Here is a 105,871-nt window from a genome sequence, read left to right on the forward strand (position 1 = left end):
AAGTGCTACCCTAGAGGGAGGTCTATACTAAACACAGAGCTTTCATAGATGATTAACTCAATTCTGGAAGGACAGGAGGAGGGATACTTCTTAGAGAAACTTATGCTTCGGTTGTTCCTACAAGAAGGGTGGGAGTTTGCCAAGTTGATGGGCAGCAGAAGGAGGAAGGGCATACTGGCAAACTACCCAGCACATGCAAAGGCACGTCCAGGAAGCCATAGTTAACCGGTAAGAGCAGGATATAGTAGGATCGAAAGCATAGGGAAAATGGAGAAAGATCAAGGGGGGTTGGAAGGCCCTTGTAACCCATTTTAAGGAGTTTGAAACTTCTTTAAGCAATTGGCAGCCCCAGAAGTGTCACCTCTACACTTTAGAAAGATGCATACTTTAGAATAACAGATGGGCAGGGACTGAGATCATCACCTGGGAGACAGGTGGGAGACTATGACGATAGTCTAGAGAGAGGTGATGAAGATTTGATCTCGGGCAGAAGCCATGAAAATAGAAACAGACAGCTTCCAAAGAAGTTAAGGAGGTAGAATTGCCAGTCCCTAGTTACCAATTGAATGTGGAAGTGAGAAGTCTAAAATTGATCCAAAGGCTTTGGCTTATCTGATTGAGTGAAAAGTGGTATCATCAACTAAGATAGGAAATTGAGGAGGAAAAAAATAGTTTAGAGGGGAAAATAATAAGCTGAGTTTGGGGCATGTTCAGTATAAGGTCTGGTGACATTGAGGTGGAACATTTCAGAAGGCAGTTGGTTCTATAGATGTAAAACACAGAAAAAAGGCCTGGGCTGAAAATGCCAACTAAAGAGCTGTCTACTGATAGAGAGAAGGAAAAACCATGCGGGTTGGGGGAGAATGGGGTCATACAGAAAGTACATGGAGGTGAAGAGCTATGCCAAGCTTTTTCTCACACCCCATGTCTAGTTCAATTCACTGTATATTCCGAATTCATTTCCCACCACCTCCATCATCACTACCTTACTCTAAGCCTCCATCATCTCTCACTTGGACCATTCAATAACCTATTAATTGGTTTCCTTGCTTCTATTTTTGCTTCCTTACAGCCTATTTTCTATACAAAAGCCAAACTGACTTTTATAAAATTAAGTAAATTAAGTCATACCACTTCACTGCTCCAAGGCATCAAATAGCTTCCCTTGACACACAGACTAAAACCTAAAATCCCTTGAGACCCACATGATCTGACCTTCACCTTACCTTCCTCTCGGAACTCACCTCCCACCTCTTACTCTTGCTCCCTCTGCTCCTGCCAGAGAATTTCTATCTTTTTAGCATGCCAAGCTTATTCCTGCCCCATGGCCTTTGTACTTGCTCTCTTCTTGGCCTGGAATGTTCTTGCCCCAGATCTTAATATGATTTTGAGTTTCTGTGCAAATTTTCAAGTCTGAATTTTATTTCTTTGAAGAGGCAGTCTCTGACCTCAAGAAACAAGCAAGCCTAGTTGTTTTATTGGCTGTGTTGGATAATGTCAGTATCTCAGGGTTTTGTGGGCCTTCCTGGTTATACCTGACTACATGCTGGAAATTCCATTTAGAAATAATTTGCAGCTCAGAGTGATAGGGTTTTCCTCTTGATTCTGCCAGGTACCTGGCACTGCTTCTTGTCTAGAACCAGTTTAACCCAAGTTCTAGGCTCAAGGTCTCTTGTACTATCCAGGTGACTTGAATCAAGTTGCGAGTCTGAGTAAGAGCTGGTTTATTTCTGCTTCACATTTACCCAGAAGATGCAGCTCCTAAGGGGCCCCAGCTTCAAGTACAGAGTCCCGATCTTCTTCCTGGGCTTTGAGGTTTGTTCCCCTTGACTTATGACGTCAAAAGACAGCTTGGTTTTGCAGATATTTATTCCAATCCATAGATGTCCTCATGGCAACGGTGGCTTTAAGTGATGGTCCTCCCCTTCTCCTAGCTTTTGCACCACTTTAATAACTATTTTTTCACATTATTTAAATTTTGTCCAGGTATTTTAGTTGATCTCAGAGGGAACATTGGTACAAATGTCCTGGTCTGATATTAAAAGCAGGAGTCGGCCGGGTGCAGTGGCTCACGCCTGTAATCCCAGCACTTTGGGAGGCCAAGGTGGGTGGATCACAAAGTCAGGCATTTGAGAACAGCCTGGCCAACATAGTGAAACCCTGTCTCTACTAAAAATACAAAAAATTAGCTGGGCATGGTGGCGGGCACCTGTAATCCCAGCTACTGGGGAGGCTGAGGCAGGAGAATCACTTGAACCTGGGAGGCAGAGGTTGCAGTGAGCCAAGATCACACCACTACACTCCAGCCTGGGCGACAGTGTGAGACTCCGTCTCAAAAAAAAAAAAAAAAAGCAAGACTGCTTCTTCCCTCTTCTCTCAGATCTTCCATGATTCTTTCTTCAATTCAGATCTCTGTGCAAGTATTATTTCTTCAGAGATGCCATTCTGACCACCCCATCAAAAACAGCCACCTCCAAAATTAGCCAGGTGTGGTGGTGTGAGCATAGCACAGTTACTTGGGAAGCTAAGGCAGGAGGATCACTTGAGTCCAGGAGTTCCAGGCTGCAGTGAACTATGATTGTACCACTGCATTCCAGCCTGGGCGGCAAAGCAAGACCCTAGCTTTAAAAAAACAAAAACAAAAACAAAACCCCAGCCACCTCCATTCCTATGATCTCGGCTTCATTTTTATTCATAGCATTTATCACATCTGCAAATGATTGCATATTTATCTGCTTACTTGTTTATTGTCTTTCCAACTAGAACTTATTCATTCAACAAATATTTGTTGATCACATCCTATGTGCTAGGAATTATTCTAGGCATTGGACCAACACCAGAGAACAAGACAGACCAGATTCCAGCCCACAGACAGCTTACATACCCAGGGGAAGATGACCATAAACAGAGAAACTAATAAAGGAATGTAAACTCATGAGGATAGGAAACTCACCTGCTTTCTTTACCACCCTAGGGCATAGAACAGTGCTATATGTTAACTGAATTTATTAAGCTTTTGTCCTGACGTTATTTTTCAGTATTATTGAATCCCTGGTATTTTGACTGTATTGTTGGTATACTGCTTTTTCCCTCTGAAATATGTAGCATTTCAAGCATGTTAAGGGTTAAACACACTTGCATGTCAGCCTGGAAATATAATCACCATTTATTATATTACTGTTATGGGAAAATATGTTCTGAGTTCCAAATAATTAACTTCCAAGTGAACTTTTGGAAACTGACAGCCAAATTCATATATATTTGGGTGAGATTTGCCAATGTCTTTGCACTCTTTTACAGGGAGAGGCAACATGCCAGCCAGATCAGGCCAGACAGCCCTGGCGACTAGTGGGGTAACAGATGTCTCAGAAAAAACACCCCATCTAGAAGGCTCCATTCTGCTGTAATCTCATGGTTGTTTGGATTCTTAGAATCTCAGATATATGGTGACACACTTTTCCCTGTGCAAGGACAGACGCTCTGTGATCAAACTAACATCTTTTCACTGGAGAGGCCAAGCCAAATTCTTATGAGTCCTCCACCTGGACCACAGCATGGTTGAAAGTGGCAGCCAGCCTAGGCAGACAGCCCAGCTGCCCTGGGATGTTGAGAGAGAGAGATTGGGGGTCAGCCAATCTAATTCAGAAAAGCTACTCCAACGTGACAAGCGTCATGGCTTTCAGCCTACCCGCAGGTTTGGGTTCTTTAAATTCTTTAGCAAAGGGAGGGAGGCCATACAGGGAAGAGCACGGGCCAAGAGCCAGAGCTGGATGTAAGGAGATGCAGATCCAAGGCTATTGAGTTAAGAAAAAAATCAGGATTTGCTGAGATTTTGGAAAAGACGAGTGGAGAGTGATTAAATGCTCAGGGTTTGGGGCTGGGAAAGATCGGGAGCCTGTTGACCGTGGTGAGGACTAAGTTCAGAATGGAATACTGGTAGAAGAGATGAGCTCCTCTGATTCTTTTGATCTGGGGTCAAGCTATGTAGTTGAAGGAATTCTCAATCCCAATCAAAAATGGACTTGGACAGAGGGGATGGGTTCATGAATCTCTGAAAATCCATCATAAAATTTTGACCTGAAAGACCCCTTTTAAAAGTCTTCTTAGACTAGTCTCAGGCATATGTTCAGAAATAGGATCTTCTAAATGGGGCCTGGGAATCTGCACTTTAAATGCTTTGGGAGTAACTCATGCACAGGCAGTTTGGGACTTTCTCACTAGTCTAATCAACCTCTTTTTTTTCTTTCTTTTTTTTTTTTTTGAGACAGAGTTTCGCTCTTGTCACCCAGGCTGGAGTACAATGGCGCAATCTTGGCTCACTGCAACCCCCGCCTCCTGGGTTCAAGTGATTTTCCTGCCTCAGCCTCCCAAGTAGCTGGGATTGCAGGTGCATGCCACCATGCTCAGCTAATTTTTTGTATTTTTAGTAGAGACACGGTTTCACCATGTTGGCCAGGCTGGTCTCGAACTCCTGACCTCAGGTGATCCACCTGCCTCAGCCTCCCAAAGTGCTGGGATTACCAGCGTGAGCCACCGTGCCTGGTCATCATCCTCATTTTACAGAAGAAACTTAGGTCCAGAGAGGTCAAAACAGAGCATAAGCAGCAACTGGAAGCTAGAATTTCTGACTCCTGGTTTCCTCTCCTTAGACCATGTAAAGTACATGATTAGTGAAGAGAATGGCTAATGAACACTGATAACTAAATACCAGGCATTTTGCTAAGTTCTTTCCATATGGCAACTCATTTAATCCTTCCAGCCGCCCTTCGAGTGCAGGTGGTATTTGTTATCCCCTTTTACAAATGAGGAACCCAGAGTAAGAGAGGTTAAGTAACTTGACTAGGGAGTTAGGTGTCAATAAGTGCAGATCTGGGACAGAAGCCCAGGCATTCTTCTTCAGATTCCCTCTTCACCGTCAGCCAAGAAAATAAGCTAACACAGCACAGGAGTTTTGTGAGGAAAGAGGAACGTTATATGAATACAATCTTATTTCCCCCTCTGGGATAAAGTCCTGTTCGAAGCTCCATCGGGGGCGGGGGCACAAATCCAGACCCTTCTCTAATGCTAGATGGCACGTCTCAGGTTCTGAACACCCACCTGTGGATAAAGCCTTTGGGGACTACCCACTGGCTACCCTGATCTCAAGATATCATAGTCACTTCTCTCTCTCTCTCTCTTTTTTTTTTTTAAAGACAGATGGTGGGGGCTGGGTGCTGTGGCTCACACCTGTAATCCCAGCACTTTGGGAGGCTGAGGTGGGTGGATCACCTGAGGTCAGGAGTTCGAGACCAGCCTGACCAACACTGTGAAATCCTGTCTGCACTAAAAATACAAAAAAAATTAGCCAGGCATGGTGGCGCACGCCTGTAATCCCAGCTATTCAAGAGGCTGAGGCAGGAGAATCACTTGAACCCGGGAGATGGAGATTGCAGCAAGCCAAGATTGTGCCACTGGACTCCAGTCTGGGCGACAGAGTGGGACTCCATCTCAAAAAAAAAAAAAAAAAAAAAACCAGATGGTGTCCTGTGTAAATTATTCCTAGTCTTCGGCTCTGGGGATCCTTGCCTGTGTAGGAGGGCAATCACCCAGAAGAAAGCTGGCTCTCAGGAGAATTGTTGAGTGGGACACTTTTAGCTCCAACTTGGCTGTTTTGTGAGGTAGGGAGGCTTTGCTCTTTTCATTTGGCATTTTGAAGTACATTAAGAACAATTAACATTAGTTGTTTGTGAGTACACAGTATCAGGCTATCCTTAGACAAAATGCCTTGGCTTCAATCTTCTTTCAAGTGATGAAGGAGAACTTGGCTAACACCTTTCATTTTTTTCCCCTTAAAACATGTAACTGTATGCCATTTGTGGTTTTATATTAGCCTTTTGGTTATAGCTATTGGTAGGTCTAGAAACCTCAAACTGATATAACCACTTGGCCATATCTTATCCACGAAAAAATTTTGTGTTGGTCCCCCCACAGTGTTTAATTAGTTAATTAATTAGTTAATTTGTTTGCCCTCTCAACCCAGCTTTTCCTCACTCTAGGAAGAACTAGAAAGAGAGGGATTAATTTATTTTTGAAACACTAGTTTCCAATGAGCAAAATTAAGAATAATTTTTTTTAATGTGGATTTCCTGATTCTCTTAAAAAGTAGGAAAATCAGGCAACACCACACCTTCCTTCCCAGCAGCAACACTTTGCTGAAGCTGTGCGTGCTCTTTCAGGCTGCGCTCTGGGTGCAGGGGCCCCAGTACTCCCTGGCACTGTGCTTCAGCTCGGCTTCTGCAGGCTTCTGCATTTAACTCCCTGATGGACAAGATCAAGGAGTCTTCCAAAATGTCCAAAATAAACAACTGATTCCAGGCCAGTGCAGCAGAGGTTTCAAAATTCAAATGCAGAATGTTTTGAAGCAAGCTGGAATGTTCAGCCCGAGCACCAGACATTGCTGACTGGGGACTTCGGTGCACTCCTCTCCTTTGACATCTCTCCTTCCCTTAGGATTCTTTCTTCTTTTTTCTTTCTTTCTTTCTTTCTTTCTTTCTTTCTTTCTTTCTTTCTTTCTTTCTTCCTTCCTTCCTTCCTTCCTTCCTTCCTTCCTTCCTTCTTTCCTTCCCTCCCTCCCTCCCTCCCTCCCTTTCTTCCTCCCTCCCTCCCTCCCTTCCTTTCTTTCTTCCTTTCTTTCTCTCTTTCTCTCTGACAGAGAGAAACTCTTGTTGCCCAGGCTGGAGCTTGTTGCCCAGGCTGGAGTGCAATGGCACAATCTTGGCTCACTGCAACCTCTTCCTCCCGGGTTCAAGAGACTCTCCTGCCTCAGCCTCCTGAGTAGCTGGGATTACAGGCATGCACCACCATGGCTGGCTAATTTTTTGTATTTTTAGCAGAGACAGGGTTTCTCCATGTTGGTCAGGCTGGTCTTGAACTCCTGACCTCAGGTGATCTGCCCACCTCAGCTACCCAAAGTGCTGGGATTATAGGGGTGAGCTACCGTGCCCAGCCTCCAATTCACTTCTCTGCCTGCTGATGAGCTCCTGAAGGGGCCACCATCACATCACTGTTCAGGACTTATTTCATTTAATTGTTTCTATGTCTGGAGGGCAGAGGCATTCTTTTAAATTATACTTTTGTCTCCCCGTCGAACACTTTGCACAGTTCTTTGCATATCATAGATGTGGAAATTAGAAAGAATGCCATGTTGGGAATCAGCCATAACACATCTGGGTGGTGATGGAAGTCAAGGGTTGAAAGATCATCCAGAAGGATGCAAGGGGCCAAGTAGTATGAAGAGGGGCAGGTTGAGATTGAAAGAACGAGTAATAGAGAAGGGATAATTGAGTATAGGGGTTCAAGGATGAAGGCCTAGGCAGAGGCCTCAGAAAGTGCAGTCTTGGGAAGAGTTAGAGCACCTCGGTGGGGGTCAGAGAGTTCCAAAGCAGGCTGAGATGGCCCTTCTGAAAGGTTCCTTGACTCTTCTCTTTCTCTCCCCCTCCATATTCAGTTCTTCAGAGAATTTCATTGACTCTGCTTTCTAAATGCTTTCAGACTCCACCCACTTCCACAACCTGCATCAGCACCACCCTAGTTTAAGCCGTGATCATCTCTCACCTGTGCAATGGAAAGAACCTCCCATTTAGTGTCCCTTGTCCACCCCTACCATCTGATGCTCTTACCCAGCAGCCAGAGTGACCCAAGCTCCTCAGGTTAGAAGGTCCTACTAGATTTGGCCTCTTTGACCTCTCTGATCACATTCTTCCTTCTCCTTCTGTTTTATGCCATTTCAGACACACTAACACACCTTTAATTTTCTGAACATGTTATGGGGCTTTGCACTTGCTGTTCCCTGCACTTGGAATGTTCTTATTCCAGAAATCTCCAGCGCTCACACACTCCCTGTAATCAGGTCTCTGCTCAGATGTCACTTCCTCTGAGGGGTCTTTTCTGACCACCTCACCTAGCAAAGAGTCCTTCTTCCCACTGGAACCCCCAAACATACACACTATTTCTTTTCTTTTCTGTTTTTTATTTGTTTGTTTGTTTGTTTGTTTTGGAGATACTCTTGCTCTGTTGCCCAGGCTGGACTGCAGTGGTGTGATCTCAGCTCGTTGCAACCTCTGCCTCCCAGGTTCAAGCGATTCTCATGCCTCGGCCTCCCAAGTAGCTGGGACCACAAGTGTGCACCACCATGGCTGGCTAATTTTTATATTTTTTTGTAGAGACAGGGTTTTGCCATGTTGGCCAGGCCGGTCTTGAACTCCTGACCTCAAGTGATCCACCTGCCTTGGCCTCCCAAGGTGCTGGGATTACAGGCATGAGCCACTGTGCCCGCCCACACATTTCTTTACTCCACTTTTCTTCAGAACATGTTACATTATATTATATACTTGTTTCATTGTCTGTGTTTCCCACTAGAATGTAAGCTTCATGAGGGCAGAGACTTTTCTTGACACGTAGTAGATGCTCAATAAATAAATGAAGGATGGGTGCAGGAAATCAACATGGCACATGGATACATATGTAACAAACCTGCACATTGTGCATATGTACCCTAAAACCTAAAGTATAATAATAAAAAAAAATAAATAAATAAATGAAGGAGTCTAGCAGATGGGAACTGAGAGCTGCCAGAGTCACGGGTATCTCTGGGAAAGAGGTAATAATTAACACACAAGGAAAGATTCCTGGCTGGGCACAGTGGCTCATGCCTGTAATCTCCGCACTTTGGGAGGCTGAGGCGGGCAGATCACCAGGTCAGGAGTTCAACACCAGGCTGGCCAACATGGTGAAACACTGTCTCTACTAAAAGTACAAAAATTAGCCTGGTGTGGTGGTGCACACCTGTAGTCCCAGTGACTCAGGAGGCTGAGGCGGGAGAATCACTTGAACCCAGGAGGCGGAGGTTGCAGTGAGCCAAGATTGCACCACTGCATTCCAGCCTGGGTCACAGAGTGAGAACCTGTCTCTTAAAATAAAATGAAAAATAAAACGTATATCTGATAACCATAGTCCCTTACTCAACACCTTCAGTGGCTTCCCTATGGTCCTAACCTCTTAACACACCATACAATGCCCTCTAGTTCTGGCACTCGATTTCTTCTCAGCTCATTTCTTGTCACTTCTCTCCTACAGTCAAGTTTGGGCCCAGCAGACCGTCCTGGTCCTCTAACTGGGCTCCTTTCTGGGCCTGCAGAGGTGCTGTTTCTTCCGTCTGCGATTCCTTATCTCCCCTCTGTCTCCTCCTCTGCTGCTGCCTTCTGGTCTTTGGCATTCAACCGAGTTTTCCTTTCCTCTGAGAAGCCTGGAACCTACCCCGACCAAAGCTCCCTCCTCCTCGCCCCTCCCCCAATAACACAGGGTTGGGGTCTCTGCATTTGCTTCCTCAACACTGTACTTTTCTTGTCATGTCTATTTTACGGTCTGTGTCCCCACTAGACTGCAAGTTGCATGAGGGGAGGGTGGTCTATTCTGCTTTGGTCGCCTCGTGACGGAGTCTACCCAGCAGGTTGTGTGTGTTGGGTAAGTAGTGAGAAAACGAAAAAGCACTTGCTTTACAGGGCGGTTGGTCATAAAATAATAATAGCTTATATTTACTGACCACTTATGATGTATCAGGCACCATTCTAAATGCTTTACAAGTATGTCACAGATTTCTCCCATAACCCTCTTAAGTAAGGGTTATTTCCTCCACATAGCAGATGGGGAAATTGAGGCACAGAGAGGTTAAGTAACTTGGCCAAGGGCCACAGCTAGGAAGTGGAGGAACCGGCGTTAGAACCCAGGCTGTTTCCAGAGTCCAAATTCTATCCAAGAGTGAAGTGCAATATGGGGTTCCACTTCATGAACCGATTCAAGTCTCCAGCAAAGGGCTTTGTTTTTGTTTCCAAGAGGAAGGACGAGCTTCTGTGCCGCCGGCTTCCCAGGTTATGGGTCGCCGGCTGGGCTTTGGGAAGGGCCTGTACATCTCGCCGGCGGCCCCGGAGTCTGGGTGTGAAGCCCTGATTAACTTTCCGGGCTGCTCGGCCCACACGCCAGCCCTGCTCAAGTCCTCCGGTGCCCACGTCCACCCGCATGGCCCCGCCAGGCCGGGGGCCGGGACTCGCGTCTCCAGGGGCGGGGCCGGGGGCGGGGCCGGGCCGCTCTCCGAGGCCGCCGCCCTGGCCCCGCGCTCGCCTCGCCGAGTGCAGCGGGCCGGGCTGGAGCTGGAGGGGCGGGGACTCGGGAGGGGCCGCAGCGCGGCTGCTGGTGCCGTTGCGGGAGAAGAGGAAGCGGCGCGTCCCCTGAGGCGTGCGCCTGGACGGACTGACGAACTGACCGACTGACCGACGCGCGCGGAGGGAGAGGGCCAGGGGCGAGGTCAGGCTCGGCGGGGGTGCGGGCGGCGCTGGGAGGGGGCCCCGGGGAGAGAGGCGGGGAGAGGGGAGCGGGCCCGCGCCGGCTCCGCTCGGGGTCGGGCCCGAGACCCCTCCCCTGGCTGGGCGGGCGCGTGGCGAGCGCGCTCCGGCAGCTGAGAGCGGAGCTGCGGACTCCCTTCTTCCCGTCTCTTTTCTCTCCAATCAGCGAGAAATAAACACCCTGGAAGGTAAAACAATAGCAGGGCCACCTGGGACGCGTCGCGCGCAGAGCTCCCACGGTTGGGGCGGGGGCCGGGAGTCGCGGCCCCACCGCGGAGCCTCTTCCCGATTTGCCCTGGCGGAGGGTGGGGCTACCTGCGGCGCCCGGGCTGGGTAGGAGGTGACGGGAATTCCCAGGAGTGAAGCATTTGGTGAAAGTATTTCAGGGCTTCCCACTGTTGCCCTGCTCTGGGCAGGGAAACTGAGGCGGAGGGAAAGACAGCGACGTGCCCAAGGTCAGAATGCAGAGGTTGACTGTCCTGGTCCAGGAACCGGACCCAGGTGTCCGGACCAGCTCAGCGCTCAGCCCCAGTGGGTTTTGCAGCTTTGCCTTTGATAAAAATCTCTGTTGTGTTTGTTTTAGAAATCTGCTCGCGCTGGGGGACCGCTTCAGGGCTGCCGAACGCCAACTTGCTTCGTGTGCCCTAGGCAGGCGTGGGGCAGGTGGCGCCTCCGTGACCTACCACCATGGATGGAAACGGACTTTTTGGTGAAGAAACCCAAACGGTTGATGCCAGGCAGGGTGATTTGGCCGTCAAAGGTTTTGAGGAAACCTGCCCTGTTCTCTCTGGGGAAGCCGAATGAGGGAGATCACAGACACCTTCACTGGGAAGCGAAGGACATTTCTGTATAATCAGTGGATGAAAGGATTTTCTCAGACTCTTTTTTCCCTGCTCCTGGAGGATTAATCCACTACAGTCTGCAATTTCAGTGGAAACTGCAAGGCACACGATGTGGCAGGAGCCGGGAGCGCCTTCGGAATTGTTGTGGACCCTTCCTGTAGCATAGGGGAGTTTTCACACTTGCCTCCACTCCTCCCCTTCCCCCCCAACTCCCTCCTTCTGATCTCTTCTTTTTTATCTGTTCCCATTTTCCGAGTTAAGTTCTATTTCCAAAACTGTTCTCTGGAGCTATAAGTGGATTGCCAGAAATGAGAGATTAGGAGCTGGGAGAAGAGGAAGCGCCTTGTGTTGTGTCTCCTGGAGGCTGCCGACATGAAGTGCTTTTTCCCGGTGCTGAGCTGTCTGGCTGTGCTGGGTAAGTGGCTCTGCTTATCAGTGCAATCGATGTGAAAGTTTAACCTGCTCTTGGTTCGTGTAATTTCTTGTGGTTCTTTTTCATCAACACTAGGGTTTGGGGGACACCAGGAGGCGGTCGGTGTGTGTCACAGGTTGGAGTAGAGTACGAAGAGGCCCGTTTCTGACCCAAGAGCAACGGTGGAATATCTTTTGTTGTCTATGAGAAGGAACATTTGCTGTTCTTAAAGTGTCTGTCTTGGGCCCTGGGATGAGGTCCTGCATCTGCACATCTGTGGTTTAGGGACTTCACATGGCTGGTGGGCTGCTGTCTTGTAGCATGACAAACATGGATGCTCTGGTGTTTTCACTTCTTTGTTGGGCTTCATTGATTCCTAACTGGGAGTGGGAACATAATTCCTCTCTGTCTTGAAAGTTGGTTTGGGTGATAATGATGGTGCCTTTTTTGAGGTGGAAATGGGAGTAAGTGGGATGGGGGTTGAAGGGATGCTTTGCCCATCCGAGTGGTCTGAAGGCTAAAAATGTGAGGGAACTAGTCCTGTGTCTCCTCACCAAGGAAGCTTAGATCATAGTTCTGGGAGAAAGAGAGCCTGAAGAAAAGGAAGCTGCCTGGTAGGGGAGGTTTTAGGATTGGCTTTTGTGCTCCCACAAATCAGAATGCCTAGAGTGGGAAGAAGAAACTATGGCCCTGAGAGGTGAACCTTTGACACCCTCTTAAGGATCCCCACCCCAGTGAAGAGGCCCCTCTGCTCAACAATTGCCTATTCTTTTTATGCCATTGAGCACTGTCTTCAGCGTGCTGTCTTAGAACACATCTCAGGTCTAGGATAAGCTTCATCGCCAGGATTTGGTGCCATTCTCTTTCCCCATCTCAGACCTCATACATGAGCATACCCCCTGCCCTCTCTGTAAGGCTGGGTCCTCTGCATTCAGAAGGGATTATGATTGTTGCCTACAGGGTTCACATCTCCAAATCTAGGTGTCTTGCACGTAGGGAAACTTAGGGTGATCTGTTGGCAGTGGAGATTGCTTCCATGCATTGTCTACATCCTTGCAGTAGTTAACAGGTGTGTGGGAAGAGAATGGACTTTAGAATTAGAGGACCTGAGTTCCTATCCCAGCTTCACCATGACTGACATCTGAATGTCAATAAAACAGAAACAATAAAACAAGGGAAGGTGTGACAACTAAAGGATATAAGGTGTCCTAAATGCCTTGACTGCCTTAAATAATGTCTGAAACTCATAATAGATTTGTTCAGTCAGTGGTTCTCAAACTCTTTCGTGTGCATGTTGGAATCACTGGGGAAGCTTTTAAAAATTCTGATTTCAGGCAACAACCCCAGATCAGTGAAACCAAACTTGTTTGGGGGGTGGGACCCAGGTCTCAGCCTTTGAGCTATCTCAGGTAATTCCATGCGTGGTTCAGTAGAGAACCAGTGGGTGAGTTCACTAGCGCCAGTGCCCTACCACCCAACGCATGCAGACACCCTGCTGGCAGTGAGTTTAGTTAGTCTTCTGTTCAGCTGTGGGCTGGGATACAGGCAGTATCTCCATGTCACCTGTATGCTCAGGCAGAGTCAAGAAGGCAGGGAGCCCTTCATTTGCCAGTCTCTTTGTATTGGATCTGTATTTGTTGTACTGTATGTGTCATTCGCTTAGTGTCTGGATTTAAATCAGCAATTAGTGATTCATGTGGATTCAACAGGACACAAACAAGGAAAGCCCTTGGGGAGGTTTGGATATGGGGTGGGGTGTGTGGCTAAGGTGGGAAAGAGGGCTGAGTGGCAGGGTGGGGCCCAGGGCAGGAGAAGTAACCATCAGTGGGAAAACAAGGCAATGTGACATTTGTGCCTTTTGTTTCTTCTGGCTGCTCAAGTAATGTAAGGCTGCATGCTGGTCCCCCTGCTGTTCACACTCTGGGCCACTCTGTGGAGTGGAGCTCAGGCCCTGGCACCTGGCAGGTGCTGTCATTTTCCCTCCACCCTCATCTTCATATGTAAACAGGTGCCATGGAGGAAAGTGAGCATCAAGGTGGCTTTACAGGGGCACAGTGGCAGACACCCAGATGCAGGCTGAAGTGGGAAGGTTTGGAACTGTAGGCATGCATGTGGATCTCTGCCTGATTTGGAGCCCCACTGGTGGAACCTCATCTTTCTCTTCATCTGATGGCTCTCAGTATGGCAAGAAGGAGGCCTGGCTACTACTTTCCTAATCTGGGAGAGGTAGAAGGCATTTGGGGAGGGAGCAAAACCCATGTTGGGGTCTTATTTCCTGCTTGTCTTCTGATGTGGTCTGGTTCATGTGTCAGCATTCTTGCTGCGTAATGTGAATTAATGTGTAGTATGAATTTAAAACAGCGAAGAATCCCAAGGTTTTAAGCCCATGTAGGTCACATGCCTGGAATAAAATTTTGTTTATAAAAGTTGGATAAGGCTAAGTGCTCTGAAAGTGAGACCGATGCAGGTACCAGCCTCTAGAAATGGCAATTTTAGTTAGAAAACCCTGGACAGGGTAAATCTCGGAGACACTTTCATCTCCCTCAACATCACAGACCTGTGCTTTTCTGCACCTGTCCTTTGCCAGTGTCTGGGATTGGAATCAGATTCCTCTTTTTCTGTCTGTTGGGATACTGATTCCTGCTTATGTCTTTGTCCTACCCTTTGTCTTTGTACCTGCCCCCTTGACCTCTATGCGTTGTTTCCTTCTCTCCTAACCCTAGGTGCCTCACCCAATAAGGGTTGTGGTGGCAGTGCATGGCTCTGCCACCACAACCCTTGGTTCCAATTACAAAGCCACTTAAGCCTGGCCCTGGTTGAGCCATGAGGGTAGTAAAGTCTCTACTTGAGAATAGATGTAGCCAGAGGGGCAGAAGATTAGAGAGAGAATAGAGGCTGTTACAGTGGTAGGAAGGGAAGGGTGACTGGAAATGTGCCTCTGTCTGGGAGCAGCCTGCATGAGTGGCAATGACATGGGAAGATGACAGCAATGTGGGAAAGAGAGCATAGGATTTGTGTCTGTAAGAACAGGAAGGGAATTCTCAGGAAAGATGAATATAAGCTTTAGACTCGTACAGCACATTTTGATTTTGCATAGCCGGGAGGAGTTATATACCTCCCAGACCAGTGCTGATGTTGCAAACAAGATTAAATAGCTTTAAAGGTGTTAGCAATGAAAAATGTAGGAGATTGGGACATCTGAGAACCTGTAGATGGCAAATGATCATTTGTGTTCTGCTCCAGAGGGAGAGAAGTTCATTTGTAGAGTTTGGGAAGTCTCTTTGAATACGGTAAGGCTGAGGAAGCCATCTCTTACTTCCCAGTTAGTTAGAAAAGGCTTCTGAAAGGGATTGAAAGAAACTTTGAAGTACTGATGGGTGTGACCTCAGAGGCAGGGTTGGAGTGTTCAAAGGCAGAAGAGAAAGAGGAGGCAGAGAAAAGTGAGATGGTTTGGAGCAATCAGGAGAAGGGTTCTGAAAGAAGGGGATGAAGATTGTGATTTATGGATGAACAAACACCACTGTCCTAATAGTTGTCCCAGAGGTAGTGCACTTCCTTTTCCTGGGGACCATTTGACAAGGGTGCAGGAGAAGGAAATTCTTGTCAGGAGGACTTGGACTACTAGGATGCCTTTCAACTGTGAGAATCATTGAGCTACCTCCAGGTACCCAGGGCTGTGTTAAGATGTTGCCATCTTCTACAGTTTTCATGGCAGCAAGACTGCTGGTACTTCCATAATGGCAGTAATACCAGCTCTCCTAACTCTAGCCCTTACTGTGACCCAACTATATCATTCAGTCCAGCCTGGGCGACAGAGCGAGACTCTGTCTCAAAAAAAAAAAAACCAACCCTGTAAGATAGATACCTTGCATTATCACATTTTTATAGATGGGGAGATTGAAGCTTAGGGATGTTAAGTAACTTGCCTAAGCTGGGCATGGTGGCTCATGCTTGTAATCCCAGCACTTTGGGAGGCTGAGGCGGGTGGGTCACCTGAGGTCAGGAGTTTGAGACCAGCCTGGCCAACATGGTGAAACCCCGTCTCTACTAAAAATACAAAAATTAGCTGGGCGTGGTGGCGTATTCCTGTAATCCCAGCTACTCGGGAGGCTGAGGCCGGAGAATCGTTTGAACCCAGGAGGCAGAGGTTGCAGTAAGCCGAGATCGCACCGTTGCACTCCAGCCTGGGCAACAAGAGCAAAACTCTGTCTCAGAAAAAAGAAAAAAAAAAAAGTCACTTGCCTAAGATAGATTGCTGACAGTGTTAGGGCTCCAAGCTCCTGCTGTCTTGCTCTATGTGCATGCTCTGTATTCCCAAGATGATTTCATGGTCCAAGATGACTCTTCTAGCCCCAGCCATCAGGAAGGAAGAAAAGGCTAGTGAAGGGTAGGACCTCTTAATGTAAGGATACTTCCTGGAAGTTATATACATCACTTCCACTAACATTCTCATTGGCTAGAACCTAGTCATGTGACCATACTTAGCTGCAAAGGCGGCTGGAAAATACGTTTATCCTGAGGGTCCATGTGTCCTGAGAAAAACTTGGGATTCTGTGACTGTAGGGAAAGGAGAGAACAGATTTTGGGGGACAGCTGCCCATCTCTGCCACAGTCACAAAGCTAAAAAGTGGCAGAGTAGGGTTTTGAAGCCAGGACCGTTTGGTTCCAAATCCTATGTTCTTTCATCTAATAAGCTATTCCCTTTGACTCTGAAGCCGAGCCTCTGGCCTCTAAGAAGGCTTGTTAGGAAGGCATGAGTTACATGAACCAACGTTTGTTTCGTAGGAAGCAACCTAAATCAGCATATAACTAAACACTACATGTTGTGGTTTTATCAGTGAGTATTGAAGTGTTTATAGAGTGGTTATGTGCCAGTCACTGTGCTAAACACTTTACATAGCATGACCTTCTGTATAAAGTTCTTAAAGACCATCTCTGTCATGTTTGTTACTGTAGTCCCAGAACTCAGCCTTGTGCCTTGCAAAGTAAACAGGTGTTCAGATATTTTATTTTTTATTTTTTTGAGATGGAGTCTCACATGTTGCCCAGGCTGGAGTGCAGTGGCACGATCTTGGCTCATAGTAACCTCCACCTCCTGGATTCACACGATTCTCCTGCCTCAGCCTCCCGAGTAGCTGGGGTTACAGGCACACACCACCACACCTGGCTAATTTTTTGTATTTTTAGTAGAGATGGGGCTTCACTATGTTGGCCAGACTGGTCTCAAACTCCTGACCTCGTGATCCGCCTGCCTTGGCCTCCCAAAATGCTGGGATTACAGGCGTGAGCCACCACACCTGGCCCAGTTAATTTTCTGATGAGTGAATGGTTTCACAAGGTAGGTATTGTTTCTGTGTTGGCTTCCTTGATCAAGATAAGGAAATTCATGACACTTTTCCCTTGAACACAATTATGTTCAAAGGAAAAGAGCTGGAATTTGGCAGAATCTGAATTTGAATTCACATTTGTCTGATTGTAGAGCTTCTTAACCCTTTTTTTGTCATGGATCCTTTTGGCAGTCTGGTGAAGCCTATAGACTCCTTCTGAGCATAACATTTTAAAATGCATACGTGGCCAGGTGTGGTGGCTTACGCCTGTAATCTCAGCACTTTGGGAGGCCAAGGTGGGTGGATCACCTGAGGTCAGGAGTTTGAGACCAGCCTGGCCAATTAGCTGGGCATGGTGGTGCATGCCTGTAATCCCAGCTCCTCGGAAGGCTGAGGCAGGAAAATCTCTTGAACCTGGAGGTTGCCATGAGCTGAGATTGCGCCACTTTACTGCAGACTGGGCCACAGAGCAAGACTCTGTCTCAAAAAAAAAAAAAAAAAAAAAAAAAAAAAGCATACATAGGCCAGGTGGCTCATTCCTGTAATCCTAGCACTTTGGGAGGCAGAAGCAGGGAGATCACTTGAGCTCAGGATTTCAAGACCAGCTAGGCAGCATAGTGAGACCCCCCCATCTCTATCTACAGTCTCCTACAGAGATCAAAGTAAAGTTCAGTGTAGGTGGTTGTTGTTGGGGAAGACACTCAGGAAGAGGACATGGGCTGAGTGTTCAGAAATGGTCAGGATTTGGATAGGGAGGGCATTCTACTCCCAATTAAGTCCTGATAATGCAAAGGCCTCAGCAGGCCTTTTACAGATTGGAGAAATGACTGTCAGTGGTTTTAAGGACCAGTTTAGGTGGGATGATGCTGGACACAGAAAATCGGTTTAAATTATAATGAGTTTGGGATTTAGGCTTAAAGTAAGTCCCCAGAGCCCAGGCCACTGCTGCTGAGCCCAGGCCTGGGAACTGGAGGAAGCAGTCCCAGTTGCTGACCTCTCGTGGTCCCTGGCTTCGGGTGTGCAGTGCATCCTTAGTTATGACTCCTTGATTAATATTTTTAGCTTCTGGCCGGGCATGGTGGCTCATGCCAATAATCCTAGCACTTTGGGAGGCTGAGGCAGGAGGATCACTTGAGCTCAGGAGTTTGAGACCAGCCCGGGCAATATAACAAGACCTCATCTTACTAAAAATCAAAAACATTAGCCGGGCATGGTGGTACACACCTGTAGTCTCAGCTGCTTCAGAAGTTGAGGTGAGAAGAATTGGTTGAGCCCAGAAGGTTAAGGCTGCAGTGAACTGTAATTGCACTACTGCACTTTAGCCTGGGTGGCCCCCATCTCACACACACAAAAAAAGAGTGAGACCCTGTCTCAAAAAAAAAAAAAAAAGGGGAGTTCCTCATTTGCCATGAGTGGACACCTGCTTCTTTGCTGCTTCAAAGTGAACACAGCTATTCCTTGTAAAGGGTTGGTTTTTACTTTTAAGGAAATTTAGAACACCTGTGTGTGAATGCCCCCCTGATTTTCAAAGAAATGAGTGGTTGCATCAAAATCAAGCTTATATTTGTGGAAAATCACATGTTGCCAAATTCTCTCATCAAGAACCCTTTATTAACTGACTAATTGTGGGCCATGGTGGCAGGCACTTAACAAAGACCATGGCAGCAGACCTCCCTTAACTGGAACCCTCAGTTAAGTGGGCTTTTGTTTTTATTTTTGAACTCCACCTTCAGAAGGGCAAAAATCACAAGATGTGGTAGCAAGGGTTTGTTCTAGAAATTAGCTTCCAAGCAGTCGTCAGCCCAGTCTGTATGTCTTCCTCATCTATAATTATAGTAGCAGAAGAGAATGGTGAGCCTGGGGCACTGCAAGATCCTAAATCAAAGATTAAGTCATATTAACTCTACCCTGGCTGGAAAGTGGTCAGATGTATTTTAAAAAGCTTTATAATAGGCTTTCTAATAACGAGAGTTGAAGCAAAGTTTCCACCTAACCCTGTAATTAAATTCACCAGAATACCCCCTTTCCCATTATCCAGACGACCAAGGCTTTGCCGAACACCACCTGTCCCTGCCCTCTACGAGAGGTCATCCAAGGCCAGCAATGAAACAAACAGTCAATCAATTTGCAAATGGACAGGAGGACACTGACAGGATGTGTTCACTGAGGGTAGGTGTCTACTCGGGGAGAGAGGCCAGGCAAGTCTGTTCTTGTTTTCAGTTTAGCAGGAGGAGTGAAGGGGAGGCCAGAGTAACTCCTGAGTGGTCAATCTGGAAAGGCCTTTTGGAAGGGCTGGAATTTTAGGCCTTTTTCTTAAGTAAGAGGAGAGTGACGTCCTGTTGGAATCGTGGGGTAGAGGATATTCTGGGCACTTCTAAAGGGGTGGAGAAACCTGAATGTCCTGGGATGGGAACCCTAAGGGTGTAGATTTGTAAAAATTGGTGCAGTCAGTTGCCATGAGGACTGGGTATTTGGGCTAGAGACAGGTGGGTGACATCAGAAAGCTGTGAGTGGATATCCTGGAAGACCACTGAGAGGAGGAGCCAGGAATGGCACCAGACATTTCTGAAGGTGGGGGGCCCAGAGGTCAAAGTGAAGGGGGGGCCTGTTTCTGTACCAAAGCAAGAGCTTCTGTGTATCCATCAAAACATAATCAGGCCAGGCGTGGTGGCTCACGCCTGTAATTCCAGAACTTTGGGAGGCCGAGGCGGGTGGATCGCTTGAGGTCAAGAGTTCAAGACCAGCCTGACCGACATGGTGAAACCCCATCTCTACTAAAAACACAAAAAATTAGCCAGACGTGGTAGTGGGTGCCTGTAATCCTAGCTACTTGGGAGGCTGAGGCAGGAGAATCTCTTGAACCTGGGAGGCAGAGTTTGCGGTGAGCCGAGATTGCACTCCAGCCAGGGCAACAAAAGCAAACAAAACAAAACAAAGCAAAAACTCCATCTCAAAAAAAAAAAAAAAAAAAGCATAATCAGAGCAAAGGCATTCTAACAAAACTGTGAACTCGGAGAAATTAGTGATGCCTACTTCCTGTCAACTTTCAGATGTCCAGGCCTTCTCTTTATTAAAACAGAAAAAAAAATCTGATACCAGTTGTGTGTTCTTTCTTTGATGTAGTGCAGTTTGCCCAGGCTTGCCTTAAGTTGGTGCTATTTTTGTGTATTTAATTCTGTTTTTGCATGTGACCCATTGTCTGATGCTTCAGAATGCAGTCTCCTGCCTCATTTTTGATAGCAACTCTGAGAACACTGTCTCTGCTCTCGGCAGGGCACTGGGTACACCTGTGGCATCGCTGGTGCCATGGCATGAGTCAGGCTTCCCACTTCACTTCTCAAGGACCCATTTTATTAACTCTCCTTCCCCCAGGAGCTCCGTATTTTGAAATCTTTTGTTGCCCAGACAATTAGGGAGTAATTAAACCTTTTTTCCCCACATGATAACCAGTATGATCATTCACACTTGATATAGTCCAGTTCTAAAGCAAAATTAGTCTAGTGGCCTGGGTTGCGGATGACCAAAGCACACATATGTTTGACCCATTAGGTCGCTTAGCCCTGTGGTTAGGGAAAGTGGGGTTATTGTTAGGTGATTTTGAAATCTCTAAGGTCATCAGCTTCCCAACCCCATGTGCTGCTTTGGGCCTTAGGAACCTTGGATAATCTGGGTGGTGTTTGCCCACTACTTCTTTGCATTGGTGACCTTGATTGACCTTGCTAGGTGGCACTTTTCAGCAGGGAGAGGAAAGGAGATGCAGAATTGAGCAGCCATCATTTGCTGCAGGTCAGATCACACCTACCCTATCCCAGCCAGATACAATCTATTCCTTTTTAAAAAGACTTTCAGAGAATGAAATTTTACAGTCTTTTTTGTATAATGCCCCCAAAAGGAAATCTTGATTTTCACGTAAGATTTGATTTGAAGTAAGTCATGATTTAGAACAGCAGATAAAATGCATTAGGGTAAAGTATTATGTAAACATAAGGTGAAGAGATACTGGTTTCTACTTCAGGAGGTAGCTTATATTTGTTTGCTTTAATTAATTAATTAATTACTTTATTTATTTTTGAGATGGAGTCTCGCTCTGTTACCCAGGCTGGAGTGCAGTGGCACAATCTTGGTTCATTGCAACCTCTGCCTCCTGGGTTTAAGTGATTCTCCTGCCTTAGCCTCCCGAGTAGCTGGAATTACAGGCGCCCTCCACCACGCCCGGCTAATTTTTGTATTTTTAGTAGAGATGGGGTTTCACCATGTTGGCCAGTCAGACTGCTCTCAAACTCCTGACCTCAGGTGATCTGCTGCTGCAGACTCCCAAAGTGCTGGGATTACAGGCGTGAGCCACTGCGCCTGGCCTAATTTTTGAATTTTAATTTTTTGATGGAGGTGACAGTGACTATAATTCTGTTACAAGAATGTAGAAAGTCACGCGTGTAATCCCAACACTTTGGGGGCCGAGGCGGGCAGATCACAAAGTCAGGAGATCGAGACCATCCTGGCTAACACAGTGAAACCCCAAATACAAAAAAATTAGCTGGGCGTGGTGGCAGATGCCTGTAGTCCCAGCTACTCCAGAGGCTGAGGCAGGAGAATGGTGTGAACCCGGGAGGTGGAGCTTGCAGTGAGCCGCGATCACGCCACCGCACTCCAGCCTGGGCCACAGAGCGAGACTCTGTCTCCAAAAAAAACAAAAAGAAAGAATGTAGAAAGTAAAATGTGAAAGTTCCCCTCCTTGTCTGTGCCCCTTATTGACTTTGATATAGATTCTTTATAGTTTGGTATATATTCTTCCAGACCCTTTTCTATGTATATACTCACACAAATATGTTTTTTCTGACATAAATGGAATCATGCAGAACATATTGTTCAACAACTTGATTTTAAAGGGATGATTTACTTCACTATTTTTTCAGGCTTAATTTTATGGCTATATCAGAACTGATTTGGTTATTTTATAGCTGGTTGAAGCTGTAATTTGTGAAATCATTGGGGAGTAGTGAGCCTCCTTCAGTAACTATATAACAATAAATTTTGCTATATCAGGAGAGCAAGTCATAATAAAAATATTACCCTTAAATTTTAATGTATTTAGTGAGAATAATTGACTTGTTTATTCTGCATATTTTCTTCAAAAAACACATAAATTCATCAAATTTGAAACCTGTTAAGATGACAACCATAAATACTTAGTTTTGTGTCTAATTCAGTTAAGCGTTCTTGTTTGTTCATGGACCAGAAAAAAAGTTTTCTTGCGTTTTCAATTCCCAAGTGACTCCTCCAGATAGAATGAACTGGACCCGAGTAGCCTTTAAGGTTGCTGGCTACGGGCTCAGCATTTAAGACTTTAACCCAAAGGAAGAGAACTTTTTTTCTCAAGCCCTGCAGCAACAGTTATTGCTGTAAAAAGATTATCATTTCAAAGTGTTGGGTTACTTCTCACGTTCACGGGAATGACTTTCTTTAAAACCTCTGGGAGCAAGAGCAGTTTCTTGGATGGCTCACCTTTAGACCTGATTTTTAAAACAGTTGTTCTTTTGGAGAGATGGCTGTGGGATTCATGTGTCATAGTCATCCCTTCTTAAACATCAGTGTTTGGCTTTCTACCCCTTGTCCTGAGACCTCTGGGGGTAGCCCCTGTTCTAGTAGAATCTACTTCTAATACTTTCCTAAGAAGGCTTTCCCAAGAAGTTCATTCAACTAATAACCAAGTGCCTGCTACAAGCACTCATTGTTCTGTTATCTCCGGTGCCACAGAATTCAAAGTTAAAATCGTGACTGACATTTTAAATAGTCACCTGATATGTATTTTTAATCTTTAATAAATAGAAGGATTAATTAAATACACTGTGACATTGGGGAACTCTTTTTTATTCCTAAGGTACATCTTTTTTCTTGCCATTACTTAACCTCTTTTCTTCCTGTTTTGTTCTTAGCTCTCCTTTACAGCCATGAGTTACCAATGCCCTGTGCCACCATGGAGGGGGGTATCTTTAGGAGTAAGGTGATGAATAGCAGTGATGAGGGGAGAGCGAGGAGAAGGGAGGGGGCTTTGAGGAGGCTAAAGGGCAAACTTTTTTTCTTGAAAATACACAAATATCCCAAGTCCTGGATGTGTGGAACATCCTTATTACTGCTGGGGATGTTGCCTGTCTGTGGGAATTGGGAATTTCACACCTAGCTCTGAATTTCTAGGAAGCCCAAACAAAAGAGAAATAGAAATAGAGAAATCACATACTTCCCACCAGAGAGGAGACACCATATGGGGGGTGGTGAGGATAAGGCCGATCCATCTTCCCCACCTCATACTCTGCCTCCAGCAGTGTGGCCTCCCTGAGGGCGCCCTGGCAAGGGAGGGTGTGGGGCCCTCATAAGTATGGCTCTTACAAATTCCCAGAAGTTGCTGTAGCAGCTCAATGAGGGGCAGGCTCTTCCAGATCTGTTCCTTGCCAGATGCCCTCTCCCAACCTGGGGTTAACCCTAAGCAGGCATTGATCTGCACTTTTCTCAGAGTCACTGGTGACCTCCCGGGTAGCAAGAGCTTCCCCCTTCTCCGTGAGCCCTCTGAGACTGCAGGTCCCAGATGGTTGTAAATTCTGCCTGGTGGAAATTGCCAAGGCTCCAAAGCAGGTGCCTGCTGCCCTCAGGAGCCTCTGTGCAGGGCCATTCTTCTCCCTACAAGCAGCATTTCTCAGAGACCTTTCTGGTTTTCCTCTTCAGCTTTGTTTGGCGGTGTTTTGGTGTTGGTTTGGAGATGGTGGTGTGCTGGGAATTCTGTTTCACATAGATGGACACGTTTGTTAGCGTGAGGAATGATGGTGCAGGTATTCATTCTGGGCTTACCCCAAACTAGGTAACCCTTTATGACATTGTTTAGAGATGATTTGCTGAACAATTTCATAATGCCTTCTGATGTTTCAGTACAAAAAATAGCTTGCTGAACAATGTTACAATCTGTCTTCTGATATTTCATTACAAAGAAGCAAGAGCACATTCTGAGCACCCTGCCCAGTGCTTTCGCCTTCTCTCTGTTGGAGCAGGTGATTGGCTCCAGCTCTGCGTTTCTGCACCTCTGTGGCTGGGTGTCCCTCTGAACTGTGCATTTCTAGAAGGGAGCAACAAGATAGAGAACTAATATGCCTCTAGGCCTGAGTTCATTTTGGAAGAATCTTTGTAGATTTCATGCCCAATCCTCTTATTTTAAAGGTGAATTGTCCTAGAGGGAAGAAAAAGACCATGGTGACCTGGGTGGGTAGAGGGTGGAAGGAGTACTGGAAAACGCCCCTAACAGGAGATGAGAAAGAGACTCTGGTGCATGTCATCTTTGTTTTAATTAAAACATTATGCAATACAAACATTCGCCTTCCCACTCTTCCCCCTACCACAGAGGAGCTGTAATTTCCCATATTTGGAATTTGGGGAGAGCTGGGCCTCATTTGAAGATAGGGCCAGATTCAGTCTCTGATTTGGGGGGAAGTAAGTAACTGAGAGAGCCTTGAGGACTGTGGTATTTATGGTGAATATATCAGAACTATATGTGCCTCCTTGTCATCATTTATTCAACACCCCGATGTCCTAGAGCTGGTGTTATGCCCATCAGTAATCTGACTCTTGTTTTCTTCTGCATATTTTCCCTTTTGCAAATGTATAGGCATTCAGCTTTAATCAAGTAGGCTTTTTACTCTGTGATCTGTAACGGGGATGACTGAAGTCATGTGGAGGATTTTAAGTAACTAATCTCTTAAGACATTCAGAGCGTAATCTTCCCTAGCCCGTGATCATCCTGCCTGCATCCGAGAGATTTGTGAGGCTCTGCAAAGGAGGCTGGATGGGGACTTTGGCATCCTTTGGAGAGACCGGGTGTCTTCCTTGCTGGTAACAGGTTTTTGTTTGCTTTTGGCATGGGGACAGGGCCTGCTGTTCATTTACCACGTCAAGAGAGTTCAAGATGCCCCATGAATGTGACCAGAGTGTTACTAAATCTCCATACTGGTACAGAGAACAATGGCAGGCCATACACACATGAAGACACTGTCTAGGCTCATTGATGTTTATGCAGTTTGTGTCCAGGGCTGGTTCTCGGGGAGAAAAATAGATAAGATCTGCAAAATAGATAAGAGAGGACTGCTGGTCAGTGGTGTTCCCTGACGTTTTTCCCTGAATGATACCAGGTTAATCAAAAGATAAGGATCTAAAATTTTTTTGTGCTCTGCTTATAATTTGAATGTGACTTCATATTTGTGTCATCTGTTGGACTAAATTGGATTGCAGTTGCTCTTCAAATTGTCATTCCCTTATTTTCTATTTCTACCTACCTCCTGATGTTAGCTCAGGTTCCTGCTATGAAGGTGTCTTGCAAAAGAATTTGGTGACTATTACTCTAAGTGAAGCCTTTGATACTTTCTCTTAATGTGATGGTTAAACCTCTAACAATGTAGACTAATGAGGAAGATTAGTTTGAATTAGTAAAATGTCTGAATTACCAAATATTTTTCAAGAACTTCACTGTTATTACTTTTAAGTAAATACTGTAACTCAAACTAGGCTAATAGAATGCCTAATAAAGATCCTTAGGGGATCCTGCTTTAGGAGAGAAATAAGAATGATTTGCAATTAGCGTACCAATTGTTTATGTAAATGGAATTTCTGAAATACTAGATTGAGCTTGAAAACCGTTTGTTCTCTTAAGTATTTTAAATAGTCCCTATGAAACCCCTGTGCATGCTGGTAGTTGTTTATATGCTGTATAGAGACCTGTTTCATGAAGACCTAACTCAACCTTATCATCAGTATCAGAAATTCCAAGTTAGTGACGTCCAGGATCCTCACCTTCCAAGATTAGATTAGATCTCTCTGCCAAATGCTTCCATAGCACATGCAATTGTCTGTTGTAACACTAATCAATACATTTAACAAATATATGATGTATTCTGCTGTATGCTTGGCCAGTGTGTGAAATGGAGGAGACATAACCCTCATCTTTGTGTAGTTTATAGGCTAGCAAAGAAGTCAGGCAGTAAACAAATAAATGCATTTATAATTAATTACAATCCTGAAGTTAGATTGTACTTTTGTGAGTAATGGTTTAATAAACTAGATATTAAGTTCCATTAAGATAGGGGTTACTTCTGTGTTGTTTGTCATGGTGTCCCAAATCCTTCCTTAGCCTACTGCTTGGCATAGAGTAAATATTAAGTTGAGCTTTATTGCCATTTTGATAGGTCAGAAGCAGTCGAATGTCAATAACGTCACATAGTTCAATCTAATAGTTGCTCAGTCAATATGTATTGAATGTTGAATGCATGTTGTAATCAATGGTCCTGTGGTAGGCTGCATTTAACACAGTTTTCTCTAGCCAAAGAAATGCTAGCTATGGTATTTGAAAAGGAATTCTAAAACTTCAAACAGCTAAAACTGGTGATCTGTGATGTAGACTGTGGGACTGGATATCTGTGAGACTGGAGTGCCTTTTGTCCAGTACATTTTCTATGCAGTTCTTGGTACATTTCCCAGCCTCAGATGGGAGCATGTGTATTTGGGTCTGGAGTGCTTGTCAGTAGCCCAAAGAACCTGGGAAGAGTATGCTGGAAAGCTAAGATGGAAGGCAGGGATAGGAGCTGTTTGGCCTGAAGAAGAAAGAGGCAGGAAAGAGATATTGGCATAGCCAAAGAAGCCTTCCCTTTAAGCCCTAGTGTAGGGAGACTTTTCCAGATCAGAGCTAATGAGATCATATACTCATTCCACAGATTTGTGTGAGTCCGTGATGTGCTCAGTTATGGCTAGGCATGGGCATTCCTTATTGTGAGCTTCCTTTTTGTGCCTGGAACTTCTGTCTGAAGGGTTGTGGGCTGGACTGTAGACCACTGGTCCTCAGAGGCAAGGGTTGAACTAAGGAGAAGGCCCCAGCTGGATCCTGCTGGGAGAAGCCCAGCACTCTGGCCTGGGGCCTGCTCCCTATCTGTGGAACTGGGAGTAGGGCCCAGGCTAGGGCTTAGATCAGAGCTTCCCAAACCTTCTGTGTTAAGAACGTTTTTGCATCTGTTTGGATTTCATGGCTCTTTTTCCATTTTCTGTGCACACATGTCCAATTGTACCACCCTATTATAATGCACACTCTTTTCTCACACCCACAGGATAATTTGTAGTTCCACAGCTATTTGTTGAGCATCCTTATCTGCCAGCATAGGATGGGGGTGGCAAGTGAGGGGAAACACAGATATGTGGTATTGGTCCCTGCCTGTGGTAGACGTGATTGGTTACCTACAGCGGCTCTTCTTTTCTCTTCCTGCTGGCAGGACCCAGTTGGGTTGGATGCCACACCTCTCCCACATGCCACTCAAGGAAAGGTGACCCTGCCTCCAGCTCTAGGGTACGTGCTGATTGAGCTGAGGCCATCCTGGAGGCCTGTAGTTTAGACATAGGCATGTGACATGGTTTTGGCCACTGAGGTATGAGAAGTCTGCTGGGAGATTCTGGGAAAGATGTTTTTCATTGTAAAAGGAAATGCAGAAGGGACAGCTTCTTTCACTAGATTCCTGGACATGAAGCAGCCGTCTTGTTGCAGTGAGGAAAGCAGGTTTGTTGAGGCCAGCAGATGGGAAGAGATGGGAAAAACCCTGAGGGCCAAGCCCCCGAAGACTGAACAGTCCAACCACCATACATTTTGTCCTCACTGTTGAAGCCAGTTGAGTTGGAATTTTCTACTACTTATAGTTGAAGGCAACCTATATTAGACACTCCCTCAAAGGAGCATGAAATAGGATTTCTTCTTGTACCATTCAGATTATCATCAAAAAGCACATTATTCAGAGGCAGAGCTTAGCCTTGTGGTAAGGCAGAAAGGAGAGAAGAAAGCAAGTTGATAGGAAAGAGTTGAGTGAGGAGGTAGTATTTTAAGTGGATCCTGAGGTAGGATTAGGATTTGTGTGGGAGGAGCAGAAGGGCATTCTGGGGAAAGGAATGGCGGCATGAGCAAACCTGTGAAGACAGGAATGCATGTGGCACTGCCAAAAAACAGGGAGATTATGTCCGACTAATTCCACGGACAGATTCTAGAGCACCTCAAATTGTGAGTTTATATGGTGACACGTGACTTATGCAGTGGGAAAAGTATTGCAGGCTCATGAACAGGGGAGAAAGGAATGAAAGTGGGCCTTGGGAAGAAGGATAAGGATTAAGTAGCTGGGTCCCAGGTTCATTGGAAGGGGAAGAAATAAGAGGCCAGTGACGAGTTCAAGCTACTGGAATAAATCACATTTGAGTTGATAGCAGTGTGGGGAGGGAGTGAAGCTGTCAAGGGAAGATTGTAAGTGAATAAATTAACTGGCGAAGAAGGATAAGATGGATATCTAGGAGAGGAAGATGGAAGAGGAAGATTTTAGGAAGATGCTGTTTGCTTTTTGCCACTGTGGCTTTGAGGTAATGAGGAAAGATCTAAGTGATGAGGCATTGAATTCATTTGAAAATAGGGCTAGACTTTGGGAATGAGAGGCCGAGGGTTAAGAGGATGAGGTAGAAGCAACTCACTAGACATGCACATACTCCAAATTTTCCAGCCTCCTTCACAGTTCAGTTGGGGCCACGTGACTAGTGTTAGTCAATGAAGTGGGAGAAGAAGGAACCAGGGAAGAGCCATGTATTCCTCCATTGATTCCTCCCATGCCACAGCAGCCTTGGGCTAGGGCCAGAAAGTGTGGCTGCCAAGACGGGGAGGGCTGTCTTTCCAGGACCAGACTTTGACAGTTCTTGCTCAGCTGAGAAATCCTGGTAGAAGCGAGATCTGAAGCTGTAACGGGTGGCAGTGCTGACAGCTATTTGTGTTTGGTCTGGGTGGTATGTGGTCTTCAGGGTACAGTTGTCCACCTTCTCCTGACTTGATTTGCTCAGGGGTCTGCAGTGAATGGGCTGGAGCTTGCTGGCCGACTCATTCTACCTTTAGGACTCTCAATGTCTGTGGGGGCAGGTTTACATCTTGGCTGTCCAGGGAAGGGGATCCTTGTTCATGAGCTGTGCTAGTGAGATGGCTGCTCTCTCTACAGGCACCAGAATGCCAAGTGCCTTGTGGAGGAGAATGTTTGGGTGGCTGGTGTCCAGTGGTGGCCAGGTGGAGTGTCTCAATTATCTGGCTAAACATGGAGCTTCAGGAAGAAGTTCCACATCTCCAGACCTGAATAGGAATAAGGTGCAAATCCCATCTTTCAAATCTTTCCCACTCAGAAGAGTCAAAATATGCCTTTTCTGCAAGGCTGAGCAGTCTGGAGCTAGGCACTTTGCACACGCTTTGGTACAGTGTTGTATCAATCTCGCCTGGCTGAATCATGGTGTTTTCCTAAGGGCAAAGGGCCCCATGAGTGCTGGGAGGCCTTTGGCATCTGGTTTTCGTCAGGTAGCAGGTAAAAGTGCAGATGGCGGGTCTGATCGTGCTTTTAACAAAGCAGAGTTAGACACGTGGGAAAGGCATTTGAGAAGCACCTCTTGCTCTGTGTGTGATCTCCCGTGCATCCTGTTTCTCCTCTAGCTGAACACCTCAACTCCTAATACCCAGAGGAAAACACTTCAGACTTGGGAGACAGCCGGCATTGCTGGCACTGGCCTCTCTGGAGCTTTTCTTGATGAGTTTGAAAATTTAAAGATAGTGGTGGCACTGTTTCTCTGTTGAATGGGGAGTTGACATTTTTATTTTTCCTTCCTCTTCTGCAAAACTGGGGTGTCATCAGTGTTTGCTGCTGCTGTTGGGTTCTTGGGTAGCCACTCTTTTTTTTTTTTTTTTTGAGAGGGAGTCTTGCTCTGTCGCCCAGGCTGGAGTGCAGTGGCCCGATCTCAGCTCATCGCAACCTCTGTCTCCCAGGTTCAAGCGATTCTCCTGCCTCAGCCTCCCAAGTAACTAGGATTACAGGCGTGTGCCATCACACCCGGCTGATTTTTGTATTTGTAGTAGAGACGGAGTTTCATCATGTTGGCCAGGCTGGTCTTGAACTCCTGACCTCAGGTGATCTGCCCACCTTGGCCTCCCAAAGTGCTTGGATTACAGGTGTGAGCCACCATGCCCAGTCAGCTGCTCTTATTTTACACACTGCTTCTGGCTGATAGGCCTACAAAGTCTAAGCTTAATCCCAGGAAAAGTGCTACCCAAGTGGTCTGTCAGTCAGCCTTTCGTTTGTTTTGTCTCATTCTGGTCATCCTTGCCTCTGTCCACCCAGACAACATTCAATCAACATTTGTTATGGAGCCAGGAGTATGATTTTGCAAGTTACTTTTGTAAGTTCTCATTTCCTCATCTGTAAAATAATAGGAAATACTCATTAGAGTGATTCTAAGAGTTAAATGGAAACATCTAAGGAAAGCACTTAGCATTGGTCTGGCACATAGTAAATGTTCAGTAAATGGTGGTTGTCATTATTGTTGAGCAGAGCCAGGGGTTGCCACCCCAGTCAGCTGATTGGCTGTAGACATGGTGTGACCATTTGGAGCTGGGATTCGGGCCACACTCAGCACATAGTTGCGAGCCATAAAGGCACGACCTTTGGACCCCATTGTCACCTCCCTTGGAACATCTTGGTGTTCGTGTTTCAGTCTGATAAGGCCATTGTAGCTGGGTTCTAGGAATCTCTGAGCATGGAGCACTCACGCCAGCTTCAGGCATCGCTGTCAAGGGCATCGGCAGCAGTGAGGTGATTCCTCAGCCAGTCGTTTGGGCATTGCTGCCTGGGTCTCTCCTGACTTTCACCCTCATCTTTTTTGTCACCTGCCATACCTTTGCCTCTAAGTGTCCCCCAGCATTTAAACATTTTTATTGCTGCCCTCTCCATCCGTGCCAGTGCCTCTCTCTGCCAGTTCCACTGTTCTCTCGCCTGCTCTTTAGGATTTCCTTTGTTTTGCCTCCTTGCCTGGTGCTTGCAGAGAGCAGCGCTGACGTCATCTCAGGAACCGTGCTGCGTCTGAGAGAAGAACCTGCATTAGCCGTTTAAGTGTGAGGTGCTGGGAGAGTACCTCCCTGGAGGTGTCCTGGGGAAAGTGAGTGATTGCTCACCACGTGGTGAGCCAGGGGCAGGGTTTGGGGAGACATCTGCATTGGCAAATTAGCATCACTTGAAACATGGGCATCTAACAGGCAAGGACGTGCTCTTCAGCTACCAGGCTGTCCTGGCTGGAGCCGGTGGCCACAGACCTGAGGGACCCCGGCTTTGTTCCCTTAGCTGGCTTTGTTGTCTCAGTGTAGCTCTCTCTACCTTCGTCTGTATTTCACCACTGACAACTCACTCGATTCTCCCTCTGGCAATCTTAGTTACCTGTGAATACTCTTTAACGCCATCTTCTGCCTTCTCAATGAATTAAGGAGATTCTCTCCTTGACTATTTGTGAGCCAAAACCTAACCTTCTCTTGGCTGATAAGTATAATATATTGTGCTGAGATGAACTTTTGGAGTAAAATTAGACATCAAAAAGAACTGGCACAATTAGTTTCCAAGCCTTTTAAGGTTCCTGGAAGTCTTCTGAATCCATCCTCTTTTTGTGGACCCACCCCCAATTCTCCATCTTCCTTCTAAAAATAACGATAATGGCATTTCAACAGAAGCTGGACAAAAGAATGCTCTGTGTGTTTCGCCTGTGGGAAGTGACAGGAACTGCTGAAACTTGTGTTCTGTGTCACAGAGCCAAGGGTTCACACAGTGCAGAAACAAATCACAGGGTGTCACGGAGACTTTTTCTGTCTCCGGCCCCACTCTGTATTTGAGCCCAAATGTGGAGGGAGACCCTGCAGTTGTAGGAAGGCACTTCTATGACCCCTCGTTAAGGTAGAGGAAGTGAGAGGCCTGAGGCCACAGCCAGGCTGGCCTTTTGCAAAATGGTCAAATCAGCAGCAATTCGGCCCTGGCTCCCACTTTGTGCCCCACCCACCAACTCCTGCTACCTCCCATCTCCACTCCCAGTGCAGTCACGTCCATGGCTTCCAGGGCCCCACCAGGCTGACCTCCCTGTCTGGCTGTGCTCTGCCGCTGTCCTGGTTCTCCCCAGCATTTCAGTACTTTCCTGAGTCCTCCTGCTGGTCCTTGACTTGGCTGGTTGGAAGGTTTGTGGATCATTAGAGCCACTTACACTGAGGAAAGAAAACAGAAGTGGATATTTGGGGAAGCCCCACGTGTTGCTTGCTCTGTGTGTTCACTCACATTTTCTGATTTCATCCCTACAGTTCCCCTGCCCGGGGAGTGTTATGCAGCCACCTGTACAAATGAAGCAGCTGAGACCCAGCAAGCTTATGTGATTTCTCCAAGTCATAGCCAGCATGGGCCACTACTTTGAGCTCTAGATAAGGAAAAGGAACCTAGTATTTTAAAGATTTGCTTCATTGTGGTATAATTTGCTTGCATACAACGGAATTCACCAATTTAAAATATGTAATTCTTTGTTGACAAACATGAGCAGCCACATAACCACCACCACTATCAAATATGGACCACTCCTCTGTCCCCAAAAAGTTCTCTTGTGCCTCCTTGCTACCAGCCCCTCCCCTGCCTCCAGGCCCCAGCCTCAGGGGACCTGAATCCTGCCACTACAGTTTTGCACTGTCCAGAATGTGATGCACATGGCATCTTACAGTGTGTAGCCCTTTGAATCTGGCTTCTCTTGCTCAGCACAGTGCTTTTGAGATCCCTCCATGTTCTTGTGTGTATCTAGTTCATGCCTTTTTATTGCTGAGTAGTGTTCCGTTTTATGGATATACCACATTTTGTCCATCTCTTCACCAACTGATGGGCATTTGGGTTGTTTCCAGTGTAGGGCTACTATGAATACAGCTATTAGGATGTGTACAGGTCTTCGTGTGGACACAGGTTTTATTTCTTTTGGGTAAATACTTAGGAGTGGGATTGCTGGGTCATTTGGTAACTTTGAAAGAAACTACCAGACTGTTTTCCAAAGAGGCTGCACCATCCTACCTCCCGACCAGCCATGTATGAAGGGGACCAGGTACTTTTGATGCCTAATCTAGGTTGTTTTCCCTATACTGTAGTGTCACTGGCTGCTGAGGTGCGAATTGCTGACTATCACATTCACATGCCCTGAGCCTGACCTTTTCACAGGAATTTCTTGGAAAGTCTGACCATTGGAGCCAGTTGCTGGTGGAGAGGTTTCCTGAGGAGGTCCTTTCATCACACAGGGCTGCCTCCTCTGATGGCTGATCGCCACACACACCCTCCTTTGCTGCCCATCCTCTCTGCCGTCACCTTGGTTCATAATTAAGATTCACCTGTGGGTGACGTGGGACCCACTTGCAGCCCGTGGACACTGGAACAGTCCATTCTGTGCAGTTCACTTCCTGGCTTTCATGGCACCTACTATGCTGGCTCCTGGCCAGATATGGAGTTAGAGGTGTCCTGTCCCAAATGAACCTGCATGCAGAAGCCACCGGGGCAATGGGGACACTGCCTCAGCATCATCACGGCCGCCAGAGGCTGAATTGCTGCTGTGCAGGGCTGTGTGGAGCTGCTGCTGTTATATGGCGCATCTCCGGTCTGGAGCTTGCTGCTCAGGGCTCTCCTTAACAAGCGGCCACATGACTGCAGTTTTCTGCATTGCTTTCCTGTGAGGTCCCTGATGTTTTGAAAGAGCCAAAACCAGAAAGGGATGCTATCAGGTTGCAATTCCGCTCTGCTGTGGTGTTTCTGTGAAATGGAGAGGAGGATTTTGAGGAATGTGTAGTTGGGTTTACTTTTGTCTTTATTTGTGGGCATGTTTCCTGAGCGGGGACCACTGATAATTAGGTGTTCCTTGGTGTAGGGGCCCAGATGGACAGCGTGGGACCCCTTTCTAAGGGATTGTTGTCACAGTGAGACAGCTGAGCACTGAAGTTTATCTTGCAGCATGTGTGCTGGGAGCAGCCCCTCCAAATTGGTGCACGTGTTTGGGGAGGGCAGAGACCAGGGCACAGACTGGCTGGCAAACTCACCTGCTGGGCTGAAGAGTCCTGACCTTGCAACTGGAAGCTCTGCTTTCCTGCCCTTTCCCTGATTCCTGCTAATTTTATGACCTTTCATCAGTCGCCTGACCTTTCTGGACTTCAGCGTCCTCACTGTAGAATAGAAACAAAGATCCCCTCTTTCACAGGGATTGGAGGATCTGCCGCATGTCAAAGCCCTTTCTACACCTGCGACAACATGAGACGTGCCGTAGACACCTTTCTGAGCATGGGTGTGGCAGAAGGCCAAGCTCACACCCAGGAAGCCACCTGCCCTTCTGCTCCTTATGCTTGTCAGTCGCTGTGCCTGCGTCCCCAGGAGGACCTCACAGGACTGGGAGGGTCTGGGACAGGCTGGCCACAGGCTGGCCTCAGATCACCAGGCACTGAGACCTCCCGCTAGCCTCAGGCTGACAGTAATAAATGTACAAAAGAGGACAGAGCTGCTGAGGAGCAGCTGGGAGTCCAGACACAAAGGACTGTCGGAGGAGTGTCAGGGCCCCTGAAGGTCATTTGAGGAGTGTCCGCCCTGAATCACCGACCTGCGGCATGAATGGAGAAGTAGCTGGGATACCAGCCCTGGGGCAGTTCCTTTGGGTGGGTCTTTAGAAGAGAGAGGTGGCGTGGGAGGGGTAAAAGCACTGATTTGGGAATCAGAGACCTGAGTTCTTTAAGTCACTTTGTCCAGGACTAGCTGTGTGGCCTTGGACAGGTTGACGGCAGTTTCCTTTCTGTGAAATGATCAACTCCGGAACTATTGATACCTGTCACATTGTGTTTGGGGAATGAGGCTCAACAGCCGAGCCTGCACCATGACCCTGGTGCCTCTCCCCCATCCCCCTGCACCTTTCAGATCAAGAAGTGCAGGCACAGATAGAGCTTTGCAGCCTCTTGTTCCTGGACGGTGGATCTCTGTGGTTAATGAATAATTGCTTTGGGGCAGAGGTGAGGGGAGTGAGTATTGCAAATGAAGATGGGTGGGACAGGGAGGTTCCAGGTGGTGAAATATTTTCAGGCAACAATATGCAGAGAAACCTGACCATGACTCAGCTAAGCAGTGGGCTCACTGGCAGGTGGCCCTGGTGGCCCTCTGCTGACATCTGCTACTACTGTGTGCTCCCAAGGCCCAGCGAGCAGCAGCGGTGATTGATGATACTACAGCACATCTGAGGAGCTTGTATCCCAGGGCAGCGCTGCACCTGCTGGCAGCCAAGCCCTTTGGGGCAGGACACCGGCCCACAGCCTCAGAGCGCCCAGTTCCAACCATCACTTTTAATTCTTGTGAGGCTTTTCTTTTTCACATTTGGTTACCCTGTTGAACCAATCTGCTTCTTCCCACCAATATGACAGTTTTTAGCTCCGTTCCAGGCCAAATTTTGCTCTGGCCCGAGTCCCACTGTTTGTTTCTTTCATGTGTATCTTTTACATTCTGGGAGCCCTGACCGACTCCCAGTGCCTGAGCCCCTTCCCCTAAGCATGGGGACTCCCGCCTCAGGTCTGCCCTCTTCCAGCTGCGGGAAGGCATCCAGAATTCTAATGTTATTCATCATAGTTGCAGTTTCACTACAAAGCATATGGTTTGACCTCTTATCCTTACTAAGTCATTTCAGACTTAGGGAAAAAATACCCGCTTAAGGATAATTCTTTTACCAAAAATTTTTGTGTTTTTTTTTCTAATAAGAGGTAATTCATGCACATGTTAAAAATCAAAAATCAGATGTGAGGTGTGTGGGGAAAAAATGAAATGTTCTATATTTCAGAGTAAAACTTTGGGTGACAAAAACTTCAGTGATTTTTAATGGTGATTATAATATCAATAGTACTTTTGAAATCTGATGTTGGGCTGGGGCACAGTGGCTCATGCTTGTAATCCTAGCACTTTGGGAGGCTGAGGTGGGAGGATCACTTGAGCCCAGGAGTTCGAGACACTGTCTTTCCAAACAAACAAACAAACAAAAAAAACTCAGGAGTTTGAAGCTTCAGTGAGCTATTATTATACCCCTGCACTCCAGCCTGGGCTACAGAATCAGACCCTGTCTCAAAAAAAAAAAAAGAAAAGAAAGAAATCTGATAACACTTTATTAGGTGGGGCAGTGTTGTAAAGGATCATCAGACACACGAATTTGATAATTAAATAATGTTCCTAAGTCTTCTGATTGAAATAATAACACAATGCAAAATCTCTTTTCCTGGCTTCCCTTCTTGGTCTTCCTTTTGTCCTCTCTTCCTGCCAGCTCTGCTCTCTGCCCGTTCTGAACGGCTGTCTGCTGCAGTGATCAGTGCTCTTCTTTGGATGTTCTTTGCTCCATATGCTTTATGGCATTTCCTTCTTTTAATTTTCTCTTTTCTTTTCTTTTCTCTTCTTTTCTTTTCTCTTCTTTTTTTTTTTGAGACAGAGTCTTGCCCTGTTGCCCAGGCAGTGGCACGATCTTGGCTCACTGCCACCTCTGCCTCCTGGGTCCACGCGATTCTCGTGCCTCATCCTCCTCAGTAGCTGGGATTACAGGTACACGCCACCATACCTGGCTAATTTTTGTATTTTTAGTAGAGGTGGGGTTTCCTCATGTTGACCAGCTGGGCTTTAATTCCTGACCTCAAGTGATCCTCTGCCATGGCCTTCCAAAGTGCTGGAATTACAGGCGTGAGCCACCACGCCCCGTTCTTCTTTTAATTTTTTATTGTGAAAAATTTCAAATATGTACCAAAGTGGAGAGAGCAGGATAATTAACCCCCATACACTCACCACCTAGTTCCAACAATTATCAGCTCATGTCCAATCTTATCTGTACTGTCACTCCCCTACCCTCCCTGTAGAATTTTCAAGAAAATCCAAGGAACACCTGGTGTATTCCCACGTGTTAATGAAAACTCTTGTTGATTAAGCTGCACTTATTAGTAATTTATTTTCCCATTTAAAATTAATTTTCAGAATACCAGGAAGGCACCATTTCATCCTTATATCTGATTGGTGAAAAGTGTAATAGTCAAATAGTACCAAGGTTGACAAAGACATCAAAGGATAGGAACACTTCAACACTGATCTTAGCAATGTAAATTGGTGCACTGATGTTGCAGAGCAATTTGGGCAATGCTTGGTTGGTTGGAGATACCCTTGGATGAAGATTTACAAGAATATTTATTGCAATGAAAAGTTGGAAACCACTTAAAAATTTATCAGTAGGAAAATGAATACATTGTGCTATAGATAATGATTATTCAGACAGTGGACCATGGTATAAAGCAGTTGAAATGAATGCCCTGGAGTGACATATGTCAACAAGGATTACCCTCAAAAATGTTTTGTCAATAAAAAAAGATGCAAAAGGGTGCATACAGTGTGATGCCATTTTAAACAGTTTTAAAGCATCCAAAAACTCTGTATATTGTTTGTGGCTACATACATAGGTAGTAAAAGCATAAAAATCTGCAAGAGTGATAAATACCAAATTCGGGATGTTGTCATTTCTGGGATGGGTGGAATAGTGGGGCTTGAAAGGGGGTGAAATAGGGATTGAAGCACAGCCTGTAATGCTTTCTCTCTTGAAAGGAAAATAAAAAAACTAAACCGGGTGTGGCAAAATGTTAAGATTTGACAAGTCCTGGATGTGCACAGGCATTTGTTACACATGTGTCTGTGTAAATGGTTCCTTATTCAGAAATGAAAAATCTAATTGTCCATCTTCTGATAAACTTGCAATGGCTGCTGTTGTCACATGATGTCATTTTCTTGACTGGAGCTAAGAAACTTGGCATTTTTTGTTATTTAATCCTGAGAAAATGCATATTTTCTTCTTTCTTTCTTTCTTTCTTTCTTTTTTTAGATGTAGTCACGCTGTTGCTCAGGCTGGAGTGCAGCGCTGCCATCTCGGCTCATTGCAACCTCTGTCTCCTGGGTAATGATTCAAGTGGTTCTCCTGCTTCAGCCTCCTGAGTAGCTGGGATTACAGGTGCCTGCCACCAAGCCCAGCTAATTTTTGTGTTTTCAGTAGAGACGGGGTTTCACCATGTTGGCCAGATTGGTCTTGAACTGCTGACCTCAAGTGATTCACCCAACTTGGCCTCCCAAAGAAAATGCATATTTTTTTTGTCATCTTATGATAGTAAATCATGGAGCTCCTTAAATTTAATGGATTCCTAGAGGCCAGTGACTCCTGGTATTTTCCAGACTCTTATAGCTAGAAAAAGCCAAGTAATGAAGCTCTAATGCTTTGACTTGCTTCGACTGAACAAGCTTAGGGAAGAAGCAATGACATTGTATTTTCTTTCTTTTTGAGAGAAGGTAAGAACAGCATGAAAGGAGAAGGCAGAGGAGGAGGATCCCTTCTTGCCTCTGTGTAGACTGATCCTAGATGCAGCTTCCTTCTGTCATCTGCAGGTGGTTGGGACCTGTCTCCACACCTGTGGTTTGCTCAGGAGTAGGGAGGACAGGCCTGAGAGGAAAAAAGGACTTGAGCTGGGCTTTGCAAAGGCACAGTAGAATTTAGGTAGATAATGAGGAGTGGTTGAATAGATGTGTCACGGAATTAAGGGTCCATCTTTAGCAAGATACAAACCCTTTAAGACCTGGTCCTGCTTGTCCATCTTCACTTCTTAGTACCCATCTCTGTCTACCCTCCCCTTCCAGCCAGACCCAGTATTGGCCCTATTGGCGAGCTCACCTTTGTCCTCTGGCCTTGGCTTTGCACGTGCCCTGACTTCTCACATGGAAGGGAATGAGTGCCTGTGCCTCAACTGTCCCTGGGCTGCCTGCCAGGCTCCTGCATACTCCCAGACTCTGATTGCAGCAATCTCCCGAGGAATGCCCTCCTGATTTTCCAGGCTGACCACCCTTCCGTAGCACCTGGTACAGTTAGCTGCTTTGTTCTTAATTCTATGCTTGTCTTCCTACCTGTGACTTTTTTCCTGGGCAGTGGCGCAGCTGGAATGGTTCAGCATGCATGCAGACTTTGCATGTGACCCTGGGCAGATACTTAACCTTGGGGTGCCACACTCATCTGCAGGTGGGGATGGAATGGTACCCACCTCCTGTTGTAGTTACATTGTAACACATATAAAGCAATTAGAGGAGGGCCTGGCAAGACTCTGCTGTAGGACTTAGCTGGTCCTATTGCTGTTTTCCCCATTTCTTCCCTTTCTCTTTTTCTCTCTTCCTCTTCTTTTTTCTTTTCCATCTTGTTTTTAGCTCACCAACACAAGAGATAGAAAACAGTGTAAGCAAAGCCTTTAGGTGTGAATGACTCCTGGTCGACTTGGGGGAAATGGCAAAATCCAGTAAGACGTACCGGGGATGTTTGGAGGGAATGGTGGGTGTCAGAGTGAGTAGGTGGAGTGGGGCCAGGCTTTAGAAGCCTTGGATACCAAGACACGGAGTTTGGACTTGATGTGATTGGCAAGGTGGAATCTCCGGCCATTGTTTATCTGGTGAGAAACTGCTGTGGGAGACCTGTATGGCAGTAGTTTACTGAGAGGACTGGCAAGAGTAGGGAAAAGAGTGGCAGTAGGAGACGAACTTTAAAATACGCTGAAGACTTTTAATATTGAAGAGCAGTGTGGCTGGATTAGGCAGGTGACAAGTGGCAGTGACACAGGAGAGACTAGAGAGAGAGGAGCAGGACTCCCTGGCTTGATGAAAGAATAAAAGAGAGGGAGCTACAATCTTTGGCTTTGAGATTTGTAGCTAGTTAGACTGCAGGAAACCACAAAAAGAGTGAGGGTAGCTGGAATAACACATTTTTGTTTTATTTTAAAGATGTGTGGGATGGCATAGGATTTGGCATCAAAGTTGGTGTGTTTATTGAGTATAGTTACTGTGGATGCCGGCAAGGAGAGCGATCCGATATACTTATAGGCAGGACAAGAGCAGTCCACGTCCGTAAGCAGGAAAACAGTGTGGCCAAGTATTGTTTTCAGACTTCTTTGGCTGCATTAGCATGCTGGAGGGTTCTGTCCTTGACCTTTCTGAATTGACTATTGTGTTTGGTGAAAGTAGAGGTCACACTCATCTGAATCATCTAAAGTCGTCTGTATGACTTTAAGGCAAGAGGGAACAGCAAGTGTGTAGGTTGGCAAGTAAGATAAAAAACAGTCTGGATGAGACAGGCTGGTGGTCTGGCCCTGTTGATGGAACAAGGGTGAATGCAAGGTTTTGAATCCAGCTGCAAAGTGTAGGAGGGGGAGGCCGTGGGAAGGATGGAGGGTTTTAATTGGCAGGTGTCTGCCATGTGATGTGGCCTCTAAACAGCCATCTTGTCTGCACTGAAATAAGGTGGTCCGCTTACTTCATCCTTGTCCACAAGCTGGTCAGGCCACTCGTGGAGAATAGCATGCAGTTCTAGGCAGTACACTCTGAAGGACAGAAACAAACTGGAACCTGTTTGTAAGACACAGAGAAAGGAAATGAACCCATAGAACATGAGCTCCTTCGGGGTAAAGATTGTTCATCTGCATCTCTCTGAAGCTTTAGTGCCTACCTACATCAGTGTCCAGGCCTAGTATGTGCTCACCTGTTGTCCATTGAATAAATAAGAGATTGGAGTTGTCCTGTATCCAGGACCCCTGAGCCCAATTTCAGTTCAAAGTAAAGAAGAACTTTCGAATTGTGCTTTCCCCTGGCTGCCATTAGTGGGAATGTGCATCTGCACACAGGATGTCCACAGGCACAGGGGAGTCAAGCTTAGGTGGGTGGTTAGACAAGTGGGCCTCAAGATTCCATCACTCTCTGCATGCGCTGGACTCTTTGATGGGAGAGAGTAAGGGAGCGTGAGTAAAAGTCTGTGATCAGTGAGGGTGGCCAGGAGCAAGTCGATTTGTAAATGAATCTGCTGGCAAAATTCCTTACAAATGCACTCCCTCAACAATTTTTTATAATTTCTAGATAAAATGCCCTGATTTGAAAGAACATCAAGTAGAATTTGAGTTAATAGTGTGAATTGCAGTCCCATCTGCTCAGCTCCATGGCCCGGTAGATCGGTGGAACCATTTGTCACAATTTGTTTTAAAGCCAGGAAGAAAAACACTCCTGGACACTGCCCAACACTTCTCGCGGAGATGCTGTCTTTGGAGTGTGGAAGGGGTGGGGTGGGTGGTGAGAAAGCTGGGTGGGACAGAAGGAGGGCCCTGTGCTTCGAGGCAAAAGACAGGGTTCCAGCCCCTCTTCACTGGCTTGCTCGTGACCTTGGGTGAGTCATGCAGCTTTTCAGGCCTCGCTCCTGCTGTAGAAGGGCTAGGCAGATCACAGCTTCTCCAAGTCTGGGCCAGATGACTGTTCGTTCTTTCCTCCATTCAACTAATATTTTTGAGCTCTGTTTAGGTGCCACGCACCATTCTAGGAGCTGGGGATCCAGCAGTGCCAATACTTTTTCTAGTTTTAAGACTGGATGCTAAGAACATCATTGTCTGCTTCATGCTATTGGAGAGCAGCAGTTCTTCCAGGCATAAGAACCTGGAAGAACCAGTTTGCATGAAAACTGTCTTGAGCTCGGGAAAGGTTGTCACCAGCCTTCCTCTTGATGTGCTTGAGGCCTAAAAGGGGAGATAGGGCCAACTCAGAGTGCATGAAAACCAAGCCGTGAAGGGTGGATAGCTGAACAGATGCCTGTGAAAGCAACTTTGATCAGGGAAGGAATGGTAGACTCGGTATGGGGAATTCTTCTTGGGAAGGTGATTGTGGAGCGGCTCTCAGGAGACAGGAAGCTTTGATGACTGGCAAAGGCCTTTTGAGAGGGTGTGGTCGGGGTGATGGCTGGCACCTGTGAGGAAGACAGTTGTTCTGGCGAGTGGAGGTGTACTGGGAAAGGGTGTTCCAGGAGAATAACCAGTTGATTCATCCCACAAACATTTATTGGGCACCTACTGTCTGAAATGCAAGGGGACACACAAAGATGAGTTAAGGATTTGACTTAAGGCACCCACACAACACAAGGCACTGAGGAAGGTTCCCTAGCAGAGATGACGGATGAGCTGGGCCTTAAAGTATGAGTGGGCATTGGCTGGGCGTGGGGTGGAGAAAAGGCCTTTCCAGATGAAGGGCTTTGAAATGCTTAATGAGTTTGCCTTGGTAGAGACCAGAGACCCCATAACCAGATGATGTTCATTTGATTCTTGGAATCATGGGAATACTTCAGCGTTCCAAAAAGAAGATGCCATTACAATGTTTGAAGATGACATTCTTTGTGCTTAAGCTGCCTTAAGCCTTTTCTTAAACAGCCTGGATATGCAGCAACAAATAGTCCTTTCTGCCCCGCGTTGTAGGGCATTGGAAAGGATGATGTACTGGGAGGTGGCTGTTACAGCCTCCAGTGCAGAGGCCTGGAAAAGTGGACGATCTGTGGCTGCAGGAGGGAGAGGTTAGGGTGGGTGAAGAAGTATTATGAATGAGCAGAATCTAGGGACACTCCATGGGTGAGGGTAATATTAAGAAATGAGAGAAGGGCACAGACTACTCTATGCCAGGAAGAGAACTGGGGAAGGCCAACTATAACAGGGATTGTTTTGGAGGAATAGACAGTGTGGACAGACACAGTGAATTTGTTTAAACAAATATCTGGAATTGGTGACTCAAGGGCTTGGTCAAGCTCAGTGGCAAAAAATCAGTGAGAATAGGAACATGAAGTAAGTTAGAGATGGGGCCTAGACATTTGGGATTCTACTGTTTAGAAGCAGGTGTTGCAGTTACCCAGTGCTGCATAACAAATCATCCCAAATCATAGTGGCTTAAAGCAAAAATTAATTTATTCTCTTTCATGAAGTCTGTATGTCAACATCAGGAAGGGCTGGGCTCGTGGTTCTGGCTCAGTCTTTCAGGGGGTTGCAGTCAGATGGTGGCTGGGGCTGGGACACTAGGGAGCTGGAGCAGTGGAGACTGGCATCTCATTCTCTTTTCCTCGTCTCTCCTGTGGGCTAGCTTGGGCTTCCTTATCGTGTGGGGGGGTCAGAGCAGGCAGATGGCTTACACGGCAGCTCGGGCTCCAAGTGTGTGTCCCAGGAGAGCCAGCAGAAGCTGCATTCCCTTTTTGTGACCTAGCCTTAAGGTCACAGAGTGTCACTTCTACCAGAGCTGTAGCCCCCCTAGATTCAGGAGAGGAAACACAGGTTCTCCCCTCTCGATGGAAGGAGTGTCAAAGTCATGGGTAAGCAGAGCAGGCATGGGAGATGTCATTGCAAGCCAACTTTGGGAAATACATTTTGTCTCAGGTGGGGAAATTGCATGAACAAATGAACTCCCTCATAGCAGGGAATGGAGAGTACCACCTGAGATTTGATGGGCAAACTGAGAACTGGGAGAGAAGCAAGAGAGGAGGCAGCGAGTGACTGAGGAGATGTGGGCAGGGAGAGAGGAGGAAAGCCAGGCGATGTTCTGGGCACGAAGCCAGGCTTGCTGTGGGTGCTCCAAGGCAGATGTGAACGAGTGAGGATGGGAAAGAAGTGGGGTTGGCCAGGACCATGTGAACAAGTGGCTCTTGTTTTTTAGTTGTTCTCTCCACTAGCTTTTTTAGTTGTTCTCTCCACTACCCTTTTTTCCTCTTAGATTTTTAAACAGTGTTTTATTAGGAGAAATTTAAAATTATCCTTGTCTTTTTTATATTGTCTCCTTGTTTTGCTTTGTCATGGCATGTGTTTTTGCTCATTTATTTTTGAATAGGTAACGCATTCACATGTGTTCAATTAAAAAGGATACCGAAGGATGTACACAGTGCAAATTAAGTCTGCTTCTGACCTAATTCTTCCAGAGACCGTCGCTGTTACTGGTTTCATGTGTACTTTCAGAAAATATTCTCTACCGTTGTTGCCTCTTTGATGCCGACTGTACACACTAGCAAGGCTGATTTTCTCCTGCTTTGGTTTTAGTCTCGATGGCATACAGGCCCTTCCATAGCATGAACAGCCCTCTCCAGACCCATCTACTCACATCTGTGAGAGGCCAGAGCCTGCAGACTCAGGGCTGACCTCAGCCCTGGATTCTGTTCAAGCTTTTTCTGAACCTGTAATTTTAAGTGCTGCTTCTAATGCAAGTCAGACTTTTTCTATGTTGGCTTTTCATTTTTGCTTTCTATGGTTTCTCAGTGTTCCTTCACCCCTAAGATCATGATTTTGAATTTTTATTTTTTATTTTTGTTTTTTGGTTCTAAGGTGCGGAGAGTTTAGTAGACAAGAAGGAAGGGAGAAGACAGAGGGAAGAAGCTGCCCTGTACAGAGACAGAGGGAAGGGGGCTCCAAAGCCGAGAGAAGAGGTCCCCATGATTGTGAAATTTTTTGTTCTCTCACTTACATGCACCTTTCCCTGGCATAGGGAAATATATAGTTAGAGAAATGCAGGGGCTTTCAATACTGGTATCACAGAATTACACAGTCTTGGAGCTGAAAGGGGGTTTTAAGGATTGTCTAGGTGTTTTTCTTCTTTAAAAAAAATTTTGAAATTTTGCTTATAGGGAATTCAGCCTTAGAGAAAAAGTTAAAAGATTATGTAAGGTCTCTTCTTCCACCCAACTCAAAAAACACTCCCAAACCAAAACCAACTCTGCTGGACTTTCTGGGATGGTTGATGACCTACTGAGATCTGATTTCCCAGAGCAGGAGGTGGGAAATGCTTGATCCAGCAATGGGTGGGAATGCTTGAACCCAAGATATCCCAAATGGCTGGAATGTGGGACAGTGGTACCATGCCCAGGCTGGGACCAACTTCTTAGCTGGCCTTCAAAGGGACAGATGGCAGCTGAACTCTGCGTAATGCCCAAATACAGCTCACAGAACTGAAAGACTGTGTCTCTGCAGCATGCAGCATTGATCTATAGCATTTGAAGCTGTTTTTTCTCTGTAAGTGTCCACAAAATTCGTCACTTGACAATGAGCCTGGCAGGATAGCTGCAGTGAAGAAACTCTCCACACAGGTCCCAGTGTCTCTTCTGGAATTTTGCCTGAGCAAGTAAATCAAATGCTTGGTAAACACACTGATGTCACTGTCCCTAGCCATGGGGATTTAGAACTTTTTCAAAACCCCTTTCTCTCTGTGGCCCCACTTGTTTCTTGCCACAGCCTTTTATTTTTCTGGAGTTGGCTGTGGTTCTCCCTCCATGCTCCAGGCCAGGCTCTGTGGGCTAGACAGGTATGGCGAGTTAATCCTGCCAGACGAGGTCAGCTCTGAGTTAATGAGTACAGCCTCTCTCCCCTCCAGAGCATGGATTTCCTTTAATGTCTTTCTTAAGTTTGAGGAGGCAAAAATACATGCCTGAAAAAGGATTACTGGGAGGAATTAAACACGAGTCCTTCAGCATGCACGTGTCCATTTGTTGCCTTCCAGGTTTGCTTTCTTCTCCGCCTGCGAGGCTCCTCATTCAGTATGCTGTGTTGTGTGGTTAGCTGTTCCATAGTTATATTGAAAGTGGCTTCTCAGATGCTGCTTGAGTCCTGGGGAATGTCGCCATCCGATGACAGTCTAGCTGAGAGATGCTAGCACGCCCACCCCTTCTTCCCCCCACAGATCCATATCTCATCTAACTGTACACAAAAGGCAACTGATAACTCCTGTTATCAGTACTAGGTGGGGTGGGAGGTTTTGGGGGATGGTCAGCATTTTCTGGTTTCGATTACCATGTAAGTATTTTAAATCTGCAGCTCTGGCAAACTGATAACCTCCACAGCTATATCATCAGAGACCTCATTAATGGAATCCTTTTCTAATTTGAACATCTTGTTTGTCCTTCCTCTCATTTCTTAGTGAACTTGTCAATCTTCCCCAGCCCTTCACTGGTTGAGTTGTGGAAGTTTGGAGTCTTTTGCTTTTCAGGAATAGGCTCTGCTCTCAGTGACCTTTTCTGTGCCTTGACCTTTGTGGCGAGTGGAGCTCATTTGGGAGTTATAGGGTCTGCAGTTGATGGAGACATTGAGGAGTATTGAATGCCAGGTATTTTAAAGTGGCCTTGAATTAACTGTTTTCTGGCATCTTTCTCAAATCGATCCATGGGTTATCATGGCCTGTGGAGGCACCTCCCATCTGAATGCTTGCCATCCGTCAGCTGAGTGACTGTTGACCTTTGCTCCCTATGTCCTCCTGTGGGCTGGCTAGGGAAGATCACTTCTTAGAGGCACGTGGCAGGATGGTCTAGAGAGTTGGTTGGGCCCAGGGAATAGATTCTGTGTCCAGTGATGACCTCATCAACTTCTCCCCAGCAGCTGCCTAAGACCTGGGAATTGTGGACAGCTACCTGGATATCCCCACATTCTCTTGCCTGTTAACTACATCTCTTTACTATCTCTCTGGCCAGACCACCCCCTTTCACTCCCAGTGGAGGTCCAGTGATCTGATTTGGTTGGGGTCCTCAGCAGCTCTCACCTGGATCACTGCAGGACCATGAAGGAATCTTCTGCCAGGGCCCCTTTCCCATCACTCCTGCCAGAACAATCTTCCCAAGGCAGGATTTGGAATATCTGTTTCCTTATTTACACTCCCAGTGGCTCTCCACTGCTCATAGTTGAAAGCCCATGCTCTTTAGTAGAGCACCCTATCCCTGCCCTGGCCTGGCCCCTGTCTGCTGCTTCCTCTTGGTCTTCCTCTACTTTCATGGACCCTACCACCCATCAGTGTCAAACTGCTGCAGTACTCTGGACCTCCGGCTCCTCATGCAGCTCTGCATAGATTCGAGCTGCTCTCTGCTGAGGTCCTATATCATGTCCTCCCCACCCCACCACAATCTAGCAGAAATACCTACTCATCCTAATTAAAACTGGGCACAAGCAACCTCTCTTGTGTGAAGCCTTTCCTGACGCCCGTGGAACACCTTGCTCTGTGTCCTCAGTGCATCTTTCACAGTGCCACGCTTTTCCCCCTCTGTTTACTTATCTATCTCTGCCTACTAGACTGTAAAGATTGGGTCTTGTAGCTCATCAGCCCAGTACAGTGTCCAGCAAAGAGGAGACACCGTATGTATTTGTGGAATGAATGAAACAGAAGCTTAGAGTCAGAGATTGTGGGTTTGGATGCCAGCTCTGTATCCCACTGACAATTTCTCCAAGCCTCAGTTTGCCCATCTCATCAGTAAAATGGGGAATGTACACTTCCCTCACAGGGTGGCTGTGAGATTAAAGTAAGAAGATACCTGTGGAAATACTAGTTTGCTGCAGATTTGGCTAGTGCCTGGAATTGAGCAGGTACTCAGTCCTTATTTCCTGTTTCAGGTGATAACCAGAGAGAAAGCCTCTACTTCAGGAGACTACATCTCATTGTGCCTTTTGTCTTCTTCCAAAGAGGCTTCTCTGATCTTGCCCCTAATTAGGAGGGCGTGCCTGGAGAGCCCCTTAACAGCATCTTGGCAGGGCTTGCCACCAGGGGGCAGAGGCTTTTGAACCATCACTGCTTTGTCAGAGCCTGTAGCGAATGTTCAAAGCCCAAATCTTGTTCCAAATCCCATTCCCTCCAGGACCCTTGCCCTCAGTGGGGATTTAGAAACGGCCCCGTGCTGTATGTCACGTCCTTGGCTCTGTGTAAGTCAGCGACAGCCTGCATGTTAATGCCTAAACTTCTGCTTTCTCAAGATTCCTCAAACCATTCAGGTGCCTTCCTTGTACCCTGAAAGGATGATTTTCATCAGGGCTCACAGTATCTGTTAATGCCTCATGAAGGCATCCAATTGGAAGAAGCAAGAGAAGAGATGCGTTAGAGGGCTCGGAAGGGATCAACATGGAATGGAAAGTTTAATAACTTAGAAAATAGGAGTTTTTAGGAAAGTGGCTAAACAGCTTTAAGAAAAAGTAAATGAGGTCAAACCTATTCAACCAGGCCCTTGTGCATTAAGTAGCTCAAATAGAGGGCAACTGATTAACCATTTGACACTTCACACACCTGCAAAGTTGACCTGACCAGGCTGGCTCCAGCCAATTTTGCAATCATTTCTCTCTTCACCCATTCCCTATTTCACATCAGCCCCCTCCCCCACTCCAGGCTCCTTGGCCACCCCCCTCCTCTCCACTTACACAACCTGAATTCATCTGTACCAAAATATTCTGTGCCAAAATATTCACCCCTCTCTAACTTCTTTTTTTTGGGTTTTATGAGAAATTGCTTATGACTGTTGGTCCTAATTATGAAGCTAATTCATTCAGACTATAGAATACTTAGAAAACACAAAGTGCAAGGAAAAAACAGTCCCTTATTACCCCACCTCCCTTTAGCGTTTTTTAAATATACTAGCCCAGTCCTTTTTCCACACATATATAGAGGTGTGTGGGTGTGTGTGGTGTTTATCTTTACGAAAATACTTTCAAGTCCTTTTATAGCCTTTCTCCCCTTTTACTTAGTAGTGTGCTTTCAGCATTTTTAGGTGTTCATAAATATTGTTCTCTGCAGTTTTTAAATGGTTGCATACTATTTCACCACATGGGGAGAGTGCTGTAATTGACCAATGGATTCTTTGTTTGGGGACCTTTTCCGGCTTTTGTGACCCACCCGCCTATGGTATAGTGCTCATTCTTGTACCTTCTTTTGGAAGTCCCTGAACTCTCCAGCATGGTCTTATGCATCTGCAAGGGCCCTATTTCCCAGTTCTCTGGGCTGCTGAAGAATTAGTCTCTACCTCCACGGTTCTGTTTTTTGCATCTGTGATGCTGGCTTGTCTGTGCCTCCCTAGAAAGAATGAGCAGGGCCCACTGCCTACTGCCTGGTCATAGTTATGCTCAAGAGCATGGTCCTTGAATTGAATAGGGAAAATGTCCAATTGAGGGCTACCCACCGATGAGAGCCAAGCACAGGAGCCTGAGCCACCAGCAATGAAAGTCAAAGCTGAGGGAGAAGGAGTGGCCATCCATTGTTATCATACGTAAAAGGTGCTTGGGAAAACCCCCAGAAGCAGTGTCAGTGCTCTCACTGTTTATTTTTAGTTGTCTGTAGATGTTCATGCTTTATGAGTATGCTAGACATATTTCAGGGTGCCTGCCACCCACACTCTTGGTGGGGACGGTTTGGGGGCCCTTCACAGTCCCTGTTGCCCAAAGTGGTTATATGCTGGGTAATGGAATACAGATGCCCATCTGGTCAAGTCCACCTAGATCTGAGTGTGTTGGGGAAATGCATATTGTAAATGACCTCAAAATCTACAACTCTGGGGGCCTGGTTAAAAAAAAAAAAAGTCTCCCAGCCAGTCAGATTGCTTTCTGGGCAATTTGCGCTGAGAACCACAGTGGTGAGAGCAGCAGCAACAGGCATGTGTAAGCTGAGTATTTGGAACAGAGAAACTATGGCTCAGTAAAGGAACTTTGTCCCTGAAGAGTGGCGGGAGCTGTCCTGAGGAGGGTGGTCTAAGTCACAAAGGTTTTCCAGTTCTGGTCCTTGCAAGGCATAACCATGCTGTGATCCTCACTCATGGGTTGCCCTGAAATCCCACGGTGTCTTTTTATATCCTTTCTCCATCCTCCCCACTTCTCCCCACATACTGGAGCTAGTTGTTGGGGCTCTGCTTATTGCGATTATCCAGCTAACATCCAAGAGGATGGCACATTGGCTAGTGCTTCCACTGCTGAGAGGGTCACAGCAGTGCCTTGGGCAGAGTCAGGAGAAGAGGAATATTCCTGTTTTGTACCGGAGTGCTTTCCAGGGTGAAGAGCTGGAGGAGCTGCTCTGAGTAGGACACGGCTCTGAGGTTCCTTTGGAGACCCCGATTCACAGCCTCGGCATTCCTAGCGAGGCAGCCCCATTTTCTAGTTTTGTGTCTCCATGGCCTAGAGTTGGGAGACAGAAGGTGGGGACACTGTGTTGAAGGACACAGCAGACTGACTTATCATGGGCTTCCTGAAGCCAGGGCCACCCCTTTGTATCCAGGTCTAGTTCTGATGCCACTTGAAAAAGCCCCTCCAAGTGCTTTTGCTGTTGGCGCCCCGCATCCCTCTGCTGCCTGGTAGCTGACATCCTGATGCTGCCTGCAGATGCGCTCCCGGCATGTTGTCAGCAGGGCCCTGGGCTTAGCAGTCCCCTTCCTGAAGCTGTGAGAGCATTGAGAGGTGCACAGCTGGGGCCCTGCCAGCTCCAGGAGGAGGTGCAGGCAGTGCTGAGTGTGGCAGGAGCTGTGGAAGAGTTATTCCAGTCCTCTTTAGGAGAGGGTGGTGGTGGCGGCCAGTAAGAGGGACTGTTTGAAATCCAGCAGACACCTTTCTCCCAGACTGAAAATCTGGGGACCAGACTGAGAGTCTGGATAAACTGGGGTATCCTAGGTCCAGAAATGAAGCATAAAATAATAGCAACAGTAATTGCTGTGAAATGTATGCTGTGAGAAGGATTGAGGCACTTACTGGTTTGAGTGATAGTCCTTTTACTGGAACTCACTCTAAGCTGCGGTTCACTGAGCCTCTGGACTTCTCAGAGGGAGTGTTGCCACGAAGCTGCCCTCTTTAAAAAAAAAAAAAAAGCCCAACACTCAGCCTATTTCCGTTATCTCCAAAACCGGACAGAAAGAAAGAGCGGTCAGAGTAATTACAGGGAGAACATTTACAGGCAAGTAATCTGATCTTGCCTTTTAATTTTTTTTCCCTCTAGAAAATAGAAGGCAAATACTAGCACTTATATTTACTTATAAGCATTTCTATTAGATGCTGTCTTGAATCTAGATGGGGCTGAAAAAAGCGTCTATTCCTGTGGCTGTGGGCATGGCTGGCCTAGGGCAGGCTGCAGGCCTCCCTCGCTGCCTTTCTTTTTGGATGCTGCTTCTGTGCTGTCCTTCACATGAGAGTGAGGGGGAATGCAGGTGAGAGGGTGGCAGGACTCAGGTGCTATCCCTATCTTTTCTGGGAGGAGTGGAGGATGGAGGCAAAGAAATGAGCGATAGGAGAGGAGGAGCAGAATAGAAGGGCAGGAAGTGGGGTCTTTTGGGCTTTCCTGGTTGCAAGCATGGCATGGGATGAAAGAGCCATGGACATCCTGAAAGTGATAAGGTCTTCCCTGGGGTTTCAATGGTCATGGATAAGAGAAGCTGGGGATTGTACAAATTCAGGTGGGGAAAGGATAAGCAGTAGAAGGCATGGGCTTGTTGGTTATAGAAAAAAAAGTATAACCTAAATATTCACTAATATTGGAATAAATAAAATGTGATGTAATCCTATGATGGAATACTGTGCAGCTATATAAAGAGGAAAAATGGGAACTATATTTGATCTCAAAAACCTTGAGGAGGAAAACTGAGGAACATAACTCAATGAAAAGGATGATAATGTTTATGTAAAAAATGTTGAAAAATAATGTATATTTTTCAGTGGTTACATATATCTGGATATAAAAGCATTTTTTTTAAGTCTGGAGAGCTCTATCCTTAAATCATAGTAGTGCTAATCTCTGGAAAAATGAGGGGAAGCAGGGTTAGAGGTAGTAGTCAGAAGAGATAAAAGACTTAAAATACTGTAATTTTTAAAACATTTAAGTAAATATTCTAATCTAAGTAAATAGTAGCATGTTTAAAATATTTTTGAGTTATGGTTTAGCAGTCCTCTAAGGAAGCAGCTTCAACATTTAGTAATGAGGGAATTAGGCAGCAGCTTAGAAGCAGCCACCCATCCCTGGGGCTCAGTAGCTAAATGCCTCAACCTAGGACAATCAGGCAGTCTAGTGACACAGCAGCGCAGACATCAGAGAGATCAGTCAGGTTGGGATGAAATGAATTAGTGGGTTTGCAGTCCTTTTGGCTGGTTCTGTAGCTGGCAGTTACATATTCTTAGAAGTAGTATCAATAATTTAACATTCATTAATCATCATCTTTAGACCAGCTCTATTTTAGGTACCACTGGGGATTCAGATAAGAGAAAGAATGAAAGAGGGAATGAATGATATTTTTGTCCTTGGATTTAAAACCAGGCCAGGCCCTCCTCATCTTGTCACATTTGACTGTGAATTTGGTCTGTCTGCTTCCAGTCCTGCCCTCTGCTCTGTTCTCCACCTGCCACCAGAGTGATAATTCGAAAGCGTAAATCTGATCCGTCTTCTTACTTACCTCTGTTAGGCTCTTTCTCAACTTCCCCTGTCCCAGAGGAGGTGTTTGACTTTATTAATGTGCCTTTTGGTGCCCTTTTCCACCTGGCACTGATGTGCCCTCCAGTCATGTGACAAAACGACCTCCGCAAACTTCTTTCTAATCTTGGAACGCACTGCAGTGTTTTCATGTGGTATATATTTCCCTTGCGCTTTGGGACCCAATTCAGATGTCACTACTTTTTTGAAGGCTTTTTGAATGCTTTCACTTTCTGAAAGGGCTTAACCTTGCACTTTGCACCTCACTGCTATCATATACCATTAAAATGATTAGTTATGTGTATTTATTTTAGGATCGTCAGCTTAGGACAACTTGTCAACTACGTCTTACTAATCTTTCCCTCACAGTTTCTGTCCTAGTATCCGTCATAAGAGTTACTGAAAAAAATGTTGATTGAAGCTGTAGCATATGTTCTTGTTACCTTTCTATGTAACAAATGTTTCCAAACCTCAGTGGCTTAAAACAACAATTTTGTTATGCTCACAGAATCTGTGGGTCGAGAATTTTGGAGGGTAGAGGCACAGCAGGCATGGCTGGAAGTTCCAAGGCTGGGGTCAGCTCACAGTGGAGGCTTGTTCACTCACATGGTGGCAGGTGGAGCTGGGTGGTGATTGGCTCATTCACTCACATGGCGGCGGGTGGACCTGGCTGGAGCCAGCTCTGGACTGGAGCACCTTCCCAGGGCCTCTCCATGTGCCTTGGGCCCCCTCACAGCATGGCCTCAGGACCGTTGGCTTTCTTATGTGGTGGTTCAGGGCACCCTGAGTGAAATGGAAGCTACATCACTTTTCATGACCTAGGATTGGAAGTCACACAGTGACTTCCTGCCCAGATCCAAAGAGAAGGGAATTATTCCAAACTCCACCTCTTGATGGGAGTGTGTGGTGTGGTCATATTGCAAAAGAGCATGTGGGAAGGAGATATTGTTACTGCTGTGTCTGGAGAATACAACCTGTCACGGTGTGTGGGAGAAATTAGTTCCACAGCTAGAGTTAATATCACTACTATTGCTACTACTGCAACTAGTGGCTAAACATTTATTGAGCACTTATTGTGTGCCAGGAATTAAGTTTTAAATGTAGCAACTCATTTAATCTTTCCATAACACTGTGACGATTATACCACTTTACAGATGAGGAAACTGAGGTGCAGAGAGGTTAAGTAACCAGTCCAAGGTCTCACAGCTACTGCCCATGCTGTGGGAAGTCAGTGAAGGCAAAGACTTAGGAATTCACTCCGAACTTTAGGTTTGCTGCTGGATTGTGGCAGTGCATTTATCACATGGGAGTTGATGGCTGTTTCAAGAGCCATTTTTTTTTTTTTTTTTTTTTTTTTTTTGAGACAGGATCTCGCTCTGTCACCCAGGCTGGAGTGCAGTGGCACAATCGTTGTTCACGGCAGCCTCAGCCTCCCAGGCTCAAGGGATCCTCAAGGGACTTTTTTTTTTTTTAGATGGAGTCTTGCTCTGTTGCCCAGGCCACAGTGCAATGACATGATTTTGGCTCACTGCAACCTCCACCTGCTGGGTTCAAGCGATTCTCCTGCCTCAGCCTCCGGAGCAGCTGGGATTACAGGTGCACATCACCATGCTGGGCTAAATTTTTATATTTTCAGTAGGGACAGGGTTTCACCATATTGGCCAGGCTGGTCTTGAACTCCTGACCTCAGGTGATCCACCTGCCTCCCCCTCCCAGAGTGCTGGGATTATAGGCATGAGCCACTGTGCCTGGCCTCAAGGGACATTTTTGATGAAAGTATGGATCCAGATAAGGTCCTTGCGCCTGTGGTCTTGGGAAGCTGAACCTCGAGCTGTCTTGGTTTTATGGCTCCACTTGTGCCATCTGGACCTTGGTTAGACTGTCCCTTGATGGCAGTGACATTGGCCGAGTGGGCTGGAGTGCAGTGGTGCGATCTCGGCTTGCTGCAACCTCCATCTCCCAGGTTCAAGCAATTCTCCTGCCTCAGCCTCCTGAGTACTGGGATTACAGGTGTGTGCCATCACACCCGGCTAATTTTTGTATTTTTAGTAGAGCTGGGGATTCACCATGTTGGCCAGGCTGGTCTTGAACCCCTAACCTCAAGTGATCCATCTGCCTTGGCCTCCCAAAGTGCTGGGATTACAGGCGTGAGCCACCGTGCCTGGCCAATGCAAGTGTCTTTAGCCAGCTTCATTTACTCCCTAACTCCTTGCCTCAGGTTCTGCATCCGTAAAGTGAGGTCACTAGGAGTATTTACCTCAGAGGGCTGTTGCAAGGTTAAAGCTGGTTATACAAGCAGAGTACTTGGAACAGTGTCAGTTACCTGGCTGGGGCTCAGTAAGTGCTGGCTGTCCTTATTGGAAAGGTTCAAGTGTTGTGTTTTCCTGTGATCTGATCTGGAAAGAGGTCAAACAAAGAATCTTTTAGTCCATGCCACTTCCTGTCCTTCCTTGGCTGAAGGCTGACAGGTAAGAATCCCCAGAAGTTGTCACCGATGTGCCTGTGGAAGTGGCCTTCCTGATTGCTCTCTCTCTGGAGCCTTTAAGTTCCATGAAGCACTTAGTTGGCCTGAACTCCACCTATTCAGTATGCTGTGGCAGCTCAATTCACTTCACATTGTTAACTTGGGACTGCATAAGTTCCCCATCATTTCTTTTAGAACCAGGTGGGCAAGAAGATCCAGTCAGTGCTTTATTACTTCTCACTGATATTCACAGAGCACATTCAGTGTGAGCCATGGAATAAGAAAACTGTTAGTCACATTCTGTGTCATGAAAAGTTTACTTAACCTTGAAAACCATTTCCTTGTCTGGTAAATGTGGCTATAATGAAATCGACCCCATTCACCGTTGTGAGGATTAAATGAGATGATGTATGCAGAGCAACATTTATCTTCACTTTAGAAACAATATATACTTGCTTATTTAAAAAAGGAGATAATAGAGAAAAGGTATTGAGAAAAATAGGAGAGGAGAAAATCACTCATATTCTCACCATTCAGTGATTCAGCCCAGTATCATCAATGTTTTGTTTGGTTGTTTTTGTAGGTGTAGGATTTTTTTTTTTTTTAAACGTAATTTTACGCATATGCAGTTTTGCATTTTTAACTCAAACTTAATGTTCTTTTTAATGTTCTTGGACTTACAAAGATTTATCCTGTTTTTAGATTGATATCTCACCTTGGCAGAAATGAGATAAAATTTTAAAATATTCATTTGGTGGCTTTCACAGTATTATTTGATGTCTAGGGTCTCTTGTGAGTTTGCTACATGGTGCATTGTATTACTTTCATCTTATAGATGAAGAAAGATACTAGTGTGGCTGAGTCACATGCAGAATTTGGAGGAGCATGGTGCTGAATGAGCGTTGATGTTTGTAGGGGCCACAACTGGAGGAGTAGATGTAAAATGGTGAGGTCGATCCCTCTGACACTTTCACATGCTCAGTCATGCATCTTGAACATATAAGTTGGATCCTGTGCCTAGAGAGGTAGGTTTCTGAGCCAAGGCATTTTCCAAAAATTGCATGAGAAGCTGGCTTTCCCAGGCATAGTGTGACCCCTCCCTGCTCACTAACTCCTGAATCATACCTCCTGCCCCAGCCAGGTTTATCTAGGACTTGAGCACAAAGAAAAAGTGGGAGCATCTTTGAACAAGAAATATCTTGAAAAACTAGTTAAGTGGTATCCCGTATTTGTGGGATAGGTGATTTCAAAACCCAATCTAAAAGGACAGGACCTTGCTCATTGACAATTTATTGAATGCAGTGTTTCTTAATCTTTTTGGGTCTTGAATTCTTTTGAGAATCTTTTGAAGTTTATGGACTCTTTTCCCAGAAGAACACACTCATGTGTATGTAACACAATTTTGCATTCAATCTTAGAGACTGCAGGTGTCTACATTAGTTATATATTGGTGTAAAAAAAAAATCCCCAAACTTAAGGCTTAAAGGAACAATAGATGTTTATTATCTCACAGTTTCTGTGGTTCACAAAGTCAGTAACATCTTAACTGGATACTTCTGACTCGAAGTCTCCCAGGAGGTTGCAGTCAAGATGTTGTTGAGGGGAAAGGGGCAGGTTCAGTGGCTCATGCCTGTAATTCCTGCACTCTGGGAAGCAAAGCCAGGAGGATTACTTGAGCCCAGGAGTTTGAGACCAGCCTGGGCAACACAGTGAGACCCTATGTATTAGTCAGTTCTCACATTGCTATAAATACATGAGACTGGAGAATTTATAAAGAAAAGAGGTTTAATTGTCTCACAGTTCCACAGGTTGTTCAGGGAGCATAATGCTGGCATCTGCTCAGCTTCTGGGGCAACCACAGGAAACTTTCAATCATGGTGGAAGGTGAAGGGGAAGCAGGCATGCCTTACATGGCCAAAGCAGGAGCAAGAGAGAGAGGGGGAAGGTGCCACTCACTTTTAAACAGTTAGAAACTGTGAGAACTCTAACGAGCACAGCACCAAAAGGGTGATGCTAAATCATTCATGAAAGATCCATTCCTGTGATCCAGTCACCTCCCACCAGGCCCCACCTCTAACATTGGGGATTATAATTGAATGTGAGATTTGGGTGGGTACACAGACCCCAACCATATCATCCCGTCTCTATAAGAAATAAAAAAGTTAGCCAGGCATGGTGGTGAGTGCTGGTGGTCCCATGGTGGAGGCTGATGTGGGAGGATCACTTGAGCCTCGGAGGTCAAGGCTGCAGTGAGCTATGATTGCACCACTGCACTCCAGCCTGGGTGACAGAGTGAGACCCTGTCTCAACAACAACAAAAAGATGCCTGGGGTTGACATTATCTGAAAGCTTGACTGAGTTGACTGAGGCTGGAGAATCTACTTCCAGTCACATGCTAGCAAGTTAGTGCTAGCTGTTGGCAGGAGGCCTCATGTGGTCCTCCCCATATGGCTGCTTTGATGTCCTCATAACATCGTGCTTGTCTTTTTATGACCTAGACCTGGAAGTCACATTCCACCATTTGTGCATTTCCCATTGGTCACATAGGTCAGTCCTATTTAGTGCATAGGGTAAGGTCTGAGAGGGGAGTAATGCTGACTGCCCATGCCCTCTCCTGGTGCACGCCGCTCCCAGCACCCAGAAGCTCTCCTAACTCCATTATTTAGGGTTTTCATATGGGATTTCATTACATAGGTATGACTGATCAAATCACTGACCAATGCCGATTGGATCAATCTGCAGTCCCCCTCTTGTCCTTGGAGGTCTAAGGGTGGGGCTGAAAACTCCAACTCTAAGCGTGGCCAGCTCCTTCCTTGAAACTGCCTCCATGCTCACCTTCAGTCACCTCGTTAGCATAAACTCTGGGATGGCCAAAAGGGGCTTCTTATAAATAACAAAAGGTACTCCCATTGCTTTGGAAGTTCCAAGGGGTTTAGGAGCTCAGTGCCAGGAACTGGGGACAAAGACCAAATATGTATGTATATATAAATACTATAGTAGTGAATTTTATATAGCAAACATGCATTATTTTTATTTTTGGCTAAAAATTTTTTCTAGTTATAAAACTGGTACATACTTATTGCAGAGGACTGGGGGAAGGAGTAAAATATTAAGAAAAAAATAAAAACCACTTGCCATCCTGTCACCTAGTATTTTCTTTCTAGTTCTTTTCATGCAGTTATATATAACATTTTGATCTTTTTTTATGTTACAGAAGTCATATTTGCTTATTGCAGAGTAATGCAAAGAGTACAGAATGTCTAAAGTTAAAAAAGTTATTTAAAAAAAATGATCCTTGCCTGGGAGGAACCTTCTATTGTAGGTTGAGAGGGGAGATAGAGGGGCTGTGGGTCAGAGGATGCCCTGGTCAGGGTTGGGCGCCTGTGTCTCTTTGGAGGCAGCAGAGGTCTGCACAGCAGGGTATTACCATTAGAGGGAAATGGCGGGGGTGGGATGTGTGGAAGGGGAATTAAACTGCCAAGAAGAAACAATTATTTTTGTTTTTATGTTGAGAAGCATTATTTTCAGGGGTCAGAAGCCCTTTGTGGGGCAGAGGGAAATTAAGGAGGTATTTAATAAACAGGTGCAGCTGAATGTGTGTGGTTAAAGTGCAATCCAGTAGTTATTTATTTGTCCAGATTGTTTATAACCTGCTTCCATTCTAGACAAGTTGATTTGACCCTGCTGTCCTGGCTCATTCAGGCCACTTAACACTGTTTACCTTTGAGTGGGGAGGACGTGCATGATCCGCTGGCCGAGTGCCTTTGTGAGGCCTGTAAATAGGAGGCATTCTGGTTAAACTCATCATTGCATCACAAAAGCCAGTATCTGATGGGTCTCAGCTGTTTTCTTTTGCACTGGGGAAGACTGGAGGAGAATGAAACTTTCTTGAACCAGTGATTGGGTCTCTACCAACGAGAGAAACTTAAAGCTGGTGAGAGCCTTAAGATATTTCATTTGAGCACTTGGCTGGCACCATGTAGGTAGAGACACTTTAAAGTAACAGTGCTTTGCTACACCTGATTTGAATCATCTGTGGAGCTTCAAAAACAATCCTATTAAGACCTGTTATGTCAGGTGGGGTCCAGGCACTGTTTTTTTTTTTAAAGCTCCCCAGGTGATTCCAGTGTAGGTCCAGGATTGAGAAGCAGTCCTTGAAGATGCTGGTGTACCCTGACCTGCCTCCAGCCTTCTTTGCAGGAGACGGATGGGGGTTGGTTGTAGTTGCTCTGTCATAGAACACTGCAATTCAAAGGATACCTAATGTTATGAATGTAGTTAAGTTGTTTGCAAAATGTTCTGTGTTTCAGGAATACTGCAGTCATTTGATTCAAATGTCACCATATGTGTGTGTGTGTGTGTATACAGTCATGGGTCACTTAATGACGGGGATATGTTTTAAGAAATGCGTCATTAGGCAATTTCATCCTTGTGTGAACATCATAGGGTGTATTTCAACAAACCTAGATGGGATATATATTTTCATTTATATATTTTCATATGGAAAATGAAATGTCCCAGCACCGTTACTGAATATCAGTCATTTCCCCTACTTGATCTGCCATGCCAACATTAAGTGCCATATATTAGATCTCTATATATGCTCCATTATAATCTTCCAGGATCACTGTTGTACATGTGTTTCCTCATTGACTGAAATGTTATTCAGTGCATGACTGTACATATAGTAAAAATGTTATACACCATATTTTAACATACTGATATTACTAATGAGTTGTCCTCATGGTGACTTTAAATATCATAATTAATGCCATCAACCAGAATATATCAAATAAATTCACATACCACTTGTTCCGTTTATTTCCTTCCCCTGCCAATTTTTTATTTTTCCTGATTCTGCTGAAGCCAAGATGGGGTTCTGTGTAAGATTTTGTTTGTGAGGAAAGGTTCTGCATGAATTAAAGTTTTGCAAACCATGGGCATTTCATTGTATGGGCCATTTTGAGGTCTGTCATCTTGCAAATTAGATTAGCTTACACTGAGGCATAGTCCCCCGCTGGGCTGGGCAGAGAGCTGCACTCCACTAGTATTTGAGCTGTCCCGGGTGTTCACCAGCTGGATCCACTTCAGATAGGCATAGCCGGGGCAGCCGCCATTCCCATTGGTGGGGGAAAGGGGAAGCTATCACAAGAATGGGCTGCAGCTGTGGGAGGAGGTGGGCAGCCCAGTGATGGTGTCATTGTCAAGGGGCCATTGAAATGTCCTTAAGCAGTCATTGGCCAAATCCTGTCCTCTATGGATCCAGAGCCACAGAATGTTCCAGCCGAAATATGTCTTAGCCAGCAGCTCTTTATTGAGGACTGATTGTGGGCTAGGCTCTGTGCTAGGGTCTTTACAGATGTTATTAAATCTTCTCAATAACCCTATGAGACAGGCATTATTATCCCCATCTTACAGATGAGAAAACTGAGGCTTAGAGAGGTTAAGCAGCTTATCCAAGATCACAGTTAATAAGTGACAAAGCCAGCATCGGAACCCATGCTAGTCCTCTCCAAAGCCTTCTTAGAAATCATTTGATAGATGAGGAGATGAAGGTCTGGAGAAGAAAAGCAAGTTGTCTGAGATGACACAACCAGCTCTAACTGGTGGCAAAGCTGTGCCTATAACTCACCTGCGCTTTTCACAACCTGCAGTACGTGACCACTGCCGAAACGAAGAGGCAGGGGTGTGCCCCCTCCCACCTTCTGAGTGGCTCAGGCACAATCAGTGTTGAGTTGGCATGAAATGAGAAATTAAACTCACCATGCCACTTTAAGAAGAACATGGAGAAGACAGGCAGAAGTGACCTTGGAGAACAGTATCTGAGCCAGAAGGCAGGAGGTCAGCGGGGGAGTCTGAGGGGGAAACTCAAGGGTAGCCTGACTGTCCTTGTCACAGGTTTAGCTGGGCACTGTTAGTTACCCCCTTTGTCAGTTTGTGGGAATCTGGGCATCAGCGATCTGTTTCAGCCCTTCACATTTGTATTTGGGTGTGCTCAGCTTAAAACGATAGCAGCCTGCAGGAGCTCAGCTCTGCCTCCATTTATGGAGGGAAGAGAAACTAAGGAATGCTCCTTGGGGTGGTGTTGGGGAGCAGCTACATGGGAAAATGAAGGGTGCAGCACCAGTAAAAAGGTGCTCCCAGGACTCCCTCCCACCAGTGCCCGGAGCAAGGAAGAAGCATTTAATTTCAGCCAGATTTCTAGATGGTTGCTTTTATTTGTTTTCATCTGAATTTGTGCCAAGGATTCAACTTTTCTTGCTCATTTTATTAAAAACTTTATACACAGCATTAATAAATAGATATAAAACTGTCATATAAATGACAAACAGAGGGGCTAAATGAAATTCCCAAGGGTCAGCTGTTGAATAAGTAACAAAAGCACATCTTGGCATGATCAAATTCCCATATATGCAAATTAGGGACAGTGCTTTACCACAGAGTGTTTTAATTAATATTTATGAATCACAGAGCGCCTTTGAAAGGGCCAGTAAGCTATTTATATTATTATCATGTCACACAAATAACAAACCGTTTGGAGATTGCTGCCTACTTTGCATTTTGGTCTGAGAAGTAAGTGAGCATGTTGCGTGTGTTTCTCTCCCTCGTAGGTGTGGTGTCAGCACAGCGGCAGGTCACCGTTCAGGAAGGACCCTTGTACCGCACAGAGGGCTCCCACATCACTATCTGGTGCAATGTGAGTGGCTACCAGGGACCTTCTGAGCAGAATTTCCAGTGGTCCATTTACCTCCCTTCGTCGCCAGAGCGAGAGGTGCAGATCGTCAGCACCATGGACTCTTCCTTCCCCTATGCCATCTACACCCAGCGCGTCCGTGGAGGGAAGATCTTCATAGAAAGAGTCGAGGGGAACTCAACCCTATTGCACATCACAGATCTTCAGGCCCGGGATGCCGGGGAGTATGAATGCCACACACCCAGCACCGATAAGCAATACTTTGGGAGTTACAGTGCAAAGATGAACCTAGTGGGTAAGGAGAAGCTGTATTCACGTTGCCAGCGTCTGGCCTGACTCAGTTCTTTAGTAGTGTAATTTTGCTTTATGCCATGCATTTGACTTTAAAAAAAATCCCAAAACTCTCCACATATTTTAGGGGTCAACAGATGGCACAAGGAAACTAAATTTCTGTGTTCACTTCTAAATAATAGGTGGTTGAGGGTGAAACTTGAAAAAGGTCTAATGCAGATGTTAAGAATTTCGTAAGTTAACTAACCCTGTAACTGGTGAAAAGGGATATGAAAATATAAGGCAAGGACATTTGTGGTTGATGATCTGAATGACAAGGAAGATGAGACGTATGACATCAGTTGGAAGAGAGGAGAAACCTCTCTCGGAAGGATAGGCCTTTGGGCAGCTCTGAGACCCACGGGGCACTGCTGAAGCAGAAAGCACATGTGGCTGTGGGTCCTTGCTCAGACCTCATACATTGAAGGTCCTTTGGCTCCATGCGTAAGGAACTATGAACTGGCTGTCTCCCTTGTTGCTCCTTAATGCTGAAGGAAACATGAGGAAGAGGGATGCAGGAGCTTCCAGTGTGGGCACCACTGGTCATAGTGTTTGCCAGTGTCAAAGGGTTAACCGTACCAAGGCTGTTCTGTTTTTCTGCCTATCTTAATTTCCAGTTTTTATTATCACAACTAAGCAGTGGGTGTTGCTAGTTCTTTTATTAATACACATACTATCATTTGTTTATTTTTCCTTTCTCTAACTAGTCTGTGTCCCAGCAGGAGACCTTTTTTTTTCTTTTGTGTGTGTGTGTGTGTGTGTGTGTGTGTGTGTGTGTGATGGAGTTTCGTTCTTGTTGCCTAGGCTGGAGTGCAATGGTGCGATCTTGGCTCACTGCAACCTCCACCTCCCGGGTCCAAGCAATTCTCCCGCCTCAGCCTCCCGAGTAGCTGGGATTACAGGCATGCACTACCATATGTGGCTAATTTTGTATTTTTAGTAGAGACGAGGTTTCTCCATGTTGGTCAGGCTGGTCTCGAACTCCCGACCTCAGGTGATCCGCCTCCCTCAGCCTCTCAAAATGTTGGGATTGTAGGTGTGAGCCACCGCACTTGGCCGTTCCCAGCAGGAGACCTGTAAGACCCAATCCTTGGGTGAGAACAGGGAGAAAACACATACTAGTTGTGACTAGGGTACTCTTATCAGACAGAGAGGTGGTGCTATTTAATCTCCAGAAAGGTGCAAGCAAGGATCAGGGTATGATTCTAACCAAGGGATCACAGAGAAAATCTCTTCTTTTGCCTGAATCTCTCCAGACTGTGACGTCCTTCCAGTGAGGACCCCTTTGATCGATGAATTACGTGAAAATTGAACCTACTAAAAATAGAGTATTATGATTATTTTTTCTACCAAAAATGGTTTTTTAAAAAAATCATCTTCCTAGGGCTGCATTGCTGAAGTAAGTTACAGGATAGGGGTGTGGGAAGGAAAGAAAGGATGTTGTATAGAAATGTAAAACTAAAAGTTCCAGGAGGCATTTCCATTAGAGGATCAGTCAGAAGTGAAGTTAAAGTATCTCAAAGCAGTGCCAGAATCAACAACAAATGTTATTTGACCTATAAGACAATTGTTTAAAGACAGTATTTTCAGGGAGTTCATTTATTATGTAATATGAAATACACCCCATGTTTTATCCAGGTGTTATTAAAATACCAGACAGGTAAATGTAAGCACCAAAATAATGCATTTCCAAATCCAAACAGAAAACTTTCTGTTTATGTGCATTTGGGGCTGTCTGTGGCCTTGAATCAATGGTTCAAGGATGACTGTTAGGGACGCAGTGCAGTGACGCCTGCGTGGAATGGGAGCTTAGCCCCAGGAGTCTCAGATTCTGTGGCTTTGTGACTGCACTCTCAGGACATTTCTGTGTTGCAGTGATCCCAGACTCCCTGCAGACCACTGCCATGCCCCAGACTCTGCACAGAGTGGAGCAGGACCCGCTGGAGCTCACTTGTGAGGTGGCCTCGGAGACCGTTCAGCACAGCCACCTGTCTGTGGCCTGGCTCCGGCAGAAAGTTGGCGAGAAGCCCGTGGAGGTCATCTCCCTGAGCCGAGATTTCATGCTTCACTCCGGCAGCGAATATGCCCAGAGGCAGAGCCTGGGGGAGGTGCGGCTGGACAAGCTGGGGAGGACCACCTTCCGCCTCACCATCTTCCACCTGCAGCCTTCTGACCAGGGCGAGTTCTACTGCGAGGCCGCCGAGTGGATCCAGGATCCAGATGGGTCGTGGTATGCTATGACCCGAAAGCGTTCCGAGGGAGCCGTGGTCAACGTCCAGCCAACTGGTCAGTCCCTCTGAGCCTCTTGTCCTGTCCTTTACTTGGTGGTGAAGCTGTCAGATACTGGGAGAATGTGGAGACTCCTTCTTTGGGCACTTCTACCAGGACAGCACGTTTTCATGTGAAGTTAAAGCCGGTCTTGTGTGCGGCCGGAGGGAGCTGAGGGATGTGCGGGATATGGGTATCCTAAGACCTGAGTCACAGGCAGGTGCCGCACAGACTGAATCCTGCTTAGAGACATGCTTTCTTTGACCTACGTGGTGTTTACACTTTTTTGAATTAGAAACTCATTTTAAAAATTGGGAGATTTCTGAGAAACCATTTGTATCTTAAAACTCTGGGCTTTCATTCCCATTAGCCACAGTTGCTGCCCCGTTTAATGATGTTGCCTTCCTCAGGTACCCATCTGGTTTCATTTGCAGAAGCCATTTGAGATAATGAGACTTCCATCCAAGGTCTAACATTATGAACTAGAGAAATTTTGGCTTAAATTATTATTTTTTGTCTAATAATAGTCTTTGGTGATATTTTGTAATTTCCAAAATGCCTTATCACATATTACTTCACCATCCCCCAGACGTTCTGTGAGGTGAGTAGGTGGTAGTACTCCTATTTTGCAGGTGAGGATGCTGAATGCAGATTACTTTATGTTGGGGCTCAAGAGGAGTCATAGGGCATGTTGATGAGGCCAGTCTGAGAGTACCAAGTTCCACTGTAGATATTTTCTTAAGTGAAGGCCTGGAAGGGGTCCTGAGGAGGTTGCGTGATGTCTTTAGAGCTGAGGCAAAATGATGGTGGCACAGCCAGCTGAAACCCTCCCTGGCTTCTCTTGGTATCTCCTGTGGCCCCAGACTCTACTCCCCAGTCTCCTGAGCCCACCAGGCTCCAGGCCAGAGCTGAGAGCTGTTGCTGGCTGCCTCTGCTGGGCTGAGGGCAGTTTCTCACATGGGCCTTCAGTTCCCCCAGCTTTGATTGGAGCGTGGTTGTTGTGCCATCACTAAGTTGGCGATGAGTGGCCTGAAAGCCTTTCCTTGTGCGGATGCTCACTTCCGGTGAGGACTGTGGTGGTTCTGGTGAGTGAGTGTGGCTTGTGGGAAATGAGCTGGTGAGTTGCAGTACAGGTGGGGTCCTTCTTCAGGACCTGTCTCTTGGGCTCCCTGTCCCATTTGCTGCAGTCAGTTGTCTGGGTCTTTGCATACTTTCTCTGCCATTCTAGAGTAATGCTTCAGGCTCAGCTAACAGTACATATTTTGGGGCTTTGTTCCAGAAGTCTTCAGTTGGAGGCTCCTGGGATGGGACCTGGGAAGCTGGATTTCCGGCACGCTTCCCAGGTGATTCTTCTGCTATCTACATTTTTTTCAAGCAAAGCTTCTAGGGCAGAAGCAATTCTCTGGACATCACTTTAATAAATCATCTAATGGATGTGAAATCTTTTACCGTAGGGGTTGGTAGGGATAGGGAGCACTTTATCTGCTCTGTAGGACATTTAGCAGCTTCTGGATCTTTCAATATTAAAAAATCTATCCAAGGGGCTTTATTTTATATTTATCCTTTCCCTTCCTGGATAGTTTTAAGATCAGCTTCAAAAATTTGGGCCAAATTTTGAGTCTTAATGCTTTTAAATTAGGTTGCATCAGTTAATCTTCTTTATTTTAATCTTACCAATTTGAAATTAGAACTTTTTGAATTTATCCTGAAAATGTATCTAGACTAAGCCAGCAAATGGAAAACTAAGTGGAAAAAAAGTTGATGACTTTACTCTGCATTCCTGTGCTGTTTAGGTTCAGCAGTTGCATCTCCAACTCTACCCTTCTCTTAGTTTATTTCAGTAAACATGTGGCCAGTCTCCACAGCATTGAAGGTGTGATGGTGATAGGCATTAAGGGCTTCAAAGATGACTAGCACTGGTCCCTGCACTTAGGCAGACCTGAGAACCGGTGGACAAGTAGAATGTGCTAAATGCATCGATAGCATTTGTATGGAGTGCTCTGGGAATACTGGAAATAGGAAGTGTTCTTGCAACCATAGTTTTCTCTGAATGGGATGGTTGATAAGACAAATCCAGGAACACCAATAAGTTTCTTGACTTGAACTGAGTCTGGAAACTTGAGGAGTCAGCAGGAGGAGAAGCATAAAAGTGCAAAAGTGTTTGATATGTTTGGCAAGCAGAAAGGAGTCAAGTATGACTAGTTCTGGATGTTGAGTTCCAGATGTGTGTGATGAGAGGAAAGGGAGCCCGAAGCCCCAAATGCTGTGATATAGAGCTGGGGCTTGACTCTGTGGGCCAAGAGTTTTCAAGCTGTCCTTGGAACCCTAGGAGCCCCTCAGAGGTGCCTAGGAGGTTAGACATGGGTGTGTATTGGTGTTCATGTGCACGTGTGCGCACCCAGGAGTGCAGGGAGAAGGCATGCGAGGGCCTTGGTGGTCCCCCCTTGCTTCAACTATGTTGGGCGGCAAAAGATTTTATATGAATAAAAAGTCCTCTTCCTTTGTCCTCTTCTTAATAAAGTTTGAAAACCTCTGCTGCAGATGGTTGGAGAGGAGGTAGAGATTTTTAAGCAGGGAGTAACGCAATCAGATCAGGGTTTCAGAAAGAAAAACCCATGGAGGCCACCTGGAGGTTGATTAAATCCGTTGAGTCTGAAGTCAAGAGACCAGGTAGAAAAGAGCTAATAAGAGCTAAGGCTGGGTCAGTGGGTGCCAGAGGCGAAAGAATAAAGAGCACAGCGGAAGGAGGGGTCCAACTGTCTAGAAGCCCAGGGGCTGGGGCTGGGGCTCTGGGGGTTCCTTGAACTGTGGGAGGGAAGGAACAATAATAAGGACATGCGGGACCCTTTGCATTTGTGGCAGCATTGGCTGCCTTTTGTTTTTGTAAATTCTAATGAAAGAGCCCATCCATCAGGTAGACTCTGATAGAGATGCTCAGTATGCGAAACACCCAGTGGGTCCTCAGACACAGGGGTCTGGGGCTCAGAGACCGAGCCTGAGAGTGATCAGGGCCCTGGAAGAGCCCATGGGGTAAAAATGGGAAAGGGCCTGGGAGAACAGCAGCAGTAAGAGGTGACCAGAGAAGCAGGTGAGAGAGAGTGGAACAGCGTGGGCAGGCCAGCAAGAAGAAGAGCAGGAGGGAAGGGATCATAGAGCAGGCTTGAGGAAAGCCTTTGGTTAGGATGGGGGTAGGGGTAGGGTGGATCATTCGTGACATTTGCTAAGTCAGTGAAGCCTAATTTCAGTGAGATGAAGTGGAAGGGGCATTGGAAAAAGCACAGGTCAGTTTCTAGAGATGTAATTGACTGGGCATAACCAAGGGCAGAAATGGGGGTGTTGTGGGTAAATCTTGTGTCTTCAACCTGGGAACATGAAGGTGTCACCAAGGCATGGGGGGATTCCCCTGAGATGAGAAGAGTCTTTGGCCGCCGAAAGAAGAAAGCCAGAGTTACAGCCAGGCTAACCTGGAGCAATGGAAAGATCTGAGGTCTAGGGTACCCCTTGCACAGCTCCAGTGGTGTTTATGTGGAAGGAGTGCTTTTCTGTCATTGATGTCAAGTTATAAATGACTAATTGGGTTGACCTGAGAGATAATATCCAGCAGATAACACGGGGACTGTCCCATATGGGTGTGTTCATCCAGGCAGATGGTGGCAGAGTGAAATGTGCTTCCTTCAATCCATTCCTCTTAAGACTGGTCTCTTGGGAGCTGGAAGCTGTGACAGCAGCTACTTCATTGGAGGGGAGGCCCTGGAGTTGATGAGGTGGTTTTCCCTGTCAGGAAGTTTGGCTGCTAGAGGAAGTAGTTAGGTCACTGGAAAGAAGGGGTGTTTGCAGCAGGACACTGGCCTATATCAGGGGGAGGGGCTGGAGAGCCTGAGGAGTGGGAGGGGTAAAGCTGAGCTGGGGCTGGAAAAGAGGAATGTGGATACTGCTCATGCATGATTCTTATGTTTTCTCGGGGAAACAGAATCCTCGTCTGCTTGAAGAGTGCCTAGGACGGGATGAATGGGCAAGATCTTGAAGATAGTGGGAAAGGCTAGACATGCCAGTCTAGGGAAGGCAGGCAAGGTCGGAGCTAATGAATCTACATGGAATTCAAACGTCTCTGCCATGGGATTTTTTCCCCCTCAGTGTTCTTTTTAGAGGAACAGAGCTAGAACTGGGCAGTGGTCACAGCTCCAGTCTCTAACCCTTAACTCCGTTTTCTTCCCCCGACTTCTGCCGTTGGTGCCTATGAGATATGATAGCTGTCTAATGAGATTAATAGCCACTGTACACTGGTACACAGGTTGTGGTGATGCTGTTAGTGGTGATGAGCCCCTCTTTGGTCACCCCCTCATGCCTGGTTAAACACCCAACTCAACAAAAACTAGCCGGATATGGTAGCTACTCCGGAGGCTGAGGTGGGGGGATGGCTGGAGCCTGGGAAGCCGAGGCTGCAGTGAGCCATGATCATGCCACTACACTCCAGCCTGGGCAACAGAGCGAGACCCTGTCACAATAAATAAGTAAATAAATAAAAATTTAAAAAACACCTAGCTCTTTAGAGGCTGCTTGGGTTTAGTAATCATTTCAGAGGCTGTCTGGCTTTCAGCAGAAGTAGGTACTTTCCTACTAAAGTACCTACTAAGTTCTTACTCAGTGGGAAAGTACCTACTAAGGTTTAACCAGGCGTGAGTACTTAGTAGGTACTTTCCCACTAAAGTAGGAACTTTCCTACTAAAGTAAGTACTTAGTAGGTACTTCAGTGGGAAAGTACCTACTTCCATTGAAATCTGCCTAAAGATTTGATCTGACAGGTGGTAAACTAGTGAACAGACCATTAGTTTTTATTTCTTCTCTATAATTCTGTTAGGGTTTGTCATACCTACATCTTATTTCTAGTATTCACATGGCGGGGGGTAGAGAGGGAATTTTAATATAGTCATCTTTGAGCATTTGTTAGGATTGGGCCAGCACCTAGGCTACTCTGTAATTTTTTCCCACGGACCTCAGTGGGGTAAGTCTTACAATATCTGCTGGAAATGTTTATAATGCTCTTGCTTAAATAGAGTTCTGGGTGCATATATCAAGGCTAGATATTTGTAATCTACGATTTGAGTGATATTAGTAGCTTCTCACTGACCTGGGGGTCTCATCTAAGACATCTAAAGCTTCAGACCGTGCCCCATTGGTCTTAACTGGGTTAACAGTTTGCTTAGACCGTCTGGGCTGAAGTAGCTTTGAATTCTTTCTGTGATATTTAGGGGTTTCTCTGGGCCTCAGATAACCTGGGTCTGAGTTGGATTTTTCTGTCAAGCTAAGTGCTGTTGTCCTCCCCGCAGTTAGTGTTGTAAAGAAGAGGAATGATAGTGGGAATGTGCTGAAGTGGTTTAGTTGGCTGGGGCCCTCATTCACCCAGGATGTGTCTCTTTTCTTACTTGTTCTCTCAGACAAAGAATTCACTGTTCGGCTGGAAACAGAGAAGCGGCTGCACACGGTGGGCGAGCCGGTGGAGTTCAGATGCATCCTGGAGGCTCAGAATGTTCCCGACCGTTACTTTGCTGTCTCCTGGGCCTTCAACAGCTCGCTCATCGCCACCATGGGCCCTAATGCTGTGCCTGTCCTCAACAGCGAATTTGCTCACCGGGAAGCCAGGGGACAGCTTAAGGTGGCCAAAGAGAGCGACAGTGTCTTTGTGCTGAAGATCTACCACCTCCGCCAGGAAGACAGCGGGAAATACAACTGCCGGGTGACTGAGCGAGAGAAAACCGTGACTGGGGAATTCATTGATAAGGAGAGCAAGCGTCCCAAGAACATCCCCATCATAGTCCTCCCCCTCAGTAAGTAGAGAGATGTGCTGCTTTCTTCTCCTTTGGCTCAGCATCATTTAGGAGAGGTAGGGGGAGAGAGAATAATGTGGTGAGGGTGAGGGGAGGCAGATGAAACCCTCGAGGTTAATGCAGAGCTGGGGGAAAAACCGTTGAGCCCCTCTTCCCTGTTGTAGCCCACCTGCCTACATTTAGCAGGCTCCCCATAGCAGAGGATCAGGATCAGGGGTGTCCAGGATCAGGGCAGTCTAGGGCTGGGCATAGGCCCATCTGATTGCTAGCAGCCCCGTGCATACACAAGCAGCGCCAGCTTAGCTTGGAGGAAAACCAGGAATCCCAGAAAGCTGTTTGATCTTGTGTGGGAATCAAGTCCCAGAAGAAGTGGGTAGATGCCTGCCTTGAAATCTCACTTAAGGAGAGTTGGTCTTTTATGGGAGGATTTTAAATCATAAAGTGCATTATTAAGGATTTGCCATCTGGGTTTTTCAGGTATAAAGGCTGGCATTTCCCTAAATGGCTTTTCCCTATTGAAATTGTGTTTCTAAAAGTCAGTGGATGGGACCTCTCACATCTTCCTGGAGCATAGCCTTTTAAGCTTAGCTGATTTCTGAGGCTGCCTCCGTGGGCTCCCAGCCTCCATGTAGACTGGCCTTGTGTGGGTGGGTAGTGGCCATTGCTAGGGATTCCAGAAACTACTGGTGTTTGCTTGTGTTGTGTTTAAACATTCATAGTATCAAGATATTCTTATTAATCTCATTCTCCCATAGTTCTGTTTTTAGTAAAGAGAATAAAAACGTATAATGCTCTGATTTTAAACAAGTGGTAAAGTTTTAAGACTAACCTTTAACCTTTTCTCAGCTGCTCAAACTATTCTTTCTCTGAGCCTTGTAATAATTTCCTTTACTTTTTATTTATATGTTTTAATATTTAAAATATTTCTCTTCAAGTGTGAAGTAAAAAGTAGCCACAGGGGTCCTCTTGTCACTCTTTTCTTCTTTTCTCATCAACTGGATTATTTTCTTTTATGCTTATTATTATTTTGTTAAAAACCATGCACACACATACCTAATTATCTTGAAATTCTTTTGTTTCTTAGCCTTTTCCCCCCTGCAATGCCTAGCATGGTGCTTTGCATAGAGTAGGTGCTCGCTGAATACTGTACAACTGAAATTATTGAATTGAATGCCCACTGTCTTTACTATTTTCCTGTCAGTCTGTGCTTGCCTTAACCACGGACTCTCTACTTTAAAATCTGCAACTAATTCCTCATTGTTTTCTAAGGATCAAGTGAAGGGCAGCCACGCTGTTTACTTCCTATATTTTTTGTACTAAGATTTCCCCCAACCCCTTCTGAGAACTTGTTTGATGATCTGTGGCCTGCTATATTGCTTTTCCAGCAGACAACTGGGTAGTTAAAGTCCCCCAGCACCACCAGATCCTGTCCCAAGGCCACTTGGGTAAGTCTGCCGAAGAACAACAACAATCACATCGGTAATGGTGATAATGCCTTGGATTTTAATGGCGCTTTTCCTCCTAAGAGACCAAAGTGCTTCTGCATATATCATCTCCTTCTCCGCTCCCACCTCTCAAATCCTCGTAGAGGCCAATATGATATCCATCTAATGAATGAAGAAATCAGAGCACCACACAGGAAGTGACAGAGCTGATTGTTCAGTTAGTGGTTGAGCTTGCATTGCATTAGGAAATATTTGCTTCTAACTCCACACCCACCGCCCTGTGCTTAGCCTGTGCCACACCATCAACTTCCTGATTTGAAATTTTATTTGTGAATGTGTACTCAGATTTTCATTAGTTCTGTCCTAGTTTTTATTTAATCCAGAGAGTTAAAAATTGTTGGCTGCGTTTTCTCAGGCCTGGAAATTCTTGTAAATAGTGTTAGTGGGCAGTGAGGCACCAGGTCTGTAGTTGCCTTTGCCTCACCTGCTATAATAAAATAGCATTTCTTCTTGTAGCCGTACATTCTAACTATGTGGGTTTCCAGGCTTGCTCAAGCAACAGAGCACCACTAAACAGTAGCCCTTTCAATAAATGAGCCAGGACTTGCATAAGCGTCCACTGGGATGACAGTAGGGGATGAGAGTGAGGTCCTGCAAGTCATTCTTCTGCTTAAGACAAGTGAAAGGATTTTCTTCCTTGATGCTGCAGTTGCCCTTTTAATCCCTTATTTTGAATTGATAACAGTGGGGATGAGTCTTTAATCTAAAGAGGAATATTGTTGTTATTAATGATGATGAAAAATAATTACCTCATCTAATCCTCTCAATGTCATGCCCTAAGAAGTAGGCACTATTAGTATCTCCATTTTGCACATGAGAAATTGGAGCTTTGGTAGGTTAAGGAAGAACCACAGGATTACAGAGTTAGGAAGTTTCCAAATCCATCCTCTTAACCATTAGTGCTATAGATGGTGACTGTTCAGGAGCCTGATCATCTCTATGAATTATCCTGGTATGACTCCTGGGGGAGGTTGCCCTCCTGGGAAAATTGCCATTCCCTGCCCCATCCAGACCTTTTATTTTTCACATAAAACAAGCAAATCCAGAATGGGTAGCAGGCATCCTCACTATAATAAGAGCTACATGCTGAGGCTCAGTACTCGTCTTTGTTTCTGCTTGTTGGTGAAATAAAGGAGAGAAAAGATTTGATTCAAATGCATTGTTATGTGTATGTGTGTGTTTTCTCTTGGTAATTGGGTGTGCCTCTTAAAATCTGGGATTTGATTTAATTAATTGGTTTAAAATTATTGCATGTATTTAATGTTGGTGGTACCCAAAAATTGGAGCCAAATTAGTTACTTTGTGTTCTTTAATACTTATAGGCCTTCTGAACTCAATATAGATAATTATACAAAATACTACATGCATAGTTAAAACATATTAGGCGATCTGTGGTGTTTATAAAAACAAAGAGTTATGTGGAATAGTAAAATTAATCATGATCATGATGACCAGTTTTTGAAAACCTACGACGTGTTAGGTGAATCTATACGCATCATCTTATTTACTTTTTAATATTTAAAGAATTCTACAATTAAAGGTAGCTCTCTACCTGTCTTACAGAAGAAGAGGCTGAGGCATGTCGAGTTTAAATAATTTGATTGAGTGAATTCAGATAGTTAAGTGAGCAGCAGAGGCTAGATGAGACAGGGAAGGGAGTGTAATCCTAACCCAAACTTTTGATTGGCTGAATGTTTCTAGAAAGAGAGCAAAGGAGCCCCAGGGCTGACTGGACAGGCGGGAGAGTGGTGGATGACGAGCCACTGGCTTTGTTTTATTCCTGTGTGTTAATGAAAGAATGAAAGCCTGCTCCTCATGCACTCTGCAAAACTAGACCATCTGTGCTCCCTTATTACCCACACTTAAGCACACGTTATCATCCAAATACTTACTGTCGGTTTTTTTTTTTTTTTCGTATTTCCTAAATTGTCCTGAAGGACTGAAATGGCACATTATGGATGTTCAGCTTTTATTTGACTGCTGTAGTACTGAATGGTAGGAAGAATGAAGTGAAGTAGGATTTTGGAGTTACTCTTCTTGGTGAAAATTCAACTTGAAAAACCCTGAACTCCAGCTGAATAGATTACCCAATAAATTGTTTTATGCCCTAAACATCATGCCACTATGTTGTATTTCTTAGGTTCTTATTCAGGCTCAGGTCGTAGAACCTCGTTATCACAGTTCTCTGCACACAGCAAAGAACATCCTAGATTATCAGATCTAAAATCACAGGGAGCAATGCCCAGAACCAGCCAGGGCTTGCAGCAGCTAGGGTCAGAGTGTTTTTGACCCTCTGAGGCTCACCGTACCTGAATATGATTCCATTTGCAACCCTCCTCCTGTTTCCTCTGTGGGGAGGGCACTGTGGAGACCATAAAGCCTCCAGTGTGTTTCTCTCTCCCTCTTCCTAGAAAGCAGCATCTCCGTGGAGGTGGCCAGCAATGCCAGCGTCATCCTTGAGGGCGAGGACCTGCGCTTCTCCTGCAGCGTCCGCACGGCAGGCAGGCCGCAGGGTCGCTTCTCTGTCATCTGGCAGCTTGTGGACAGGCAGAACCGCCGCAGCAATATCATGTGGCTAGACCGGGATGGCACCGTGCAGCCAGGCTCGTCCTACTGGGAGCGCAGCAGCTTTGGGGGCATCCAGATGGAGCAGGTGCAGCCCAACTCGTTCAGCCTGGGCATCTTCAACAGCAGGAAGGAGGACGAGGGCCAGTATGAATGCCATGTGACTGAATGGGTGCGGGCGGTGGATGGCGAGTGGCAGATTGTTGGGGAGCGCCGGGCCAGCACTCCCATCTCCATCACAGCTCTTGGTGAGTGAGCGGTGGGACTGGCAGTGGGTCTGGCTTGGAGACAGCTTCAGTGTCAGACACCTTATCCTGACTTTTGTCAGTCAGAGTTCTAGCAGGAAACTATGGCCAGTCTTTCACCTATAGAGTTTGAAGTACTTTCCTTTATATCTATTTTGTTTCTTATAAGGGTTTAATTAATTAAGATGGTGCTAGCAGGGACTAAGGGCCCCACAGTGGATGATGGGGCTCCTGAGGGATAGCAATAGCTGGGAGCTGGGACTACTCCTAGTCTGGCTGGGAGGGAGTGATGTTATCAGAACTCTATCCAGGTTAGTGAAGCCACCCAGCCATAGTGGTGGCCCCAGGAGCGTGGCCAATGCCAGCCTGGCCTTAAAGAGAGCAGAGTGGCTGAGCACTGTGTGGCATGTCTTTCCTGCCCTGCTGCCCAGGGGCCAGCCTTCCTGAAAGTGAGTAGAGAAGGGTATAAAATCACCTGTTGTCATTTATTTAGCATTTACTATGTTCCTGGCTGATCCTTAACACTTAAGCTTAGTTCCCCACCTAGCCAAGTGACAGACACTTTCATTTTATGGAGGAAACTGAGACTGAGACACATTAAATACTTTGCCTAAGGCTATAAGTTTCTACTACCTGATGGGGCCCATACCTAAGAAAGCTATTCCCTCATTAGCATGGAATGAAAAGATAACCTGGAGAATTGCTAAAACCAAGGAAGATTAGATTTGCTTCTCATAGGGTAAAGAGGCTTCTATCAACATTTATCTGCCTGGATATAATCAGTATATTAGATTTTAAACGACCAGTCTGTGACTTTGCTGGGAAAGAAATTTGTTATGTCAGATCTTCTGTTTATCAGGAGACATCGGTTGTCCTCAGCAACTTTATGTCCCACTCCCTGGGACTGTGTCACCACCTTCCTTGCAGGTCGGGATGGTGGTGCTTTTGGATACTTCCAGTAAAGATGGCAGCCCCGAGTGGTTTTTGTCCTTAACAGAGTCCTCCATTTTCTTACCCCTCTGAGATTAGAATTACATTTATTTTCTAAAGCTTAATCCTAAAGATTGACCTGCTTTTTGCAGTAATTATACAGCTCAGATTTCTGTCTTAGAAACTTCCTCCAGTGATTGCGTTTCCTGATCAGCTCAGTTCCTGTGTCCATACTCAGCACCTGTGTGGACCCAGTGAGATGGACCTTGGGGGACAACTTTTGGATGTCCAGTACTGGTGGGGTTTTTTTTTTTTTTACCATCCTGGAAGGTTAGGAATGTCCAATGAGTGATTAGAGTTAGTGAGGATTGTTTCTCTAGAAGTAATTTATGGTATCAGGCTATCCCCTGAGTTTTTTCTTACTCACCATATGTCTGGTGGTTCTCACAGCCAGGGGCACTGAGGGACTCTGCCGTGGGATCTGGAGGCCAGCACTGTTCACCTGATCTCCACCACTGAGATACGTCTGGCTACAGCCATAATCAGGTGGCCCAAAGGACTGAACAAGGAAGAATGGGAGGGCACTCTAGACTAATTAAGGTTGTCTTTTCAGTCTAAAGTTAACAGTGAAACACGTAAATTTTCATATCAGTATAATTAGATGTGGGTCCCAAATGTACAATGGGCCATTATGGCCGTTCAGTTAGAGCAGCTTGGGTGCTCTGTGACCGTGGCATGTGCCCATGTCAGGACTAGACGAAGTCATTTGCTTGGGGAAGCTCTCCCCCCTTCAGGTGTGAGGCCAGGAGCACCTGGTGTGGGTCCTGTCCCTGAGGTTCTGTCCTACACCACCCTCATGCAACACCTACTACACACAGGTGCACAGCGACTGTCACAGGCGCTTCATGTTTAAGGATGGGCCTCTGTGTCATAAACTTTTTTAAAGGGTATATAGAGATAGCTTATGAAATCCATATCAAAGGTCCAGAGTTTTCAGCAAATTGTACCTACCTATTTGCCAACTTAACCTCACCATAGAAAGCCAAAAGATTCATCCTGTGGCCAGTCTTTCACATACAGAGTTTAAAGTACTTTATTTCTATTTTATTTTTTAACAAAATATTTAACAAAATATAGTATATCTCATGTGCCAGGTACTATTTGTAATATTTATAAACACTGATTTATTTAATCTTCACAGGGACTCATTTTACAGATTGGAAAACAGAGGCAGAGAGAAGTTAAGTAACTTGTTTAATGTCACTCAGCTAGGAAGTATCAAAGTCTTGGCTGCTGGCTCTAGAGTCTAGGCCTTTAACCACTGCGTTATGCTTTCCATGGGTAAAGCAACCTAAAAAGGCCCCTGGAATCAGTTACATGTGGTTGGAGACTAACTCTGTCATTGACTTACTAAATGCTTGATATTGGGCAATTTATCTAACCTCTCTCTGCATCAGTTTCTACATCTGCAGGAAGAGATGACAAGCCTGCCTGTTCTACAAGGTTGTTTTGGGGATTCAGTGGAGCATGATGAGAGCAAAGCAGTTGGCACCATGCTTGCACCTAGATAGTGCTCAATAAATACTGGCTACTGTTAGCTTTATGATTGTGATCAATGTATAAATATTAAACAGTATTTCCAGGCTGAAGGAACTCTGAGGTACTCATATTGAGGAGTCAGTATTAGGGCTTAGCAGTGCTGCCCATTCAGTAAGGAATACTGAGAGACCCACAGCTGCTGAGACTGCAGAACCCTGCATTTAGGACAATTGTCCCACCCCACTGGAGGTCCCCACCTGCTCTGTTCTTGGATTTCATGAGGGACGTGAGAAAGGGACTGGAGGCCGACTCCATCTGCTTTCCTTCTCGGCACCAGTGCGCTGGGGGACCAGGAAAAGAGGTGTTGGGGCTGTGTGGTTGTGTTTTCCTCCTGTGCAATGGAGGAAATTGGCTTTGGGGTTTTCTTTTCCTGTTTTCTCATGGAATCTCAAGATTTCTAGGAGCGACCCTGCCTACATGCAATCAGTCCTTGAGAGGATTGTGGTGTCTAATTCCAGGGGAGGAGCAAATGCATGAGGATCTCACTGGGAAGGGTTAGGCTAGTGCTGCTCAGGGGGAATTGTGGTGGGCCTTTCTGTGGAGTCTTGGAAACTCTTGGACTGGGCCTCAGCAGGATACTAAAAGCAACACTAGCCTGAGAGCTCAAAGGGGGCCCCGAGAGCCTCTGCTCCACACTGCTTGCTTTGCCAGCTGCCCCATTGCTGATGTCATACTGCCCTGAGAAAGCCACATGCCTCCTCTAGTTGAATCTCTCTGCTCTCTCTCCAGAAATGGGCTTCGCAGTCACAGCCATCTCCCGGACACCGGGGGTGACCTACAGCGACTCCTTTGACTTGCAGTGTATCATCAAACCCCACTACCCTGCCCGGGTCCCCGTGTCAGTGACATGGCGGTTCCAGCCGGTGGGCACGGTGGAGTTCCATGACTTGGTGACCTTTACCCGGGACGGAGGGGTCCAGTGGGGGGACAGGTCCTCCAGCTTCCGAACCCGAACTGCCATTGAGAAGGCTGAGTCCAGCAACAACGTCCGCCTAAGCATCAGCCGAGCCAGTGACACGGAAGCAGGCAAGTACCAGTGTGTGGCGGAGCTGTGGCGGAAGAACCACAACAACACCTGGACACGACTGGCGGAGAGGACCTCCAACCTGCTGGAGATCAGGGTGCTGCAGCCAGGTGAGTGCTGCGGACCTGTGGGCTGTGTGCCCATGCTGCCTGAGCAGACGTGAGGGAAAAAGAAAGGTGTGCATGGAGCCCTCAGCATCACTTCCCCCTTTCCCAGCTCTTCATTTAGAGACATTGCAAATCAATAGGAAGTTTTAAGAATCATGCAGTGGACACTTGTATTCCCTTTCCTTGATAGCCACTTGTTGTCTGACGGCATTTGTTTTCTTCCTCTGTGTGTATGTTTGTTGTTGTTTTTGAGCCATTGGAGGGAAAGCTGTGGACATTGGGATACTTCCCCCTAAGTACTTCAGCATGTGACTCCTAAGAACCTACCCACCCACTGCACCATTATCACACCCTTGAGGTTTTACGTTAGTGTAGTCCTATCACCTACGTTTCCCCAGTTGTCCCAGTCATGCCCTTTAGAGTTATTTTTCCTTTTCAGATTAGGATCCAATCAGGGATCACATATCACATTTGTTATCCTGTCTCTTTAGATTCCTTTAATCTAGAACAATTCCCTAACCTGTGTGTGTGTGTGTGTGTGTGTGTGTGTGTGTCTGTAGACATGGACATTTGTGAAATGCACAGGCCAATTGTTTTAAAGAAAGCCCTTTTCTTTACTTAACCTCGTCTCCTGTAATCCTCATACAATTATGTGGAAGTGGTATCATTGTCTCCTGTTCATAGACAAGGAAATTCTAAGTAAAGAGGGAGGGTAATAGGCACCTATTGAGCATCTCCTTTGCATGAGGCGCTGAAGGTCAGTTACTTTATTAGAATTGCACAACAACCCCAGGAAAGATTTAAGTGACTAGCTTAAGGTCATGTACCTAGTGAATGGTGGAGCCAGGATTTGAACCCCGCTTGTCTTTCTCCCACAATGTTGCCTGCACCCAGGCCCTGTCCAGTTGTATGGGCCCTGAATTTGAGCTCCTTTCTCTATGGAGGCTGAGTCTGTCTCAAAGCGGATCATAAGGATGCATTAATTTGGGGAGCATTAGTCAGTGGGGCTTTCTGCAAACACTTTGACCTTCATCAGGCTCTTCCGCTGACATGTGGGGGGAGTTAAGTACATGCAGTTCTTAAGGCAGTTTTCCTCCATCTGTCCTTGTCTCCTGCCAGGTTAGAAGCTGGTGGAGGGTGGAGCCCAGGCGGTAGGCTCCTGTGTTCCTTCCCTCGCCCAGCCCATGCCTCGGCTAGAACAGACACCTGTGCAGGCAAGGGCAAGGGTTTGACTTTGCAAAGATGGCTGGAACGCCTTGCCAAAAGGATTTTTCTGCCCACTAACAGCCATGGTTAGTGCCTGACCTGGTCTGCCTGACTACTTTAGGTGGCCACAGTGTTGTTTTCAGCAACGTGAGGTTAAATAATGGTAACTTGTGAGTTTCTCCTTCACCTCTACTAACCCCATAACAGAGTTCTGTTCTGTACCAGATTTGGAACAAGTGAGTTGTATAAATGATGAGACTGTTCCCTTGGCCAATGAGAGCCTAAACTTGGACTGACAAGATGCTCAGGGAAGAGGCTGTTTTGCTTAAGTGGATTTTCAGGTTAATGGAAGGTTAAGCAGAGACCCCATTTTATGTGAACCCTTGTTGTGGAAAATGTCGAGGTACCCACTTGCCTGCATTATTGAGTGGGACATTAGGATTGTAATTGCACCTTTTTTTTTGTCCCCTCTGGCTCTCAAGGTCAGTTTTCTGAGCAGCATTGCCCATCACATGGTTCTGCAGCTGTAGAAGGTAGAGGAGATGCTGACCCCAAGACCTTGTCTGACATTGCCTTTTTGAATACATCCCTAGTATTTGCCTGTTTCTGGTACTACTTGGAATCTGAGACTGGAGTGCCTAAGGGAAGAATACAGAATTAGTTCATTGAAGGTTCTAATTATTTGGATTAATTTATGGTGTTACTAAAGGCAGATAGGGAAAAATATGTATGAAATACCTCTTGGATGCCAGGTTTGTGCTTAGTACTTTACTCATGTTTTCTTTTTAAATTTATCCAACAACCTAATAATGTAGGTATTTGTATCCCTATTTTGCTAATGAGGAAACCAAGGGTCAAAGTGGTCGGGAATCTTGATGGAGGCAAGCCAGCTGGTTAAGTGGCAAAACTGAGATTTGAACTGAGGTTGGAGCCCAAGTCTCTCTGACTTCCGTAGAGGAAATGTTTTCGTTTATAGCATAATTGTCTCCTGGGTAAAGTAGCCGGAGGATTGAGAGACCCCAGATCTGCTCTGAGGTCGTCTTTGTGTCTTGGGTGTCTTGAGTTGGTTTCTGTTGTGTTTTCACTGTAAAGTGAGAATGAACAGTGGTTGGCAGAGGAGACTTATGAGTATCACTGTACTTGGGCTGTTATGAGGCTTCTACTTAAAGGTGCACAGTAATATACTTTTATGGCCCTTTGGAGGCTAGGAAGAGCAAAGGTGGGTGCTTGAGGCCGTGCAGGACTCCCAGAGGGCGGCTGAGGCACCAGGAGAGTGCATTCCCTTAAGTGTTACTGTCTCTCCTCTATTAAATATTTATGCATTTAGCACTTAATATTTTCCAGAGAGCTTCATATGAGTTTTTACTCTTTCCTATATACTTTGGTGCTGGTGCATTCATTTTGGGGAAATAGAAGTGGAAAAATACATGAGAGCTGACTGTATGCTGGAGACTGTTGGACACTTGGTGTATATTATCTCACTTAATCTTCACTGAAACCCTGGGAGGAACATATTGCTTTCTCATTTTATAAATGAAGTAACAGAAGTTCTGAGAGGTTCTCACTTCCTCAAATTAAAGACCTAGTGAGTGGGGGAAGTTGGTATTTGAATCCAGGTGTGCCTTGTTAAAAAGTAATTGCGGTAGGGAGACTTTGACCTTTTTAAAGGCTATGTAATCAGAGATTTTTCTTTCTGCATTCAGTTAATGGTGTCCTTTGCAGAAGAATTTTCTCCTTGTAGATTGATGATGTGGAGGAGTTATGGCACTAGTGTTACTGGTAGTAACAACAGTAGCAGCTAATATTCACTGAGCATTTCTTGTAAACCACTGTGAATGCTTTACACATAATAACTTAGTTCCTTGTTTCTTAATCCATGCAGTGCTGTGAGGGGGACCGTTTTACCCAACTTCACAGATGAGGACACTGACACAGAAGTTACATAAATTGCCCAGTGTGCCATAGTAAGTGGCAGAGCCAGGATTCAAGTCCAGACAGGCAGTTTGGCTCCAGAGTCCACGTTCCTAATTTTATTATTATATGTTCTAGACAAGTGTTTTTCTTCTCAGGAATCCTCTTTGGTACCGTATACTTGTATTTAATGTTTCCTCTCTCTGGTTAACCACCCCTGATTTCCTGATCCCCTTTAGCAAATCCTTAAATTTGTTTTTTGGAAGTTGGGGTCATAAGACACTGGTAGAGGTTCCTCAAGACACAGTTTGCTGATGGTGTAGAAGTTTTATCTTGTGCCTCTTTTAACTCCTGATTCTTCCAGCTTCTGCCACAAGGTGGCTCTAAGACCTGGGGATACCAGAGCTCAGAACCAGCGCTGTCCTCTCTTCTTTTGCTCTCCCTGCGTACCTTGCCCCTCAAAACATAGATTCTTAGCCCTGCTCTGGTGCCTTCCATAGAAATGTCCCCTGCTACCCCCGTTTTAAAGACTATTGTGTTAAATATTCTTATTCCATCAGAATCAAATAGGAACCCAGGGACTGTTGACTCACTCATGCTGGTCCATTTACAATCAGCCTTCCACTGCTGTGATATGATTTATCGCAGCAAGCTTCTTTGTGGTCTGTGCCCCAGACTTGTCTCTGCTGGAGCCACCTGCTGGTCCTGCCCCCATATCAGTATTCATCAGAATCTCTGGTTGGCTGGCGCAGTTGACTTGTTGTGGATCTGTTATTTGACCATTGTCTGTATGTACTTCCTGTTGCATATGCACATCCCCAACAAAATCTTCAAGGAATGCCATCACTGTCATGTTGCCATTCATCTAGCTTAGTCTGATCCCCATTGATCACATAGTGTGACCCCTCAAGGGGTGCTTAGGCAAGACTTTCAGCCAGTTCACATATTTGATTGTTAGCTCTTAATCAGTTCTTTTCTCTTTTAATTGTGAAGCATAATTGCCTTGCTTCCTTCTGATTTTCTTCAGCTCAAAACACCCTCCAATTACACATCCCTAAATACAGAAGCAGTAAGGGAAATGTCAGCACTCATTTTCCAAATGTTTACAACAATATCTTGGTTTGGCTATTAAATATTGTACATTAAAATTGACAAAGCCATAAACAAGCTTCCAGGAGGACAGCCTCCAGTGGTGGAAAGCCGACTTGTCAGAGGGTGTATTCTGCTGGGATTTTACTGATGGGCAGTCAGGATGAATATTTAATGCCCTCTGGATGTTGCCATATCGGTTTTCTTCTATTTCTTATTGCTGACCTGGCAGATTGGGATAGCAGCGGGCTTTTCTTTGACTTCCATGAGTCCAGAGCATGTGAACACTGGCTCTCCTTGTCACATTCTGAGGGATGGCTGCCCCATCCCTCAGAGGATTGGCCTCTGCCTTCTTTCAGGGGAGTCTGGGGTTCTCCTTCTTCCATCCCAGGTGGCTTCTGCCTGTTGTCTGTGCCAGCATAGAATGGGAGTGAGTGCAAGAGCCCTAAGAGGAGAGCCCAGCCCCTCCCAGATGCCTCAGGCCTGTTGTCATGGTAACACCGGGGCACTTGTTATTGGCATCAATGAGCCAGGGTCACTGCCCTGCCTGCAGACAGGTAAGGCAGGGTAGGGCGCATCTGGGTTACCTTCATTAGCTATTTCCACCTGCAGACTCTTGCCGCTTTCCCCTTGCCCCTCCCTCCCTGTCTCTCTGCATGCATTGAGCACCTACTAAATGCCAGGTTGCCATGCTGGTGAGGCTGCGGAGATGGGTGTGTCACGTTCCTGCCTTGTGGGCTCTGTGGGAGGCAGCAGGCCTAGGGACAGAGGAGAGCAGAAAAGCGTTACAGGTGTGGAGGCAGAGCCAGCACAGGGCATGGACAGGGGGCAGGGGGCAGGAGGCGTGAGGAGGGAATGGGGTAGGGGTGAGGGTGGGAGGTTGGGAAGGAGGAGTGGAGCATTTCAGGCTCAGAGAAGAGTGTGAATAAAGACAGTCACGGAGGGTGGGAGCAGCATGCTTATCTTGAGATGACTAAAGCATGGGGTCTGGGAGGGGTTCACCCCCAGGCAAGCTGGCAGGGATCAAGAAGTCCCTTTTGTACATGGGAGCATGGGGTGAGGGTGGGCATATGTAATAGCTAAAAGCAAGGACAGACCAGATGGTCTGGGTTTGAATTCCAGCTCTACCACTAAGCCAGCTGTGTGACCTTGGGCAAGTGTCTTTATAAAATTGGGAATAATATTTATTTCATAGGATTGGTGAGGAACAAATAGTTAATATTTATAAAGTGCTTAGAATAGTGCTGAGCACATAGGACCAGAATGAAAGTTTGCTAAATAAATAAGAATATCGTAAACTCAGAAATTAGGACTTTAGCTCATACCCAGATCATATACTCTATTTTTGTAATAGTTTATAATACTCCCTTTACCCAGAAGTGAAATTCGTATACAATATAACATTCGTAATCATATCTTTAAAATTTGCTATACTGTCCTAGTTGTGGGATAAAGTTTTTTTTTAAAAAGTAGTTCATAGTAAAATAATGTGTTTCAATGTGTAAATGCTCAGGACAGCTATGCTAGGAGGCACAGTCACAGTCAACGCTGTCTCTGAATGCACACTGACAGTCACTGTATCAGACTTGGCACCATGAGCAGGACTGCCATCCCGACAGGGTTTCTGAAGTCCTGAGTAAGTCTTGCTACAATTCTGAACAAAACAAAGGAAAATCCTCTCTTGACTGACCTGGCATATATTAAAACCATGCAAAATAAAAGTATTGTGATTATAGTAAAATGAAAGTAGGTTCTAGGCTCAGAGGCATAATTTTTGCCCATATGAATGTCATTCGAAAGTCACACAGGACACAAGGCAGAGTTTTGTTGCATGGAGTTGTCCCAGATACGATTTTACATCTTTAATGGCTTTATTCCATTGAATATATACCCCTCCCCAAATCAATATGGCCACCAGAGACCTGCTTGCAATTAGCTGCCTTATTGAGAACTGCTGTCACGGGCTGTGGGGTGGGCAGCCGTGGGCAGTAGCATGCCCCACTTGCCATTTAGGGAAATCCCCTGGCTGTGGCTAGGCCAAGAGGGAGGGAGTGTCATATGCAGGCCAATTATAAGAGCCTGAGAAAGAGATCACTGGGGGCCCAAATAGGGAATGGTCATGTGGAGAGAGCAGGGAGCCAAAGGGTGTTAAGGACAGAGGGACTCAGGGGTAGTAACAGTTTGACTGGCAGGCGCCTGTGCCACTGGCTTCCCATGCAGCTCACCCTGCATTCTCTCCTTGTCTCTCATCTGACTTGCTTCTCTCCACTTGAAACATCTCTCCTGCCGCAGCCACTGGCCGCCTCTATCTCTAGCATTACTGTCTGTTGTCTTTAATAAAGAGTGTCTTCCTCCCTCAGTGCCCATCTCTTCGCACCTGCCACTCTGGCTGCTGCTCACACCACTGCACAGAAACCACTTTCTCCAGACTTACTGGCAACCACCTCAGCAGCACAGCTGTTGCTTCTCAAACTTGAATGTGCGTCAGAATTCATTGGAGAGCTCATGAGACTGCAGGTTGCTGAGCCTCACTCGCAGTTTTTCTGACTTAGCAGGGGCTGGCAAATTCCCAGGTGATGCTGATCTGCAGATCCATGGCATGCACCCTGAGGGCCACAGGTGGTCAGGATGCAAGCTCCAGGCCCCTTGCAGTGTGGCCGAAGCTTACCTTTCTAACCTCATCCACTACACTTGAGCACTTGCTCCATGTAGATGACAACAGGGTAGTTGTCATCTTTCTTTACTTGTCCCTTCTCTCTGGCATGCCCTTTCACTCTCCTTCTCTGCTTGTTTCTCAGGGCCTAGCTCAGAGGCCACATACCTTTTGAAATATTCTCTCTTCTATCAAAATCCGAATTGCCCCTCCTTTTAAAAAGTAACCACATTTATTCAACCATTCATTGACTAGTTTAACAATGATTGGGTCAGAGTCCCTGGCCTGCATATGCTTAGAATTTTGTAAGAAAGAGAAGACTTTAAAAATTACCTTCGTTGTAAGGCAGCAGTAACACAGCTATAGTGGAGCGTAAGGGAATCCTTTATTGAAGAAATACATGAGTTTTGAGTGAGAAGAGCACGCACAGAGTGGAATCCGAAGGGAGGGTAGGCTGGCTGAGAAAGCTGCTACTGGTCTCCGCTGCGGAGTTCTTCCCTCTTCCTGTTGTGTCACCTTGAAACCACCCTATCCTGGCTTGTAACAAACACAAAGCCTCTCCTATGATACAAAACACAGATCTTCCAAGTTTTAATCACAAGCCTGGGAAGGAAACTCTCCAGTTGCAGAAAGAAAGGGCCATTCCCTCAAGCAGGGCCTGGCCCCTGGGGGCTGCTGTGAAGGCGGCTGCTGGCGTGAGCTGGAGCGGCTCTCGGACCCTCTTCTGTCTCTTGCTGGATTCTTTCTTCCTCCTGCCAGTTCACTGTTGGGGGTTAACCAAGCCTCAGTCCTTTCTTTCACGTCTGCATTTATGGCCTCTCAAAGCCCATTCACCCACACGGCCAAGTCCAGGGTTTCTCAGGCTTGAAGCTACTTGTGAATCACCTGGGGATCTTGTTAAAGTGCAGATTCTGACTTACTGGGTCCGGGGTGGGGCCTGAGAGTCTGCATTTCTAACAAGCTCCCAGTGCTGCTGGTCCAAGAACAGCACTTTGAGCAGGAAGATTGCCACTTATGCTTGACAACTCCCAATCTAAGTGTTGAACTTTGATCTTGGGACAAGGCACAGAAACCAAAAAGGAGTGAGAATAGCTAAAATTCACTGGGTGTTTGTTATATACCAGGTTCTGTGCTAAACTCTTTTTATAGACAATTGCTTTTAGTCTGCACAAAAATCCTAATGGAGATAGAGACATTGTTCTTACTTTGCAGATGAAAACACCTGTGGTCTCTAAGTGGGCAGGGCTCTCCTAGCTCTATGGAGGAAGGTAGTGCACGCAAGCTGTACACCACCCAGGGCAGGGCTCTGGCAGGACATGGGAGGGCTCCCTAATTATATGTGGAGATTCCAGTCTCCCCTGTGCCTCAGGAAAGGTCCTACCTGCCCTGGAAATGTGGGAGGAAATCCAGAGCATAGAATAGGAGCTGACCCCTTGGCCCACCTGTCAGACATGCACCAAATTTAAAAAATGCCTCTCTTTCAAGCTTCTCAACACTTCACAATATTTTGACATGGGAAGGAAAAAAAATGGAAATGCTTTGAAACATTTCTCTTCCTTGGATTCTTGTTCTCAGACCATGTGACTGAATAGAAGTTTAGTCATAGGATTCCAGTTTAACATATGCAGTTACTATAGCAATTGAGGTTTCCTTAGTAACAGTTGCAAAAATAATCTGGCCCCAATTAATAATACATTTTAAAGCTCTTTCTACTCCATGCTGAACAACCCAGTTTTTTTGGCCAAGAACCAGATAATTCAGGTGGTGTCATTTGCACTGATATAGATATCATTTGCATGCGGTGAATTGGGTTGGAAAGGAATGAAAAGGGAGCCGGTTGTTTCAAGTATTATAGGAATCCAATCTGAAAAGTCGACTGGCAAGTGAATGCAAATCTAGTTTCCAGAGCTTGGGAGCTTAATGGTAAACCCTGTCCTGGATTCCTAGTGTGCCCTAGAGGACTTTCTGTATTTGAAGAAGGGAGAAGGCAGAAGATTGGACTTGCTAACAAAAAAGATGAACCCGGGAGGATGGGGCCGTGGCACACAGGATTTCTCTCTAAGTGATGCCTGGTGTGTTCTTGATGGCGTGAGAAGGTCTGTGGGTTTGTGAATTCAACAAGTCTTCCTGGAGAGAATGTCCGATTCACCGCCGAGAGATGCTCCACAGTGTTGCTCATCATGGCATTGGGAATTGGACTTTGCCACACCTTGGCTTGCTAAATCCTTCCATCCATTCAGAACATTTGTCTGTGTGTTACAGGGAGACCAAGTGGCAGTCTGTGGCTTTCACAGGTTTTGGTTCTGTGATGCATGGGACTCAACCCTTGATGCTGCCAAACCAAGCTTAAGCCAGCTGGCAGGCCAGGGTCATGACCAGTGGGCTGGGTCCTGGGTCTGGATGCAGTTCCTGGGGTTGAGCTGGACTAAAGAGACAAGAGTCTGACCAGCAGAGTGCTGGAGCCTGGCCAGGCATCCTTGCCCTGCCCCTGCCCTCCACACAAGCTTGGTTGGAGGAGGCCCAGGTTGCTGTCCCTGGGTGGAATCTGCACCTTGTCCCTGCTTTCTTTCTCAGCTGGGAAGTGGTTTGGTCCCTGTGGCGGAAAAACTAAGTGTGAAGAGAGTGGTGGAGGTGGAACAATGCTTGTATTATTAGTTCCCTTAGAGGAACTTAGAATTGTTTTTTTTTTGTTTTTCATTTTTAGTAGCAGGAAGAGGGTGGCTAGGGGAACGTAGAGCCGAGGTTAATGATGATGGGGTGGGTGAGATCTCAAATCACCTTCCTAAGATGGATTTCATTAGACCTTGGCTTCTTGCCACTGACAAGGTGAACATCGTCATTAATTAGCTGCTGGGGAGGCGCTCCACAGGCCGCCCTCTTGTCTGTTTTTGGAGCGGGACACTGAGGAGAAGGGAGGACTGCAGTTGGCTTTGCCTTGTCCCGTGGTTTACTGTCTTCTCGGCCTTCTCGCTCACTCCCCCAGAGGAAGCCCCCTCTCCCCACCCCCCCAGCATCCTCTAATTACCTGTTGCCGTGTTTCTCCAACGTGCTCTCATTCACTCACCCACTCATTCATCTATTTCAGCAAACACTAATCAAATGCTTTCCTGGCCCAGGTGCTGTGCTAGGCTCTGGGGGTGCATCGATAAGAATGTCCACTAGGCAGTCTGCCCCATGAGGGCTGGGACTCCGGCTTACTCTTCAGGGCATCCCCAGCACTTAGCATCCTGTGGGAAACCGAGTGAGCACTCCGTAAATACTGGCTGGTTGAGTGGAAGGAGCTTGATCCCTGCCCTGGGGGAGCTGACCATCTAGGATATGGGAGAGAGATGTGAGGACACACAGCCCAGAGATATATAGAGGGTGCTGAGGAAGGGTATCGAGCCCAGGGGGACGGGAATGAGGGATAAGTGGAGAGAAGGGTCAGGGTGGGAGGTGGCAGAAGGAGACAGGCAGAGAGGACAGCAAGGGCAAAGGCCAGCGCTCAGGGAAACTGCACCAGGGGCATGCGCCTGTGGAGGGTGCCTGAGGGTGAGTTGTGAGAGATGAGTCAGGACACTTGGGTGAAGGCCAGATCCTGAAGGGACTTTGTGCTGTGAAAAGGAATTGTTTCTCTCTAGCCCGTAGGTAGTTCGGAGCCATTAAACTTTTCAAGCAGAGGCCTGATATAGCTAAATTTGTATTTCAGCAGGATCACCCTCGGAGGCCCTGTGATGGTGGGCTGTGCAAGCAGTGGATAGGGGAGAGATGGTGAAGGCCTAAGCCAGGGGCATGGCAAGGAGGAGACAGGGAAGGATGTTTAGGGGTGGCCTGGGCTCCGTGCTGCCTTCCTCACACTGAAGCCAGTAGGTGTTAAATCCCCCAGGAACTGTGCTGGAGGAAACCTGGCTCAGAGCCTGGAGGTGGATGGGCCACGTTTCTGAGAGTCTGTGGTGATTCCTGTGTTCCCCTTTCCTTTGCAGTGACAAAGCTGCAGGTGAGCAAATCAAAGAGGACCCTCACCCTGGTGGAAAACAAGCCCATTCAGTTGAACTGCTCAGTCAAGTCTCAGACCAGCCAGAACTCCCACTTTGCAGTGCTCTGGTATGTCCACAAGCCCTCGGATGCCGATGGCAAGCTCATCCTGAAGACCACCCACAACTCCGCCTTCGAATACGGTACTTACGCCGAGGAGGAGGGCCTGAGAGCCAGACTCCAGTTTGAGAGGCATGTGTCGGGGGGCCTGTTCAGCCTCACTGTCCAGAGAGCCGAGGTCAGCGACAGCGGCAGCTACTACTGCCACGTGGAGGAGTGGCTGCTGAGCCCCAACTACGCCTGGTACAAGCTGGCAGAGGAGGTTTCTGGGCGCACAGAAGTCACTGTGAAACAGCCAGGTAAGGCCACAGGGCATGGCGGTCCTGGGCCACTGGGTTTAGTGCAGAGACTGCCTGGGGGTGGGTAGGGCTCTGTGGGGCTGGTGTGGAGAGACTGTCTGCAAGGTGCATGCTGAGTGTGGATGCAAGTACACAGACCATCACCCTAGCACACTACAATCCCATCCATTTTACCTGCAGTGGGTCCTGATGCTGACGGCAGACTCATGGAAGCATCCTTGACTCTGCTTCTGTGGATACCATCTTCAACAAGGAGCAGGGCAGCTATGGTTAGCAAAATGTGGCAAGGCAGGGTTCATGGCAGCTCCTGAATCTTCTTCTGGGTTTGCAGTTTGCACCCTGAATCTTGGGCTGACACCATCTCCACACCCAGAGTTCCTACCTAGAAGGCATTTTCTGGTTTTATGCATCTGCATCCCCCTTCTTCCTTAGCTCCCAGCGCAGCCCAGACAAGCCTTTCCTATCTCCAAACTGAATCATTCCTCCTCTGGCCCTTCTTCGACCCCGTGGTGTAGCCCTTATTCCTCTCCCACACAGGTGGCACTCAGCCTCTGCCAGAATGCTTCCAGGGAGAGAGAGCTACTCACTCCGCAAGCCTCAGTTCCACTTTTGGGCAGCTCTGATTGTTAAAAAGTTCACTTTCCTGTAATTTCCCTTTTTAGATCTGCCCCTGGAACAACCGAAGAGAACTCTGCATCATTTCCTTTCAAATACATGAAATGTGTATGCCCCTTCTCTGTTAAAGATCTCTAGTTCTTTCAACTTCTCATATAGTGTAGCCTTAAGGGCCTCTCCATCCCTCATTCTCACATCCCTACAATTTGTTGTTGTCACTGCCTGTCCTTCTTGATGGGCCATGGGGGGTGCCGTGTTGCCACCCAGAGTCTCATCTCCATGCCTTCGCTTGTGCTGCCCTCATTGTCCGGAATGTGTTTTTCCTGCTGCTTCTCCCTTGTCTTCACCCCATCTCTAAGACTTCATTCAGCACCACCTCCAAGAAGCCCACCCTAATTTCTCCCATACCAGTAGGGGTCCCTTCTAAAACACATAGCCTAATAATGGTTTGCATTTCTTCTATACTACACTGTAAGCATGTTGAGGACAGGGCTGTGTCTTATATCTTCAGTCACTGGCATGGTGCTTTTAGTAAATATTGGTTGAATAAGGAATAAATGGTTGCTTTCCTTGAACACCCTAAGGCCTTTGTACTTACTGTTCTCTCAGCCTGGAACATGTTGGCCATAGATATTCATTTGTCTTGCTCTTCCATGAAGGGGGATTCCTAGCTCATTTTAACTTAAATGTAGCCCCCTCATCACTCTAGATTTCCTTTCCCCGGCCCTTTCACAACACATGTCACCACCTGACATTCTGTTAATTTACTTATTCATATATAAGTAATTATGAAGTATTTACTTATAATTGACTTATCAGTTACTATGTCTTATTTTTATACTAGAATATATATATATACACATATACATATATATACACATATACATATATATATATACACATATACATATATATATATATACACATATACATATATATATATATATACACATATACATGTATATATATATACACACATGTTTTCTATCTCTTCTACTAGAATCGAAGCCTCCTAAGTAAGCATAGGGACTTGGTTTCCTTCATTATTGCTTGTCTCCTAAGGAGGCCTGTTCAGTAAGCCAGTGGAACCCAATACCAAACTCCAGATGTGGCCTGTCCCCTGCTAAATGCAGTGGGTCTGTTCCCCTCCTTTGCCTGAGGATATTATATTTCCAGAGATTCTCACTGGCCTCACGGTGGCATTTTCTGCTAACCTCTGCTGGTGCCTTAAACAGGAAGCTCTGGTCTGAAGTGATTCCCATTGGCATTTTCAGTGACCTATGTCCTGACTTCAGGCCAGTCCCTGGGGCTTTTGAAAACTGAAGGTTGTCATTAGGCCCACCAGTGTTCTTTTGGTTCCTATTTTTCATCTGTTTTCAGTTCTGATTATTTTCTCTACTGAAAGAACATGATCACCCCCACCACTCTGCATTTCCGCTCTAGTCATCACCATTTTTTCCTTTCCTCATTTGTATTGAAACCAAGAGATTCTTGGAGGATCCTAAATTTATTGAGGGGATTTCCCTCTCTGAGACTACAATCAAGCTAAGTGGGGCAGTGCGGAAGGGCTAGAAGGATCCCCCTCAAAACATTTAGTGAAGTCTCTGTTACAGTGAACTTACTGTAAACATGGAACTCAGAGGACACGGAGTAAAACAGCTTTCCTCGTTTCTTTCTTCGTGTCGTTTTCTTTCTCCTTTTTTCTCTGCTTCTCGTTCTTTTCTTTTCCCCTCTGAGAAAACCTATACTTACAGAGCTTTTGGAAAATACATACACACACAAAAAAAATCCCCCCAAAAAAACAAAACTCAACAAAGAAAATAACCTTTCAACCCTGAGACAACCAGAGTCAGTATCTTCTTTTATGTATGTATTTTTTGGATGGGGAGGGAGAAAGGGAGAATGGTTATTTAAAATATATTTTGTTATTTTATATTTTCTGACTTTTTAATTACAAAAGTAATCGTGAACGTTGTAAAACATTCAGGCAGTATTGAAGTGTGTAGAAAGTAACAAGTGAAAGTGCCCAGCCTCCCCGCTTCTGATGTCACTCAGAAGTCTCATTCCTGAGGTGCTATTGTGCATTCATAGTGTCACAGCTTTTAGATACCTCTGGTCCTGATAGACTTATTTGGGCCCTTGTGAAATTACAAGCATGCCATTGGGGCATGCTGTCATTAAAGACATTTTTCTACTGGAGGAGACTCTGCTTGGCTGAGTTTTCAAAGCACCCAGTTCCATCAGTAGCAATCTTTTCTTTTTCTTTTTTTTTCTTTTTTGTTTCTGAGACAGAGTCTCAACTCTGTTGTGCAGGCTGGAGTGCAGTGGCATGATCTTAGCTCACTGCAACCTTCACCTCCCGAGTAGCTGGGATTACAGGCGCACACCACCACACCCGGCTAATTTTTGTATTTTTAGTAGAGATGGGGTTTCACCATGTTGGCCAGGCTGGTCTCAGACTCCTGGCCTCAAGTGATCCGCCCACCTTGGCCTCACAAAGTGCTGGGATTACAGGCATGAGCCACCTTGTCTGGCAGTCTTTTCTTTACTGGTGTCATATCAGTTCCATTCCCAACCCGAGAGGGAACCTGTGTGGGTTTTTGTAAGGATATTGGACTACAGTTCTTAGGGTTAACACATGAATAGATTAAACTGGATTTCCCCTGCAGTTCTTTTGTAGTTGGCGGCCCAGCATTTTCTAGACACCATATGGTCAGTTTTAAAAGTTTACTCTTGCTTTTCAGAGTTTTCTCACTGTCCCCTTCCCCGGCCCTTCCCAGCCACCTGCCTCGGCCAGCCACGTGCTTTGTGGTCTGTTGTCATTTGGATGTGCAGTCTCTACAGGTTGTGCTTGTCCTCCTGTGAGCATCAGAACTGATGAGGGTTATGACTTTGGGACAGCTGTTATTGTAGCATTGAACTTGAAACCCAGGCATTCCGACACATGATCAAGGAACTCAGAATGTTTAGGGAACCACATCTGAGAAACGTTTCCCCTAATGGAGTGTGTGCTGCCGTCCTTCTGTATTTGGAAGGCATCCATTCACCTACCCTGGGAAAGGGTGCGTATGAATTGCTTGTTGTCCTACTGTTGCTGACGTCTCTTCCTTACTGTTCCAGACAGCCGCCTGAGGCTCAGCCAAGCCCAGGGGAACCTGTCGGTTCTGGAGACCCGGCAGGTACAGCTGGAGTGTGTGGTTCTAAACCGCACCAGCATAACCTCCCAGCTCATGGTGGAATGGTTTGTATGGAAGCCCAACCACCCTGAGCGGGAGACTGTGGCCCGCTTGAGTCGCGACGCCACCTTCCACTATGGAGAGCAGGCAGCCAAGAACAATCTGAAGGGGCGGCTGCATTTGGAGAGTCCTTCCCCCGGCGTGTACCGGCTCTTCATACAGAATGTGGCTGTGCAGGACAGCGGGACCTACAGCTGCCACGTGGAGGAGTGGCTGCCCAGCCCCAGTGGCATGTGGTATAAGCGGGCAGAGGGCACCGCTGGGCAGACAGCTCTGACAGTCATGCGACCAGGTGAGGGTCAACGTCCCCAAGCTTCCACTCCCTCTGGTGTTTCCCATTTAAGTATACTATTTTATGCACTGGATAAAATTAGTTTATTAATAAATTATTTGCAGTTAAATATATGTGTCTACATGTATATGCATTTGTATTCAAAATTGCCTGAATTTTTTTTCTTGTGAATGGAAAATTGCACATCTGGCTTTGGCCTAAGGTGATTTGATTTCTTAAATAGAATAAAATCTGGCCATTCATTATTCCAGGTCATAGAATATTTCCTTTTTCCAGATTTGAACAAATGGCAGATATGACAAAAATCTTGAGACAATAACCATGTTGTTGAGAAAATTCAGCTTATGGATTTTCAGTGGAAAGTAATCGATTTACATGCTTTAAATAGAAAACAATGAATTGTATGCAGCCTTCACTCTCTCACTTCCCAATATTTTTTTTTTTTTTTTTTTTTTTTGAAATGGAGTCTCACTCTGTTGCCCGGGCTGGAGTGCAGAGTGCAGTGGCGGGATCTCGGCTCACTGCAACCTCTGCCTCCCAGATTCAAGCAATTCTCCTGCCTCAGTCTCCCAAGTAGCTGGGACTACAGGCTCATGCTACCACACCCGGCTAATTTTTGTATTTTTAGTAGAGACGGGGTTTCACCATGTTGGCCAAGCTGGTCTTGATGTCCTGACCTCGTGACCTCCACCACCACCTCAGCTTTTCAAAGTGGTGGGATTACAGGTGTGAGCTACCGTGCCTGGTCCCAATAATTTTATTAGTACTAATAACTATTCTGTGTGGTCTTTTGTTTTTCTTGTCTTTATTGCTGTTTGTAAATATCTACATGCATATAATTACTAGGTATAATTGTTGTTGCACATTTAAACACATAAAGCTACGATGTGCAGGATTCCCATGTCCTTTGCAACATCACAGCATCATCCATTCATTTTCAGAATGAAAAGTCGATGGTTCCTGTAAGGACCTGGAGGAGAAGTGAATTCGTGACCCCATCAGTATCTTGTTTGTTTTCTGAGCATCCTGACATTCCCATTTGTGGCCTTGGGCACTATTGGAAGTTTTCACCATGTCTTCATGTCTGAGTAGAGCAGCTCATTTCGTTGGTGGAACGTTGCATCTCCAGGGTGGTGCCAGGTCCCTTATGTCATGGAACATGCTTCAGGGAGGCGCTGCAGCCTTGGTTACAGGAAACGGGCAGTATCTCACTCGCCTGTGTCTTGCCTAAGCTGCAGGGAAAATCGCCTCCACTTTGAGTTAACTCCTGTTTTTCCATGAGCTTTTACTTATTTATATTTTTTGCTTTTTACCTTGCCTAGAAATGGCTGCATGTCTTTTCCCGAAGGTGAAATTGTAGAGAATGGCAGCTGAGTGCCCCCCCACTCAACTCCCACCCATTCTGCAGGTCAGCACACTGAGGCCCCCAGATGGAGTGGGAGGAGACAGATGTTTATTGAGTATAGCTACATCCCAGCCATAGTTAGGAGACTTATGTTCAGTCTTCACAATAACCCTGAGTGGTAGGTTGAGGGACCAAAGCATGGAGCGAATCACCACCCAGCTAGCAGGTGCAGGCGGAGTGACCACCCAGGCTTCCCTCCTGCCACACTGTGTGCTTCCAACATGGACCTGAACCATTAGCCTTGTGTCTGCCTCCTGTTCAACCCTGTGGGCAAGCCTGGATCAGCCTGCCTTCCCGTCCATTTGTCCATCTGTCCCTGATTGCATAGATTGATTGTACTAATTACAAAACATTGGAAAACAGAAAAGTATAATTTTGAAAAGAAAGGTTAGCCATAATCTCATGGCCTACAAATATGTACTATTAATAATTTGGTGTATATTTTTTGGTCTTTGCCTCATGTCTTCATATTTCCTCTGTCTGTAAACAAAGTCAGGATCTTACTGTTCTATGTGATCTTTTTTCCTACTCAACTTTCTTTTATGAGCATTTTCCCATGTCTGTGAAAGCATTTCATAGCCACCATTTTTACTGATTTCATAACATTCATTGTGCAGATGTACTTCAAAGATTTTTTTCGGAGGGATACGTTAAACACATGGAAGACTTGAAATAATATAGCTCTGAAAGTATTGTTAGGAAAATAATCACCTTCCACTGCTGAGGGTTGACATTCACTATAATCTGAAATACATGGAATGAAGGGCTCCCACCCTCACTAAGATTTGCAGATGAGTCGATTAGTAGTTGTGTTTGGCTCACACAACTGGGGAAGGGAGAAAACCACAATCATCACACACAGGCCAGGAATCAGCGGTCACAGTGAGAGCCAGGGGAGCTGTTAGCGTCACGCAGACAGCAGGGGCAGAGGTCGGCATCTTTCCATGGCTTATACTTGGAAAAGAAGAGAGTATTAAAGTCCAAACAGGGAAGAGGGTTGGCATATTCTAGAAGGGGGCAGATGCAGGGAACTAAATTGGTAGAGAAACATGTTAAGGGGAGAGAGATTGTGGGAAGGTGGAAATTAATTTCTTTCAAAAAAACTTGTATTGAGTCATTTATGCAGACAAGGCATTTGAAGGGGCCAAGAAAAATGTTAAGCAGTTGGAAGAGAAGAAAGCAAAGGGAGAGTGAAGAGGGAGGAGGTGTTTCTGAGGAGTTCAATGGCTGATGGTCTCTGGCCATCTTGCCCCTGGCCATGGTAAGTTCCATTGCACATCACCCAGGGCCACCTCCCTTGACACCTTAGCCAGTCACCAGGAGCGTGGGGATACTATGTTAGACTCTGGAGGAGAAAAGCATGGGGCGGGGGGCTCCCCTTGGTCTCTAGTAGGGCTCTCTAATGGCTTTGGAGTTACAACTGAGGAGTTGAGTGAGTTTGAGTTACCTGTGAACTGATTGAATAGTCCCCACCCGGCCATTTTCTGTTCTCAAGCATGTTCTTGTCCCTGAGAAAGCTGGGCCTGCCACCTGTAGCTGGTTACTGAGCCCTCCTGTGCCAGCAGTGCACACTGAGATTCCAGATGGGTGCAGGAGGTGGGTGCAGAGGGGCTTGGCAGAGCCCCCACAAGAGCAGTGGGAAGCCCAGCTCTGTGTTCACCTGTGAGTGACACTAAGCCAATTCATTGAAAGCCCAGGACAATACTTGGAAAGTGCTCCTGTTTGGTCTTCATCCAAGTAGGATCTGATTTGGTATCTCTACTTCGGTTTACATTACATTGGCACCTTTCATGAACATTTCATAAGCAGAGCCAAAGGGACGCCTTTTAGGAGTTAGGGAGTGAATTATTTGTTTAGAACATATCACAGTGAGCCAAAAAAAAAAAGCAAAACAGATTCAAGTCTGTTGGCATCTGTGAGATGTGACTCACCTGCTTGGGGTCCCTCTCTGTGGTTACTCTGTGCCTCCCGCCTAAGCAGGGAGGGCACTTTGCGTACATCCTCCTGAGACATCCGTGTTCACAGGGAAGGGCCCTTTCAGCCTTGTCGTCTGTTATTTGGCTTTAATCCTTGGAGAGATACTGATCTCCTCGGGTTCACTGTGTTTTAGGCAATAAGCTACATGCACAAAGTTTAAATTGAAGTTACTGCATGGGTGTTTTAACTTCCCAGGGCTACCATAACAAATTAGTATAAACTTGATTGTTTAAAACAAAAGAAATTTATTCTCTTATAGTTCTGCAGGCCAGAAGTCCAAAATCAGGATGTCATCATAGCCATGCTCCGCATGAAGGCTCTAGGGCAGAATGCTTCCTGGCCTTTGCCAGTTCCTTGTGGCCACAGGCATTCCCTGGTTGTGGCTGCTTCACTCCTGTTTGGGCCTCCATCATCATATGGCCACTTTCTCTCTGTCTTCTCTCCTGTGCTCATAAGGACACTAGTTATCTTAGTCTGCTCAGTTACCATAACAAAATACTATAGACTGGTTGGCTTAAACAACAGAAATGTATTTTCCTACAGTCCTAGAGGCTGGAAGTCTGAGGTCAGGGCACCAGCATGGCTAAGTTCTGGTAAGAGCTCTTCTGGCCCGCAGACGGCACCTTCTTGCTGTGTCCTTAAATAGTCTTTCCTCGGTGCATGCACCTGGAGAGAGATCTTCTCTCTTCTTCTTCTTATAAGCCACCAATCTTACTGGATTAGGGTCTCACTCAGCCTTATGACCTCATTTAACTTTAATTACCTCCTAAAAGTCCTACCTCCAAATGTAGTCACATCGTGGGTTAACGAATTCAGCATATTAATTTGGAGGGGGACCAATTCAGTTCATAGCACCAGCCGCTGGATTTAGGGACCACCCCAATCCAGTAAGACCTCCTCTTTGCTGATTACATCTGCAAAGTTGCTATTTCCAGATAATCACATTGTGAGGTTCCAGGTGGACATGCATTTTGGAGGAACACTATTCAGCCACTACAAGGGGTTACAGTGAAAATAAACACCCCTTCCCCCCGGGATTCCCGTAAGGAACCACATTACCAGCTTCTTATGAATTCTTACACAGATATTTTATGCAGATATAAACAGATATGTATGTCAAAATAAAATATGTTTTCTGCATACAATGACATGGACAGTAACAGTGTTCTGTACTCTAACAATTTTTTTTGGATCAACTTCCACCTGAAGCACTGCCTATGCCTTTTCAATAGGTGCATAATCTCCTGTAGTATGGATGTTACTATCATGTGTTTAGTGGCGGACATTTAGTTTATTTTGAGCAAATAAATTTAAACAACCCCTTCTCTCTTCTTTGTCCCTTGTCCTTCCCCAGATGCTTCCCTGCAGGTGGACACAGTGGTCCCCAATGCCACGGTCTCTGAGAAGGCAGCTTTCCAGCTGGACTGTAGCATTGTATCCCGCTCCAGCCAGGACTCCCGCTTCGCTGTGGCCTGGTATTCCCTGAGGACTAAAGCTGGGGGGAAAAGGAGCAGCCCTGGCCTGGAAGGACAGGAAGAGGAAAGGGAGGAGGAGGAGGAGGAGGAGGAGGAGGATGAGGAGGAGGACGACGACGACCCAACAGAGCGGACTGCCCTGCTGAGCGTGGGCCCAGATGCTGTCTTTGGCCCAGAGGGCAGTCCTTGGGAGGGCAGGCTTCGCTTCCAGAGGCTCTCCCCGGTGCTCTACCGGCTCACAGTGCTGCAGGCAAGCCCCCGAGATACAGGCAATTACTCCTGCCATGTGGAGGAGTGGCTGCCCAGCCCTCAGAAGGAATGGTACCGGCTGACGGAGGAGGAGTCGGCCCCCATCGGCATCCGTGTTCTAGATACAAGTGAGTTTCCCAAGTACAGAGGGAGGATGTCACTGTTGGTTCCAAATGTGTCTGGAAGATAAATTTGAGCTTGATTATGGGTTAATAAACAGTTTTCTTAGCTGTTATGGGCATTTATTAGTAGGATATGAGATATGGTAGGATTGGATATACTAGTTCACATAATTGACCCTTGATTATCCATGCAAAAATAGAGATAGAAATTAAAGTGATAACATACCATATAATCTTTATAATAAACTCGATGTTCTACTGGATTCAATTTTAGTAATATTTCATTATATTAGTATATTGTTAGGTGTTACTTTGTTATTTTTTAGAATATTGGAACTAGTCTTTAGCGAATTAGCAAGTGTATCAGACTCACAAGGGAAAGGGAAAAAAATGAAGGCTGACTACCTCACTGTCATTATTTCTTTTTGTCCAGTTTCTGGCTCATTGTTATTTCGGAGGGTGCCTTGGAGGTTGAGGTGGATCTTGTATGGTTGGGAGGACAAGCCTAGAAGGGCTGTGATACTAGAGGAGAGCTGAGAGGGGATTTGCAGCTGCCCAGAATGCAGTTTCCATGATCCTGAGGGACTTCCACTATGAACAGAGACTGGGGGAAGTATTGCTGGCCTGAATTATTTGTTGTAACAATGCACTCTGGGTTGGCTTGCCATCAAAACGTGGACTACATTAGACTAAAAATGGTGTTATAGTAGAATTAGCCTAGAATGCAGAAAGAAAAAAAAATTGCTGGAATTTTCAACTTCTTTTTAGTCAAAACATTTTGCCACATAATCTTGATTTGAGTTTTTAAAGTTTGGGCCACTGTTTTTCTGCCTTGATCACCCCGTGTTCACATTGTATTAGATAGAGCCATATGAAATTGGAGTTTTGCAGGTCAACAGTGGTGGACTATCAGCAGTTTCATACACTTTGGAAATTGAATAAGAGGTAGATTAAATGTTCTTAATAATACTGATGAGCAACAGCTATTCAGTGAAAGGGAAAGCAGGCTGCATCATACACAGACCACCCTGTGATCCACTGAATAACCCACTGCCTCAAAGCGAAAACAAAGCAGTCTAGGCAACATTCTACCTGTCCATTGTGGATGTCCATAATTATTAAGCTTCATCGAGCACAGAGGTCACCCAGCAGCCTTATTTTACAGAGAAAACAGGGGCTCCCAGAGGCTAGGCTCCTGCCAAGGTCTAATGACTTATAGAGCAGCCCTCAACCTGTCTTGGGGCACCTGGTTTATTCTCTTCCATATCCAGCTATAACTAATACTGGGTTCTTTGTGGCCACGGACACACTGTGGACGTTCGTAAGTGGTCCATAATGACATTTAATTGATAACATTAATCAGGTAAGTGTCATTTCTGGTAAAACTGCTCTCAGAAGCTGGCAGGAAGGGATTGTGTCATAATCCCAGAGAAGGAAGTTTGTAGCAGAACCAAGTGCAAAGGGGCATGTAAAATCCGACCATGCAGGAGGCTCCGACTGAACCAGAGCAGCTTCTTCACCATCCTAGATGCAGTTGAGTTCACAGTCAATAAATTATGTTTCATTATGTGGCTTTCCAAGCAGCAATAATGGCTCTCAGTGGAAAATAGAAGCATTGCTTTGTTGGAACGTACAGCCGTAAATTAGGAGAGGTGTTGTGAGAAAAAGAATATAAGGGTCATCTTCCACCATTAGTGGTAGCAGGGGAAAGACAAGGTGGTGTGGGAGTGTCACCAAGGAGCTTCCATTGGGTCAGGTGAGGTATTCAAAAGGAAATGTGAGCAGTCCAGGTTCTCAGCCCTCATTGTCTTGTCTCTCTCGTGATCCTTTTCAGGTCCCACCCTCCAGTCCATCATCTGCTCCAACGATGCACTCTTCTACTTCGTCTTCTTCTACCCTTTCCCCATCTTTGGCATTCTTATCATCACCATCCTGCTGGTGCGTTTCAAGAGCCGGAACTCCAGCAAGAACTCTGATGGGAAGAACGGGGTGCCTCTGCTGTGGATCAAAGAGCCACACCTCAACTACTCCCCTACTTGCCTGGAGCCCCCTGTTCTCAGTATCCATCCAGGGGCCATAGACTAAGCGGGTGATGCCCCAGCGGATGTTGGCCACGGAGGAGCTGAGGCTCTCCCTTTCTCTGTGATTGGACAGTTGACAGCACCCAAACTCTGGGGTGCGTGTGTGGAAAGTTGTCAGACTTGAAAAGTGTTCCAAGTTCCCAGTCAGTCACAGAGACAGACTGCCTCTCGGTGGCAGTCTTGGTTGGTTAGCTATTTGCGCGCAAATGTTGTGATCCTGCCGTTATAGGTTTCTTGTTTCTGTTTTTAGTAACGTAGTGAGTAGCTCCAGGTGCCACATCTACTCACGGATTTATCTAGTATTCTCAGATAGATGTTACAGGGCTTCTTATTCTTTGTAATGTACTCTTTTTAAATCCCTTTGGTTTACCCTTTTTGGATTCCTTAATGTGGACGAATTTCTCTTACGTACAACTGACAGCAAAAGGAAGGACGAACTTTCTAGTGACAAGGAATCTCTTCCAAGACTTTTTGTTTTTGCACATTTGAAAATGCCACCCATGGATCAAAATATACTCAAACATTTTTTACTTTCTTAACAAGACTTAAGAATTGTGTGTAGTGTGGGCAAAATTTGTATGTTGTCTTTTCCCTCAGCTGGAGTTATTGGAACCACTTTGTAGTCAAGACGAAAGCACTGAATTTTGCTTCAAAGAACTGTGTATGTACAAGAGAAATCCTGCATAACCCCGTTAGGAGTAGATGGTGCCCCGCCTCTCTGTCAGGAAGGCAAAAAAGCCTCCATCCCATCCTTGCCAAAAAATAACAAAACTGTCTTGGAGAATGGGTCAGAAGTCCCAAACGGCACACACTTTCCAAATTAAAGTGGGCAGGGGCTGCTTTCAGCAGCTGCTGACCTGCAGATTTGTCAAAGCCAGTGACTAGAGAAGGAAGGGAGAAAGGCTGGCTGTTGGCTTGCTCTGAGCTGCAAGGATGGTCTGTAACTGATAACTGTGAGCAGGTGGGCCTTTGTCTTCAGGTGCTTTGCCAAACTCTTAAAGGAAAGTGTCCAGTGAACTTGGAAGGGGGTCCCTGAGCTGTACACAGGGCCGAAGCAGCCATGACAGACACCTGACGGAGGGCACGGGGCTGGCCGACACTGAGTTTGGTGGGACAGTGAGGGGTGGGAGCGGGGCTTCTAGGGCCTGGTGTTGGAGAGTGCAGAGAAATATCTACCTCCCTGGAGGTGTGAAGACTGGATTTTTCTTCTTCCTTCCAATTAGATTTTCCTTAATGATAGTGATGTCTTCCTTATTCATTCTTCTCTCCCTGCCTCTCACTGCCATAAGAATATCAGCCTAGGGGCAGTCCAGACGCAGCCCTTTGTCATCCTTTCTGTTTGCCTAGTCTCAGCAGACTGTGATCACAAGGCATTGTCTGTGGGGTTTTTCCCTTCCCTTTCTTGATCTCTCTTGTGGTTCTAGGTTGTTTGGTTGTTCACTGTTATGGTGGCTTTTTATTTTAACGCCCCTTGAGCCCCATGATGGCTGGTGTCACCCTGTTCTTTTACACTGTTGGGCCAGATGCTTGTCCCTCTGAAGGGCATCATCAGTTGCAGATATTTCCTTTTGCTCACTTGATGAAGATGTTCTTATACCCTTGCTTTCCCATATTTTTCTGGCCAAGCGTGCCATCTCCCTTACTCTGGGAACTTGCATCCTGAATCCCAAGAGGGGGTCACAATTTGGAAAAAGACATCAGGGATTCTGGAACTAAGTCTGATAAGAGATTCCAGTGAAGCCCTGTTCTGAGAATGAGCAGACTGCAGGGGAGGCCATGGGATTCCCCAGGCCAATGTCTGTGCCGATCCTTCAAGGGTCTGCAGGTGTGCAGGTGGCCCGGGCTGCTCGGCAGATACTTTGCTGATTCCCAGCTGAGGGGAGCACAGCGGCGATTGCTCAGCCATTTTCTGACAGACACACAGACCTGCCTTTTCTCCCCCAAATATACCAGTACCCTCCTGTGAGACAGTGTGCAGGCACCACCACCTTAATCCTGCTGTTGCCTGACGTGCTGATTCTCATTTATTATGCTGCATCAACACATTAGAGGTACAGGAACGGCTCAGTCATGAAGAAAGAAGGTCTTTTGCCCCATTTCTTTATTTCAGGGATGTGGGCTTTCAGTGGGAATTTGCTGACTCCTACTTTATAGGCTGAGTCAATGAGGGAAGATGACTGGCATTTCCTCTGTCTAAATGGGAGGATGCCAGAGGGCTGGCTGGGACTAGGATGTGTAACTAAGATTTCAGTTCGAATCTGTTCACAGCGATAGAGAAGTAGGTGCTGCATGCAATTAAATATGTAAAGCAATTGCAGGAAATTTGAAAGGAAAAAAAGAAACCGAAGCCAGTATTTTAATAATTGCTTTTTCTGTGTATTTTGTATTGGGCTGGGGGATAGCATCAAAGGTTGAACTTTTCGAGCTTTCTATGAAAAACCCCAGGACCTTCTTCCTTTGGCCATTTCTATGGAAATGCGATGTCAGATGGATGGTAATGGTGCCCTCCAGTGGCTGTGAGACCTCATTGCGCATTGTCTACTGGAGCTTTAGTCTTCTGAGACGGAGGAAAACTGCTGAATACTCTGGATTCATCTATGTCTACAATGTTGCATTTATGAAAAACTACACTGTGCTAGGCGCATTCTAGGACATGAATATGACCACACCCTCTTTCACCGGGTGTTTCTGTAGCAAGTTTTCATATTCTTTTCAAACAATGGTTTCTCTGCGTTAATTATTGAAGAAAAAAAAAGATGGGGTAAGAAGACTACCCATGCATGATGTAGAGAGCTGTTGATTTCTGTTTTTTAAAGGAAAACTATTTGTAAGATGTTGCACTAAAACATTTTATATACACTTCAGAGACCTGTAGTAAATTATGTTGAAAATACGGCTGTTTACATTTACTGCAGTCTTCTATCCTTCTTTCCCCTTACTAACCAGCCCCCTTCCTCTGTGGAACTGTGCTGTGGGGGCCTACAGTTCTGCCCTTGGCATTGGCCTGCTAGGCTCAAGGTCTGTGAATTGCAGTCTTTATTATTACACCCCATAACCTTAAAATGATAAAAACACCTCTTCCTCAAGACACTTCACTGCCATCTGCTGCAACATATCATAGTAAATAGACACCTCCACCCCGATGATCAAGGCTATGCTACCCCTAGAGCTGTGCAACACACAACACACCTAGCCCCTGAAAGGCAGGTTCAGAATGTAGAGCTTATAACCTGTAGCATTTTTGTTGGGGGGTGGGGCGGGGGTAGAAGCCGGATGAGAAGGAGAGCAGGAACACAGGATGGCCTTCTCTAGGGCCTCTGCAGCAAGTCCACACCATCCTTTTCCAACTATGAAGTGCTGCCCTGGCCATGAAATGCAGCGGGGATTTCCCAGAATGGTGATAAGAGCAGGAGCTGTGCATTCTCGTAAGTGAGACTGCACAGTGCACTGGTCTCTGTTTCCTCTTCCAGTGTTGGGAGGGGTTTACATCTGCAAATTGAGAAGAATGTTAGAATGATTAAAGCCATAGCAGTGATATGTGATTAGTCAGAACCCATCTACAATTCTTTAAAATTCATAGAATATGCAAAAGGGAACCAGATAGTAAGAAGCAGAGGGAGACACTTCTTTTTTTCTTTTTCTAAGTCCAAGACTTTCAAAAGCTTTCCTGTGTGCTTTCCTCTGCTCCCCAGAACCATCGGCTGCATCCTTATCAACTCCTTGCAGCTGCTGGCTTGGCCAGGAGTTGAAAATGTGACTGCCTCTCCCTTGGGTACCCATAATGGTTCCATGTTAAGTCTTATGTATAATTTTTCCTAATTTTTTTCAAATGTTCTTTTTCTGCCAGGGAATGTTTTAAAAAGGGAAATAGAGCATTATAGAATAAGATTACCCTTCTATGCCCTTTGTGCAAATCTACCCAGTATTTACATAGATGAAGTGAATGTACGTTCCCTCATGAGGCATGCAATGAAAATGACAATTTGCATTTATGCAGGATTGGGGCAGTGTTTTGCTCACTACATTCTGGGATTCCTAAGCTTTGTGGGAGTAGTTCCAAGGGTTTGGCAGAAACGAGAGTCAAGATACCAGAGAGTGGCGTGCTAGGAAGAACAGCCCTGGCCTCTTCAGCAGCCCTCCTTTCTTACTTTCTCATCCATGATGATCTACGGTGACAAGAAGATAAAACTGGACCTTGCAATACTGATCACAGCATGAAAAATACATCGACCCCTCCTTTTGATAGCAGCTTCTCAGTATGTAAAGGGAACCTTTTTGGCTGCCTGCCTAACGCATTGCAGGTCCAGCATTCCTGAGCTGCTTTTGATTCATAAAATTAACCAGGCATTTGAGGGCTTCTAAAAGTGTTTGATGGACAGCATTTCTCTCAATGAAAGAGGAGGCACTGCTCCTTGGTCAAAGGAGAGTCCAACCAAGGAAGCCTAATGAGTTATTCCTCACCGAATACCTGGAGACCATGACCTGGGGGCGAGGGGCTTCCCCAGCCCCATGTGACTGGGCTGTTCTTTCCTCAGCCCTGCTCTTAAGGGGGTTAACAGCTTTTGCTGGCAGTCCAAATGGCTGCATAGCTGTCAGTCCAAAAGTCCCATTATCATATCCCGCTCCTGTATGAAGGGGTAAGAGTAGAAGCATTGGACATGGCCTCAGTTGGACTCCAAGTTCTGCCCTTTACTGTGTGCCCTGAGTAATTTACCTTCTCCAGGCGTCAGTTTCCTCATTTGCAAAAACAACAGCAGCAGTAAGATTAAGTTAATCCAAGTAATGCACTTCACATAGGGCCTGCTCAATAGATGTTTGCTGTCATGTCACTTCCCAGCTCAAAAACTTTCTGTGGCTCCCCAGTGTCTGAAGGTCTAACCCCATCCTGCCTTTCTAAGTGGGCCTGAGTTCCTACCAGCCCAGGGCAGAGAACACTTGATTTTCCTCACACTGTCCCTGCCTTGTGTTCCCAGTATCTACAGATGGTAGGGAATATCTCGAGATAGCAGGTTTGTGGTAGAGGGCATCGGTCCCAGAAGTTTCACTGATAGAGATACCTTTTAAGATTTTGTGGCTAACTTAAGAAATAATTCATGTCTCTTTGCAATATGGTTCAAGTGTCTTGAGTGACTTTGAGTCCTCACCTGGGGACAATGGAGGTGAAGCAGCAAGAAGGCACATTCCCACTCAGTTTCACAACTTGCACCATGTGTTGGTGGTTATTTGGGCAGCGGGGAGTCCTGTTCATGGAAATGGATTCCTGCTGACATAATAACTAAGAGTTCTGTGAACTCCCTCAGCTGGGCAGGGGCAACTCTGGTGCTTCTGTCTGCAAGAAAGGGGACAGACAGGGAGGCTGATGTGAGGAGCTGGTTCTGGGAATAGAGTCATTTGTTCTGGGATATAGGGATGTGAGGGGAGGGCCAGCTCAATCCAGACTGATGAAGAGCGGGGAGAGTGATGAGTGCCTGCCGCAGCTTGGGCTGGATGGATGTGGGGAGGCTGGGCTGTGAGGGAGATGTGGATCTGACAGCTCAGCCTGAGGGAAAGTCCCGGTTGAGATGGGGGAAGAGAGAAAAAGAGGAATCTGAGAAGGGAGAAACCAAAGGCTGGAAATCCCAGCTCCGGGGATAAGGGAGTGTGGGGACGGGGGAAGCCTGCCTCAGGTAACCCTACGCCTACTAACAGTTGCCTAAAATGCTCCCTTTCCTTGTCACGTTTGAGGAAAAGTGGTTCAAAGAGGCCG

At 46.1% G+C, this 105,871-nt stretch overlaps 1 protein-coding gene across 1 annotated transcript; it reads left to right on the plus strand.

The window, feature by feature from the left end:
- Positions 1 to 10,192: 10,192 nt before the first annotated feature.
- Positions 10,193 to 103,018, plus strand: IGSF3 (immunoglobulin superfamily member 3). Its single transcript, XM_030824774.1, has 11 exons — positions 10,193 to 10,338; positions 10,960 to 11,633; positions 60,961 to 61,338; positions 63,249 to 63,659; positions 69,077 to 69,466; positions 73,383 to 73,784; positions 77,040 to 77,444; positions 88,263 to 88,673; positions 92,409 to 92,816; positions 97,553 to 98,050; positions 99,879 to 103,018. The coding sequence occupies exons 2-11, from the start codon at positions 11,591 to 11,593 to the stop codon at positions 100,127 to 100,129; spliced, it is 3,597 nt and encodes a 1,198-aa protein (XP_030680634.1). The 5' UTR covers positions 10,193 to 10,338; positions 10,960 to 11,590; the 3' UTR covers positions 100,130 to 103,018.
- Positions 103,019 to 105,871: the final 2,853 nt, after the last annotated feature.

Source organism: Nomascus leucogenys, chromosome 12 (assembly GCF_006542625.1).
Source record: "Nomascus leucogenys isolate Asia chromosome 12, Asia_NLE_v1, whole genome shotgun sequence".
Classification (NCBI taxonomy): Eukaryota; Metazoa; Chordata; class Mammalia; order Primates; family Hylobatidae; genus Nomascus; species Nomascus leucogenys.

Excerpts from the sequence above, each read along its gene's own strand:
- IGSF3 (XM_030824774.1), top strand. The coding sequence starts at position 11,591 with ATGAAGTGCTTTTTCCCGGTGCTGAGCTGTCTGGCTGTGCTGG. Across the intron at positions 69,467-73,382 it reads CATCATAGTCCTCCCCCTCA|AAAGCAGCATCTCCGTGGAG; the intron begins GTAAGTAGAGAG and ends CCCTCTTCCTAG. Across the intron at positions 88,674-92,408 it reads AGTCACTGTGAAACAGCCAG|ACAGCCGCCTGAGGCTCAGC; the intron begins GTAAGGCCACAG and ends TTACTGTTCCAG.